Here is a 143,704-nt window from a genome sequence, read left to right on the forward strand (position 1 = left end):
AAAGGCTGGATTGTGGAGAGATTGTGCAGAAGAGACACTGCTTGTGGGAAGAAGCCCCCTTTTTCACAGAATCATAGGGATCTCCTCAATTTTCTTATGTAACGAAAAACTATCTTATCCTGGGAGGGATTAGGTAATTACTGTGAGAGGTAATGAGTAAAAATCCTGGGAGGGATTAGTTAATTACTGTGAGAGGTAATGAATAAAAAACCCAAGGCACAGCTCATGTTTAGGAATCATCCACCACAGAGATTTTAGTTCCTTAGGAATTTAGCTGCCTTAGGACTGCCCCCCTGCCCCCTGACCCCTCTGTCCCAGTGCAAAGTGTGAGTCCATAGAGCTACAGAACAAGGATCACGGGGCTGGAAGCCTTCCCTTCCCTCATACTGCCTTGAACAGCAGCACCAGGGATGCCAGGCTGGGGCCAACAGACCCCAAAGTTCAAGAGAATGAGGGAAGATACAGGAAAATAACCCAGAGTATTTCTGTAACTCAACATTGTGCAAAAAGTCTAATTGGGATAGTCAGGTCCTGAGACACGAAATGCACTCCTTGCTGTATTGGAACGCCCAGGTTAGTCTTTAGAGTTGTAAAAAAATCCTTCTGCATGCCCCATGTATTTATCAGCTGTTCCATGTTTGTCTCTGCGTGACAGTGGCTTTGGATATTTCCAGGTTTTACTTCTGTTTCTCAACTTCAAATTGCAAAATGATATGTCAGTTTGTTATTCTGAGCAGAGTGATGGCTTGCTGCTGGGCAGGGTTGGTGTGGGTGATTTTGCTTCATCCTAATGTTTTCCAGCTATTTCTGGGACCAGATGTCTTTAATCACAAGGATCCTCCACTACAGAAATAAATAATGGGAATATTCATCACTGCGTAGAATTGACTGCCAAGGATCAATCTTATAAGGAACAGCAACTCACAAATTCAGCTGTTAGTGAGAAATCTTTAGGTTTGCTCCTACTCCAGAGTGCCTTTGACCATTTATAAGATAGAGAAAAGATTTTGTAGTTTCTCAGGGAGGAGGGATATGCAAGTCTGTACAATACCTGAGAAACAGCTGGCTCCTGATTTTATTGTTTTTATTTGTATATTAAGACAAACATATTTATTTTCTAGCTGATATATTTCTCAGTGTCAAACAAAAGCCAAACTAGAAAAAAATACAATTTCCTCATTCTGAAGATGTAAAAGTTGTTCACTTTTCTGTGTATTCTGCAAATTCTTCCTGAAGGAGCAGGTTGGGAGATTGTTCCATGTAAGACTTATTTTTTATTATTTGATGCTTGGTACCAGACTGAATCACTACATCGAGGTTTGGCTTCTCTAGAAGTATTTTGAAAATTCAAATTAAGCCTCAGCACACAAAAATATCTTTTTTTCCCTGTGATGGAAAAGGACTGAGGGTCCATAACTCCATAACTGGTTAAAAAATTGTCCTATTTGAGTTCAACTTGTTTTACAGTGTTTCTTTGTGGTTAGGAAATATTTTCATGTCTTTGTCATAACAATATAATAGGTTTAGGGTACTAGGCAATAAGGTTTCCTGATAGTCAAAAATTTTGATGGGATCTAGAAACTTTCCTGAATATTAGCACATATTTAAAATAAGGCTAGTCCTCTGCCTAGTGTAGCGTCTCATATCAGTCTTTGATGTGGGGTTTTCATGTCTAATCTAATTTATGGGTGTTAGACAAACAAAGTAACTGTCAGGAGAATGAGGACAAAATAACTCAAAGAGATGAGAAGGCAGTGTTTGTCAGCAGAAGATGCAAAACTCAAACATATTTCTCCAGAGTGTCTCATTGTTCTGTCACACCTGGAGTTTTGCACTGCTTCTGGGTTTCCATAATAATTTCTGATGTGGAACCAAGTCTCTCGTGGTCACAGCAGAGCTCAGATTGATTTTAGTCAACAGAGAAGCCGAGGAGTAATGGCTGCATGGAAAGAAAAGGCATTTGAACAGAAATGGCCTCATTTGAGAGAGGAAATGTGCAAGTTACCCTTTAAGTGGAGTGTTGTCTTTGAAGAGCCTGAATGAACCATAAAACCAGTGACCCATGGTGTTAATAACAGAGTGTGAAGTGAATGTTGATTGGTGCCATTACTCTTAAAAGGGCAAACAAGGTTGTCCAAACACCTTCAGCTATTTAATGAAAATACATCTCCTCAAAAGTATATCTCTAATATAGTGTCTGGGTTCCTCTCAGTTTTCTTGTGATACTTGGGGGAGTTCTTGGCACTTCTTAGGAATGGGGCTGACTTAACTTATTTTGATTTATGTATTGATCACAAGGTCTTCATTAATTATGGATTTTTGGTTTGAATTTCAAACTGAATTCTATTTCTTTATCTTTTTTGTTTCCACTGACTTTTTTTCTAATAATGGTTATAGGACAGAGCTGAGACTTCTGGATCTGGGAGTCCTCACTTCTTCCCATGGAACATTAAATTATATCTACAAGTATGTGATAACCATGTGATTTTTTTCAAGGGGAAATGAAAGGGAAACTGCTGGGCACAGTTGTCTTAAGGTACTGGGCAAGAAGGCAGGCTGGAAATCACAGTGAGGACAACAGATCTTCAGAATAATGACCTGCATGCCATTCATGTTCTTAAAATGTTTGGGGTTTTTTGTCTATTGCCGCTTTTAGTGACTGATTTTTGTTTAGACTGAGGCAACTTTATTTACATCCATAATGTAAGTGGTACACCTGGATATAATTTAATAAAATATTTGATCCTGTACTAATCTCATTTAAAATGTTCTAGTATAAATAGGATCAGCCTCTGTATAAAATTACTCTAATTTATTGAAAAGTCACAAGTCAAAGTCACATGAAAAGCTAGTTTTCTGTCAAGGAAAGCTGGGAATATCAAGCCCTGGGCAACCTGGTCTGACCCCAGAGCTGCCTCTGCTTTGGGCTGGATGCTGGATAGGAGCCTCCTGAGGTCCCTTCCAGCCACTTCTCCTGTGATCCTATCATTCTATGAGGCCAGACACCATAGATACAACAGCAGGCAATTACAGGGACTGACTTTTCCCTTAATATGAAGGTTTCCCCCAAGATGCTGTACTTTAAGCATTCAGGAGATATTTCAGGATCACAGGATTGTGACTGAAACCTGCTGTTATTTTAGCCCTTTGTGTTTGTTTCCATAAGTGCCATGGGTGACTTGGCCACAGCCCCAGTAAACCACCTGGTAGGTGGAAATAGGGAAAGAATCAGGATATATATATCAAGAAATCAGACACCTGACTGAGAACTCCCTTTGGAAGTCCCTTTTAGTTCAAAGTTTTCTCATTCACAGTGGAAAGTCCTCCAGACTTATTACTTATTTTTCATGTCATAGGGGAAATATTTCCATGTGGGAGTGGGGAAGTAAGGGCAGAGGTAAATTGGCTTGGAGAAAAAGCCATTTTTCTGCAGCCCTGATATATCTGATAAATGATCTTAAGGAGTAAAGGGGAAAAAAGGAATGCATTTACTCTGCCAGATGTCAATGATAGGAGGCACCAGCTTGAAAACCCTGCTTTAGGCAGAGCCTCAGCTAAACCATGTCAGGATATGCAATCGAAAAGCATTTGGCTCTTTTTCACTCGGAGAAATCTTAATAGCAAGTTTACAGTCTTCCCCCCCTTCGCCTCATGGTGCTACAGATAATGATTTTCACCGCAGGAGGAGAGATATTTTATCTTGGCAAGACCAAATGTCAGCCTTCCATGGAACACCTCGTGTTTGTGAGCGGGATCAAAGAGTGATTTTTCTCTGATACATGGTGAAATATCTGGAAAAAAATAGTGAGTTTGTGTGTGAAGCATCTGACAAAATACTCCTTTTAGTTTACTTAATTGTGTGTTTGTCCTGCTATTCCCACTCTCCCTTTTCCATGGTTTGCCTGAAGCTATGCCCTTGAGGATGCACTAAGAGGACCCCTGTAATTTGGCACAGCCTCCCTTAAAGTTCTGCTTCAGGAGAGACCTCTGTGTGCTCGGTACCTCTCGAGGCTCTTTTCCACACCCTGTCATTGCCTCGCTGCAGCCCAGGCCTCATTTCCACTGCAGAGCAGCCGGGGGAAGGGAGGGGAGCCCAGGAGGCAGCGCAAGGTCTGGGAGCTCCAGCAGCTCTGGACACACACACAGCACGTAGGGTCAGGGACACTGCAGCAGGCAGCTCTTAGTGGGCTGAAATAGCCTGAAATTAGAAAAACAAACTTCAAATAAAGGACAAGGGAAAGACGTTTCTTTATCCATTCCAAGGTTAGCTGGTGAGGTACCCCACAACACAGGACCTGCAGTGTGTGGGGAAGAATGAGGGATGGGGGAAGGCAGCTGCTAAGCTTCCTTTGTCACAGGGAAAAAAAGTAAATCACGGAACCCTACCCATAATTTTCCTGAGGAAAGAGGATTAAAACCAAAAATAATTATATGAAATAACAAGAACAGTCACAATGTATAAAAAAAGCTTTTCATTTCTCCTTGCGTCAACAAGAAGGGAAGAGGAATTTTTGGCTTTTTGTTACTCAGCTCCTTATCAGGAGTCTGAGTTGTTTCCTTGACTAGGGAGAAATCGGAGTTTTGATAATCAGAACTAACTCTGGGAGTTCTAACAGAAATACTGGAGTTCCCCTGTTTGCTGGGGGTTGTGTTTATTCCAGAATTTGCTATCTGTAAAACCACAAAAACTATAACCGGAGTCATCTCCTGGGAATCGCACTTTGGAGAGATTTAAAATGCCGAGAAAGGGAGTCAGAGATAAACCCTGGGTTTGCAGATGCCTCTTCTTGACAGAGTTCAGGGGCAGCCGATCAGGCCTGTGAGCAGCACGTGGCTCCACACGAGTCTGTAGCTGGAGCAGGGATGTGCCAGAGAGAAGGCAGAGCAGGAGGACCCCCAGGAATGTGGCTCACGCCTGCCCTGGGCACTCTCGGTAACCTCTGAGTACTGGAACGCTGCTTCTCTTGTGCCCAGCAGGGCATCTCTTGGGCACTTCAGATAAATACAATCCTCCCGAATTTGGAGGATTTAGAGCACAGATAAGGGGTCAGACCCTCAGCCTTGCTGGTCAATCCCCAGTCAAAGGAGAAAGGGTAACTAACTCGATGAGAACAATTTTATTCATGCTTTTGTTATCTCTACGTGTCTCCAGATCAATACTGAGCTCCTCTGACAAATTTCAGTGTCCTTTCATACCAAGAGACGAGGTGGTCTTCAGACAGTGGTTGACGTGGAAGACAAAAGGACCCAAATAATGGCACCATCGTTGATTCACTGCATTTTTCTGGTTAATGTTCACTCAAATGGCACACTGAGGATGTGGAGGAGGAGGCTGCCACATCAAACAGGCGCTTTCTGAGCTGGCAGTCCTAGGCTGGCTTTCTAAACATACACTTGCCCTTCTTTGTGACAGCACTTATAGGCAGCTCTTCCCTACCCTGCTTTTTTCCCTCACAAATGACCCTGACCACTAGGTCAGTCTGTAGTGGCCAGAGAGGCTCAGCCCCTCAGTGCATCACAGCAGGGGACAAGTAAGATAATGGAGAAAATGAGGTTTCTGGTTTGCTTTGTGCCGAGGAATGGCTTGCTGTCCTCTAATTGTGGCTACTGCTTTGCCAGACACTTAACTTTGTTAATACACTGTGAATGCCACCTACGTGCCACTCACTTGTAGAACAGTATCCTTTGGTTTGCTGTGCTTTGAGGAGGTCTCGGTTGAGTCATTTCAGCCTTTTCTTCCCCCCTTTATCTTTGATTTTTTATGACCACATTTTTCAAAGAAGTGAGTTCCAATTTAGGCACAGAGTTTGGGCAAAGCCCCAGTGTAAAAATGGGTCTTTGGAAAGAGCTTGACGTCAACATTGAAGTGAAACGCCGTCTCGCCTTTTGGTGTGTCTGGAGAAGAACTGGCATCTTTGAGAGGTGTTATGTAAAGAGTGCAGAAAATGGGAGAGCAGCATCTGAGGTTTGGGCCTGTCAGTCTCTCCCACTGACTCACTGTGAACTCCAAAAGCCCAGGTGGGAAATACTTTTTTGGACGTTAATCAAAGGATCACAGACTCATGGAATAGTTTGCGTTGGAGGGGACCGTAAAGCCCATCCAGTACAACCTTCTGCCATGGGACATCTTCCATTAGCCCAGGTTGCTCCAAAACCCATCCAGCCTGGCCTTGGACACTGCCAGGGATCCAGGGGCAGCCACAGCTTCTCTGGCACTATTTGCCACAGCCTCCTCATCCTCACAGGGAACAATTCTTTCTTAATCTAAATCTGCTCTCCTTCAGCTTAAAGGCCACTCTGTTTAGAAAGAAATGATGCAGCAAATAATACAATGCAACTTAGAAATAAATTTTCCAATTTCAGTATATTTCGAAGCACCTCAATTTTAAATCTATTAAAGCAAAACAGAAAAATGTGAATGACTGGAAGGGAATTCTAAGGTCTTCTTTAATCATCACAAAGGGCAAAAGTGATAGAATTAATAATGACTTAAAATTCCAGTTTTTATATGGAAGTGTGAAGTGGACAAAAGGGGACTGAGTGATCAAGCAACACCTTGGTGGACCTGGCCGAGGTTCACAGCGCACAGTCACCACTGTTTCAACACCCATTCTTTCAAAACCAGGAGTCTGTAAATGAAAGTGTTACACGTGCAAATGCGAGGTACTTGCAGAGAATGAAAGTGTTTTGTGGTCACACCTGCTGAATCAAACACCTTGAGGAAGGCATATTCCCACAGTAACACCCACCGCCGCCGCGACAGCAAGGGGGTTTTAAAGCAAGGGATTTTTTCATGCAAATTCCATTTATTTGATTACTATTTTCTGCCACATCAGTCGCTCGCTCCGGCTCCGGCCAAGCGCTGCAGGCCTGTCCGTCTCCTCACGGCAGCGCCTGGGGCTTCTCCGTCCCCTCGGCGCGGTCACCGCAGCGCCCAGAGGGACGGAACCGCCACAGCCCCGCCGCTCTCCCCTCTCACAGCTGCTGTCCCTTCACATAGCCGCTGTCCCCTCTCACAGCAGCTGTCCCTTCTCACAGCCGCTGTCCTCTTCACAGATGCTGTCCCTTCTCACGGCCGCTGTCCCTTCGCACAGCCGCTGTCTCATTCATAACTGCTGTCCCCTCTCACAGCCGCCGTCCCTTCAGATAGCCGCTGTGCCCCTCTCACCCCGTGTTCCCCACACGGCCGCTGTCCCCCTCACACTCCCTGTCCCCCACACAGCCGCTGTTCCCCTCACACCCCCTGTCCCCCTCACAGCTGCTGTCCCCCACAGCCCCGGTCCGCGCCTGGATCCTCCTTAAGAGGCGGTGGCGGCGCGGGCCCCTCCCCGCCCGGAGCGCGGAGTCGCCCGCGGAGGGAGCGGGAGCGTGACGCGCCCAGCGGAGCCCGGCAGCCGTAAGCGCGGGGTGGGAGCGGGGATCACCGGGGCTGGGCGCGCTCGGAGCGGCCGCAGGGCGGGCGAGGAGCGGCGCCGGGGCCGGTGCGGAGCCGCCCCCGCGGCGGGACGGCACGGTCCGGCACGGTCCGGCCCGGGGCTGGCGGAGCCCCCGCGGGGAGCGGTCAGTCCCTGCGCGGACACCCCCGGCCGCGCCCGCCCCGCTCGCTCCGCGGCGAGGTCTCCGAGAGGTACGGGGGAGGCAGCGCAGGGGGAGCGGGGTGGGAGCGGGACCGCGGGGTCCCTGCACTGGTCCCGCAGCTCCGTCCCCAGCCGGGGCGGGGGTGCGTGCCCGGCTCCTGGCCCCGCAGCCGGCACTGGCACTGGCACAGGCACCGGCGATGAGGCAGTCGGGCGTGGGAGCTGTGGGGAAGTGCGGCCGGGCGGCTGCAGAGGGAACGTTTCGCAAAATGACTGCGGGAGCAGCTTTTCTCTTGGGTGTGATGAGAGAGAAGTGCATGTAAGAGTTCCTGGTCAGGGCCTTTAGCATGTTTCTGTTCACTTACATTGGTGAGATCACGGACCAAACTAACAGAATGGTTTGGGTTGGAAAAGACCCTAAAGCCCATCCAGTCCCATCCGCTGACATGCGTAGGGACGCATTCCACTATCCCAAGTTGCTCCGAGCCCCGTCCAAACCTGGCCTGGAACACCCTGGTTTTGATGGGGTTGCCCGTGACTCTCTGGGATCAGGCTCTCACACTTGGAGGTGCAGGGTGATTTGCTCTGTCCGGCCTCTGGCCAGTCCTGCTGCACCAGTGCAGAAGCTGCTGCCTCGGTGGTGCGACCAGTTCCTCTGCTAGTGGTCGTGCTCCCCCCAGCAGCTCAGGGGTTTGCACTGGGGTTTGTCCCCTTCCCTGAGGAGCTGGTTTGAGCTGGAGCTGCTGGGGCTCTGTGACCTCTGCCCAGAGCTTGTCCACCTTGTGCCTTCCCTTTGAGGAAAATCCCTTTGGCCGCCTGAACTGCTGAGTGTGGAATTTCCCATGTGGATGACGGGATGCAGACTCCCGGTTTAAAGCTCCAGCCCCAAGGGAGGAGCAGTGGTGTGGGTAGGACCTGTAGCTGCAGTGGATGTTCCTGGCAGAAGATGCTGCTCTGCATCTCAGTAAGGTGTAATGCACGTCAAGCTGTTGATGCATGGGATCAGCCTCTTTGTGGTTACCAAGAGTTCTTCAGCCTGCTGAGGATTCCAGACAGAAAGCATGAATCGAAAACTGATGTGCTTATTTTATTTTCTTTTTGTTAATGAGAGGTTTTCAAATATGGTGTAGAGATAAGTGCTCTTCTAGCACTGTTGTCTCTCCAAATCTTCACGTTGGCCCTGTGCACCTTTCTGCACTCTCTCGTTCCCCGGTGGCGGGCATCCATAACAAAAGAGAAATTCAAATACTGATTTATGCTTGAATGACATAAATTAATTTCCTCCTGCATGGCCAGTCTGGAAAAACATCCGGTTTGACTCTTGGCATCAAGTGCTGTTTATGACTTGTTTTTCTTAAAAAAATTAGAAAAAAGGCAAAAAAAAGAAAAGTTTTAAAAAAAAAAAAGTTATCCAATGCATGTCACTAGGGTTGCATATTTGATTTCATCTTAACTTGAATATGTTCCATTGAACATTGTTATCATGAGTATAATTTTCATGGCACTTTAAATTGGCCAGTTGGCCAGTTGGCCTAAATCAGCTAGAATGGGAAATATTTCAGGCTTTGCCATAGTTTTGCCCTCCAGTTTGTGAATTTTCATCCGAAAAAATGGAAAAAACACGAGCATGGGGTGAGCACTGAGTATTTCCCTCAGAGGTATTTCTGCAAAGCCATTGAGCAAACTTGACTGACACTTTGGATAAACCTCAGTTCTTCCTGACACTGCTGACAGTGCAATGGGCTGAACCCAGTGCAATGCAGAAATGACCTTCTGGGTGCACATTGCTGCAGGAATAATGGGAATGGCTCCGTTGGAGTGTTTGAATTAATGCGCAATACTCAGGGATGAGGCAACCTTGGTGACTTCCCTGTAGGTTGGAACAGGACAGCATTTGCAAGTGGAACTGGAAATTTGGGAAGTGTGAATTCAAATCACGTGAAATTAATTGAATGGCTTGGGATGGAAAATACCAGGGGTAGCAGCAAATAACATCCAGAGAAGGAAGTATCTACCGCTTGTACCCAGAAGTTCAAGTATATGAAAATTGACTACAAAATATGGGAAAATACTTAGTTTTCCATTGAAAATTTCTAGCTCAAGAGGTAAAAGCTCAGAATATGGTATGGCCTGTGGCGAATGTGGAGTTGAGACTAAATTCCAATTTACTTTTTACTTGACACATAACACTGCTGTGGAGCAGAGTCTCCCTGTCCTTCCAGGCACATATCCTCTGTAACTGAGGAAGGGGAATGGCCTTGAGGGAGCAAAACTAATTGTTTAGTTGGCATTGATAGGCAAGTATGTGTCAAAAATATTGGTGCCTTGCAATCTGGACATGATTGAAGCAATAAAAGCAGGTCCTCCCTACAGCTCTGGTTCAGCTAGGAATTCAGCTCTCAGTTAAAGCCTGGGGGCCATTCACGAGACATACTTTTAAACTGAGTTTGCAATCGGTCTGGTTTTATTTGTCTCTTTCTAAACAGAAGCTCCACATAATTTGTGGAAGAATTTGTCTTTGATTTGATGGGCAGGGGGAAGCAGCAGGATCTTGCTGCAAGGTGATGAACTCTTGTCTGGGTTTGCTGTGGCACTGTGATATAACTGTGTCTTTCTCAGTAGTCTGAAAAACAAATCCCAGAACCCGTCTTGGTAATGGAAATTACCTCATCACTGCCCTAGGTTATAATAATGTGATGTAGTAACAGAATACTTTCAAAAGAATTCTTCTTTTTTAAAAATAAGAAAAGCAGCCCCTCACCACCTTGGTATTCAGACTTTCCTGAGGGTTTTCATTTACTGTTTACCTCAGAGAGATGACCCAAATTTCCTGACTGTACCAATTTCCAGTAGCCTGTGTGTCAATGTCTGGAGCAGAGTTACTCAGCCCATGAGGCGGGGATGGGAGGTGGGCTCTAGGACAGGGGAAAGTGATACCCAAAGCAGGACCAAACTAAGCACCAAAAGCTTCCAATATTTTCTTTTATTTTTCAAACAGAAGACAAAAGGAACCAGTGAACATTTCAACTTTATTTTTTTTTTAAATGAAAAATACTGAGGCGATACTGCAAGTGAGAATTTATGGAATTATTTTTTTTAGAAATACCGATTATTCCTCCAACTTGAACACATGGTGGAGGTGTCCAAGGCCAGGTTGGACGGGGCTTGGAGCAACCTGGGCTGGTGGAAGGTGTTCCTGCCCATGGCAGGGGTGGGACTGGATGGGCTTTAAGGTTCCTTCCAACCCAAATCACTCCATGCTTCCATGGTATTATATAGAATGACACAGTTCCTGTATAAAATAAACCCACAGTGTTGATGAGGGGAAAATACCAGCCATGATTGATAGATGAATTGATTCATTTTCACACAGGTTCATTATGGGCTGTCAGCAGTGGTGCTTCCTCAGCCTGTGCTGGTCCTGTCTCAGGGGGCAGCTGTGCCAGGGGACACAGACACTGCAGCTTTTCTCCCAGAATGTTTTCCTTTCCCAGAGAGTGGGTTGTGGGGATGACACTTTCATCTCAGCTCATGCTTTTACTACGTGCTGCTCATTCCAAGACTCTCAGCACATGTAGGAAAGGATGTTTTTGGCATCTGGACTGACAAAGAGCCAGAGTAGGAGTCAGTGTGGGAGTGTCCTAGACTTAGAGTGATCCCTGGAGGAAAGACAGGTGCTTCCATGATAAAGCCCATGTGGCTCCAAACAGATGTCCCTCAGAGCACAGAGATGATGTGCTGGGAGTGCTCTTTGCTCTGTGCAAGGGGCAGGTCTCTGGGGCTGGTGTCAGAGCTGGAGTGAGTGGTGCCTGTGGTGTCTCTGAGCACTGGGCTGCTGTCCAGGCTGCACAGCTCTGCTGGCAAGCTCTCTTTAATTGTGATGTTTAATCTCCTTCCAGAAGAATGGTAGTACTGGTAACTTGGAGAGAAGAATACAGAGCTGCTTTTTCTCCTGATAACATCATTACTTCAGCTTAGGATGCTGGAAGTGTATTTTTAAAAATACAGCTAAGTCTGCAAACAAAAATCTTTATATTTCCATCTTTCCCGCTTCCGTAAGTATGTGAGTTTAGGAAGGAGACACAAAATACAAGGTCAGAAGCTTCCACATGCACAAGTCCGGAACTATTTGAGATGTATCAGTCGCATCTGTGTTTTTTTGTGGTTACCTGATAGTAAAGCTGTTGAACTGACTCATCTTTGATATTCATCTGGTATTTTCCTTAGAATGATTTCAGCATAAATCAGTAAGGCAATAATTTCTTTTCCTACTACTATTATCAGTCCTCATATCCTTTGCCAAGGAATGTACACTTCTGTAATAAATTATCCTTTCATATTTACTGGGATTATAAAGGTCCTTATTTATGCACGCTTATCTTATTATAAGATCTGTACAAATTGTATTTCTTGCAGTAAGTGGCAGTCCCAGCCCCCAAGGGATTGCATTTTATTAAACATGGATGAAGGGCAGGACTATTAAGTGGAATGTTGGGATAGATGGAGCTGACGGAGTAAGAATTGAATGCACATGTCCAGGCTGTTTCATCCCATCTGCTCCATGGCCTTGGCCAGACCATTCAATAGAAAGATTTGGCCTTACAGGTTTGGTGTGAAGTTACTTTTATTTGGTGGTGCTTCCTCCTCCCATCCATCCCCCCCTTACCATGTCTCTCAAGGTAGAGGTTATAAATAGAGTTTAATTACTAAAACTGTGTTTCTCATGCACTGTCAAGTGGATGCTAAATATAAATGCCCCCAAGCAGAGGTTTCATTCTGTCCCATCTCAGGGGAAAGCAAATAGCACCTGTGGATGACTGCACTGAACAGGGAGCAGCCCTGGCTGTGGCACGCACCATCACTTTGCATGCTTCATCCCAAAAACTGTGCCTTTGGACCTCACATGCAAAACTGGAGCTCTATGCAAAGCCAACAGCTGCTGCCTGATCTGGCAGTCCTGGAAGAAACAACATAAAACTGCATTTTTGGGGAGAAGGTGGCTGTAGACCTGTGGAATGTGGCTAAATAGAAACTATCTGGTTGATCCTCTCATTCTGTTTTTCAAAACTAGCCTATAATGGAGAATTTTAAAAGACTTTTGAAGCACATCTGTCCTTCAATTTCATCGATTATGGGTGTGTGTTTAAGTGAACATTGCAATAGTGGCCATCTCCTGTCCTAGATGATTTCTATAAAATATAGAACTCAGTATTCATATACTGTTGTTCTGTTTGAATCCTCTTCCTCCTTAATTCAAGCAGAATGGATAATGAGTTTCTAACCATAGCAGAGTGTAACATCCCGTTATCTCCTGATGAAGGCAGGACTCCGTAATTTTCACAAACCTGGTGGGTTTGGACTGTTGTATTGTGAAGAAAAAGGAGTTCTCCCCGTGTAACCAAAGCCCTACAGCTGTGACTTAAGGACAGTGCTGGAGAAAAACCTGACACAAATGGGAACAAGAGCTTGTACAGCATCTAAGAGGAGGGTGCTGGGAAGCAGGTCCTGTCTTTCCTTAAATCCAGAGTATTTTTATGGGTGTGTGTGTTTGTTTCACTGATGATACTCCCAGATTCCCTGCTTTTCCCAGGCACTGTAAGGTTCCCGTAGGGAGCTGCTGTGAAGCCTGGGCTGATGGTAATGAGAACCAGTTCTTTGCTAATGGCAAAGCCTGCCAACATCTTGCATTTCTCTGGCATTTTCCACTTGGAATAGCACATGTCCACACAGGCTTTTTTACTGAGTGATTACATTCAGCTGGGACATGCTTCCAAGTGTTATTTTGCTTTTTATACTTAAAGTCCTTTTTCCAAGAATCCCAAATCCATCTTAACCCAGTGTGCTATTCAGTAAGCTCTTCAACTCCCCTGTGGCCTGTAGAATGCAGGTTACGTTTTTGTGAGGGTGTTTTTGATATAGAGAAAATTATATTGGATATTAGGAAGAAATCCTTCCCTGTGAGGGTGGGAAGGCTCTGGCGCAGGGAACCTGTGGCTGCCCCATTCCTGGAATTGTCCAAAGCCAGGTTGGATGGTACTTGAAGCCACCTGGGCTAGTGGAAGGTGTCCCTGCCCATGGTACAGGGTGGCAGTGGATGGGCTTTAAGGTCGCTTCAAACCTTCTATGTGAAATTAAATAGCTCCTTCTAGGCATTAAGTCAGACCAGAGTCAAAATCACCATCTGAAAGGAATGGTGTTGGCAGGACAAGGTTGTTCTCCCCCAGCTGAGAGTGACCTTTTCTGGCCACTTAGTGGCTGTTTTCATTTGAGTATAAGTGGGCTTAAACTCTCCCCCAAAGAATTTTATTTAAACTGATCTAGTCTCTTCTGACAATTTAATGCTTTGACAAATTGACATTCTCTTTATAAAAAGTCTTCTTGAAAAGTGGAACACCTGCACTATGTAATCTCTGCCCTGAAACGTGTCAGTCATTTCCCTTTCACCACAGAGCCAACTCATCCATGCTGAGAGAGAGTTTGAGTTGGCAGGGGAGGTAGTAAGCCCTCGGTGTCTTAAGAAATAGTTAAATTAGAAGCTTAGGTAGTTTGGTAAGAGAGTAGTCATAGTTCACTTAAGTTTCCTGAACCAATCCTCTGTGCCTCAGAGAGGAGCATGAAAGTCCCCCTTGTGTCCCAGATTTTGCAAAGCTCTTTTAACAAGGGGATATGTAAATCTGGGGGTTCTCCCTCCCTTTGATTGCTGTCTTTTACTTTTGAAATCATTGTTTGTGGCTCCTTGGTGACTGAGAATTATTGTATCTCACTCCCAAAGGCCATGTTTAAGTTGCCGTGTTTTTATGGGTTTTGTTACTTCTGTGGGTTTTTTCTGCTTTGTGTAACCGCTGATGGAATTAACCTCCTGATACTGGTAGAATCACATTACAGTATAGATAATTTTTTTTTTTTTTTTTTTTTTTTTTTGCTTACGATGGAGAAAACTTTCCAAGAATTGTATAAAAATTGTATAAAGATGCTACTTTCAGTTTTAATCCATCTCCAAAGCCTTAGCTGGGAATGTTGGGCATTTGTTTGTAGGGGGTTCAGTCCTTCCCTTTGTCCTCTCAGGGCTTGACAGTGTGTCGGTGTGGATAACAGTTATCTAAAAATGAAGTGGCACCTGATGCAAAGCTTTCTTGCTAAATCAGCAGGGGTGGTACTGTAGCTCGTGCCGCAGCTCGGCATTTTGGCTGTTGGCACTCTGAATTAATCCAAAATGGTGGGGCAGAAAACTGAAGCCCTTGGGAAAAAGCAGGAGCAGGGCCTTGTCGGCAGGGCAGGGCAGGCGGAGCTGCCCAGGGAGCAGAGAACGTGGGGAAGTTGTGAGAGCCACGGCACAGGAAGAGGAAGGAGCTCAGGCAGGGGCAGTGAGGCGCCTGTCCCAGTGTGGTCTCTAAGCAGGAAGGTGCCACTGCTCGCCCTCTCCAACAGGACAGGAGGGTGGAGGAGAGCCCGGCCAAATCTTGTGGAGAAAATCAAACCCTTTCTGCAAGCACTTTGCCAGGATGAGGTTGCCTTCAAACACAAGCTGGCAGCTCAGGAGCTGCTGTCTCCTGAGATGTTGTGGCTGCCCCATCCCTGGAAGTGTCCAAGACCAGCATGGATGGGACTTGGAGCAACCCGGGATAGTGAGTGCCATCCCTGTGGATGGAACAAGATGGTCTTTAAGGCCCATTCCAACCCAGACCAGTCTGGGATTCTGTGTAACAGCTCAGATCCAGGGCTGAAGGTCTGCTTGGCCAGGCTTGGCTGTGTGGAGCCAGGTGGAGTTTGCTCCAGGTCCGGCTTTGTTCAGCAGTCAAGGGTTGGATACAATACAAAGATCACTGCTATGGAAGTACTTAATCTCTTCTCTCAAAAATATAATAAATGTGTTGGGCATGTCTACGTTTTTGTCTGTGTGTAAAACATATATTTATGTTACTTACTCAGACTCCAGCTTGTCAATAGCCATGAAATATTTCCATTTAAATTTTACTCTCAGCATTTAAAGAGGCTGAAAAATGTTAGTGTCAGAAGTTTGTTCATGACTACTTTTACTAGAAAGTCCAGACAGATTTCCTTGAGTCACTCCAACTTTGTCATGCTTTAAGTGCTGTGACCAGAGACCAAAGGAAGTGCTGCACAATTGTCCCCTTGGCTGCAGACAGTGTCCAGAACTCATGTTTGGAGTGAGGAGCCCAAAACCAGAAAGTTGAGTCACATAGTGCAGACATGACGACCGGGAGATGACAAAACACACCTTGCGTGCGCAGCCCTTCCTCCTGCCTGGCAATGCCAGCAGCCTGGCTGGGGCTATAGCCTGTGCCAAAATGCCAGAAAATCCCCGAAACTGATGCCAATTGAACTGAAAAAGAATGAAGAATATACTGAAGGGAAATATTGACCTTATGTTCAGCAAAATATATTTTACATGCATTACCTGACCAGGAGCTAGCTGTTAAATTTCACCAGGTCGTTCCATTTTTAGCTGTTTTTGTTGGGTTTTTGTGTGAAACCGCTGCATAACTGTAGTGCAGAAGGACTGCCAGCTGCAGTTGAAGCCTGAGTGCATCAGGCACCTTTGCATGTTGGATTCTTCCCCCAAAACCCTATAAATACAAGCTTATTCTAATGTTTTCCTTAGAGTTTTTGTTTTTAAACCATTCCCACTTTACAGCAGGGAAGCAAAAGAAGGGGAATGAAGGCGTGGATAAGTTAAAGATATGTAAGAACCAAACCTTCATGATTTCAATAGAATCTTTAAAAGGCACTGGCCCAGAAATACTCAGAAGTTGGCTGAGCTTGGTGTAGTCCACAGGGGACAGGGATGGATTTGGAATGAGATTTTTGGAGGCTGATTCTAGAGCTCTAAATCATGCAGCAACTGTTGTTTGCACGGTACCAGTGAGCCTTCTGAAAGGAGGTTCCTGAGGTTTTGGCAGGCACCAGCTCTTGACCACAGTGCAGCAGAGAAAGTGGAAAGTTTTGCCAATGTTCCAGGTAAGAAAGAAATGCAGAGGAAGTTTTTTCCTCCTTTTCCCCCTTCACATGAGCTTTAAAGGAATATAGTCAACAAAGAGCTCTGCTCAGTCAGGTGTTGCAGTTGAGATGTCTATCATTTAATTTTAGGAGTTCTTGCATAAGTGTTTGCATTCCTGGCAAGACTTTGGAAGCTGCCACTGGCAGTGAGTTTTTCCATCTCATAGTCTGGCTCTGGGTACTTGGGGCACCCACTATCTCGAAATTCAAAAGTGAGCCTTAAGCTGGGTTTTTGATGGTGAAAATACCCTTAAATAAATAACTGTCAAACATCCCTGGAAGTGTTCAAGGCCAGGCTGGACGGGGCTTGGACCAACCTGGGACAGTGGGAGGTGTCTCTGCCCATGGCAAGAGGTGGCACTGTATGAGCTTCAAGGTCCCTTCCAACCCACATCATTTCAGGATTATATGATGGGGAGTTTATTTGTGGAATAAATAAGTTCCAAATTCCTACTGTATAGCAATGTTGGGCATTTTTCCATCTGCTTTTCCTAATTTTACTGCAGTGATGATCTTGAAATGACACAAATAATAGGTGGACTTGAGTAGTGCATTCTAATTGTTTTAGGTCTATATCCTAATTATTTTTCATCAGGTTTTTCACATTCCTCTTTGTTTCTTGGCTTTTTTTTCTGGAAAACAAGTGATCTGCTTCCCACATAAGCCTGACCTACACAGTGGGAATTACTGGTCAGCTGCCTGAGGTTTTTTGACAAATTTTGAGACTCTGCCATCTAAACACTCTGCCTTGTGGCTTTGATTTCAGTAGCAAAGGATAGTGATTGTGCCATTTTTAAAGAGTATTCTTGGCATCTCTCAGCTGAGTTTGTTGTTCACTCCCAAGGCTGTTTTTTATTTCCAGTGCAATTTCAGTTATTTAAAGGTACTAACTCAAGGGGCTCTTTTGTTCCTTGAATAAATTAACTCCTTACTTTGGATTTATTTAGTTTCACTTTGAAATCCTTCTGTGAATTCGGCATACAGTGAGTTCACATATGGTGACATGGGTTTTTCTCATAACCTCACAGGCTGTTGCAGTGAGTGGTTCTTGTTAAGTCTTCTTTGCGTAAACAGGATAATTGTAACATAAACCACTGTGCCCTGAATCAGTTGCCTCTTCCTCAGACCTGCAGATGATGTCTATGGGGAAACTACAGCACTTGACTGGGTTTTCAACACAGGGAACTTCCATGGCCAGTGTGACACAGGTGTGGGTATTCAGGCAGAGATACTTCCAGCCTCTTGAATATACCTGTTGGGGAAGCCATTCCTTGCAGAATGTAAGACAGGGAGGATATTTTGAATCCAGCCTAATTCAGGTTTATTAAAGGACCATGTCTGATGCCTCTGACTCACCAAGCCTTGCCTCCTGTAACATGGAGTTTATCTGTGGCCTGACAATTTTGCAACTTCTGTCTTCCTCACTTTTGGCCTCTAAAGTAGCCTTCAGCACTAGAAAAGGTGAAACGTTACACTGGAGGTGATTGTTGGGACTTTTCCAGAGTTTCAGCCCTGCTAGAGTGTTTACAGCCGTCCTTCCACTGAAGCTGTGTCACCTATACTTTCAGTAATTGCTTATAGGCCAACAGGTCATCTTTAAAGAAAGATTCACTATCTTTTCATCTATTACCTCCCCTACAGCAGGAAGTCAAATCTTAAAATCTCTTGTCTAGCTATGCTGTGTCAACTTCCTTGACAAGCTTCACCCCACAGTGTCCTCCAAAAATGTGGCACAAAGGTTGAACTTTTTGCCCTTCTGCTCAAAATCCTTCCTCCGACCCATGCTTCCTTAGCAAGGCATGAGGAGAGCAGTTGTAGACCTACAGAATCATTGGGGTTGGAAAAGGCTGGTGACCGATCCCCACCTTGTCACTTCCTTGGACACCTCCAGGGAGGGGGACTCCACTATGGGCAATCCGTTCCAATATCTGACAACCTTTTCCAAGGTTGGAGAAGTTCCTCCTGATGTCCAGCCTCACAGCTTGAGGCCATTCCCTCTCCTCCTGTCCCTGCTCCCTGGGAGCAGAGCCCGACCTCCCTCTGGCTGTCCCCTCCTGTCAGGGAGTTGTCCAGAGCCAAAGGTCCCCTCTGAGCCTCCTTTTCTCCAGGCTGAGCCCCTTTCCCAGCTCCCTCAGCCTCTCCTGGTGCTCCAGACCCTTCCCCAGCTCTGTTCTCTTGTCCTGGACACGCTCCAGCCCCTCAGTGTCTCTCTGGTCATGATGGCCCAGAACTGGACACAGCACTCGAGATTCCTCAGCGGCGCCAGCACAGGGGACAGCCACTGCCCTGGGCCTGTGGCCACACCAGGGCTGGGACCGCCCATAGGCCATTTGCCTCTGGTCCACCTGGGCTCATTTTTAAATTCTGTCCCAAACAGCCCCAGGGCCTCTTCCAGCTTTCCAGCCACTCTTCCCCTCAGTCTGGAGCTGCAGGGGGTTGGGGTGACCCAAGCCAGGACCCAGCACTTGTCCTTGTTGACCCTCATCCCTTTGGCCTTGGCCCACGGGTGTACTTGGCACATCAGCAGAGCATCTACTTTTCCATTTGTGGCGGAAGTGGAGTGATGGGCGCTCTACATGGAGTCCGAGGTAATCCTTCTTCCTTGTGTGGGAAGCCCTAAATTAAGAAATAATATTACAGTGATTTTCCAGGATGCTAGGCAAAGTCATGTAGAAACAGAGTATTTGTTGTTTCTGTTATACAATCACAGGATCAATCTAACTAAATAAAATGCTGTAATCTGATTTGATAGAAATGGAGGGTGACATTCATACAAAAAGCCTGAGTCATTACTTAGCTTATTCTCTACCCCTTACTCTTTTCCTGATAGATTGGAAGTTAATGACTGTGCTGGTGAGTCACACTTATTATTTTTAAAATTGTTTGTGTCTTTGATTTTTTAAGAAGAATTGGACAGCTTGATATAAACAATCTCCCTCTAATGATTTTTCTTACACTTTTGAGGATGTATTCTGGTGATATTTATATTGTGCTGTGTTTACTCATTTTCAGAGCTTTTCCACTTGGTGAGACTAACTCCATAGTAAGCTTGTGCTCAGCATGAGAAAAATCTCATTATTCTTCTTACCTTTTGACATATCCTGTAGGACTGAATTATCTGTAGGAATATACTGAGAATGAAGATGTTCCAGTAATAATCTATGTATGTGTGCGTGTGTGTAGTTTCTTTTTGTGAGTCACTCTGTTATAGTTGGTCTTCCAAGACAATAATCCCTTCTCCACTTCAGTCTGTCACCTCAAGTATGAGCTGAGATCACAGAAGACTCTTGACTCAAGAGCTTGGTACTGATGGTGTCTGAAACTGTGCCTAGCAATGAAAAATCCTTGTTCTGACAGAAGTAGAGTTCACTTTTGGGAGAAAGTGAGATTTAGTTACTTAGGGAAAGGCTGGCTCTCCATTACAGGACTGAGATTTATGGCACTTGGAGAAAGGGAAAGGGTGGCTCTCCATGAAGAGCCAGGCTAAACTGTGGCATGTTTGCTGTGTAATTTGTAAACTTGGATATTGACCAGTAAAACAGTGCGAATCAGAGGGTCTTGGAATGATTTGGGTTGGAAGGGACCTTAATGCCCATCCAGTGCCACCCCTTGCCCTGGGAAGGAATGCTTTCCAAGGTTGATCCAAGCCCTTTCCAACCTGGCCTTGGACACTTCCAGGTATCCAGAGGCAGCCACAGCTTCTCTGGGCACCCTGTGCCAGGGCCTCCCCACCCTTAGAGGAAAGAATATCTTTTGTGTGTCGAACACAAATTTCCCCTCAGTCAGTTTGAAGCCATTGCCCCTTGTTATGTCAGTAGAATTCCTAATGCAGGTATTCCCCTCTGGCTTCCTTGTAGGCCCTTTCACATCCTGAAAGGCTGCTGGAAGGTCTCCACACAACCCCCTGTTCTTCAGTTAACTTAATCTCTTCCTTGATTACCTATAATATACAGTTAAACAGTCTGGCCAGCTTAGTGAATGTTGGTGGTGCTGCCTGTCAGGTGCTTTTCCTTTAGCAAGGAATGCTGTCAATTCTGGCAACAGGACAGTCACAGATGGTGTGATACCAGCAGGTATCAGGGAAACAAAACAATCTGTGTCGTTAATATCCAGGTGTCCTTGAAGATGTGTTTAGAGGCACTGCTTCCCCTGCATCTGCCAGGGGCAGAGCTCACCACCTCCAGCTCAAGTGCAGGACTTTGTACGTGCTTGTGACACAGCCCTGAATTAGTTAGGATCAGCCTGGGGAAGAGGAGACCAAGGGCAGAGCTCACTGTGAGCTGCAGCTCCTCCTGCGGGGCAGCTCCAATCTCTGCTCCCTGTGACCAGAGATAGGACCCAGGGAATGGCTGGAGCTGGGCCAGAGGAGAATTTTCCTGGATACCAGGAAAAAGTTCTTCCCCCAGAGGGTGCTGGGCACTGCCCAGGCTCCCCAGGGAATAGGCACAGCCCCAAGGCTGCCAGAGCTCCAGGAGTGTTTGGACAATGCTCCCAGGGATGCACAGGGTGGGATTGTTGGGGTGTCTGTGCAGGGACAGGGGTCAGACTGGACGATCCTTGGAGGTTCCTTCCCACTCAGGACATTGTGTGATTCTAAGAAAACTTTTCCATCAGGCCATGTGGGATGGCCAGTGTGTAGGGGAAGTGTTAAGCAAGATAATTTTGGGATCACAGCTCTATTTGCTGCAGATGTTTGCAGTAAACATTCTTCAAGACTTTCTTCATGGCTCTTGATGAGCGTAATCAGGATTTCCTGCTAGTGCTGTATTTGGCTCCTCTGCCACACTACGGTTTTTAGATCTAGAAATCTCTTTGTGTGCTTTACCCAAACTCCATGGGTAATGTAGTGCGAGCTTCCAGAGGGTGTGGTGTAATTAACGGATTTGAACTAAATCCACTGTAAGGGATTAAGTATTCAAGTCACTTAAACATCTGCTTTCTCTTGAGAGGTCCTGCTGGCTCTGGTAGGAGCATGAATAGCTGTCCCTCAGCCAGCCCTGGGCCCCAGAGATGGCACCAGAGCCTGTGCTTGGGTACCTGCCTGTGTTTATCACATCCTGAGAGACTCGATTTAACACGGCAAGCCAGGAGCTTGCATTTGGAGTAACGTGGCATGGGCAGGGCTGAGGTGTGCGGTGCTGGTGGTTGGAGCCATGTGGGAGCCCGGGATCCCAGGCTTAGTGTATGAGGTCTCCTTGCTCCCTGGCCCTGCTGTCCCTGCTGAGAGCCCTGCCCGTCGCCTGCGCTCTGCGCGGGTGTTGGGATGCAGTTGTTGATGACGTGGTTGCATTTTTGTCCATCTGCATGATCCTTGCCTCATCCAGCATGGAGGGCAGATGGCGCTTGGGGACTCGTCCTGGCCCTTTAGCCAAAGAGACTGTTGTCTGCAGCACCATGAATGCGCTTCCTGCAGATGTTGAAACAAATGAGACGGGGGGTTGTAGGGAGAGAGAGCATGATCTCATGTCTGAACCAGTTAAGGGATCATCTGGGGAACTGGAACTCTGCATTTAGGATGCAGGATGTTAACTTGAAACAGGCTTTTTGTCCTGGGTCTAACCTGTTCTCTCATTTCCCCAGACAGAGCAGTATTCTTGGCTTGGTTTTGTGTATCCTCTCAAAGTCAGCATGATAGTTGGCTGTGTACGTAGAGGAAATTAGTACTTTCTGGTTTTGCAAATTTCCTCTCCATTGTGGTGATTGGGTAGCTGCTGCTGTTCCCTTTCCTGGATTACCCTCCAAGATGGCAGAAGTTCCTCCAGAAATGAAATACACGGGCACGTTTACCATGATGCTCCAGTGCTGAAGTCTTTCTTATTCACACTTCCTCAGATAAAAATGAATAAATAAACCCAGGGTGATTCCTAGCCTCAAGCTATTGTTAGGGCTGACAGGAAAGGATAGTCAGGCATGAGCAGGGAAGTGATGGAATCATTGTCACTGGAAGTGTTCAGAAAATGTGTGGGGTATGGTGCTTTGGGTTATGGTTTAGTGATGGACCTGGCAGTGCTGGATTAATGGTTGGACTTGATGATCTTGGAGGGCTTATCCAGCCTTAATAATTCAGTGGTTAAAGAAAGGACATTGTAAAGTTCTAGTGATCATAATGAAATTGAATCTTTTATTTTCATGCCTTTATGCAGTTGCTCAAGAGCAAAGGTTTGGGAGTGACATAAATCATGGTTAAGGGCTTCTCCTGCCATTTCAGAACTGAGCATTAGGAATCATTCCCTTGAGACCAAATCCCACATGGTGCTTCACTTCTTTTCACTTTGAAATTTCTGCTGATGGTTCAGGTCTGACCATGGTCCAGCTGCATGTGAGAACTGATCCTGTCCAGCATTTCCCAGGGTTTTTTAGAGACACAGAAAGGAATAACCTCTGTTACTTTGATGGTTGAAAAGAGTTTTGACTTTGAAGGCTTCTGGTGGCTCCTGATCTTCCAGAGTGCTCAGAAAGCACTGGCCTATGTAGAGCCTGTTGAAGACCCATGAAGCAATTTTGCCCTCCAAACCTCTGGAACATCTCCAGACAGCTGGGGTTGGCTGGGAAGTTACATACAGCTCCAGCTGGAACTCCCTTGCTGGATTTACAGAGGGCAGTATTGCTGCTCCTGCAGAGCTCACAGTCCTAACTAGGAGTGTAATGCGTGGAAGCATAAATACTGCAATATATTTATGGGATAAATATAATTCCTCTCTTCTTTTGTTTATCTGCAGAGCTGGTACAAACACTGGGATGACTGGAATTTAAGATACTTGACTCCTGCTCTTACCCTGAGGTAGAGGAAATAAGCACGAGACATTTCTCCAGCTCAGGCAGGTAAATACCTATAACTCCATAGCTTATGTGAAATTAAGTTCTTGGGAAACAAATGAATTGTGGAAGCCTTCCTTAAAAGTAGAAACTGATTTGCTCTGTAAAATGTAGTTTAAAAGGAACAGATGAATTTTAATTATGTCTTTTTTTTTTATTATTATTTATTAGTTAAAGGACGTTTCATACTGAACTCTGCTCTGAAAAAAGGGAAAGCCTCTCCTGTGTGGGATTGAAATAGATACTTGGCAATTGCCTTGAATAAACTAAGGCAAAAATGTCTATCATAGATCCTTATCAACACATTGTGGTAAGTAGCACTGAATCTTAAATATATATCATCTCTGATATACACTGTCTTGTATAATGACTTCCCTGCTGGAAGTTACTCTAAATAAGCACATAACATTGGAATTACTGTTTTCTTCAAAAAATGGTAGTTGTGTCTGGCTTTTGTACATACAGTGCAGTTTGGGGTAGGAGGTGGGGTTTGTACTCTCTTTTCCTTTTCATTAATATGAATGGAGGGATAAGCTGACAATTTGGGACATTTAGATATTAAACTGGTGTATATCACTAATGTTGGTTCAAAGAGAACCCTCAAAATATATAATGTAAACTCTGAATGAGATGATCTGTGCCATTCAGCAGCACACTGTGCCCCTGTTCCCTTCCTCCTGCTTTATTCCAGTGTTCCTGCTGCATCCTTGTCCCAGCCGTCACTCCCTTGAGATGGCAGTGAGCCAGTGGATCCTGGTGAATGAGCAAAAAAATGGTTCAATACAAAAAAAAGGACAAAAAAATTCTTAGGGAGAAATCCTTCCCTGTGAGGGAGGTGAGACCCTGGCACAGAGTGCCCAGAGAAGCTGTGGCTGCCCCTGGATCCCTGAAAGTGTCAAGGCCAGGCTGGACAGGGTTTAGAGCAACCTGGGCTAGTGGAAGTTGTCCGTGCCCATGGCAGGGGGTTGGCACTGGGTAGGCTTTAAGGTCCCTTCCAACTCAACACAGTCTGGGATTCCATGGAAGGATTAGAAAATCTGTTCAGTGCTGTTGGAGCTGGCCCAAGGGGAGGGTGAGCTCAGCCTGTGGAAGTGTAGAAGTAGGAACAAGGGAAAGAGGAGGGAAATGAGGAGCAGAACTGCGCTTTGTGGGGTGAGCCCGTGGCTCAGCAGCCTCTGAATGCAGCTGTGCTGGAGGTGAGTTTCCAAAGCAAACACTGGAATGGCAATTCCTGCCCAGGCCAGAATCTGGAGCCACACCGGGTGTGGTCTTATCAGGGGTTCTTGTAACAATGCCGAGCTGACAGCAGCAACAGTGAGGTGTCCACAGCGATAGCTGCCACACGCTTGTCACAGTGTTTTACTTTGGCATGGCTAAAAATACTCCCTGAGCTTCCTAGAAGTGATCTCTTATCAACCCTGTGGTTTGTGCCCCATGCGCTCACATCCTCCACACCAGCGTGCCGCCAGCAGATGTCAAACTGGCTTTTATTCCCTCCCCTGCCCTGTGAACTGCTGCGAGGGAGGACAAACCTCAGGGTGATGTCTGTGTTAGAACAATACTGACTTCATTCCTTTCAGCATCAGTGCCCTCTCCTGGATGGATTGCTTGGAATGATCTGTACCTTTATGGGAGAGGTCTCTGAAGCACTTGGTTATATGTTATTAAATCACTTACATAAAAGGACTTTTTGATATCAATAATCCACAAAATGGAGCTGTCCTACATATATAATATAATATAATGAATAAAAAGTGTGTATAGTAAATGTAGTTACAGCTCCCCGGGAATGCTGAACTGTTGCTGTGGGAATGTTACCAATTCCAGAATCAACACTGTTCGTGCAAGAGCTGATCCTTTAATTGCTGGGAAAGCGAATGGAAATCTTAGAAGTTTTTTAATTTGAAAACTGAAATCCAAATTTGAAATTTTGAAAATGGCCAGCAGGCTCACATCAATACAAAAATCTTGGATTTAATGATATTTGGCATTAAATTACTCAAATGCATTTTCCAGGAGTCCTTGTGCTGACTGTTGTGTGTTTTCTGATTTTTTTTTTTCTCATTTTATGAAAAACTCTGAGGTATAAATTAAGGTGTTCAGAAAGCTGCTGCAGGTGCCGACAGAACTGACTATTCCAAAAATGCAAAGAATTAAAGTGTGTAATACATCTTCATTTACTCTGATATGGGGGATAAATATTATAACAATGGAAAAAAACACTTAAAGATAAAATTTTTGTGTGGGCACAGAAATTTCTCTTAATTGTAATACGCTGTGAAAGAAGAGCATGGACTCCATGAAAATCAATTAGTTAAGTAAACAGGCTAATATTTTCATTTGTCCAGCCCCATTGTTAGCTCAAGTGTCCTTAACGTGAAGGAAGTAAACCCATTTAATACTTTTGCAGTTTGCCTGTGCCAGAGCTTCCTGATTGCCTGCACCTGGAATGCCAATGTCCTGGTGGAGCTGTGCTCTGTGACTCAGCATTCTGGAATATGACAAATGTGATATTGAGCGCATGCAAATCCCTGCCTTTCTGGGCACGTCTGGAAGGGCGGCAGGCAAAACCCGCCCGCGTTACGGGAGATCGTGGGGCTCTGGCCCAGCCCCTGGTGGGAAGGGGGTGGTGTTTGTGTACTTACAAATGCAGGGACTTCCAAAAGAGAGCAAAGCAGATAATTAGGGAAATTTTACTGAGGGGAAGGAAAGAACTCAAAGGTGAGAGAGGAGCAAAGGAGGCAGGGAGAGCTGAGGTGAGGTGAGGTGTGAAAACAAGAGATGCTGAAACATGGCTGTGCTGTCAAGGAAAACCTTGTGGATTGAACAGTAAATGCTGTCTACCCGAGTTTCCGTAACTCAGAAAACCCATATTCAGACAGGGCATGGTGAAAACTTTTTGTTTTCTCTCCTTTCCTCCCTAAATTTATCAAGAAAGAGAAGAGGAACTGAAATGAAACACGTGTAAAACGCGGTCACTTTGGACGGTGTATTTTAGTTTTTTAAATCCATAGAATCCCAGAACGCATTGAGTTGGATGGGACCTTAAAGCCCATCCCACCTCACTGCCGTGGGCAGGGACACCTTGCACTGGATATAATTGTGAGTTTTGAAATTTGTAACCTGTCCTAGGTTTTTAAAGGAATGTAGATGTTGCTTCTCTCAGTGTTGCAACGTTTAAGTGATTTATTTACCGTCGTCTGTTTTTCACAAGTGCTTGAGGAATTTGTACAGATTTTTATCAAGACTTAAGGTGAACATAAGTCACTTGAGAAAATGCAGGTTAGTCATCTAAACTAGCAAGGGCTGGATTTGTAAAGACATTCAGAGTCAATACATTTATCATGGTGTTTTCAGGGGCCTTCTGAAAAACTAATTAAAAAAAGGCTTCTGAAATATGGACATTTAGGCCTTTTGATCTCCTTGAAAACTGAACCCTAAGCAGAAAATTGCCCTAATTTCCTCTTGCACTTAATTTGCATGAAAAACATTTATTTTGATGTGAGAAGAGATCTAGACTTTCCAGCTTCCCATGTGTATCTGTGTAATTTTTTTTTTTCCATCTAAGAGGGAGATTGTTTATTTCAGTAGTGGCGAATTTCGTCTAAGTGTATGGCAATGGATAATATTAATAACTGTGTATAATTGCAATCCTCAGTGTGTTGTTTTGGGTGACGCACAGGGAAAAAAGATACTGCTTTTCTGTTTTGCCAGGCCTTTGTGTTCTCATATGCCTTTCAGAGGATCCCAGTCTTAAACCAGACTTAATTTTCTTGGCAGTACAACATCTGGAATGATGAGGGTTGCTGCTTAAGTCAATAAAAAGCAGTTTTTGTGATGGCATTAGTAAAACAGTTATCAACTTGTACTAGAAACAGTGGTGATCTCTGTGCTGCTGGGAAGAGAGCAAACTGGTAAGTGGTGGCTTGGCCTTGCTTTGATGGCGGGCGTATGAATTTAGGCATATGAGTTTAGGCATATGGGAGATGCAAGCAAATTACTTCACTGAGAGTTGTCAGGGAGTATCGTGTGATATCCCCCTTTTCCAACCAGAGCTGTGGGACATGTGAATTGCACACGAATTTCACCTATCAGCTGAGAACTAAACTCAGTGTACACATGTTCCATCCTTGTCACTTAATGATAACTCTTCTTCACTGTTAAATGCTCAGTGATCTCTCATTTGTGGCCTCCAGTGAGGACAAGCTCTTTCTTGACAGCTGAGAAAAAGGAGGAGGGTGGTGTGTTTGTACTTTGGGCTGTTTCTTTTAATTACAAGGTTAGATATGACAAAGGAAATGCTTCAGTCTGTATGAAGAAACAGGCCCATTGTGAAACCAGCTTCATCAATCTGGCATACTTGTGAGATAATAAAATATAAGGGAGATTAATAAAGCAGCTTTGAGCATTTTCAGACAGCAAAATGAAAATAGTGGGCAGTGAGAGCCCTGGAGAGACTCTGGAGAGTCACAGCTTGTGAAAGTTCTTGGGGCAGGGTAAATGACAGAGCTGGAGTGACTTCCCATAGTTGTGTTCCCAGCCCTTCTCAGATATCCCTGAAAATCCTGATTTACTGTGCTGTGGAGAAAAACTCTGGGCTTCTTTCTGCCCTGTGGGAGATGTAGAAATTTGTTCAGGGAGAAGTCACATCCTCCTTCCCGTTCATCCATGTTGAAAGCTGCAGTTCAGAAGGTGATGGATGTCACTCAGTCATTGGGGTGTCTTCATGTCAGCCCATGGAAGGGTGTTAAATATGTGTTGCTTCTTAGGAATTCTGGGTTCCCACAGCTGAACCCTCTCTGCTGGGTTTCAAGGTGAGCAACATCCCACTGGGAGTATTGGGAAGAGTCTGAATTCCCCTTTTCCTGTGGTTGCTAAACCACTTGCTGTGCCATGACAGTTTCAGTGCACCACAGTTGGCATTGCCACAGTCTCCCCCTGACTGCTCACTTGGTCTTGGATCCAGATAACTCCTGTGGCTGCCAGGGGAAAGTTCCAGAGCCAGGCAGACAGTCCTGGCTGGAACCCCCAGCAGCTGGCACAGCATAGGGGTGATTACAGCCAGATAAAGTGATAAACTCAGAGTCTGGGTCAGGCAGTGGTGTCAGTGGTGCAGTGCAGTCACCCCCTGTATCGCTGTGGGCATTTTCTCCTGGAGCCTTTGCACACCTCAGGCTTCTGCAGGAGTTGTGCTGGTATCACTGGAGGTACTTTTTAATGAGTCCTGACTCAAATGTCACTTAAGCACTCACAAGTCACTTTTGCTGTCTTTAGAAGATTAGTTTTGGCTTTCCTTTTTTTTTTTTTTTTTTAAGAAAATATGTAACTTTCAGATATTAACTTTTTTATTTATATGAGAGGGATCCAGTTTTGCTCAGGTCTGTGGGTGTGAGCTGTAGACACAAAATAAGGCGGCTTGGCTGAAACAATCAGTTCTGAAAAAAATTAAAAAAAAAAAAAAAAAAAAAAAAAGGAAGTGTCCAGATGAAAAATTAGCTGGAAAGCACCAGGCAGAGCCTGAATAAGCATGTCATAGCAAAGGTATTGTCTATGGTTTCAAATTAATTTCAGTGAATTTCCTGATGGTGGTCTTCTCCCTGGCTGTTTTGGTCTCAGTGACTGATAGGCTGTGTTTATTTTAATGTACTTCACAAGGTTGGTGGGTGGTTAGGAAAAGACAGAAAATATGCAATTGTGAGACCTGATCCTGGCTTTAATACCTCACATTTCCTCCCAATCTCTGTGTCCCTGTAAAGCCATTATTGGCTGCCCTGCAGTTGGCACTGGTGATTCTCAGTGGTTCCAGCAGGTTGGTCAAACTCAGGGCTATGAAGATAAAGCAACAGTTCAAATGAGTTGGTGACCTCTTTTTATTATGGCTTTTACTTTTTGTTTCTTAATTTCACATATTTTTCTACTTCCCTGCTTTGTTGAGGATACACCTGCTCCTAGGCAGGCAGCTCCTGCTGGGTGTTTGGGCTTTGCAGGAAATGGGAACCTTCAGAAAGTGCATAAAATATGCTGGTGACTGTTTTAACAGCTTGTTTTGCACCTTCCTTACATTGTCTTGAGGCTGCTTTCACACTGACTATTGATGTATACTAGAAGGTACAGCACTAACTCTATCCCTTGTGTGTGCAATGTGCATTTATCTCGTCCAGAACACAGACTTTGAATTAATTCCTGCCATTCTTTTTAGCAGGAGAAGGCAATTACAAAGACACACTGTAAACCAGACCGTTTTTATTTTTCCCTTGCCATCCTCAGTGGTTCCTGCCTGACTAAATGCCTCGGAGCAGGTTCTGTGGTGAGGGGGAGTGTTGTTGGTTGAGATTAGTAGGTGTGGCTGCAGGAAAATCCAGCAGCCCCAGTGCAGGTACCTCTTGGTAAAGCTCCAGGGTGCAGTTCAGCTTTAGGATGCTCTACCCAGTATGAGTTTCCCTTACGTTTTGACTTGGTGATTTCTCTCTCTCTGTTTTTGGACAAAATGAAATCTTATTTTGATAGATGGGGTGTTTTTTTTTGTTCTGGAGCTTAATCACCTCTCACTCTCTGACTTTCAGGTGGAACACCAGTACTCACACATATTCACTGTGACAGTAAGGAAAGCCACAAATGTCACCAAAGGAGCCATTGGTGACATGCGTGAGTATCTCTCTTTCTATTTTGTCTTTCTTCTATGAGCTTGTTGCCGTGGGCAGGGGGAGGGGGTGACTCACTGTGCATTAAATGGGTGTTAGTGGGCTGGTGGTGGGTCTCTGTCTGTCTTGTTAAAGCCAGGGCAGTGTCTCCGTGTCACTGCTCACTCTCACTCAGAGAGCAGATCTGCCGCTCCTTCTTTCCATTGATCCAGAAGGGCTGAGTGAGTTGTAAACGATTTGCCTACAAGCCAGCAACACCTACAATTAGCTTTTTTGACTCAGTCAGAAGTGCTGTGTGAGTGCAGTGAAACTGGAAATTGCTGCCACCTCACAGTGCTGTGGTTTGGTGGGGGAATGAAAGAGCCCAGAGCTCTGCTGAGTCAGTGCAGAAAGCAGAAAAAATGTAAGGCCATTAAAAAAAACCCTACACAAATGGGTTAGCAGATGTTGTGGTGGGGAGATGGATGACACCAGCACTTCCTCCTCTTTCTGGGAGGCTGCTGAGCGTCTGGACTTGGCAGTTGAATAGGAAACCACTAGGAAGAAGAACTCTGCTCTGCTCTTAAGGAGGGAAGAGGGAGAGAATATTGGCTGAATCTGCAGAAAGAATATTCCTGCTTCCTTGGGTCTGTCTGTTTTGCTGCCAGGCCATGTCTCCCTTTTCCCAGTGCTCCCCAAGGCCTGCAGGCTGGGGCAGGGAGGTTGAGTGTGACCCTTGGCTCCTGTTCTCCCATCAAGTTGATTGGACATACAAGTGTTTCCTGACTCCTGGAAACTGCTTTTGGGTCAAACTACAGCAGCTGGTCTGACCTACAGCTTTGCTTCAGGGGGTTTTCATAATTGAAGTCCACTGCTGATGCTAAAATTGCTGGAATGTTACCTGAGAGGGGGATATTCAACAGCCACAAGTACAAGTGAAGAGAGGGGAGCCCTAGCAAAGGGGAAGAGAGGGAATTGGAAGTCTATCATTCCCTGTGGGGTAAGGGGAAGGAGCATACTGAGAAGATGCAGTGGTGGGTGTGTGTGAGTATACAGATACATATAATTTCATATATATGAAATTCTTTAGATAAGAAGACATCAGGAAAAGTGCTAGAAGACTGGAACAAGGAGCCCATGAGTTTGTGTGTGTAAGAAGATGAGTTTAATGAAAAGACACAGGTTCTTGGATACAGGTGTCTGTTATGAGACAGTGTGGGCAACATGGGCAGGGAAAAAAGGGAGGTTGAAGTGGGGACTCCATGATGTGATATTAAAAGGAGTATGGAACAGGTGACAAAAGCCAGAAGATCATGGCAACTTTGTGCACCAGAGCAAATACGGCCCTATAGTATGCATCAGTATAATTGTATTTTTTTTCTAGAAAAGTCCTCTTATCTTAGCAAGTCATCAGAATCAAGAAGCTGCTCAGGAAGAACATTTTATTTTGATAAAACCTGCCAGAGTGATGCTGTAGGGCCACTGAAACGTGCTTGGCTTCTTGGCTGAGATGATTGCCAGGACTCAGTAGCCTGAGGCATCTGCAGTCTGGGGAATCTCTGGCTGAGCTTCCAAAGACCCAGGGCTGGTCCTTGGGGTCCTGAAAAATCCCCCAAAGCGAGAAAAACAGATCGTTGCTTCTTTTTTTTTTTAATTTTGGGAAAATGAAGTGTTTTTATTCCCTGTCATGGGAGCCTGGCAGCTACTTGATCAAATGAGTGATTGTGTTAATTACTGTGAGAAACAACACTCACTTTTAAAATTTCCAAAGGTTTATTAAACCTTAAGAAATACAATAAAGGACTGGATCAGGAAAAAGGGCAGCACTGGGAGCATGGAACTAAACCACCATATGCTCACCTACAAAATGGCTGCTCTGCCTTTTATACCCCTGGGTGTTGACTCAGGCAACCCTGGCCCCTCCCAAAGTCTGTCAATCAACTCTTCTTGGCCATCCATTGGTGGAGGCTGCTTTCTTTGTAACTTGATTGGAGGTCAGGTGCTGCCATGCCACGCCCCCAGTAACAAGCCTTCCCCATTCCCAGCTGCCCTGTGCAAGGGGCGCAGGCTTAGCTCTCTCCTCGCGTCCTGACTACCAAGGCCGTCCCTTGGCAACCACACCAGGGGAAAGGGGACTATGGGGAGAACAGAGGACGTCCAGATCACAAAAACATAACTATGCATCAGTAAAGCTTCACATAATATTCATTCCTTAATTGCAACAGCCAACCATCACATTACCTATCTATAGCATTAACTGTGGGGAGGCGCTTGAAGCTGTGAGAGAGGAAGGGCCTTTGCGGTTTATTGTGCCAACCTGTATGTATATATTTGTTTTATTTGATTTGCCAAAAATGCCAAAAATTTCCCATCAGGTTTTTTGTCTCAAGGACAGGAAGATGGCTGTGACAGACCATGTGTGAGCCCTGTTTGGGGCGGGTGCCTGAATTTCACTTCCCTAATGCACACTCCCAAGCTATTGACTCTTCTGGGGGATTATCCTTAATTTTTTCTGTTGATGTTACTCCAGGTTATGAACCAGAGGTGCTCTGGGAACAAGAGAGTTAATTTTACATTGTGGGGTGGTGAAGGCCTGGGGGAACATGAGGGATTTTGTTTGTTTTGCTGTTCTCCTTCCATATCAGCCTTTCCAAGACTTTCTGGAACAGCTCTGAGAAATGTGAGCAAATCTAAGTTTATGAAATATGCTGAAGTGCTTTGTGTGATATTTTTCATCCGGAGGCTCTGAACTTTACCTGTGCTCAAGGAGTTTTAGCTGGCAGGTCTGGTGTCTGTGGTGCCCTACACAGTGGGTGGCATGGAGGCACCGACTCCTCTGGCATGGCCATCCACATCTCTGTCTCCTCAAGCCCAGGCTGGGCAGATAACCAGTATTTCTAGAAAGTTTTCCAAGATTACTTGAGCTCTTTTATGAATGGGCAGTGTAAATGGTTGTGTCATCCTCAGGCCATTTTGTCATTATGTGAATCCGTGGGGGTGATAAATGAGATTTCCTGTAAGAACTCACCACCCAGGATGGTGGGGAGGGGGCAAAAGAAGTTTGAGGGCAGACCCTTTCTTTCCCAGCAGTTCATTCAAGTCCTGTCTTATTTCAAATGTCTGCCCATTTGCTGCTGCCTCTGTAGAAGTCCTTCTTTTACTGGTGTCACTTGTTTCAGTTTTAGTGTCCCTGTCTGGGTGACTCCCATGCCCTGGATACCGTACTGTCAACATCCAGGTGATGCAGCTGTAGCTTTACAAAGGTTTGAATCCTGGTTTAGAGGCTGCTGCTCTGCTAGGTGTGCTCAGCTGCTTTCCAGGCTGGAAAGTTTGTGAGCTGAGTAAGTGCAGCAGATGGGTGCTGGGTGACCTTGGCTGGCCAATCTGTCACTCCCTTTTGTCAACAGGACAGGGAGAGAACATGACGAAAGGGTCAGCATGAGGACAGGGACAGCTCTCACCTCTTACCACATAGGCAAATAGGCTCAGTTTGAGGAAGTGACTGTAATTTATTGCCAGTTAATTGTAGCAGAGTAAGAAAGTCAGAAATAAAGCTAAACCCACCTCCTGCTGTACACATTTCCTTCTCTCCTGCTGCATCCCTCTACCAGCTATCAATGGGACTGGAGTCAGCCAATGGACCCTGCCTAATGGGCAGAAACACAGTTCAATGAAAAAGAGGACAAAAAAAAAAAAATATTAGGAAGGAATTGTTCCCTGTGAGGGTGGGGAGGCCCAGACACAGGGTGCCCAGAGAAGCTGTGGCTGTCCCTGTATCTGTGGAAGTGTCCAAGGTCAGGTTGGATGGAGCTTGGAGCAACCTGGGCTAGTGGAAGGTGTCCCTGCCCATGGCAGGAAGAGCTTTACAGTCCCTTTCAACCCAAACCATTCTAGCATTGTAGGCCCTGCTGCCCACAACCTGTTACATAAAGCTATTATAAGGTGAAAAATCAGAAAACCTGCATGGCTTTGGTGAGGATTTCATGATCTTAATTGCTTAGCCTACTGCTGATTGCAGACCTTCTAAAATCACTTCTCTGACTGAACCTCTTGAAAAAGACCTTGCCTCTGGCCCAGTGAGTTCTTATACAGTAGATGTATAGTTTTGAGTCTACTTAGATGCCACCCAAACTGTAGAGCCTTTTACTTCCATGACAGTACAAGAACTTGTAGGAAAAAAGACCAGAGTCCCAAACTGCATCATTGTGGAAGAGAAATGCTTGCAAACTGGGTCTCCTTTCCATATCATCTCTCCCCTTCTGGACTTTCAGGGATCTTGGTGGAAAACTGGGTCAGAGGAAGCATTGTAAAATTAGTCTTCTATCTTTAAACATGTATTTAAGTGTACTGGCTTCCACAACAAATCGTGGCATCTACAGAGGAAACCAGTTGTGTGACTGTCTTAATGATCACTCATCTTGCCTAATCCTGTTTGGGATTTGCTACTTTTGCTTGCTTCATCTTCTTTTGACGCTGTGGTAAGGAGCAGTGTCCTTCTGGGTATTTTTAGGAAAAAATTCCCTTCTTAAAAATGTTTAAAGTTTGATAGCTCACAGTACCCAGCTTCTCTCCCAGTTGCTGTCCACCCCGTTGGAATCAAGATGTATTTCCACTGCAGTTAAGGTGCTCAGATAAACAAGTGCTGGGAGCAGTGCAGTCACCAGAGCTCAACTCTGGTTGCAAAACTTGCCCAAATAGACTTGGGAAGCAGCTCTTGGGTGCCTCTTGGCATGGTCAGCCCATGTCCCTGCAGCCAGCTGTGGACATATCCCCAAGTTCAGGAGATGCACTTCCTTATCGCTTCTTGCATCTCCAAAGGAAACTGGGATGAGAGCGCACCTTTACCTGTCTGGGACTGGCTCTGGGACCTGGGAATGAGGAAGGGATGTCCAGCATGCACTGTTTTTCCCTCACACCCCTGTGCCCTAGGGCTGTCTCCCATCAGTCAGAGCTCCTGGGGTTGAAGCTGGCTTGGTTAAACCCAAGTCGTGGCAGTCCAGGCAGGTGTGAGCAGGGTTTTAAACCTGACCTAGCTGAAAGGAAAGAACTGGAGACTTGCCCGTTTGTATTATGGTTTGTCTTACAGCAGCTCATTCAGAACTCGTCCAGCTGTTCTCTGGACTACAGCTGGCCAGTCCTGCACCCTGAATTAGCTACAGTGCACTTACCTGTCAGAGTGCCATCAGATAAGGCTCTTCCTGCAAGGCCCTGGAGCAGGTCCTGATTTTTGCAAGGGGAAAACAAGCTAAACTGCTCCCCTTTTCCAGCCTAACAGCCCTGGGGAAAGTAGGTCAGAGTTGGCCAATCCTCCACATCCTACAAGCTGCATATGCAAGTCTTCATGTGGCTAAGAAATGGATAAAAGAAAGAAATCTTAAACGAACCATGCTGCTAACAACTGCTCAAGATGTCTACTGCAGATCTCAGTCTAACGCTGAGGCAACCAAATGCTAGAATTCAATTTCCTTGGCACATCGAGTATTCTTTCCCTTTTGTAGGGATATCCAGTGCTGGGAGGTGGAAGTCATATTGGAAACAGGCTTGTGTGTTCCACAGCGAAACTGATCCAGATAATGCTGCTTTTCCCAGCTGCAAAAATATCATTTTGATGTGACATTTTGTCTGTGAGTGCTTGCCATGGAGTTACTGAGGGAGGACTTGTTTCTGTGAGAGGTTGATGAAAACTTGTTCTCATCCTAGAGGAAGCGCTCCCATGACTCCATTATGTCATGATGGTGACATGGAGCAGTGCTGGCTCAGGCTTGGGATCCATCTTGTGTGGCTGGAGAACCCCCTCTCCCTGCTCCGGGCCCTGCCAGCTTCGTGGTGGCTGAGAGTTGCTCCTATTCCATGTGCTATCCTGTCTCCAGGCAGAGCTTCCTGGTAGGGCTCCCCTCCAGGACCTGTGGACAACACTCTTCCTCCAGTTTGAGCCTTTCACTCCCTCCATTTAGGAGGAGGCACCCTCTAATTATGCCATTTGTCCCCTGCGATCATTTGACTTTTCCTTGCTTTTGATTCTTTTCCTTCTCATCCCGTGTCCCAGGAGTGCTTTGAAGTTGTGTTAGGGTTGGGCTAATGCCTGATCCAAGGGGGAATTGGGAAGAACATCAGTCATAGTGAGATGTAAAAGAAAAATACGAACAGGGTGAGAATGTGACACTTCCCACTAATCTCCCCTCTCCCTCTCCCTCTCCCTCTCCCTCTCCCTCTCCCTCTCCCTCTCCCTCTCCCTCTCCCTCTCCCTCTCCCTCTCCCTCTCCCTCTCCCTCTCCCTCTCCCTCTCCCTCTTCCTCTTCCTCTCCCTCTCCTGCCTTCAGTGAGACTCCCCGACCTGGATGTGACTTTGGGGTAATCAGCTGTCACTGAGTTTCTCTTGCAGAAAATTCACTGCTTTTCCTTCAGTCCGCACAGGTCTTCTCATCCACAGCTCCTTGGGTAAGGAATTCTGCAGGTTGCTGCCTGAATGAGACTTTTAATGAGTTTTGAAAATGTTATTTTAAAAGCGTGAGCTGAAGAATCTGAACTGTGGTCAGTTTGGTGCCCTTCACGACAAGAAAGATACTGAGAGGCTGGAGCCAAGGAAGGGAACGGAACTGGGGAAGGGTCTGGAGTCCCAGGAGTGGCTGAGGGAGCTGGGAAAGGGGCTCAGCCTGGAGAAAAAGGAAGCTCAGAGGGGACCTTCTGGCTCTGCACAACTCCCTGACAGGAGGGGACAGCCAGGGAGGGTCAGGCTCTGCTCCCAGGGAACAGGGACAGGAGGAGAGGGAATGGCCTCAAGCTGTGCCAGTGGAGGCACCCTTCCTGGGAAGGGTGGTCAGGTGTTGTCAGGGGCTGCCCAGGGCAGTGGTGGAGTCCCCGTCCTTGGAGGTGTTCAAAAACCATGTGCATGTGGCACCTGGGGAGAACGTTTAGTGGTGAACATGGTGGTGATGCTGGGCTGATGGTTGAGCTCAATGGTGTTGGGAGGTCTTTTCCAACCTCACCCATTCTGTGATATCATCTGGGTACTGCCTCATATTTTGTAAGATTCCAACTGTCCCACAGATCCATCTGTACCAAAGAAAAGCTCTTACAACTCTAGAAAGTTCATTTATGTATTTCTGATTGCATCTGTTCTGAAAAGGAGGAAGAAAATGATCAGCCTTCCTCATGTTTGCCACCACAGGAAGGAGCACTTTTGTAAAGGATTGTTTTTAGTGACTGGCTTTATCAAAGCATCCATCCAAGAGTGTTACAGGGCAGTTGAAATCCAGGGAATGTGTGCTCTGTGCTGGGTTTTTGAAGCATTCCTGACAGTTGTCTGAATTAAAAAGTAAAGGGAAGAGACTCTTCTCCCTCACAGGCCCTGAGGCTGCACTTCAGCAATATGGAAAATCAAGCTCTAGGGCTGCTGGGAGAGTCCCAAAACCTCTAAAGCCTCCTGATACCAAACAACAGACCCAGTGTAAACTTGTTCTGCCGATTCAGAAAATGTTGCCAGTGTAAATCTGTGTTAGCAGAATTCATGCCAGACTGGGAGTAATGTGTACTCCATCAGATAGCATAAATGTGGACTAAAATTCATGCTGTGGGTTTGGTGTAATTCAGCAGGAATGTGATCATATACCTGTACTTACTGAAGACCAAATTACCCTCTCCAGGTCTGGCATTTCCGTGGACCCACAGTCAGCTGAGCCAGGCCTCCTTCTGTCCTGCAGGTGTCTTTGGTGGTAAAATGTCATGGTTTGACACTGGCCAAACACCAGGCACTCTCCAAAATTGCTCACTCACCCACACCTGCCACAGGTGGGCAGAGAAAAGAAAAATTAATGAAGGGTTCATGAGTTGAGATAAGGACTGGGAGAAAACACTCCAAAGCCAAAATAGACTCGGCTTCAAAGTACAAAGTGAATTTATTACTAACAGAATCAGAGGAGGATAATGAGAAGTGAAACAAGCCCTTAAAACACCTTTTTCCCCCCATCCCCTCCCTCCTTCCCACCAACAGCACAGGGAGACAGGGCGTGGGGGTTTGGGTCAGTTCATCCCCTGAGGTTTTCTTGTGCTGCTCAGGGAGAGGAGTCCTTCCCCTGTGAGGCCGTGGGGTCCCTCCCACAGGAGACAGTTCTCTGTGAACTTCTCCAGCGTGGCTCCACTCCCACGAGCAGCGGCCCCACCACACCTGCCACAACGTGAGTCCCTCCCACGGGCACACAGCCCTCCCAAAACTGCTGCAGCGTGGCTCTCTCTTCCCACGGGGTGCAGTCCTCAAGCACAGGCTGCTCCAGCCTGGGAGCAGGGCCCCCTCTCTCCAGCGGGTCTCCCACTGGGTCACAGCCTCCTCCAGGCATCACCTGCTCCAGCGTGGGCACCTTCCCCAGGGGCTGGGGGTGATCTCTGCATCCTGGGGATCCCTGTGAGCTGTGAGTGGATCTCTGCATCCTGGGGATCCCTGTGAGCTGTGAGTGGATCTCTGCAGCCCCCTTGGATCCCCACGGGCTGTGAGTGGATCTCTGCATCCCCTGTGGATACCCATAGGCTGTGGGTGGATCTCTGTATCCCCTGTGGATCCCCACGGGCTGTGGGTGGATCTCTGCATCCCCGTGGATCCCCATGGGCTGAGTGGATCTCTGCATCCCCTGTGGATCCCCATGGGCTGCAGGGCCACAGCTGCTCCACCATGGTCTCACCACAGCCTGCAGAGGAATCTCGGCTCCAGCACCTGGAGCACCTTCTACCCCTCCTTCTCCACTGATCTTGGTGTCTCCATGTTGTTTCCCTCCCATGTTCTCACCTCCTCCTCTTCTCTGACTAGGAAAAAAGCTTTGCCTCACTTTATTTTGATTTTCTTCCTAAATCTGTAATCCCAGAGGCATTACCATCATCTCTAACTGGCCCAGCCTTGGCCAGCAGCAGGTCCATCTTCAGAGCCATCAGGGACTGGCTCTGCTGGACATGGTGGAAGCTTCCAGCAGCTTCTCACAGAAGCCACCTCTGTGCCCCTACCCCTGCTACCAAAAACCAGGCTGCGCAAAACCAACACATGAAGTGAGAAATATCACTGGTTTAACAGTGAGAACTAGGCATTTAAACTCATTAAAAAACCCTAAACCCCTTAGACTCTGGCACACTACTAGAAAAATGTTATTTTGCTTAATGCTTCAGTCACTTTTCAGTGTGTGTCTGCAAAGGGGCTTGTACAAATAACCTAGAGAAGGCAGTGTTTCTTTGCTCTTGGCACTTCTACAAATGTGGTTTGACCAAAAGCTGACTTGTTTGGGTTTTTTTTTTGCCATTTCAAGGCTGGATCAGTGGAAGAAATGGTGTTCTGCACCAGTGAACTGGGTGATAGTGCAGTGCCTGTGCTGGGACCTGGTTCTTCCCCCACTGAAGTAATGCCAGAGATTAAAAACACTGTCATAAAGGCGCAAATAATTTTTAATGAAGGTGTTACCTAATCCCAGGATTTCTCAAAGTATAGCTGCTGCTTCAGAGCTGTCTTACTTCCCTTGGAGTCACCTTCCGCTCATGAAATCTGGCACTGCATCACCCCTTTGCAAAATCCCCAATGCCACCAGCCCTAGCATTCCCTGTGGTGCCTTAAACACAAGCAGCAGTGGGTACTCCTGGGGTTTTTGGGTTGCTGTGGTCTTCTGGCAGGTCTCCTGGCATCTGCATTACTGCTAGACTGTGGGTTTATCTGGAGCATCTCAAGTATCTGTTCCATGGTTGGAGGGACAGTTATTGATAAGTACCATTTTTAAGAATTCCCTTTTTTAAAACTGAAAAATCACATGAAAGTGAGAAAACCCATGAATTTAAAATTCATTACTTTTTCTCCTGACCATGGCAGAGATACCAACTCATATTTCCGTGCCACTGTGAGGCCCCATAAAATTCACAATTTGAATAGAAATTCTGTTGTTATTTAGCTTCCTTGCCCTTCAGGGAAAGAGAGGTCATCCAGCAATTCCCTTTATTGCCTTGACCTCAGCCAGGCTGCTCAGCTGCACGTGCTAAACAAGCTGTACTGTGTTGCAGCAAGCCAGAAAATTTGTGGGAAATACACAAAGATGGTAATTTGGAACCTAGTAAGTTTTTATCAATGGGATTGCACTTAATGGTGAATAAATTAAGTGTTATTACCACTTTTTATTTTGAGATGGATATGCCTCTATCTCAGTATTATATTTGAACAGGCTTTCTATAGTTTCTTTATAGTAATTATGCTGTTGGAAGTAACTGAATTTGGAATGACTGAAATATAAATCATATATCTGAAATATTAATTATAATAATATAAAGGCTTGATGACAGCCATCTCACCAGACTGAAAACATAAGATCAAATGGTTTCCAGTCATTGCAGAAAATTTTACAGGTTTCCCTAACAGCCAGGTTGCTTAAAGTGTTACTCATCTTTCACTGTGAAAATGTTTGACCCTAATTACTGTCCACTGTGTGTTTCACTTGGTGATTCATAATGTAATTTAGAGGGAGAATCCTATAGCCATGACTTAACCAGGAGATAAAACACATGAGGAAAAGTCAGTGAATCCTTACTTTCTATGTCTCAGCCATTCCTAAGGCATCAGTTTAAAAGCATCAATGGGGATGACGCTGCTCTTGTTTTTGGATGTGTGTCTTTCAACCCCTGGAGCTTTGGGTGGGGGGCTGTAAATCTGAATTATCACCAACATTTTGTTAATTACCCGAGACTTCATCTGCCTCCAAGCTGCTTATTGCAGGACCCTCGTTGGCATCAGTGCTAAAAGCCTTAACTGTGTTTTTTAGTGTGTGGGTGGGGTTTGAGATACTTGTGCTTGATTGTTGGTTCAGCCTGCCTTGTTTCTGAGAAACGTGATGGAGTGGCAGTGCTTGCGTAAGGAACAGCCCGAGGAGGGCTGAGCTGCACAGGAACTCTGCTTTCCTCAGAAACGTCCTGGGAACAAGTGCAAATTCCCCCAGGTGGCTGCTGCTGAGGACGCTTGGTATCTCGGGCAGCTGCTGCAACAAAAGACAAGTCCCCCAACAGTTCTGCCCCTGCACAAAGTCCTTAAGGCTGGAAAAGACCTTTAGGGTCATCAGGTCCAGATAGAGATGATTCTCAGACATAGATAATTCTCTTGTCATGATTGAACATCAGCTTTTGACCCATACACATAACAATTCTTCATTTTCAAATCAAAATATACATGGCAGCCTTCCAGTGACTAAAGAGGCTCCAGAAGGGCTGGAGAGGGACTTGTGACAAGGGCCTGGAGGGACAGGATACAGGGAATGACTTCCCACTGCCGGAGGACAGGGATAGATGGGATATTTGGGAGAAATCCTTCCCTATGGGGGTGGTGGGACACTGGCACAGGGTCCCCAGAGAAGCTGTGGCTGCCCCTGGATCCCTGGAAGTGTCCAAGGCCAGGCTGGATGGGGCTTGGAGCAGCCTGGGCTAGTGGAAGGTGTCCCTGTCCATGGCAGGGGTGGGACTGGATGGGCTTTAAGGTCCCTTCCAGCCCAAACCATTCTGGGGTTCGGTGATAACAGTGGTAATCAAACTATTTTTAGTTATGTTTTCAGCTTAGTTTTTTTAACATAACCTGGCAAATCAATTAGCAGAAGCCCAGGCAAGAATAAAAACTCCCATGCTGTGAGTGCACGCTGACTGTTTAATGTACATTTGAAAACTGCAGTGTTTTGAAATACATTAAGTGAATACTTCTGTGTTATTTGCCAGGTTGTTGGTAGTTTTTGGTCCCCATCTAAGGAGTGAGATTTTGATTAATACAATATATCTTGAAGAAGTATTTAGTATTGCTTATAGCAATATCTTAATCAGAGGAAGCAGTCTTCCTGTATATTTTCTCTTCATCTACAGAAGGAAGTTAAAAAATAATAGATTTTCATTTTCTTAACTGAAAATAGCTCCAAATAAACTTTCAAACATGAAAGGGCAGGTGATTAAATCTTTGCCTTGGGTTAAAGAGCTAATAAAGAGACAGAGTGAGGTGACTTGGCAATACTGAACTAGCAAGACTGATTTTTCCAAGTTTAGTTGATCCATGCCTTGGGTTTAGTTTCTGTTTCAACACTTACCAGAGTTTGCCTGATAGGAAGTTAGTAATGGATCTGCATGTCAGAAGTCTGGGGTTTCTACATGCTTTGGGTAGGAAACCATTTGCTGTTTGTGTTGATAAGAAAAATTAGACTTTTGTAACAGAGTTGGGACTGATCACACCATGATCTGAATGGAGAGGGAGGCACTGATGTTTTGCCCAGAACTCTGCTCAGCCATTAGGATTTTGTCTAAAATCCAGGTTTTTGTAGACAACTTCAGGCTCTTGGCAGAGCAAGCCTGGATGTTTATTGCCAAAGTCCTGCTGGATATCAAGACTTAGCAAATGAGACCTTGTTACTTCATGGATTTTTACTTTCCAAGAGCCTTGTTTCTCTTGATTCTTTTCTTTGTGGCAGAGCTTTGTGTAGTATTTGAAAGGAGCTAATGGAAAAGTTGGCAAGTTGGAACATCTGCTGGTGAGGCTTGGGGCTTGATCCCCCAGTTCCCCTGCCCATAACCAAGAGACAAGACCAGACATAATTCATCAGGAGCTAATAAAGGTTGCTATATAAAGGCTTTCCACACTGATCCCCAGCTTTAAATAGCTGCTTGATCATTAAGAGGAGTGCTGAGACCACCTCAGTGTAGCAATTAGCTGAGCCCCAAAGGTATGGAGCACAGTGGAAAACTTCTTGAGAAGTTGAATTAGGATAACACTGAATAGGATTTGCCTGGGGACACATTCAGAACCTCCTGAGTGGTTTCTAAGAGCCTTTTTTTTTTTTTTTGGTTGTTTGGTCTTCCCCAAAAGACACTTGATTTGACTTGAAATTATCCAACTTCTTTGTTTTCCTCTTTTCCTTCTTCTCCCAGCAGGAGGGTGAAGTGGTTCTGGGCCTTAGGAATCTCATGGATAAGGTCTTATTCCCAGCATTTCTAAAATTTGTCTTTATTGGAAAAAGGTATTTTTAGACTTAAAATGTGTAGAAGGAGGAATGTTTGGACTTGTTTTTCCTTATGATAGGATTTAATCTCTTTTCAAAAAAAGGCCTTTAAGGAATTGTTTGTATTGGGTATCGGTTTGTTTGATAATGTTTCACTAAAGCAGAGGACAACCTTGGAGGAGAGAATTCAGCTTCCTCCTGAGGGACAGCTGTGGTCTCTGCTTCCTCTGGCCAGGACCCAGGGAATGGCTGGAGCTGTGCCAGGGCAGGGTCAGGCTGGAGATCAGGGAAAGGTTCTTCCCCAGAGGGTGGTGGGCAGTGCCCAGGCTCCCAGGGAATGGGCACAGCCCCAAGGCTGCCAGAGCTCCAGGAGCATTTGAACAATGCCTTCAGGGATGCACAGGGTGGGATTGTTGGGGTGTCTGTGCAGGGCCTGGAGTTGGATTGATGATCCTTAGGGGCCCCTTCCAGCTCAGGATATTCTGCGATTCCATGTTTCAGTGTTGGAAAGACGTGGGTGCTTTACCGCAGCAGAGCAGGAGGCTTTTCATGATCCACCACAACCACAGGAGTAACTTCCCCTGCTCTCCTGAGAAGCATCTGAGCCCTAGCCTCATTGCACAGAAAACCCCTGCATGCTTTAACTTGTTAGGAAGCGCATTTTTAGGGCTGCATTCTCTGCTCTCAGGAATGGCTATTTTTAGACACATCCGATGGGATTTGCCAATGTTTCCTTTTCTCCCCCTGGTAACTCCTGTCAGCTGCAGTTGCCATATCTGTGTTTCCAGTCAGGGTTCTGCTGTGTAAATAAAGTGCTGCTCCTGTGGTGACTCCCCAGAGATGTGCTGGTGGCAGTGTTTCAGAGCTGAGTGCTCCTTATGCTGTGTGCAGCACTGCAGTGTTGTGACTGATTTCCTCTGTCACTCTCAAACCAGCAAAGGTGAAAGAGGATCCAAAACCCACAGCAAACAGCTTGTTTTTATTGTTTTATGGGATACTTGCTGCTGTGACACGAGCCAAAGCCATTAAAGGCTAGAAAGAGAGGAAGAAGTGAAAGTTTTTGAAAACACCACTGCCTGGCAGGTGTTTGCATATTCCCAGTAAACTTGACTCAGTCCCTGTGCCATTCTGTTTGCTCAAGGCTTTTCCCCTCCCCTCCTAAAAGCCTAATGTTTCTTTTGGGGAGATTGTTGATATCCTTGTATCATTCCTGTCATTCCATTTCTGTAACTTACAGAGTTGCATATCTTTCTGTCCTTGACCATGAGGGGATCTGTGGTTTCACACAATTGTATCAATTACTGCAGCCCAAGCTGGAGTTTTCCCTTGCTTGACCTGTGTTCTGCTCCACAGTTGACACTCCAGATCCCTACGTGGAGCTGTTCATCCCCACCGCCCCTGACTGCAGGAAGAGAACCAAGCATTTCAACAACGACATCAACCCCGTATGGAACGAGACCTTCGAGTTCATTCTGGACCCCAATCTGGAGAATGTTCTGGAGGTAAATCCCATGGCTGGGCTGGGGAGATGGAGGGTAAAATAACAGTGGCTTACATGTGTGTGGCATATGATGTCTCAAGATCACCCCTTTGCTTAAAATGTTAAACCTGGGTTTAGCTGTGGTGCTTAGCAAGAGGTGTTGGATAAATTGAATTATTCAAGGGGTAGCCTGAAGAGTCTTTACAAGATATGCCTGTGAGTCATCCCTTGGACAGCTCCTCAGGGATAGTAGCTTGTTATTCCTCACACCAGCTGTGGTGTATTCCCTGCTTCCTACCCTGATTCATCTCTTACAGATGGGGAATAGGTGGGGCTTAGGTCAAGTGTCTGCCCATGGAGACAAAGTGAAAGGCTGGTTTCGCTGTGTCCTCCTTGCCTGGAGCCCACTCAAGGCTCTTCTGGGGAGCACTCCACGTGCAGCCTTGTTGGCCAAGCCACTGTTCAGTCTCAGTGTGTTAAACTTCTCCATGCTGCACACAAGAGCTGAATGTTAGGTGTAAGTGTTTTCTGAGTGGGCATGGCAAGGATTTAAGGTTAGCTCTGATCCTTTGTAAGCTCCGTTCTTCACAGAGGATGGCCCTGCCACCTTCTCTCTTCTGACCCAAGCTTACAGAGTTCAGTCTAAATTGGCCAACTGGGACAGAGGGCAGCCTGAGAAGGTTTTCCTTGAGCTTGTGACCATGAGGCCTTGGGTCTGAAAGGGAGTCGTGCTTCCTACAAGTTCCCTTTGTTCCTGGGGAAGCCTCTACAGTTTGAGCATTACACACATGGTCAGCTTGTTGGATCATGAAGAACTATCCCAAGCATCCTGCACTAGTGACAAAAGTTATTAGGGAATTCACAATGATTTCCTGGGCATCAGTTCCTGCCTGTTCCTCTGGTGCCTTTGCTGGGCCTCCTGGAGCAGAGCCTGGGCCCTGCTCTGAGCTCACTTACACTTAGGCAGCTTCCCTTGGAATGTTTGGATTTGTTGAGGACAAAATTTGGTTCAAGGGTTTTGAAAAGGATAAAATTACTGCAGTCCTAAACAGAGCAAGAATGGATTATAGGTAGAAATGTGTCTTTACAATAACTAAAGGCTGTTGCTGGTTCTGAGATAGTGCAATAAAATTCCATGAAAATTGCCTGCAAAGAGTAGGTGATAATGTTTAATAATGGTTAATTATTGGTGGACCTGGTAGTGTAGGCAAGAGCCTTTGGACTCTGCAATGGAGTGCAGTGTCAGAAATATATAAAATCACCTCCCTACCCAAACCCGCTGTGAATTCTGAAGCTCAAGACTCCACAATCCTTGTGACTCCTTGGATTGTTTTAATCTGCATCTTTAACTTTACCCCACGTGCAGTTTTCCCTCTGAAATGTAAGCAGCTCTTCAAAATCCCACTAAGAAGTTTTTGCTTTTGGTTTTAAGAGACGGCGCTCAGAGATTGCATGAATGGGCATAAAGTCCTGCAAGGAAACAGAGCAATGTAAATACCATTAAAATAATGAGCTCTGTCCTAAAATAAAGAGAATTCATAATTTCAAAGGGTTGCTTGTGGCACAGGATGAAGAAAATTCTTTGTAGCTGAGAAGAGGCTGATCCCAGATGTAACAACTAATTATTCAAGTGATTGTATCTTGATTCCTTTTGTTTTCTGCAAAAGATACAGTCCAAGCCACGAACATGTGATATTTTAGAAGATATAAGGCCACAGAGTAGAAAAAACCCCTGTAAGTCAAATGAGTTTGGAGATCTCATTTAATAAAAAACATGTAAATAATAATTTGAAATTCTTTCTGAATATCTTAGTTGAGGACTTGGAAAGCAGCCATTGGGGAAGAAGGTCTGCTAAACATAGATCCACATGGATTAGAGCAAAAGCATGGAATGGTGTTCTGCCATATCCACATCCATCTTTGGATATGATCACATTTTGGAAAGGTCTCTGCTCTGACATGGAGGGTATGAGAAGAGACTTGAAGGTCTGGCTGGATACACAGAGCAGCTTTGTGTAAATTGGAATGCTGCACACTTTGCCAAATCACTGCCATAAAAATCTTGATCTGTAGAGTCCAGGCTGGGGTATGTGTATTCCATCTTCTCTGAAAAGTTGCTGGATGTTTTTTTGGCCTATCACAGTTAGAACTATACAACTCAGTTTCTGAGTTATCTATGTAACTCAGTTCTAACTATAGTTATATTACAACTGTACAACAGTTTCTCCATAGGGAAGTTTTACTCACTGGAAATTTGAAGGTACTGTGCTTCATATGTAGAAGTTGAAGGTATTAGAAAGATGGTGAGATTTGCTGCCAGAGAGGTGCTGGGATGGAAATCCCATAGTGAATAATCCTGGTGTACTCCTGCAGTTCAGCTCCTTGAAGTGCCACCTTCACTGTCCATGTGCACTGAGCGTTGACTGGGTTGGGTCAGGCCCATTCTTTTTACATATAATTTTGTTTTTTACTTCAGGCATAGACTTGATGGAATTAAAAAGGGATTTCTTGCAGTAGAATTGAATATCCAGATATCTCTTCCAGGTTACTCTCATGGATGCCAACTATGTTATGGACGAGACTCTTGGCACATCCACATTTCCTATCTCTTCTCTGAAACTGGGAGAGAAGAAGGAGGTCCAGTTAACTTTCAATAATGTAAGTTGGACATTCATGACTTTGCCCTGGTCAGGAGTTTTCTGAGCATTCACTCTTGCCCATGGACAACCATAGAGACACTTTTAAGCCTTAATTATTTTTATTCTTACAGCCCTGCTGAGAGGAGAATTAAGCAAAACAGTGCCACTGAATGCCTTGGTGTCCCCGCTGGAAGAATCCTCTTTAAAAGTCTAGTTTGGAACTTTCTGTGCCTAAAGCAGTTTCTTCTGCACTTGATGTAGTTTAATTTCATGGCCTGAGTTAGTGTGAGGTTACTCCGTTTGCTAGTCAGTGCATTGTCCCTCCTGCTGCTGCCTGTGGCTTCCAGAAAGCTGGAGGAATTCTTTTATTATTACATGTTTCACTTTCTGTAAGTGGCATGTTGTAACACAGCCCTGGTTAAGACGCAATGATGCAGTAATTGGATTATTCCCTTCAAACACGTCTGCAAATCAGATGGAGTCGCTTTAACAGGGCTTGTCTGCCTGCACTGTAACTCCTGGAAACTGTTGTTAAATCTGGGTGAAATTGAGCTTGTTCAGCACATATTAAAATCTGTAAATACCATCTGCATTTCTGGTTTGGACTATAGTTTATTGTATAGCCAAAGATCTTGATTTGTCACCACTCTGGTGTTTTCTATGTTATACAACTTTAAAAGTGTAGTTACAGGAAGTAACTGATTAAAGGCCTATTTATTGGAAGCCAGAGAATTTCAGATGTGAGGTTTAGCATTTAATTTGGCATAGCCTTAGGACAGATGGAATTTTTATATCCTCTATTATTTTTCCTTTTTTAAAATAACAGCGTTTTTTAAAGTTTCTGCATATTTGTTTGCCCATAACTCATATTGAAGCCCATAACTCTTGAGCTTCCAGAGCACAGGCTGAGAGCAGGTCCTGGTTCTGCCAGGTGTGAGGTGGAGCAGTGAGAAAGAGCTGATGAATACATTTTGCAAACACAGTTCACAAAGCTCATTCCTTTAATACAAGACCTTGCCTTGCTTGAACTTCTCATCAGTGTTCAGCAAAGCTTGGTAGGGAATCATAGGGGAAAAATCAGTGCAAAAAAAAGGCGAATACATTCTGAAATTTATAAGCAAATAGTTAAGGGGAGATGAAGTCAGGTTGAGCCTGGTGTAGACAATGTATTCATAGCATGTATTCCTGAAATGTCTGTGGCAGTCTGTATAAGGTATAGAAAATGCCATGATGTCTCCCTGTTGGAATGCTTCCCTCCAAGGGTTTATTTCATGTGCATACTTTTTATAAGCATTGGATCACTGCATGGTTTCAGGATCTCTTTCTAAATTAGTAATACCAGGTGGGGAATAATGTAATTGCTTTCCTGCCTTTGAAGTGCTCCCTCAGTGACTCTTCACTCTGTTTGTTCATGTCCTCCCTTTGTACTTTCTCTGCCTGTTCTTCCCCCCCCACCCCCGACCCCCCCCAACCTTGCCCATGCCCTGCCTCATTTGCAGTTCCCATTTCAGGAATTGGGTCTGCATGTGGGAGGCAGAGGCAGCTTTGCATCCCAGATCCTTCACTGCTGTCTGAGGGTCAAGCAGACGTTCAGTCTGGGGTGTTGTGGCTCCGTCCCTGGTGCTCACATGCCCCAAGTGAGAAGGAGAATCTGGTTTTGCGTAGAGGACAGTCTGGGTCTGTTGCTGCTCCAGGGCTGCACCAGAGAGAGGGTGAAAATACCTCTCCATTCTGTCTTAGTTGCACAGCCTGTACTCCTGGATTGTGCCTGACAGGGAATTGGTGCTTTAATCATAATTTTTTAACTTCTTGCCTGCAGGCAACCCTTTCAGTGTTCTGTGAAAGGCAGAGGAGGCCAACCCATAGCTCTTGGCCAGGGAGTTCAGTGTGGCTGGCAAATGAAGCCATTGTGCAGTGACATTTATTGCATTTTCCAGCGAGCTGTAAGCAATCACCCTTCCTGATTGCTAGTTAAGGCATGTTTAGCTGTGGAGAGACACTTGGTGGCTCCTGTGGAGCACAGAGCAGTGATTCCCTCACACAGGTGGCACTTAGATATGATCCCCTGGTTCTCCTGCCAGCCATGAGTGAAGAGAATCAGATCCCCTCAGGACAGAGATGAGTTGCACTGTCAGAAAGGGATCAGCAGTGCAAGAAAGGCAAGACAGCGGGATCTGAGGAATGAAAGTCAGCACTTACCAGTATTTTCCACTGTGCTCAATGCTAGTGGTGTATTTTGGAGTCACTGTGTGCTTTCAAAAAAAGTCCATAGAAAAGAATCTCATTCATATGTGCCAAAAATGTCCTCCTTTTTAAAAAAAGAAGTGAAGAGGAAAGAAAACGAAAGAAAGAAAGAAAGAAAGAAAGAAAGAAAGAAAGAAAGAAAGAAAGAAAGAAAGAAAGAAAGAAAGAAAGAAAGAAAGAAAGAAAGAAAGAAAAGTTCTGATGGTAGTAGTTGATGTTCCAGGTGTGTTTGTGGCATTTCCCTCTCTAAGTGCTGAAACCATATTTAAATATTTCTTGTTTAGGTCACAGAAATGACTTTGGAATTGTCTCTGGAAGTATGGTGAGTATCTCATTTTTTTTTTTTTTAAAAGGTGAAAATATACCAACAGCAAAGGATTATTTATTTATTTATTTATTTTAAACCGTTCATTAAAAATTTCATGGAATCACAGAATATACTGAATTGGAAGGGACCCACAAGGATCATCAAAGTACAACTCCTGGCCCTGCACAGGACACCTCAAGAGTCCCACCCTGTTGGGATTTTCTTAAAAACATGTGAGGTAGAGTGCAAAATTTCCTTATTGGAGCACAGAAATACCAGGTACTGTGAGTGAGGAAATTTTACAATTTTGGTTTATTTTCATGTTGTAATTCTGTTACTGACTAAACACCCTTACTGGGACCAAGGGTGTGACCCTTCCAAATGTTTGCAGGAACGGGGCCAATCTCATGTAGCTCTCTCAGCCTGGTTAATGTGAAGGCCTTTCCTTCTCAAGGGCTTTGTTTCTAAAAAAACCCACAGACCTCACTCAGGTGCAGCTTCATCCTCATCCTGATTTATCTTCTCTGGGAACTTGGCCTCTCACATGAACTTTCAGCTGCTGTTACAAAGTTGCCCCTAAAATGTATTTAAATGTAAATAACACATAGTGAAGATTTAGGTGAAGGTTTAGGGCCAGGAGCTCTCCATGTAAAAGCGAAGCAGTTGCCTACCTTTTATTTGTCCCTTTAATTTTTTTTTCCTCTCTAGCTGTCTTTCTCCCTCATTCTTCACCTATCCTGGAAAAAGACCAAAAATCACGTTGAGGCATAATCAGAACAATAAATTTCAAATCTAAAAATGATTTTCTGAGGGCAAAAATGATTTTCTGAGGGCAATTTAAGGAGTCATTTTTTGTCTGTAACTATAAATAGAAGCACTGTAAAAGTCAAATTATTTCCTGATTACTCCAGAGACTGACGAACACCCCCCAGGGTTAATTTCTGCTCATCACGTTGTACTAGGAAAATGCATTTGTGGGTGGTCTTTGAGGCCACCCTGAACCAGCCAGGCTTTGTGCATGACAAGCACTTCATCTCTGACATTAAATAAACAGAAGATGCTTGGCTGTGTCTTCTTCTTAGGCTTTGAAATGTAAAGGATCTTATCAAGTTCTGCTGCTATTCCCTGATATCCATGCAGATTGTGGATATATTCATGGAACATTGCTTTTAGGGGGTGTTTAACCCTCTTTTCTTAATCCTATTATTTTATTACATAGTAGATTGTTTTAAAAAATCTGGGAGATTATTATCTGAGCCTAAATGGATCCATTTCGCCATTGTGTGCTTTTCAGTGGACACCAGGATGGATTTGTCCACCCCTCTTCTCTGCTGTCCATGGGACGTGGCAGCTGAAGTTGTACCTTTATTTAAGTACAGCACTGAGATCCTTATGCAGCCTTGTGTACCTTTTTTATCCCACAGTGTGGAGAAAAATAACAGAAAAAAGGGCTTCTTTTTTTCCTGTGGTGTGCCAGTATCATCTGTGGTGTAGATTTATAATTGTATGTGAGTGGAGAACTCGCTTGCTGTATTTAATTATTTGTTTTTAGTGATTTCGATATAAAATACACGTCTTAAAGACATGTTGTACTTTGTCTCCATCGCTCCAGAGCTGGCGGAGGATGTCACATGAAAAATACAATTTAATTTCATCTTATATGAGTGGGTGAGGATTTTCTGCTCGTGTCCGCTCATTTCCCACGGTGATGTTTGTGATGCTGTTTGGAGCTGAGCCTCCTGTGACCGCCTGTCCCTTTTCCAAACAGCTCCTCGACGGATCTGCGGTTCAGCATGGCCCTGTGCGACGAGGAGAAGAGGTTCCGGCAGCAGCGCAGAGACAACATCATGCACAGCATCAAGTCATTCCTGGGAGAGAGCAGCCAGAACCTGACCACTTCCCGTGATGTAAGTTTGGAGAGTTCCCATCAGGATTAGCATCCCCTCTGGAATCCTTCATTTGCCTGTGAGAGGAAAGAATGAGGCGTGCGAGGTGGAAGGGTTCAATGTGGAAAGATTATAGAATATAAAAATTCTTTTCCTCTATGAACATACAATATTTAGCCCAGAGAGTAATTTTTCTTGGCTCTCAATTTGTAAATTAAAGTTTATGACCGGGGGAAGCTATAAAAGGAGAGATTTAGATTAGATATTAGGAAGAAATTCTTCCCTGTGAGGGTGGTGAGGCCCTGGCACAGGTTGCCCAGAGAATTTATGGCTGCCCCAGCCCTGGAAGTGTCCAAGGCCAGTTTGGATGGGGCTTGGAGCAGCCTGGGATAGTGGAAGGTATCCCTGGGGTGGCAATGGATGAGCTTTAATGTCCCTTCCAAACAAGTCATTCTGGGGTTCTGTGATTCATTGGCCTCTTAAACAAACTGCTCCAATTTTTTCCGGTTTTAATCCCCGGCTTTGTTAGGGTGTTGGGTCTGAGGCGAGATTGCCATCTGAAAAGTGCCTCAGGGTGTGTGAAATACCTGCCGAATCCTGCAATGGCTCTGGGCTCTCACCCAGCACAGAATGTGCCCCTGCATGCCCAGTACCCATCTTGTGCTCTCTGACTTTCATCTCTGAAAGACTAAGCAGGAAATGAGCTGGTTTAAATTTAGAGTCAGCTTGGAAATTAGTTTATTTCTCTCCTCCCTTCTTTTCCTTGGCCCAGTTTTACTGGATTAGGGTTATGAAGTTTTATTTCTTTGAATCGTGAGGAACTGCAGCTTTCCTTGACTTGCTGGTGCTTTGAACCAAGCCAAGAGGAAGGGAAGCCAGCATATGTCAGTGAGCTGATGGTGGCTTGGCTCGTATCACAGAATCAGGGAATGGTTTGGGTGAGAAGGGACTGTAAGGATCATCCAGTTCCCACCCCTGACCTGGGAAGGGACACCTTCCACTAGCCCAGGGTGCTCCAAGCCCCATCCAGCCTGGCCTTGGACACTTCCAGAGATCCTGGGGCAGCCACAGCTTCTCCGGGCAACCTGTGCCAGGGCCTCACACCACAGTAAGGAAAGGGCCCAGATCCTACTGAGCTCTTCAGTGATTTCATAAAACACTGCATTATTCAGCCTTAATTAAGAGTTCACTTGGTACAGATCTACTTATTTTGTTGTAACTTTTCCATCATCTTCCTTCCTTGCCCATTCCCTCTCCTGTGCTGCTTCCAGAATTGTGACAGGAAAACTTTGTGCCTGTGGGTGTGTCAAGCAATGAACAGAGTCCATGAATTAATCTGGGCTGATTCCTTCATTGGCATTGATTTCTTTTGTGCATTTTTAATATAAGGAGAACGTGACTTTTGCAAGTCTTTTGCAACCAGCACTGAAGAATATCTTTTACATTTCCATGGAGTTTTGAGCAGGTGGTAAATGTTTTATTGTTGTGTACTTTTGAACTCTGTCTTGCTTCGTGAATGTTATTCCGTGAACTTTCTGAGGAACATGAAAGAATTTAGCAAGTATTGTACATATATTAATTGGACCAAGAGGAATTGTGTATGTTGCAAAGGAACATTTTCAAGGTTTCCTTATGTGCAGTTCAGTTATTTTAATCTTAACACATGCAGATCTCATCAGAGCAGGAATCTGTCAGTGTGACATTGGTGTGACCTAGAGCAGAAGAGGATCTTCCTCAGAAAGGATGTGGATATTCTGCCAAGCTCCAGTTGGAGCTGGGGGGGTACTCAGTGCCTCAGGTCTCAGTTCCATGCAGGGGCATCTGTGTATGAGTTTTTAAAAAGGATAACTAAGATCTCTTATTCTTTGTGGTGTCATCTTCCCTTGGTATCCCTCATTGACTCCAATACTGAAATTTTATCAGTTAAATTGCATCTTCCTATCTCGGTTTTTTCTCCGAGATTCAGGTGGTTTTAGAGTCTTTTTTCCCTCTGCAAAGCTCTGAGCCAAACGCAAGAAAAAGACGGAGTCTTCAGGTTCTGATTTTTCAAGGTTGCGCGCTTCGTTTATTATTTCTTATCTTACAATTTTCTCAGTGCCCAATAAAGGCCCATGCAGCTGCTCAGGCATCTGGTGACTCCTCGACTCCCCCTGAGTGGGGCTGTCTCTATCTTTTATACTAATTGCTACGTATTCTTTATTTATCATTATTTGCCAATACCTATCACTTATACTAAACAGGTCATCTCTACTTTGACCCAATCTCTTTACACTACTTTGTGCCATCGTCACTGCTGCAAATGGAGTGAGAGAAGAAGAAAGAAGTAGCAGGAGACAATGCCCCAAATCCTCCATCTTGCTCCCATTCACTTCAATACTAAAAACCCAAATCTACTGTTTTCTCACCCTGTGATAAGCTAAACTACTATCTTTCACACTCTTGTGGCTTGCAATCCTTCCCGCAGTGCAGGAAGCCTTTCCCACAGACTGAGATCAATGCCAGTGTCCCTCTGGGCTCTGTTCCAGGGTCCCAGACCCCCCTGTCCAGGTCTCTGACCCTCCAGGGCAGCCAAAGGAATGCCCCGGACTCCAACATTCCTAGACACTAACTGTAGGTATTCTCCCATTTTTAATATGCCAAATGTGTATTTCTAAGCTGACTTGTCAAAATTTTTAGGTTTCTAGCAATGAAAAAAACCCTTTTTGTTCAAATTAAACTGTAGTTTTACTTTTATTGCTACAGATGGAAGATAGCAGGAGGATTTATGGGATGTTTGAAGTCTTAACATGAAGTTGTGAGACTTTGAGTAGTCTTAGCCATCTGTGGGTCTTGTTTAATCTTGGACAAGTCACATACTCAAAGTTCACCCAAGTTGCTTCATCTGTGAGTAGTCTGTGCTTTGCTGGGATGCTAAGAGACTTTAATACCTGAATTCATTATACATGTCTGGATGAGGAAGTGAGTAGTTCCAAATTTCCTTAACTTAATCCTGAGGCACATTTTGGAAATACAGAGGTAGAGATTTCTCATAATTCTCTTCTTGGTTGGTTTATTTTTTTAATTTTTGCTGCTTCAAGCAATTTTCTAAAGATACCATAATCTTCTAAAGAAAGCATACAGTTCTCTACAACTGGATTTGCAGAACAATTTTTTAATAATCATTTGTGTGCCCCATGGCATTCTTTTTCCACCACAGGTATTCAGATTTTGTGCACTGTGTTTCCAGGGCATTTGGATAAAGACATCTGCACTACTCATTCCCAAAACAAGATTTAGTATGCTTTAGCTTTTTTCTTGCCTGATTACTGGAAGGTATGATTAGGAACCTTTTGATTTGAGTGAACTCATGTGCTGGTGGTTCTGTACAAAGGATTTGGGGTTCAGAAGAAGAGCGTGCATCCTCTTTTCTCTGTTCTTCATCAGAACAGATGATTTCTTCATGGTTGCTTGGTTCTTGGCTCTGGATGCTTTGGCTGCAGCTCCTTCAGCCTCTCCCTGCCTCTGCCCTATTTATCCCATAGGGCAGCTTACAGGATGGGTGTATTTCATTTCAAAGTTTACTGTTTTGTGCCCTTAAACATGTCAGAAAACGGAACTGGAGCTAAAAAGCTGGTTTAACAAACCTGCCTGCTTCTTCTGCAGAGCAGGAGAGGACTGTGAACGTGCCTCACTTGATTTATGCTGCAGTTCAACTTCTATTGAAATAAATGAGCAAAAATGTGCAGTAGGTGCTCCTCTTCAGTTAATTTTTTGTCATAATTTTAAAGCTTTATTTATTTACTGTGCAATGCCCACAGGGTGGTTGGGAGGCTCAGGCTGGAGAAGAGGAAGCTCAAGGGGGAGCTTCTGGCTCTGCATAACTCCCTGACAGGAGGGGACAGCCAGGGGGGTCAGGCTCTGCTCCCAGGGAACAGCGACAGGTGACAGGGAATGGCCTTGAGCCATGCCAGGAGAGGGTCAGGTTGGATATTAGGGAAAATTGCGTCCTTGAACGGGCTGTAAAGCTTTGGAAGGGGCTTCCCAGGGCAGTGGTGGAATCATCATCCCTGGAGATGTTCAGAAATTGTTTGGATGTGGCACTTGGGGACAAGGTTTAGTGGTGAACACAGTGGTGTGGTGCTGGGCTGATGATTGGACTTGGAGGTCTTTTCCAACCTGAATGAATTTGTGATTCCATAATCCACCTTCCCCTCGCTGTATCCACCTCTCCCAGTGCAGGAATCTGGCATCCCTGGAGTGCCTGTGGATCTAGGAAGCATTTGCAGTCAGGATATTGGTGACTCTCTTGGACATTCCCAGCCCCTCTCCATAGCAGATTCCTCTGCTTCCTGAGGGACACTCCCATTTTCCCTGGTGCCAGGGCACTGATGAATGGAGCAGTGGTGCTCTGGAAGTGTTCTCACATACCTTCTCCAGGCTTGCACCTGCAGGTGACATCTCCATCCTGTTGGGATGTGCCTGCTCAGGCTGAGTGGGCAGTGCTCCTGAGGAGCTTTCAAAGCCTCCCCATGTTATTAAAGGAGTGATTACTGACATGGCTCTTCTTCAAAGCAGCTGCTCCGTTATTGGGGTGTTGGCTTAACAAAACATATCCCAAATCCTTCCCTGGGCTGTGTCATTTTTGGGATAGATCCCTATCTCTGGAGCTGCACGACGAACTTAGAGCCAGGGAATACCTGTGGTTTCTATTACTAAAGCTGAACGCTTATGAAGGAGGTAACAAAATAATGTCACTGCATCACAAATAAGAAGTTTTGGGGAGTGGAAGCCACAAGGAACATCTTGAGTGCCTTGGTCATTGTTCACGGGCATTTCCTTGGATCAGTCAGTCCTCAAGGGAGTTTCATGGCTTGGAGCATGGAGTCTGCAGAAAGAACAGGGCTCTGTCATCACACGGATCCTTTTCTTGTCACTAATCCCATCTATTGGCACCTGAACTTGCCTTTCAGGGAGATTTTTGACAGATTAGCAGTTTGATCAGATAGGGGCATTCTGCACAGCTGTGTGATTCTTTTTGTGCTCACTAACAACCAAGAGGTGGTTCCTTTGTCACACTGAGCAGTGGAAAATCCTCCTGGGTTTTGGAAACTGGGAACCAGATGAGCCCTCTACTTAGGCCAAAACAGGTGATAATGGGAGCAGATGAATTTTTATTTTATTTTGTCTTCTTTTCAGGTACCTGGAGACGCTGTGCAGTTGAGGGGGGAACAGCCTGGATGTCAGGGCTGGGTAGTAAGAAGGAGAAAAGTGTAAAATAAACCCCTGTGGACACATTTTTAACCTGCTGCCACAATAAACCTGTCTGGTTCTGCTCACTTCTCTCTTGGTGGCTGAGTGGTTGTCCAGATCCCCATGAATTCCCATTACCTCTCTGGTATTTTTTTGCAAAGTGATGGTAAAATTAAGAATACTCTATGTAGTAATTCATTCATGCTATGTAGTAATACTGGGTGTTTTTGTTATAAAACTTGTTTTTAAACTCCCAGTCAAAATATTATTTGTCTCTGTTCTGTTTCTCTTTAGTAAATTTTACTGCCTTTGGCTCTCTCACAATGATATGAATTGGATTAAAGCTGGTGTTTGGGTTGCTTTAAAAATCTCTGTGGCCTTGTAACTGAATAGTTTTATTTATTAACTAAATTTAATATCTCCTCTAGTTTGGATTGTGGATAAGAAGGACAGACATTCTAAAGAAATTCTGAGCATATTTTCGTTTAGAAATCTTGCTACAAGTGGTGACTTCTTCAAATAAATTGTAATTCTTCTTGGGGTGCTCCCAGGGTGTGTCCCTTGTCGCTGATGCGGTGGTTGTGTTGCAGGTGCCGGTGATCGCCGTGCTGGGCTCAGGAGGGGGTTTCCGGGCCATGGTGGGCTTTGCTGGAGTCATGAAAGCTCTTTATGAGTCAGGAGTGCTGGACTGTGCCACGTACATTGCTGGGCTCTCCGGATCCACCTGGTAAGGCCTTCCTCTTGGTTATCCTCAGCTTCCCTGCAGCAAATTCTGAAGGAATTGTCATAAGAGCTGTCTTATTTCTGTGGCTGTAATTCATAGCACATTTTCCGTATCCAAGTCTGCTGGGGGAGGTGTTTTGGATGCCTTGAAGGGCAAGGACAGCTCAGGCTCCAGGTGCACCTTCAGGAGTTTTGAGAGCAGGAATGGATGGAAAGAGGTGCCAACATATGCACCCATATTTCTACATCAACACCTAATGTCTGTGTTTTATTTTCCCGATGAAATGTGAAAAACAAAAAAAATCTCTTGTGATTTGAAGCTGATGACTCAATCAACCCAAAATGTGCTATATGCTTTGGGAGGACTTTTAGAGCTCCTCAAAATCACTAAAGATCTTTTTCTCCATTTTACACCCAGTGTACAATCCTGGTGGATTTACTGGGAATTTACTGGGAATTTACTGGGGCCTGGCTGCCACCCTGCAGGACATCCCACTGTGGATTACCCACTGCCTCAGTCCCACTGGCACTGTTTAATTTAGACAGTACATCAGGTTTTAAAATAGTTCATTTAGCCTTGAGGAGCAGGCACAGGTATTGATGGGAGAGATCTTTTTATTATATTCAGTTCCTGATAAGTAGCTGTAAAGAAAACAGATTCTTTTTGGAGATACCCAGAGAAAGGACAAAGAGTAATTGGATTAACTCTTAGGGAAGCTATGTTGCAGTGAGAGTGGCCAAGCACTGGAATGTGTTGAGCCGTCCTCACCTGAGCAGGCTGGGGACGGTGTGATCCTCTCAGTCTGACCCAGGCAGAATCAGTGCTGATGTGAAAGCTGAACTTGACTGAGCACAGCCCCGAGCAGCCTCATCTGATTTAGGTTGGCTCTGCATTGAGCAGGAGGCTGGAGCAGAGACCTGGTGGGTCCTTTCGCACTCGGGGATGAGATTAAACAAATGTCTCAATTCTTTGAGAGAAAAATACTTGTAATATAAATGAACGAGGAATCTGCCTGGGAGTTTTATCACTTGGTTTATCTCCAAGGAAGCACATGAATTTTAATTCCACACTCTAACCCCAAAGTTGACTCCTGAATGAGATAATGATCAGTTCTATTCCTTGTATGGGTTCTTTGTCAATTATTTTGCATTGTGTGAATCTTGCTTCCCCCTTCCAGACTGGGGGAAAGCTTTCAGGATGCCAGGAGATTTTGAAATGCCAGAAGTGTCTGTGAACTAGAGGAAATTTCTCCTTTAGATTAGACTATAAAAGGTTGGAACACGTGTTTCCTGTCACTGGTGGTGGGGGCAGGTTCATTACTGTCCTTTGAGAGAGATGGATGGACTTCTGTCACAGCTGTGGAAAGCAGAAGGTGGATGAAGAGCAGTGCAGTAGTGCAATGTGGTGTTAAAACATTCCCTATGTTTCTAAGGAGGGGTTTGCAATCCCTGCTCAGGACAGACGTCACTCTGCTGGCTATGAGGTCCATTTTGGGGAAAACCCAGGGGTGAATACGTAGTTGATCTAATGTAAACCTATACAATCTGAGGTAAAATAGCAAGATTATCTGAACTGCTCCAGTCAGAAACAGATTGGAGACAGTTATGTTTGAACAAATTTGCTTTTGCTCTCTGATGTCACCCTTCAGTCTTTCCTTGCTTGATGAACAAATAATTGACACTTTGGCACTCCCTTTCTTTTCTTCCTTTTCTATGCAGTCCTTCACTTGGGAATAATTCTCTTTTCTTTTTTTCCTGAAGGGTGGAGAATTCCTTTCCTGGCAGGAGAGACAGGTTTTTGCTTTTCCCCTCAGCTGCATGCCTACCTAACCTTGGAGCAGTGCTTTTCTGCCATCTTGCTTCAACCTTGTGCTGACTTCTCCAGCTGCATTCCTCTTTCCCTGCACCCAGGAGCTGATGTGGAGCCCATGGATCAAGTCCTGGCAGCCCATGTTGGACAGGGTTGGTTGTGCTGTCCCAGAAATGGCTGGGCATGACCTCAGGGCCAGGCTGAACCCGTGTGTGTCTCAGAGCTCTGCCTGGAGTAAGGGATGTGTACCTGAGCCAGGTCACTGGGTAAATAATAGTAAATGAGCCTCTCATAGATTAGGAGGGCCTGTCATGAGTCTTGGTATGGCCTAACCCAACCAAGTGGAAGCCAGGGCTGCCTGCACGTGTGTCTGAGCTTTGTTTGCAGTAATACTAGATTTGTTTCTCAGTAACAAACTCGTGATTTGGCTTTTCCACATCCTCACAGTCAACAACTCTCTGCACAGGTGGTAGTTACTGTGCTTCAGTTTATTATGGAAGAAGCATATCCTGGAAAGTGGGGCTGTATCCAGGCCAGAACCCCTCGTGCCCAGGGCTGAGCCCCAGTGTGGGCAGCAGGAAAGGGATTGGGATTCTGCCCCTCTGCCCCTGTGCTCAGGTGAGACCCCACCTGCAGAGCTGCCTCAGCCCTGGGGCCCAGCACAGGGGCGACCTCGAGCTGCTGGAGAGAGTCCAGGGGTGGCACCAGGATGATCAGAGGGATGGAGCAGCTCTGCTGGGAGGAAAGGCTGGGAGAGCTGGGATAATTCAGCCTGGAGAGGAGAAGCTTTGGGGTGACCTCACTGTGGCCTTGCAGTGCCTGAAGGAGCCAACAGGAAACATGGAGAGAGACTGATTCCAAGGGACGGAGTGACAGGACAAGTGGCTTCCCACTGGCAGAGAGTCGGTTTAAATGGGATATTGGGAAGAAGTCCTTTCCTGTGATGGTGAAGAGGCTCTGGCACAGGGTGCCCAGAGAAGCTGTGGCTCCCCCTGGATCCCTGGAAGTGTCCCAGGCCAGGCTGTATGGGGCTTGGAGCACTTTGGGCTAGTGGAAGGTGTCCCTGCCCGTGGCAGATGGTAGCTCTAGAGAGGCTTTAAGGTCCCTTCCAACCCAAATCGTTCTGGGATTCTGTGATACACTGAGATATTTTAGGAATTTTTCAGTAGTGAAAATGAACTGGAGGGCAGAGAGGTGCCTCTTACAGGGGGAGAACTGCATGTGTCCTTCTAGGACCTCCAGTCTGCCAGACAGCTATGCTAGCTGGAGGAGCTCCTTTCAGCTTAGGATGTTCTGTCTGTTATCCCTTAAACAGAAAAATGAGGACTCTTCAATCATTTACTTCACACTCACTATGGAAAATGCATATTGAGTGCTTGATCCTGTGCTTATATTTAGAAAAAATTGCTCAGCTTTCTGTGCTTTGAGAAAAAGGAAATTGTAATATTTCCTGTGTAAACAGAGAGTTAATTAACGTGATTTAATCAGTAACTGTATCAACTCATTTGTGAGCCTTTTGTAGCTTTCAGGCAGCTGACACTTGAAGCAGCTCTCTCTCCCCTCGGAGCCCATGCTCCATTTCGGCTAGCTTGAGAGAGAAACCACTTCAGAAGGAATCTTGCTCCAGGGTCCTAAAAGCTACCCAGAGGCAAACCTTGGTTCTTTAGAGAGGACATGTGTCCGTCGATGGCAAAAGGGAAGAGTCTGCTCTTTGTCCAGGGGGGATCATGGCTTTATTCAGGGGTCCTGCCCCTGCAGAGTCCAGAGCTCACTCTGGTCCCCCTTCCCGGTGGAAGAGAGGGAGCCCCCGGCAATTCCAGGGCTTTTTCCCGGGGGGAAGGGCCTAGAGGCAGGGACAAGCCACTCCCCAACCAGGGACAAGGTGGGAGTGGAACAGAGTTGGGTTACATTCCAGTGTGGGAGGTTGGGCGGGGTGGGGCAGGGACAAACCACGTGATACATTATCCAAGGGAACAGGGGATACAGAAGAAAACCCAATATAAAAATGAAATACGATATAAAGCAAATTAATGCACTACAACAGACACTGAGGCAGGTTTGATGCTCACAGAGCCTGTTTGCCATTGCAGGTATATGTCAACTCTGTATTCCCACCCAGACTTCCCAGCCAAGGGCCCAAAGGAGATCAATGAGGAGCTGATGAACTCCGTGAGCCACAACCCCCTGCTGCTGCTCACCCCACAGAAGGTCAAGCGCTACATCGATGCTCTGTGGAACAAGAAGAGCTCAGGGCAGCCTGTCACCTTCACAGACATCTTCGGGATGCTCATAGGGGAAACTCTGATCCATGATGTGAGTGCTCACTTCTGATGCTGTTAAAGCCTTCAAACTCTTTTAGATAACTCCCACTGTTGCTATTTTTCTGAAATTACCTTATCAACATTTAATAAAGGGTGCACATCTTGCTATAAGAAACAGCATTTGCTTAAAAAGTACTAATTTCAACGTGAAAGATCCCCTTGGCTTTTTTTGAAAAAAGAAGGCAACAGGAGAGCTTCATACTGTTGTATTCTATAATTGAAAATTCCTAATTGGCTGAATTAGGCACAAAGACTTCCAGTTCAAATAAGTCAGGTGGGCAGCAGCTGGATTTGATCTCGCGGCAAGACTGAAATGTGTCAATAGATTTGCAGATGTGTTTTATACACTTCTATCCCTCATGAATGTACACTGATGGTGGGTTTTAACCAATTTAAAACACTGAAAAAGAGACAACACAGCTTTTAGTGGCAGATGCAAGGAATCCTGACGCTGAAAGGCGTTGTGTGAGGTTGTGTGAGGTTGGTTAGAAGTCCCTGTTTACCAAGGGATGAAAAAGAATGCACAGATGTTTAATTTAAATCAGGACCTGACACATCAGTGAAAAACTTTTCTTCGCAAATTTCATCGACATGAGGAGTCTCCCAGATCTTAAATAAAATAAACTGTGATATTTATATACGTATATGTGTTTATATATATATACCAGCAGGCCTTTACAGGATGTGTTTGGGACCCATGTCTTTCTTTCCCTGCAGAGGATGGACACCACTCTGAGCAATATGAAAGAGAAGGTCAATAATGCCCAGTGTGCTCTGCCACTCTTCACCTGTCTACACGTCAAACCAGATGTCTCAGAGCTGATGTTTGCAGGTGTGTTCCTAATCTGGGTTGAGTCACTTGTGGCAAGGAGACAGTTGTGTGACTGGTTAAAAAACCTTTTTCTTTTTTTAAATGCCCCTGAGACTGCTTGCATCTGACTTCTGGGAATCTGACAGAGTGACAAGAAGTTACTCAGAGACAGGTGATCACACATTCAGGTAGGAGTGCCAAGCCAAAGAGAAACCTAGTGACTCCATCAGGGAAAAGATGTTTAAATTAGTGTATCAAACAGGGAAAGGAAAATGTCCTCAGTCACCTTCTCTTTCAGAGAAGGATGAAGTAATCAGTTAGACTGAATGATCTCAGAGGTCTTTACCAACTTTAAGGATTCCATGATTAAAATTGGTTAAACAAATTAGATATAATGCCTCTTTTTCACTTTTTGCCCAATATGAAGTGCTGTTGGTAGCACAGAAAAACCCTTTAACTTGTATTTATTCCATAGGTTTTAATCCCCTCTGGTAAATTCAGTTGAGAGTGGGTCCAGTTGTGGAAGATGCCTCACATCTCTCTTTCTATATATATAGTTATATACAAGACTGGAAAGGGAAGTGCCAGGTGGTTTGCCTCAGGTTTATACATCATTGTATTTCCTAAAATAGTTATTTGGAGAAGCTGCTGTCAAAGCTTTGGTTGGAAATGAAAATGTGAGATTGTAAATTAGGCTAAATATTTTGTGGGAAAAAAAAGTGTCTTTTTACTTATGAAACCTTTTTGTTTGAAAATAGGAATATTTTGGGTTTTAGATGAACTTCAGTTTTTCAGCAAATTTTATTTGGGTTACTGTTTTAAAACCAAAATGATCTTTTGTTAATAATGTCTTTCTCTAGTCAAGATCAGAAGCACCTGGAGGTTTTACTTCGTTGTAAAAAAATGTATTCCCTGTGCCAGTGGATCTTGGGTTTGCCTCTTGAGGCTGACACCTCTCTCATTATAGAGGGTGCTAGGTCTTGATTGCTTCTTATTTTAAGCTCTCTTCCTCCTTTCAGCTGTTCCTGATGTGAGAGCTATAGTAAATTTTGAACAGAAATATTTACACTTCCTTATTTCCATTGATTTTAAGGAAGAAATTTTATTTCCTTGAGCAGACTTTGTGATTTGAAGAATCTCCTTCAGTGCAAATGCAAGCAGGAGGTGGACTAACACTAATTAATTCTAATTCTCCGTTCAGCTTTGCTGTCACTCTTGTTCTGAATACTTATCTGCCAATTCATGTTTATGCGGCTTAAAGGAAATATGCAATTCCTGGACTGGGTCTTCAGACGAATTTCCTTCTATTCCAGTGAATGTGAAGATTTGTGGGTGATTTATTTGGAAAATAGGATGTTATATTTGACTTAGCTCAGATAAGCATTACTCTGTGAAATGAAACTCCCAGCAGTCATGATTAAATCTTTCCTTTTCAGGACAGGTGTTCACCTTCTGCTCCACACGTCAGCAGGAATATCCTGAGGGTGGATGGCATTCCATGACATGTGGGGATATTTCAAAGCTGTCTCTTTTGCATTTCTGTTTCAGAATTACTTCTGATTTATTTCCAGTCAAATCAACCCCTGCTCAAAATAGGGAAGGTGTAATAGATGAATGGGTGAAATGCTAAAAAGAGAAGATATGTTTTGTTTGTTATTTGCTCCCTTTTTGAACTGAATTCTCTGATGGAAGCATCTCCACTGGTGTCAAAAAAAGTGTTTCCAAGTCAGTTAAGATCCATTTTCAAAGGCCTTCTATTGCATCAATAGAATGCAAATCACTTCTGATATTTTCTGCCAAGATCAGAAAATGCATTTGAACATTTTATTCCATGTTTCTCTTGAGCTGTCTGTTCCTTTTAAATGGACTTTTAAAGGTATATTTGGCAATGGTTGAATTGGTACGTTTATCAGCTGCCTCTCAGCTTTGCCTTTTGATACTGGATTTCCCACAAAACTTTAGGTTTGGGTAGAATCCAAATGCTACCTCTGCTAGAATATTTCACAACCCTTGGGATAGTCAGTGATTGTTTTTGTGCCCCCCTCTGTCACTGCTCGCCATATTTTTGGTGGAATTGCAGTGAAGGAAGAGCAGCTTGGAGCTGAGACCCACGTGTGGCAGGGAATCATGCTGAAGCAGGGCATGAAAACCAGATGTCACTGTGTGTTCCTCATTTGTGATCTCTCCTTTTTATACCTCTGGTTTTCCAACCTTACTCTTTTCACCAAAGTTTATTGTGATAAGAGAGAATGAGCATTCTTTCTCTGCTGAGACATCACTGACCTTGATTTGATATTTGTAATGGTTATCAGGCTTACAATTTCACTAAAATTTCTTTGCTTAGTTCATTTCTGTGTTTTCCTCCTCTGTTTCTATTCAGGCTGAGATTTCTGACTGATCACAGTTTTGTTTCTGACTTTGCAGACTGGGTGGAATTCAGTCCATACGAAATTGGAATGGCCAAGTATGGCACTTTCATGTCTCCTGATTTGTTTGGAAGCAAGTTTTTTATGGGGACAGTGGTGAAGAAATATGCTGAAAATCCCTTGCATTTCCTGATGGGTGAGTATGTGACAGAAAGAGGTTTAAAAATAAAAGCAATATCAGTAGTTCATGGATTTTTAAATGCAGTCACACAAAGTGTGAGACAGGAAGTGGAGCTCTCAGTTTGTTGGAAGACATTCATTTGAAAGATTTCACAGATATGGATTGGCATTGTTTATTTGTTTCTTGTTTCCATTGGTTTTTGTTCTGACTTGGACATCTGAGCTTATGACTTGTCCTGCTCCAAACTTGGAGGTGTGTTGAGACAGCAACCAACTGCTTAAATAATGCTTATTAAGATATGTGGAGTTTATTTTCCTTCTGCCAAGCACTGTTCATTGTTTATTTTTTCTCTTTCAGGTGTCTGGGGCAGTGCATTTTCAATATTATTTAACAGAGTCCTTGGTGTCTCCAATTCTCAGAACGAAGGGCCCACCATGGAAGAAGAATTAGGTAGTATTAGTAAATGATTTCATTATGCAGAGCAATTACTAGCAAGATTCTCCCTCTGTGGAAGGATGGCACTGCTGGTAGTCATTTATGAATGTGGAATTAATTACCTTTAGTTGCTGGCACTGCTGGAGGCTGCTGAAGTGGGCAAGAGTGTTGGGAATGTTCTTTCCTTTCATTCACTTTTGTTTCTGGTCAGTCAGGGCTGCTGAAAGTCATATGCATCTATCCAGCTCTCTTCTGGAAGTTAATAGAATCCTCTCTTTATGTTGTTGTGTGATTTATGGAGAGCAGAGGCTGACAAGTATTTGATAGTTACTTGTGTAGTCTCGACACTGGGCTGTGTTAGTAAAGGGATTAGCAAAATGCACCTAAACTGTCTTATCTGTGTTGTTAAATTGCTCCATTCTAACCACAGCCTGTTGGTGTCTGGTCCTTTCCTTGTTAATTGAGTGGTTTTGGTTTCACTCCTGGCACACAAAAGGCAAGATGACTGTAAAGAAGGAGTTGTGGCTTGGTTAGGATGGACTTTATCCAGTTTTATCTGAAAATGCAGTTAATGATGAAAGGTTTTTTACACTTCGGTTTCCTATTGAGAAGGCAGCATTACAGGGGAAGATCTGACCTATAAATAAATTGTCCTAAACAGCCGGATCTTTCTGAAGAGCAAGAAGAGAAAATGTAGATTGAGATAGTTTTTAAATAATAACCTTTGTCTGCCTCCTAATGGATGGAATTCAGCTGTTTGATAATCTCTTCTTCATGGATGAGAATGAGACCTTCAGGTTCCTATTTCTGATACAATTCATATGTGTTAACACCTCCTCATGGAGGTTCCCTGTCAATAAATGCCATCATGGAAAAGTCTGCTTTTGAAAGATAGTAAGACACAGAATGTTATCTGTCATCTGTGACTCATTGCACATATCATTGAAAAAATATTCTTTGAAGTGAGATCACATGTGAAAATAGTCATGTGACTTGAACCACCGTCTGGACCAGAGCTGGAGTTGTCCCAGTTCTACCTTGTCGCCACAGTAACATTTTCTAGTTGAGTAGGAGCTACTGAGAGGACAGAAGCTAAACATCTACATTTCAATGAAGGTGAATAAAGTGTGTCAGGTATGTGGTGCAGAGGGGAGTGGGAGCTACTATTTGAGGGTTACATTTTCTTTTCCAGCCCAAAAATTGTAGGCTAAATTAAATACCTGCTGCTCACGTTCTTATGTCCACAGCAGACCCTGTCTCTTCAGCTGTATTTTCTATTACAAAGAGAATTTTCTATTACTGTGAGAATTTTATGACTGAGATTGTTTTGAAGTTCTTAACTTTTCTGCCAGTTAAATTCCAGCAGTTTAAAGGAATTTATATTTCTTTCAACAGAAAATATTAGGCTAAAGCACCTTGTGAGCAACGACAGCTCAGACAGTGAAGATGAATCACAGCATCCAAAAGGTAAGGAAATCCTCACATTTAATTTAATTTCATTTCATCGTTTCCTATTTCCATCAGCTTTTCTGTGGCTCAGCAAAATAGAGAACAAGAGACCCCAGAAGATTCTGGGCTTCTATCACGGGTTGGCACAATTGTTTTTTTTGGCTGTGCAGAAATGTAAAATGTTTTTCCCTGCCCTGACCGTGGAGTGGGTTGTGGGGGAGGACAAGGACCTATCAAAAAGCTGGCTGAGATATTGGCAGCTAAGTTGACCAGTGGGAGGTGTCGATGTGACTTTGGAAAGGACATTTAAAACTAATCTGCCGCAGATCGGTCTCTCTCTCGCTTTGGCATCAGCCATGAGGTGACGTCGTGGGTGCCGGGGTCGGGCCCTGCTGCGGCTCTGTGCGGCCGGGCCGGGCCCAGCCGGGCCTCTGAGGGCCGCTGCTCACACAGGGAGGGCCGGGGCCGGCTGAGCCCCTCTGCCCTGCTGCCGGCTGAGGAGAAAAGCGGCTGCAGCTCGGCAGGGCCGGCCACGTGCTCGGACCGTGGCACTAAGAGCTAAGCCATGGCCCAGCTTAATCACCGCTGGCAGCGGAGAAAGAAAGCGTGCAGCTCCATAACAACTCTGAGCTGAGCCACCCTGGGTGAGACCGAGGGGTGGAAAAAAGGACATCTACCAGCTTCCTCCATCAGCACAGCTTTGCATTTTCTCCAGCTCATGCAACCTAGGCGCTTGCATGTGGCCTTTTGCAAGCCCGAGCGGATTTAACCCTTTTCTAACAACATGAAACTTTTAAAGCACAATTCTTCCTTAAAAGAAAGAAGAAAGAAAACAAAGGGTACTAGAACAGACACTGAATGAAGTCAGTTAGATGAGAAGTGAAAGAACTAATATTGGAATAGGATTGAAGAAGTGGATATTTTTATCTGGACTTCTCTAAGGTAAATTATGGAGAAATAGATTGTTCTTTGCAGCATCTTAGTATTGCTGCGTAGAATGCTATTCTAATCAAAATTGAGGACTGATGTAATTGAGATTTATTTGGGAACTTTAAAGCCCCCGCTCTTGGGTTAAAAAGAGGTCTCAGCCTCTGAGACAAAGATGATTTTAGACTAGAAGAAGTATTAGTAAAAAATTACCCCAGATACACTGAGAAGCTTTGCTAATAGAACATCACAGTCTGCGAAAACTCCGGGCGGCAGCAGATGTGTGACATTGAGAGCACTGGACTATTTTGTCTTGTAGCAAACTTCTTCATACAAAGATCTTAGAGAGATTCTTCTCCTAAAAGTAATGAGTAGTTACGTCTAAATAGTGAAACTGACTGAAAATCCTAAGTTATGTCTTTCTATGTTGTTCAATAAAAAAGTTAATAGTTTGTAAGAGGAAAGAAGCGTGTTTTAAAGTATCATTCTGTTTTAGTTTTTCTTCTTCTCAACCTTTTTTTTATCATTCTTTTAATAAATGTTAATAAAACTATTTTTGTTCATTTTTAAGCTTAAGCCTGCTTTGTTTTTTTCCTCCTAATCTCTCCCTCCCACAAAAAAGAATAAATGCTAAAACCCCCCACATTAATAGGTGTTTCTGCCCAGTTTTATTAAATTAAAACCATTACAGCTTCCCTTCATGTCTCCTGCACAAGCTGATCAGCAGGTGATTCTCTCACATGTCTGGAATTCCACATACACCCAAAAATGTGGTTTGCTGAGCCAGAGCTCTCCAGAAGTCTATTTTCAGCAGGCTGCTGAATTCAGAGGCATCTCGGAATTGCTGCCAGCCCCCTAAACCAACATTGTCCATTGTTTTTGAGGGTTTCCTGATCAAATATTTACCAGAGAATGGGTTAATATGTGTTTCCAGCATTCACAGGTATCTTCTAGTACTTTTACAAATGACATCTGATACAGGAAATTCCTTGTGCATGGCACAGTGTTTGTAACAATGCCCAAATCTTGATTGTGCCAGAAGAGGCACAACCACAAAGGGAATGTTGGGCAGTGGGAAGGAGCAATTCTATTGACAATTATCTCTAAGTACCTAAAGCATCTGGAGATTTCTGTTGTCTTAGTCAGCTTTCTGTATTTGATGATATTTTTGGGGTGATTTTCACCTGCAAATATCTGGTTTTATTTTCGACAAGTGGAGCAAAGATGAGAAAGCAGCTGTTTGTGATTTCAGGACCTACAGAAAAAGCAATCCTGTATGGTGAGACAGGGAATTATGTCATTAGCTCAGCTCAGTGATTGCTTCTTCAACTCCCCTTTTACACTACAGTGTAAAACTGTAGGTGGTACCAGAATTTATTTGTGGATTTCCTGTTTAAACACTACAGCCAGCACCAAACATGTTTCTCTCGTAGTTTGTAGCCATAGTGAACAACCAACAAATCTGGGATTGTAAACACTTGGAAATCCTTCTCACTTCCATAGAATCTTATTGGACAGATGCTGGATTTCTCTTGATGCTTGTTTTCTCTCTGCTTATATAAACTCAGCTTCTTTAAAACCTGGGTTGAAGAGGCAAGTTTAAAAGATGGATTTAAAGTATCAAGCTTGAGCCTGAATTATTTTCTTAGCCAAAACACCCCAAAAAATCAAGTTTTGACAGGTGAATGAAAGCAGGGTGGTGCTAGTCCAGGTCATTTTTACTGCGAGCTCCAACTGCAGACGTCTAAGTCTGGATCTTTCATTGTACTCTTTAGTTAATTAAAGCCAGGTATTACTTGTTGTTTACAGTTTACTCCAATGATAATTTCAGGTATTTTAGAATTCCCGTGCTATAGCATTATCGTTTATGCAGGGTAACTCTGCTTTCCAGAGAAAAGCTGGATTTCTAACAGGCAGGAAAGATGAAGAAGGTTGTCATTGCACATCCAGATGAATTTATGTCTACATCAGATATGGATCTTATCAGCTCACGTCTATCCCTGAGCCCTGCAGAGCTTACAGAGAAAACCCTCGGACTAATTAAGTCTTGCTCAGGTCATCTCACATTCCCAGTCTGTTTTCCTGAAGAACACACCCATATTACTATGGTGCAGATGAAAGGTTTCACTGGGCTGTGAAGTTGAAAGGATGGATTCTCTGCACTCTGAAATCACTCCATCATCCAGCCCCTGGCTTGTTGAAAGAATTTTTTTGTTTTCGTAGGTCCTTTATTTTAGAAATGGAAATGCTGGAGTTACACTTGCTGTGTTTCAATACCACTGCTGGATGTTTTTGTTTTTGTGTGCAGGCACTGAGGGTGCTGAGGCAAAGCGGGAGTGCCGGGAGAGGCTGCAGGAGAGCAGCCAGGAGAGCTGGGTGCAGCGCATGCTGATGGCCCTGGTGGGGGACAGCGCCCTGTTCAACACGCGTGAGGGCCGCGCCGGGAAGGTGCACAACTTCATGCTGGGGCTGAACCTCAACAGCTGCTACCCCCTGTCCCCTCTGGCAGAGCTGCTCACCCAGGAGTCTCTGGAAGAGGAGGAGCCGGCAGCAGTTGCAGGTCAGTTCCCAGAGCACTGGTGCTGTGTGTGGTTATTAATGAAGCCAGAGGCAGCGAGTTCCCAGCACGGTAACATTACAACAGGAAGGTCACAACAGCACGGTGGGGATTGACCAGCAGCAGAGTTTGTGAGGGGACTGGGAGGCTCAAAGGGCACCACACAGTGACTTCTGTCTGCTCTCTCCCCTGTCTCTTGGCACAGCATGTTGAACAGCCACTGGAGGGACAGTGGCTCTTTGTTCAGCAGAAGGGGACCAAACTGCTTTTGTATATGGCGCCCTTTGTTACATCCGCTTTCTCACTGTCTTGGCCTTCTCCAAAGAGTATCCAGGTTGTTTCTTGGCTCTTATTGATACTAAGCCTGCTGGTGGGAATGAAACCTTTCCTTGTTCCCCTGCAGGGCTTCCCTGTTGCAAAATCTTTGTAGCTCATCTGCTGTCTTTGTCTTTTGAAAAACCCCTGGAGGCAACACACTTCTTCACTTGTAGGATCACAGAATCAGTGAATCTTGGAAGGGACCCAGCAGGATCATGGAGTCTAACTCCTGGCCCTGCACAGACACCCCAACAGTCCCACCCTGTGCATCCCTGGGAGTGTTGTCCAAAAGCTCCTGGAACTCTGGAAGCCTTGGGGCTGTACCCATTCCCTGGGGAGCCTGGGCAGTGCCCAGCACCCTCTGGGGAAGAACCTTTCCCTGAGCTCCATCGTGACCCTGCCCTGACACAGCTGATAGATTCTTACATTGCTAACACCATGTTCTTCCCAGTGTGAATCCAGCTGACAAACCATTCTGGAGTCCCTGATGTGCAGGTGCAGCCAGATTTCATGTTGGCTTAAGCAAGAATGTGGATAGAGGATAAGAATTTCAGAAAAATATGAATTTGTAAAAGAAGTTCAAAGTCTTATCCCCACTCCGTGAGGGATGTGGGGACCGTAGCCGTGAAGAATAATTGTGTTTGGTTGGGATTTTGGAGCCTTTGCCTTAGTGTTCACTGCAATCTGCTCAGTGAAAGGCAGTTAATTTCTTGGTGTTCTTCTGTCACTGGAAGTGTCCAAGGCCAGGCTGGACAGGGCTTGGAGCAAACTGGGATAGTGGAAGGTGTCCATGCCCATGGCAGAGGGTGTCACTGAATGATCTTCAAGGTCCCTTCCAACCCAACCCATCCCATGATTCTGTGGTCCATCAAGCAATGAACAGCTACTGAAGGGGGTGTTCCTTCCAGGCTGTCCCTCCCAGCACAGCCCTACCAACCATCCCTGGTGACAGCAACATTCTCCTCAGCCATCATTTCCTATTCAGACGAAGGAGATTGTCCCAACCGCTCATTAAGCAACAGTAAATACCAGATGTCATTTAAAAGCTTAAGTAGCAGCCATGCTCTAATGTGTATTTGTTGATGTAACAAATCCCTTGCAGGGGCTTGAAGAGTAATTTCCATCTGGACTCCACTTTCTAAATATTTCTGTCATCTCAGAGGTGTTTACAATTGGGTAGTCTCAATATTTATAGTACTTGGAAAAGAGGCAGGAAAGTGGGTAGGAAATTTATGGTTGGAAAAAATGACAGTTGATGAGAAATTGGCATAATTAAGACACGTGGATAGTCTTTAGAATCAACTATCAACTTCCTGGGATTTGATTTTGATGGAAATAAAATGCTGGTTTGACAGAACTCTGCATCTCTGACACAATTACTTTGGAGTGCCTAAAACTTCTGTGGGTTAAAATGGGAAAAGTTTGACATGACTGCAGTTTTTTGTCGTTAGCCAAAGCTAACGGCACATTCATAAACCTGCAGTAACAACTCAGATCTGACAGCTGTGAGTGGTTGCAATATTATAGTCAAGAATAGTTAAAACCCCTTGAAATGTCAGTAGTTAATATAAAATGTAATCATTCAGTAGTGTGATGAGTGTATCCACATTTTATTACTGTGAATTTTCCTAATATATGGAATAGCTGAGGAGCCCAGAGGCACAGATATAAATGAGACTGTGGTGTGAAATTTAAATCCTTAGATTTCTGTGGCACTGGAGGCATTTAAGCTGTGCATATTTATTCCTAGCACTGGCAGTTTACCTGTCAACTTGAGTGCAGAGAGAAGTCTGTATTGCTTTAAGGCTTACTCTCCTTTATTGCCAGACACTCCAAAGGAGAAGTAAGTGAATAAAAGAGGATATCAATAATACTTTCCATCTCCAGTTGTCCCAAACCCTCTACAGAGGATGAACTGTGGCTGACCTAAGGCAATCTTACAGTCATTACTGAGGAGTGAATTTAGGGTCTGCAGTGCCTGCAGCAGAGATCCCAGCTGCTTGGTCTGGAAGTAAAGCCCTTGGCTTTGCTTTTCCACAGATTCTATTTGTGGAGATAATGCTAAGCATTTTCTTATTTCATCAGGAATGATTTCATTGTGAACTCAAAGTTGTTCTGTTTCTTTTCTTGATGTTACAGCACACTAGAACAATTTGAGAAAATGCCAAGTGCATAACAAGGGGGAAAAATAACCCCTAATCTTGGCTTCCTTATTTCTGTATTTATGGAAATGGCTGTAGTAGGTGGACGTCAGTAGCAAGTGCCTGTCTCATCTCCCCTCCTCCCACTGGAGCTGCCATCTGTGGCAGATTTGGTCTCTAGGATGGGCCCTCTTTATGATTTCCTAACAAGTATCTCTCAGTGTATCCCATTGCTGGGAAATTAACAAGACTGAGCTGGCTAAACATGGAGCTGGGCTGGTAAACACAGACCCACAGAGTTGTTAAGGCTGGAAAAGCCCTTTACTCATCAAGTCCAACCATCAGCCCTGCAGCGCCACTAAACCCTGTCCCCAAGTGCCACATCCTCCCATTTTCTCCCAGTTTGCTGTTTGATAGACTGGAAGGTGCTGGTAATAGGAATGCATCATTCCTAAAAGGCTGAAAATTCATGTCCCAGGCTCTGGGATTCTGGTATTCTGTGAAGCCTGTGATTACTGAAACCCATTTATATGGGTGTTGTAAATTTATTTGCGACATTAAGACATTTTTTCCTTTAAAATATAGTAAGATTATTTTGATAAATTTGATTTTACGGTCATGAGGGCTGTAAGCAACTTCAGTGTTGGGAGGAAGTTTGTGTGGCAGTAAAAACACTCCCATCACAAACACTGTTACAGCTGATACTGTTCTTGATTAAAGGATCTTTCAAATTCAATTTTTGTAGCATAAGAAAAGACAAAACTGGAACAAAAATATTTTTGCAGTTCCTTAGAAGTTCTAGTGAGAACAAGCAAAATTATATTTGACATATTGTCTTTAAACAAGAAGAGGAAAACCAAATTGGTCTACTTGTGCTAAAAGGAACTGTAGTCAGTGTGGTTTTTTTAAAAATTGTGATGAATTTGATAAATACCAATACATTTTCATTCAGTTATGCTCGTTCATGATTATGAAATATGTCTGGTTCTAAAATAGGTTTATTAACACAAATAGCCCTTCAGCAATAGGCAATGATTTAAAAGTGTTCTCTCCTTTAGAAGTCAAGGCAAATAGTAGGAAAATGGTGCCTCATTACTTAGAAAAGGGATCTCTCTTATAAATAACAATAGTAATAAAAAAGGAAATCATCTGTTTTAAGGTTTTTGTTTGGTGCTCACAACATGCTGCTCCTGAAATGAGAGGGACAAGAGTTAGAATTATTTTGATGTATTTTGTTTGCTTCAAAAACACCCTTTTAATTTTTTTTTTTCTTTTCAGATTACTATCATTGTCAATAAGTAGGTGCCAGGAAATTAATTTGCCAGGTGATGCCAGGTGATTTGCCAAGTGCCAGGAAAAAATAATTACATTTTTCTATCCAGCATTCCTTACATTACACTGCCCTCTACAGATATGAGCATTAAATTTTTATTAAAAGCAAAACCATGCACTGGATATATTTGTAAGGTCTGGAACAAGAAAAGACCGTCAGGGGAAAAGTTTTAAGTACAGCAGGGACAGTTTAGTAGTGTCCAGAGTGTTCCGAGACTTTCATTTTCTGGTATCCAGAGACCTGGATAAGTGTGAAGACACCCAGGAAAAATGGATTGGTTTTTCCTGAGCTGCACCTGAGGGAATTTTGGGGCTAGAGGGAAACATCATCAGGTTGGGCTTAGAGAGAAGACTGGTAGATACCACACTGGGATAGCACCAGCAGCAAGTGGCTGATGGGGAATTCTGTCCAGTGCCTAAATTATGGGTATGGATATGGATATGGGTCACTATTCCTTTTTGTTCCTGGTGGAGTGGTGAGTATGAGGTCATTAGGTCTGCTGCAGGTTTGCAAACAAGACCTGATAGCCCCAATTTAATGAGCAGAAGCAGACAAGTGTCACAGGAGGGCAGAGCCACCTTGAGGGTTTGGGGCAAATTTGGGAGAGCTTGGAAGGATGTGGGGTTGGGAGGTAACCTGAGGGAATAGGTTTGGGCAGGGGTTGTAGGACGCTGAGGGGATCACAGAATACTAAGGTTGGATCTCTGGAGATCACCCGGGGCAGAGTCCTGTCCTGGCAGGGTCACCCAGAGCAGGTGACACAGGGACATGTCCAGGGGGGTTGGGATGCCTCCAGAGAGGGAGACTCCATGCCCTCCCCAGGCAGCTGTTCCAGGGCTCTGCACCCTCCAAGGAAAGAAGTTCTTCAGCGTGGTGAGGTGGAACTTGCTGTGTTTTAGTTTATGGCCATTGCTCCTCATCCTGTCACTGGCACTACTGAACAGAGTCTGGGACCATCCTGTGACACTCCCAGGTGTCTCTTAACATCCCATAAACTTTTTCCTTTGTGTATGGATTGTTTGGGATGGAAGAGAAGGTGGGAGGGCTGGGATCAAACCTGGATGTTTGTCACCTTTGGTTTGCCTCAGGGCACCTCTGGGTCTGCCTCTTGCACTTGGCCTCCTGAGGGCCCTTCTAGTTCTGTTTTTTCACCTCATTCTCCAGTGTTTAAGAGTTTTAATTACACTTGAATTCATGGTGTGTTCACATGGGATACACTGTGCAGTTCAAATTCCATGCTCTCTCCAGAACTGAGGGAGACACTGGAAAGCTCATCAGAACCCCAGTTCTTAACTCAGGTGTCCCTGATTGGTTTGGTTTTCCTGTGTTCCCTGCAGATCCTGATGAGTTTGAGAGGATCTATGAGCCCCTGGATGTGAAGAGCAAGAAGATCCACATCGTGGACAGTGGGCTGACCTTTAACCTGCCCTACCCGCTCATCCTAAGGCCCCAAAGAGGTGTGGATCTCATCATCTCCTTTGATTTCTCAGCCAGGCCAAGTGATTCCAGCCCTCCTTTCAAAGTAAGTGACACAGGCCCTTCCTTTCCTGGGCTCAGGAGTTTAAGGTGACTCAGTTCTATGCCATATGGTCCCAGAAGGGCCTTGGTGTTGTTGTATCTACAGCTTTGGAATATTTCTTTCCACGTCAAGGCAGAATATTGCCCTGTGCCTCAGTTCCTGTTTACATGCCTTCCATGAGGCAACTGGCACAAAGACGGATAATGAAATTCCTTTGAAGCAGCAGCTCAGTTGTTTTTATGGAAGTTTTGCTTTGGCATTGATTGCAGAGTTTTATTTTCTGTCACAATTAAACAATTAAGTCATTTTCCCTGCCATACTCTCCCTCTGCCCAGCTGCTCTCCTCTGTGTGCTGTGATGTAAATAGATGGTTTCATGTCATCATCTTGCAGAAATGCATCATCTCAGGATTGCTAAATAAATAACCTTTTGGAATCAGAGCTAACTGTTCATTTACATCTCACCGGGATAATCCCAGCACTGGTTTAAGGGGGACTCTTAAATCCATCCAGACCAGAGCAAAACAGGAAAACAGGGAGTAAGTGCCATGGCTGTTTTGTGCAGCAGGTGTGGAAAGCACAGCTGTCAGTCTGCACAACTTGCACGTCCACACAGCTCCAGCTGATCCCAAAGCCTTTACATGGATCATTTTGCTAACTGCCGCAGAAAAGCCAGCACTTCAGAGACTGCTGTGAGGTTCTCACTTCGTGCTGTGGTTTAGTGGGCATGGCGGGATTTGGTTCATCTGTGTGATCTTGGAGGTCTTTTCCAACATTTTCCATCCTCAAAAAAGAGATATTATTTATTTCAAACCCAAATGGATTTTTAAAATAATTTTAAGGGAATTCAGAAAATATTCCTGTTTGAGAAACAGCTGGCATTCCTTGTTGCTTTACAGACAAATTTCAGTTAGAACAAACAGAATTTTTTTTTTTTTTTTTTTTACAAACAGAGAATTTTTTTCCTTCAGCAGCTGGGGTGTGACAAAATCCCTAAAACAACATTAGAAAATAACAGCAGTAGCAAAATGATCTTGAGATCAGTGCAACCAACTGCAGAGCCAAATTACAGGAGAATAAAAAAGAGAAATTCCTGTAATCTTTTAGTCTCTTGGGGCTACTGGGGAGAATAGAGCACTAAGAAGACTTCCTAGCACTTGAGATCTTTTGTTTTTCCTTAAATGACTGAATCCCAGAGTCTGTTTTTTTCCTTTAATATTCTGTTTGCGTTAGAATGTATCTCCTTTGCTTGTTCAAAAGTGTTTGACCCAGCAGCTAATTTTGCTGACACAGCACTGCCATAGCCTCTGAAACATCTTTTTCCTCCTTTTTTTAACATTCCACAGGTGGAGTCTTTGCAAAAGGCTGCATATGGTCACCTCTGCTACCCTTAGCATTCAGTCTTTGTCAGCTGAAATGTTCTGGGTTGTTTTGGGGAACATGGAGAGATTAATTAGCACTCAAATGGCATCCTGAAGGTTTTTCTCTAAACCGTCATTTTAAAAAGGCAAAAAATTCCTTAACACGATAAAAAATGGTGGGAAAATTAGATGGTGCCTCAGGTTTTCCAAAGCCTCTGTTGAAGGGACTGGTCCATTGTTTCTGAAACACAAGTAGGTGTGTGCTGAGGCAGACAAAGGTGTATTCCTGGGGCAGAGGACAGGAACCAGTTCTGTGCCATTGGTGCATTGCAAAGAGCAAATGCCACTTCAGAAGTGGGCCCGTGCCTATGGTAGCACTCTAATATTTTTCTCCAGTGGGGAAATCAGCCAGCTGAAGTCAATGACTCGAGCCTGGTTTTACCATTTTACACCCACTATCTCCTAATCTCTTGCGTATCCAAAACAGTTGTACAAAGAAGGGTCCTATTTCATTGAAAACCAAGATTAAAGATGTTTGACCTTCCCTCTCCTCCCTCTCACACACCCTTATTACATGCTTTTGAGTCATTGTTTACAAATTATCTTGTTTACTGAGTTGTCATGAGGAAAAAGAAGCCTGTTTTCCAGAGCTCTTCACTCCGTGTGCTTTGAGAGGCCTCTGTGTGCGGGGATTGACTCTGAGTACAACAATGCATGCCCCAGTGTTTAGGAGTTCTCAGCGGTTGCCACAGCACTGCTGCTGCTTTGCAAAGTAAAATTATGGATGGCTTTTCCCTTGCTGTCAGTTCTGTAAATTCACTCCCCCAGGTTTCTGGGGCAGACCACATTCCTTCCGGTGACTCATGTGGCAGGTGGTGGAGCCTGGGTAGGGTGAGTGAGGTGCTCAGTTGGTCCTGCTGGGTCATCTGTGCTGAGATGGACTTGATTAGTCCTGAGAACCACAGGGTGGTTTGGGCTGGAAGGGACATTACCTCATCCCACCCCTGCCATGGGCAGGGACACCTTCCACTAGCCCAGGCTGCTCCAAGCCCTGTCCAGCCTGGCCTTGGACACTTCCAGGGATCCAGGGGCAGCCACAGCTTCTCTGGGCACCCTGTGGCAGGGCCTCCTCACCCTCACCGAAAGGATTTCTTCCCAATATCCCATCTAAACCCACTCTCTGCCAGTGAGAAGCCATTCGCCCTTTTCCTGTCACTCCCTCCCTTGTAATCAGTCTCTCCCCATGTTTCCTGTTGGCTCCTTCAGGTGCTAGAAAGCCACAGTGAGGTCACCCCAAAGCTTCTCTCCAGGTGAACAATCCCAGCTCTCCCAGCCTTTCCTCCCAGCAGAGCTGCTCCATCCCTTTGATCATCCTGATGCCTCCTCTGGACTCCCTCCATGTCCTTCCTGTGTTGGAGACTTAATAACTTATGGATTACATTAACCACCCCATATGATGCCTGTCGCTGCGAACCTCCTGACTTTGCAGTGGAAGCTTTTATGCACCTGAGTCTTTCTCCTCTTTCCAGGAAATCCTGCTGGCTGAAAAATGGGCCAAAATGAACAAGCTTCCTTTCCCCAAGATAGACCCCAACGTGTTTGACCGGGAGGGTATGAAAGAGTGCTATGTTTTCAAACCAAAGGACACCTCCTCGGAGAAGGACTGTCCAACTATCATCCACTTCGTGCTGGCCAACATCGACTTCAGGAAGTACAAAGCTCCAGGTGAGCTCACAATTCCTGATGCTGAATCCACCTGTTCCACTGGAATCACTTGGTGGTTATGTACTAGGAAGGTTTTGCCTCTGAAACAGCTCAAGCTTTGTCTGCAGTCCTTAGGGAATGAATTCAAAGGAGTCGTTAAGAATAAGGTAATAAATCCTCAGCCCTAACATTTGGATGGAATTTTTGTATTTGTCCTTTGCAGGCATTCCCAGAGAAACACAAGAAGAGAAGGATTTTGCAGACTTTGATATTTTTGATGATCCAGATACACCTTTCTCCACCTTCAACTTCCAGTATCCCAATGAGGCTTTCAAGAGGCTCCATGACCTCATGGAGTTCAACACGCTCAATAACATGAATGTAAGTATGGGGGGTTAAAGGGGCTGGATTGTTACAGGGGGAAGTGTGTGATGTGAGTAAAGCCCTAAATCTGCCCTGCAGAAGGTACAGGGTTTTCTCTCAGTGTTTGTGCAATTTTCTCATTCGGTTCTTGCCCTGGTTTTACCATTTTACCATCCCAAGCCATTCAGGGTAACTGAGCAAAGGGGACTCTTTAAAGATATAAACATGATGTGCAAGACTTTATTCTCAGGTTTTTTTTGTCTAATTGGACAAAAAGGACACGGAAGTTTTCTCTGAAGGAAATTTCTTTTTTAGCTAACTCAGTAACAATTATTTGTAATTGATAGTTGGTGAAGCATGACATCATGATCCCAACATCTGTGGAGTGACAAGTGTAATGATTATCCCAGATAAAGATACGGGGGTTTTAATCAATATAGTAAAGAAAACTTGTTACTTCAGCACAAAAGAAATAAAAGTGAAGATTTAATCTTTCTCAACTTAATAATTACTTTCAACATCCTTGAAATATGGATTTTCTCAATGTTTGGATTTGCCATTCTGAATTTCACTGGGGCTTTTTAAATTCTGTGTGTTTTTGTGTGACTTCCTTGGTGTTAGTGGCCTCCCTTATATTTTTACTAACCACATTAAAATCAGTGTTTTACGCACTCAAGAAATACTATTTGTTCTAAAACTCATCAATCCCTTTGCTCAGTGGTGGAGCAGAGCTAGAAGTGGGAGCAGCAGCTGCTAACGGGAGAAGAGGCTGTTTCTGTCCATTTCAGAGTGGTTCAAATGTGAGTTTTCCTGCTGGCTGTGTTGTTCCCTGCAGGTGATCAAGGAGGCGATGATGGAAAGCATCGAGTACAGGAAGCAGAACCCCTCGCGCTGCTCCGTGTCCCTCAGCAGCGTGGAGGCCAGGAGGTTCTTCAACAAGAGCAACCTCAACAACAACCACACGTAGAGGCTGTGGCTGGCCCTGCCCCGCCCAGAAGCTGCTCCTGCCTTTGGAACTGGAGTCAGAAGGACTTGAGTGGAGCATCCCTGCTCCTCGCAGCGCTGTGCAACACTCCTGAACATGTCTTCTTGTAAACGTTCACGTTCCAATAGCATTTTGTACTGCTTTTTTAAGAATAACAACATTTCAGTAGGCCAAGATCCTCATTTTTCAAACTGCGCACTTAGCTGGAGATCATTTGGTTCAGTGTCTTTTGTTTTCTTATAAATTTGTAAACACTGGTTTCTTTTGGAGGGGTGTAATTGGTTTTTAATTGATGTAAACTGGGCATAGCTTGAAGGGTAAGATGGAATTAGAAAAAAAAATTGAAATCCACTTTACTGCTATATGAGAACGGCTGTACCACTCAGCAAAAAACAAAACAAAACCTCTGATATTTTCTTTTTCTTATTTAATCCTCAAAATTACATTGCTTGAACTCTTGAGCTACTGGCAACCATGTGTTAAATTATTGTCAGTTTGTGTACCTCTGACCTGAATGTTTCTTCATAAATTGACAGTGATTTTACATTTGAGCATGATTAAAACCACACATTTCTGCAAAGGGGCAGTGGCAATGTTTACTGGGGATTGGTATAACATGCCCAGGTAAGAATGTGAAGCCTTACTGGCTATTTTAAAAGTCAATTCTTAGTGCTTTGAATGTTGAAAGACTGTGCATAGACAGAGATTATTTTAGTACCATCTCAACCAGTATTGCTGTAACTCTGCAAATGCACAGAAAAGTGCCTCTGAAAACTTTAATTGCTAAAATCAGTAAGGGAAATAATTACAGTGCATTTCTTTTAACAGCCACTGTACCAAAGAATCATGGAGTGATAGGAGGTGGAAGGGACCTTAAAGTTGATTTCATTCCACCCCCTGCCATGGGTAGGGACACCTCCCACTAGCCTAGCTTGGTCCAAGTCTACAAAGTTCTGTGGTTAAATAACATTTCTTGTATTGATCAATAGGTTTTATTTCTGTTTGAGTTAGTGCATGTTTAAAATCAAGAGAGAAAATAAAAGTAACTTAGTGCTGCATAATTTAAACATTTTCCATAAATTCTGGAAAACAGAAAGGAAGCGGTACCATTGTATTATTGTAATATTTTCTTTTAAATGTCTTCTTTCCTTTTGGTAATGTAATATTTGTATTTTTTATTTTGTAATATGTACCTACTCTTGTTTCATGGAAGAGTTTTATTATGCTTTATACAGTTTATATTATCACAGTGTTACCAGATGATAAAAAATAAAACTATATTTGTCACCTGCTGTTTTCAGACAGTTTTATTTTGATAATTTGTGGGCTATTTTCTGGTTTTTTGTGAAGAGATGTGGAACAGTTTGATGGTGTGGGGCAGCTCACAAGACAGTGCACGAGATGAGCCTATGCTGCCTTTAATCTTGGATTTCTTATAAAGCAGGGAAGTTCCTTAGACATTATTAAAAATAATGTGGAAGGAGAATAATAATGCAAGAAAAACCCTCTTCTGACATCCAATGTGACACCAGCCACAAAGAGTTTTCCCATACCTAGAAGTGTGATCCTTTGTTTCTTATTTTCCTTCCTTTTAATCCAGGTCCTTCTGCGTTGTGTGTATAGTATTTTTTCCAGCCTAGCATGTGATCCCTGGGAGGCAGAAAAAGGTGGATGTACAGGATGAATTATTTGGGCTCCAAACATTACTGTAGGGGCAGCACATGGAAGGACATGGAAGAGCCACCCTGCAGTGGTGAAGGCGGTGAAGCCATAGGGGTGAGGATTCCTGGAAATTCCTGGAAAACAGCTCTGGTATGGTCTGGAAACCAGCTCTGGTGGACCCTGAAATATGTCTGTTGTGGGTCCTGGAGAGCAGCTCTGGTGGGCTTTGGGACACCCAGCACCGAGTGTGGCCTCGAGCTTCTTTCTCTTCCTTGGGATCTTGGGGCAGGCTGTAGTGCCTGGATGGGCATTGGAAATCTCTGGCTGCCTTTTTCTTTACCAGCAGAAGAGAATGCTCAGAATAAATCCCACTCACCTGGGGAGCATTGGAGCTCCTTGGCATGTTTGTCTTGGTGAGGAGAAAATCCATTTTGGCAGGGAATGGGGCTGCAGCCCATGCCCTTTCCTGTTCCCCTGGGCATGTTTTGTCTGTGGCATGAAACCTGAGCAGAGTGTGAGTGATCACCTGCAGAGCTGTTTCTACAGAGTAGATGGAGCTGGTTTTCCAGCAGAGCTGCTTGTGCACAGGAGTGGATGTGGGATCAAACGATCAAACGCCAGGAGCTGGTTATGGAACTGCTTGTGTTGACATAACAGGTTTTGCTCTGGTGCTCACTGGAAGCAAAGCTGAGCAGACGTTTCCTGGAGCTGTAAATTCACCCCTCACTGGCTGCTGGCACCTGGGATGGACAGGATTGTGCGGGGATGACTCACGCAGGAGGTTACCCAGCCCTTCTCAGGAGGGGTGGAAGGCAGGGGCTGTGAGGGCTCCCAGGAAGTCCCCATGGCAGCACAAACACAGCGTGGCTGTGCACGCAAGGGGCAGGCACTGGGGCAAAGCAAGGACACGGCAACTCCTTAACCTTTACACAAACCAAACCCCACAGGACTGGGTCCAACAGGAACAGGAATTGTGGTGTGGCTGTGTAAGCCAGGAGTGCCAAGCCCCACAAAGCTGAAATTAGAGAACAAAGGCCAAGCCAAAAGACTCCTGGTTTCGTTAGGTTTTGTCAGGAGATGTTTGGGAACAGAACTCCCAAAGCAGGCAGCCATGAGCTTGGAGAGACCCATGTGGTAGGATGCACCTGGATCTCAGAAACACAGCCAGGGCTGAGAAAGACATGGGGGCAAATGGAGCACTGAAAGGAGAACCCCAGTTGTGTTGGGGACCCTGGTGCTGGGCTGGGAGCCGGGTCTGATGTCTTCAGAGGGAACTGTACCTGGCGCTTCCCTGCCACTCCATCTTCACCTGCAGCCAGCAGCCCATTCCTGAGGCCAAACAGAGACCTGTTAAGAAAAACCTCAGGGAATTTAGCATCAAACTTTACACTTAAATATTTTGTCTTTAATCAGTACAATGATCTTCCAGTGTGTCCTCCTCAAAGGCTGTGACCAAACTGGCCACAGAAAACCTGGGAACCTTGAGGTGGTTTTGGCCTTTGTGCCTCTCTCAAATTCTCACCCAGGTACATTGTTTTAGGCAAGTCAAAACTGAGCAGGGGAAAATAGGCAGCTCTGGGCTTATTTGGGTGTGAAATTGTAATTTCTGCCATTGAAGAATGAATTACACTGGTAAAGCTACACCTCCCATGCCTGGAAGTGTCCAAGGCCAGGCTGGATGGGGCTTGGAGCAACCTTGGCTAGTGGAAGGTGTCCTTGCCCATGGCAGGGGATGGCACTGGATGGGCTGTAAGGTTTCTCCCAACCCAAACTGTTCCATGATTTGATGATTCTAAAGTTATATCATTTGTTTGGAACCATTTTGTAATTTAGCTGCATTTCTGCCCCTCACCCAACTTTTTGGATGGATTTGGGAAGGTTGGATGGCTGTGCCAGCACTGACAGCACGGGACCACAGGACTTGTGCCAGGCAGTCTGTAAATTCTGGGATGAGGAGGAGAACCAGGAGACACCCTCCACATCCCGCTGGTGCTTAACTCCTTCCAGACATTTTCTCACAGTTCGTTTAGGGAGGGTGCTGGAAAACACAAACCAGAATTAACACCGTGGCTTCAGAAGAGATTGAGGGAAGTGTTTTGCCAGCATGTTCGGGAAGCAGAGACACTGATGCCTGGCAGCTGTGGATTCACTGCAAATCCTTCTGGTCCGGTTTTACCAAACCCCAGGGATTTGCTTGAGGAGGGCATTTTGCGTGCCAGTCAGCCCCTGCTTCTGGCACTAATGAATCCCTGGATGCTGCCAGCACAGAGGGAGCCAGCCTCGAGGGCTGCAGTCGGGTCTGTGATGGGAAGGTCCCTCTGCTCCTCCGTGGGGTTCTGGCTGTTGGCCGTGGATCGTGGGTTGGCATGAGGGATGGGAGCAGAGGCTGAAAAGAGGGAGGTTTGCATCCAAAGGTGTGTCATGGGCGGTCACAGAGTTTGTTTGGGATGTCCCTCTGTAAGGCTGGGAGGAAGCTGTTTTGAACTGATGCTTTTTTAACCTTGCAGAAGGCCAGAAGTTAGTAACACTGTTTAACTCTCATTTGCTGTTCGTCCCTTAGCTTCAAGCCTCTTTTATTTAACACATTGTTTAAAACCACGTTTCAAACCCATTTTTAGTTAAAGAAATATGTAAAATTCCAACATTTGTGTTCTGCAGTGTGACCAAAGCCAACTCTTCTGCTCTATTGTGTAATGTAATAAATGTCAGGTTGACAAATACAGCTCCATTGAAATGTTTTTTTAATAACTGCCCGTGGTGTTGTAAGATGCACTTAACAAATATTTGTTGGCTTAAAGGATGCCACTGAATCACTGTTCTCTGATGGCAAATCCCTTGTAGTGGAAAACAGCCCTTGCTCATATTTTCCCAGTTCCCTTTGTGGTGAGGAAAGCTCTTACACAACAGAGAACTTGGTGTTATGAATCCACAGGTAATAGTCAAGCAACGGTACTTTGCCATCGAAATAAACACAGGGCATTTAGGAAAAATAAAAATCACCCAGCCTAAAAATAAAAAGATCCAGCCTTTGCTTCCCAGCAGGAGGAGGACACAGTGCTCCAGTGGCTCGCAGATGGTTTGGTTCCTTGGTGTCCCCACGTCCCCAGCCCCCCTCGCTGCGGTGGGCTGAAGGTCTTTGGCAGAGCGATGTAACCCGGGGAGGGAAGGGCAGTCCCGGGGGCCAGGGGCTGCCCCCTGCAAAACCTGGGCACTTCCAGCCTTCCTCAGCCCGCAGAGGTGAGAAAGCCCTTTGCCAGGCCGGCATCGAGTGCTAAATGTTGTGATGTACGAGGCCAGTAAATGGGGATTTAATGATTCTTGACATTCCTCCTGGATGCACAAACAGCTTTTTGCAGGACATTAACACCAGGCGCCTCTGAGCAACTCTGAGCTGTCCCTCAGAGAACCTCTGTGAGCGAATGAGTGGCTCAGGGACATCATAGTCAGTACTTCAAGGTGTAAAAAAGGTGATTAACCTTGGAACAGCAATCATTTCAGTGGAAAACTGGACAGGTTTCAGTCATTTCTTACAGGAAGGCTTGGCTGCCCATTTGTCGCCGGATTTTCCTCAGCAATCTTACCCCAAAACTTGATTTTCTCTTTCTCTACTTCTCAGTGGTAATGCAGGAAAAATAATTGGAAGTCTTCTCTTTTCTTTTTGCCTCAGAATTCTGTATGTGGACACAAGACATTCGTGACTGAATAGTTGAGCAGCTTTATGTTTTTGGGATTCCCTAGGTAAGTGTAAAGAACACGTGGAGAAGGCACCCTCAGTGTCTCTGTGCACTGAGCCCCCGAGTTTAACCCAGCCCTCTCCGCCTGTGAGTGCTGTTCAAGACTCTAAGTTTAGTTAGTTAATGCATGGTTAATTGCCAAGTGATTTACATGTCAGTCCATCACCTTCGTAGGGTCTCTGGCTATCAAAACCTTTGCCAGCCCATAACTCACGTTATGAACAAGGACAACTCTGAGTAAAAATAAAAAGAAAACAAACCTCTGCATCTAAAAGTGGGGAAATTGAGATTTCTGAAGATTTAGGAGTGCTGACAAACCAAGGGAGAGCTGCTGGCCCTTTCTCTTGTCCAGTAGGAACTGCAGGAGTCAGGGGGTGCCCGGGAGAGATCTTGGCACTGTGGCTGGGAATTGCAGTGTGGGATCCTCACGTGTCTCTCATATTTTGCTCTGTGCCTTATTGGTTTTCTAGCCTTTAGGTATTTTCAGCTGTAAAGACCCAACAGATAAGTAGCTCATAAATTATTATCTATCACTCTGAGAAGGCAAGAATAGAAAATGAGACTCTTTACTTGGGCTTAATTTGAAACTATAAGACTTTTAGATGCGGATAAAAACATACATTTATTTCTAGCAGCTGTGCTTTAGAAATGACAGAGCCACCATAACATTCAAGATGTGTCAGATTTAACAGCAAATTTTGGAAGAATCCCTCGCTTTTTGTGAGCTTTGGGTTGTGTCTTGGGTAATGTTTTCTGGGTATGCTCCACTGCAGTAATTCAGCTGCTGTGGTTGACATTCCATACATTCATCCATAAAAATCCCAGGATGGTTTGGGTGGGAGGGACATTTAGGCTCATCTTGTTCCAATCCTCTGCCATGGGCAGGGACACCTTCCAGTGGATAAGATCTGTTGGTTTGCTATTTTAAGAGGAGGAATCAGATGTGGTGTAGATAATTTACCTGTGCTGATAGTATGGTGGGAGGTTTGATCTCAACCTTTTTTTCTTTTTTTTTTCTTTTTTTTTTTTTTTTTTCTTCTTTTTTTTGTCCCCCAGGAGCAAAAATTCCAGCCACTATTTCCTGAACTTGTTTACCCTTCTCTCCCATCTTTATTTCCCCTGCTTTAGGTCCTGTGAAGGTCCTGAGCGTCACACAACCCACCACAGAGTGGCCTCTGGCACTTCTTGCATTTTGTAAGCAGCAAGGGGAAATCTCAGATTGAACACTTCCTGTTCCAGAATTCCATAGTGAGGGGACTCACACAGAGGAAGGGCTGGGGGAAGAGCACTGGCACAGGGTGCCCAGAGCAGCTGTGGCTGCCCCTGGATCCCTGGCAGTGTCCAAGGCTGGGCTGGACAGGGCTTGGAGCAATCTGGGATAGGTGGAAGGTGTCCCTGTCCATGGCAGGGCTGGAATGTGATGAGTTCTAGGATCCCTTCCAACCCAAACCAGTCTGGGATTTCTATGAAGAACAGGAGGAATGGAGGCACCAAGAAAAGAGAAGAAATTTCAGCCTCTCTTCCCCACGTTGCAGTGGACATCCCTAACAGCCTGACATCCATCAAAACACCAGTGGAAGTCATCCAGCTTTTTTTCTGTAGCCTCTGGCTGGCAGCACTTCCAAGCTCCCCGACCCTTCAGCCAAACAGGAGCACTAATGAGCCATCAGGTTTTTCCCAGGCATGCAAGGCATTGTTTAAGGTCTCCAACCCTGAACTAAACAAACTTTTCATCCCTTCTCAGTTAATATTTACCTGCACAAATGAGGCTGGATTATTTCACAGGTTAGTTTGTAATCGTTACCTGCTTTATTTTGTCTTCCTGACAACGAACCACAGAATCCTGAGGCTGGAAGACACTCAAATATTGGATCAAACTGTGGCTCAGATCCATCAGGATTCTGATTAAGGAAGCTGCGCAGGATCTGTTTTTTTATTTCTAACCCTTATCCAATTAGTGGCTAAATTTGTTTTGGAATTCAGCAAATAACTCCACAATGAGAACTGGTTTTAGGAACTCAAGGAACTTTTCAGAATTGTGTAAAAACTACTAGAAATATCTCTTTGGAAAACAAGGAAACTTTCAGAATTGTGTAAAAAACCACAAGAAATATCTCGAAAAGTTATGAACTTGTAACAGTGAGAAACGTTAATAATTAATTTAACACTCTCTTGGTTTAGAATTAATACAGGATATATTTCTTTGATGTGAGAAGAAAAAAAAAAGATCCTGGAGAACATTTTGTTGCGACTCTGAAATGGACATGAATGTAAATTTTCAAGGACAGTTCCTTCCAGCACTAAGACAACCCTTGTTAGTGGCAGTATGGAAATGGTGTGGTTTCAGTCAGCACAAAATCGATAGAGTGGCTCAGAAGTCCAACATTTTTTCCCTGATTCTACCTTAAAAGTTCAGTTAGATCCTGTGTTTGCAGCAATGCTCGTATTTTGATCCTTGTCTCCTAAACAAAATGTTTACTTGAAGCTCTGTCCGGGTCACCCTCCCAAAAGCGTTCAGCTGTCTCATGTACATTGCCTCTAAATCAAAATGACATTATTAATTAGGAAGATACAGCAGCACAGTGGGTGAAATATGTCATTTCAGGCACTGCACAGACTTTTCAAGCAGGAGAAGTGTTAAAAACAAATGTCATTTTTAGGGGCGTAATTAGAAGAAATTTGTTGTTTCTCTGCTTGGAACTAAGAAGAAGTGGTGTATATAAAGAGAGCATGCACCAGGCTGGGTAAGAAGCTAATTTTCCATAAAAATTGGATGGAGGAAACAAGGAGTTCTTTTATGCAGGAATTTTTGATACAGATTGAAATGTGGAAGACAAAGTAGTATCTCCTACTAGGAAATCCTAACACCAACCCAAATCTCTAACACTGAGCATAACCCTAATCCCAACACTAGATGTAAACCTAAACATAACCCTAAAACATTTCCAACTGGGAAAACCTAATCCTAAGGCTAACCCAAATCCTAACCCAAAACATAACCATAAACCCAATCCAAAATCGAACAGGGAGGATAAAGACACTCTCCAGTCTGCAGAGACAGAGGAGGCTCCACTGGGTTCAGTGCGGAACAGAACCTCGGAGTTTTCTCAGGAGTACCTTAAAATACTGGTAGTGCCCTCCACAATTTTAAAACTTTTATTTAAAAAGTTTTAAAAGGGAGAGAGATCTGTGAGGAATCATGCTTTGGATCGGAAGGGACCTCAAAGCTCCTGCAATTCCATCCCCCCAAACATTCCACTGGACCAGGTTGCCCTGGGTACAAATCTAGACAGATGCATTTTACTAAAGAGGTTAGAAGGTTGCTTAACTTTGGCTTCTTTTCCTTGATAAAAAAATTTCTCAAAGTGTAAATTTTTTTCTTTTTGTAAAAAAATCTATTTTAAAATTCTTATAATGTCTTGCCTCAGTGAAATCTCTTTGTAGTGAATTTAAGTGACAAACTTTAACCAGATTTTCCCCCTTCTCTTTTTTTCTCTTTCAATGTGTTGCTGATCAACAGCTTGTGTTTGTAACATAAAAGATCAAGATATGTTAGACTTATACTTTGAGGTTTTTTCCCTAATTTGATTAATTTCTACAGTAAAAGGTTTGTTTTTCTTCATTCAGTAGTTAGTGCTCAAAACGTGGATATTGGATATTGAATATTCACTTCTCAATTTAAACACAAGATATTTTAGCTTAAGGAGGCTGGAAAACACAATAGGGATTTTTACTACGGAATTTTGCAATTTACTCTGTTACAGTGCTCCTATGAAGGGTGTCCAAAACTGAAGCAGAGGCCAGGAGAAGGAGCCGAGGGTCTGTCTGGAATAAACTGATAGCAAAGATGTGGAGAAAGAACCGGTTGCTGATTCGGTGTGCGCACAGGTGCAGCACCCTGAGCGCGGTGCCTGGAGCACGAGGAGCCCCGAAGGCTGGAAATGGAGGCTGGGAAGAGCCGATCCTCTTCTTGTACGGTTTCTGTGTCTGTCCCGACGTGTTTTCCGCCCGCCCTCCTCACCCTCGTGTCGCAGCACGGCGCTGGGAGCCGCCCCAGCACAAACCAGCGCCACGGGCAGCATCTCCTGGTTTCTGGGCGCCACCTCTTGGTGCTGGGAAGGCTCCTCCGAGGGATAGGATTCCTGTCCTTCAGCCAGGAAAGCCGTGGATATGGGGCGGCAGCTCATCTCAAACATCCCTGCAGCAGCAGCAGCGGGAAGTTTAGCACCGCCACCCAAGGGAATGAGAAGTTCCGGCTTCTCTGAAACCAGTTCCAAGCCCTTGTGAAGGACACAGGTGTGAGATAAAACGGATTTTAATGTTTGGGGTCAGGTCGGGTTTGTCCAGTTGGGGAGTCCTTTTTTTTTTTTTTTGCCCGCCTTTTTTTTTTTTTTTTTTTGGCGTTTTTTTTTTTTTTTTGGGTGTTTTTTTTTTTTTTTTTTGGTGGTGGGGGTTTTTAGTCCTCCCATGACTAGCCCATGCCAGATCTTCCAGACAAACCCAGCATATCCCATAGAGAGACAGTGGTGTGAAGTGGAAACACCACAGGCTGAGGTTCAGCATCTCACACAAGCACAGGTGCATTCCTCCACTGCCTTTCCATTCATCCCTCCAGGCTCTTGCACAGCTGATTAAAGTGTCAATAACTGATAAGGACAACGCATTTCGGACCCTTTGTTGTTCTGGGAAAGACAGATTTCCCGGGATGGTGCCCGCTAGAGGGATTGAGGGGCCGGTCTGCCAGTTGCCGGGGGCATGCGGAAGCAGCCTGAGCAGACAGGATGGCTTTCCTCGGGATCCCTCCTGGAGGTTTGGATGAGAGCTCATTCCTGAGCTCCTTCTTGTCGAGGGGCTCCCGGGGAGCACGAGGCGAAGAAGTGCAGGTGAAGGAGCGGGATGGAAGGAGAGGGTTTTAGCCTGAAATGATCCCTCGTGCCCTGCGGCACCTGAGCATCGCCGTGTCCCGGCGCTCGCACCTCCGCTGCCCGGGAGCCTTCCCAGAGCCTTCCCCTCGTTAAAAAAGGACTGCTATATGATACTGCCTTTTGCATTTATATGTTAGTTTCTGCATTGATCACGAGTATTTAGATATAGTATCATATATATATGATACATATACACATACATATATGATCATATAGTATCATATATATACACACACCTTTATTTAGCTTTATTAATCTACCAGTTTAAGTATGTACTGCATAGCTTATAGAAATAGTAGCGTGGTGAATATACGACATTATAGGCCTTAACTAAACACTGGGTGTTAAAATACCTCTATGTAACCCAAACAATTGGTGTAAGGCAATCATGTTACCCCCTTCTCCGCTGACTGAATTCTCCAAGTGATAAAATAACCCTGACACAAACCAGAGCACCGGAGGACAATTAGAAAATACCGTGTTAAATTTAAAGAGGACACACTAAATCCTTATCAGAGGACATAAAACAACAGGATGGAGACACAAGGAGGAATGAAATACATTAACTTGACACACAGGATGTCATGCAGATAAGCCAGAGTATGAAGAAACCAAACAAAACAATTCCTGTAGCAATCAAACAGTTCACAAGAATGTTTGGATAATGTACGGACTCTAGGAATATGCATGTACCTCAGTAATGTAACAGTATAAAACCAAAAGTTTGGCTGTTTGCCAGGAGCACCCCAGTGCTGGAGTTTTGTCTCTTATTTTATTCCCTATTAAACTTAAAAAAAAAAATAAATTGAAGCTTTATTCCATTTTTCGCACCCTGGTGATTCCTCAGCCCTGATAGACTTCACTGGCTAATTACAGGACCCGTGCCTCCGTGCCCCTTCCCACCTTTATTGCAGCACCCTTAGAAGTGCTAGAGGATAAATATTCACCTCGTGGCCTGCCTGGAGCCCGGAAGAGAAACAGGAGGGGAATAAAGGAGTTAGGTGCTGCTGCCTTTTCCAGCAGGGATTCGTGCCACAGCACCCTGGGGTGACTTACGGTCTTGTCTCTGGTCGCAAGTTTTATGCTGCTACCCAGGATTAACTGATTTCACCGAACGGGGGGGATAAAATGATAAAACTAAAAAGCACTCCATAAATTCCAGCAACAAGGGGTGCCAGCCTCTGCCTTTTGCAATAGATGGGGCCTGGACATTTTTATGTTCCTCTTTATTTACAGTTTGGCCCTACATGGGGGAGCCAACATTAATTGCGAGGAGGTTGGAGAGAGAACAGTGCTACAACCTGCGTCTGTGGGATGGCTTGGAAAAGCACAAGGATCTTCCTTCATTTTTGCCCATCTTAAACAGGTATTTAGGAATAAGAAGCTCCTTGTTAACAGTAAGCAATAAAAAGTTTTAAAGGAGTGGAGGGGGATCCACGAGTATTTAAAGATCAGGCTGGAAAGTGCAGGTGGTGAAGGCAAAGCAGAAAGTAACAAGATCAAGCTGCACCAGTGAAAATCTGGTGTAAATGTTCCCCCCTCGCAAAGAAGAAGCTTTTTACTGTGGGAGTGGTATGGCCTTGGCACAGGTTGCTCAGAGAAGTTTGCTCTTCGTGGCTTTATTTTTTTCCCCCTTTCAGAAGACAATTAGCAGAAGTCAATTAGCAGAACTCTGCTCGGTTCCACCTGGAGTCAAAGCAATCATTTAGGGAAGGAAAGGAACTGGATGGAAATGGGTACAGCTCTGAGTGGTCAATGGTCTGCTCTCATTATTGGATTAACTAGGACAGCAAACCCAGCAGGGTAGGAGCAAAACACTGGAGATCAAAGTGCCAGGGTTTATGTAAAATTTTTTAAAATTTTCTTTTTCTTAAATGAAAATGTGGTGATCTCTGTCCACCACCCCCCCTCCATTTCCTTCCCAGCCAAACACAATATTTTGGCTCAATGCTCTTACACGTCCTTTCCAACCTTAATGATTCTATGATTATAAGTGCATAATGATGACTATCAGCTCTATAATTTTTTTTTTTTTTTTATTACTTTCTGCTGTCCCAGCCATGATACAAGGGCCCAGCTTTGTTCCATGGATCTGAAATTGTTGTGAATGGGTTTGCCTGGAGTTGAATACCGAGCTGGGAATTGCAGACTCATTTCTAGCACCAGAAAGGAGCTCACAGGGATCGTTACTCTCCTTGTTTACCCTACACGCCACCCTTAGGATGTGTGTCATTGCCCATTTTCCAAATGGCATCCCAGGGACTGGTGCTCTCCTTGGCTGGCTGCTCCAGGCAAGGCTGGGAGGCTCAGGGACATCGATCAGGCCACCCAGATACTCGTAAGGCTTCTAACACTGCACTATATTTCTGAGTATTTGAGTTTATCCTCCTCTGGCTCCTGTGTGCTGAGCAGTAAAACTGGAATTATTCCATCAAATCTCCTTGTTTTTTTCTTTGCCTAGAATATGGCCATGTTTTCCTGTGTCTGGAGCAAAGGACAAGGGAAAGAACAGGAAAATATGTAGAAACTGAGTTTGCTAAATGTAATAAACGCGATAGACTAAATTTAGTAAATCAAAATTTAGAATTTTATTTTGAGACAAAGTAACAGTCTCCAATAGCCACAGTTAAAAGGTCAGCGTCGAACCCCGGGGTTTCAGCACTGGGTGAACATGGTAACACACTCTGTCAGTCTCTCACCCCCCAAGGTCACATTTTGGTCTGAGGTGGTCCATTTTTATACACTGGTTCGCTGAGAGAAAATCGGGACCCTAAGACTCCCCCTTCCGAGGCAGCCTCATTAGATATTCATGGTCGGGTTCTGGTGGGGTTGAAAGGATCTTCTCAGGAGAACAATGTCGTGATCGCTGTGTCCGGATACAGTGTAGAGATGTTAATGTCGGGCGGGGACGGATAAGATATCGATCTGATGTAATCATTTGGTCCTCCGGGTTCTCCATCTCCCTTTTCCGTCCTTTTGTGTTCTCCTCTAACGATTCCTGGCAGAAGTTTTCTCGTGTCCCTTTTCCTGTAATTTTTGGCATACTTTTCTCATGTCCCTCCCTTGCAATCTCTAGCAAAAGAATCCCTCGTGTCCCCCTTCGTGCTGTCTCAGTCCCAGTTAACCTATGGCATACACGATTAGAAATGAACTTACATCTTACAGAGAATGAATTACATATTATAACATTTAACATGAATTAACTCTAGGACATATATCACACTAAAAATAAAAGAAATGGTTCCTATTTTCTCTCCTGTTTGGTAGAACCCTGGAAACAAGCTGAAGTAAAATCTCTAATGATAACAGTTTTATCTGGAGATAGATGAATGAAAAGTATTTCATTTGAAATAGAAATTTCAGGTTAATTTGACAAATATGGGATATGGAAGTGTCCAAGGCCAGGTTGGACGGGTCTTGGAGCAACCTGGGCTAGTGGAAGGTGTCTCTGCCCACGGCAGGGGATGACACTGGATGAACTCTGAGGTCCCTTCCAACCCAAAATATTCTGGGATTCTGTGTGATGTCCATCAAGCAAATGGGAGTCAAGGCACAGACTGAGGAAGTAATTTTGGTAAATTGGGATTTTGGGAAGTGTGGGTGCATGTTCGGGGCTGAAAAGAGACTGAAATCTTCTTCTACTCTTTTATTCCTGTGAGGGGCCAGGAAATTGCAAAAATTGCAAAGGGTCAATTGGAGTGATTGGTGTTTTCATCAGACCTTGCAAAGCTGGATTTTGAAGGGAGTACCCCAAGAGGTCGGTATGTGTTTGTATGTCCAAAACACTCTGAAAATGCAATGAATTCCCCTTTGTAATCTCACTCTCAGCTTTGACCTCGGGTTATTGTTTAATAGAACAGTAAATGGGAGGAGGTGGATTAGCATTGAAAGAGACCGAATAGTCCAAGAGAGCAATAAGTAATTTAAGAATTAGTCTTAAATCTGTCTTTTGTGCGTAGTGCCGGCTCTTAACCCCTTGTTCACATTTTTGTTTCTTTGAGGGGCGGGAGTCAGGGAGATGGAGGTGGGAATGATGCTGATGTGTCACTTCGGGTCCAGCAAGCCTTCCCTGAATGCTGGGACAGAGAGGCTGTGGGATAAATTCTGATTGCACATTTATGGTACTAAATTGGTCGTGTAGCTGAAGAGAATTTAGCCTCTTCTCGAGATCATATCTGCCTCTAAAGGTAGAGGAGTAAAATGTGACACTGCTGTCCCTCCGGGCCGCAGGCATCTCATCTGGAGAGCCCTGGAAATGAAGTCAGAGGGCCCTGAAATGAAGTGCTGGGGAATTTTGCTTTCGAGGCTGCATTATCCTGGTCTGCATGAGCTACCCGAGGTGATGATATAAAGGTTTCCTGCTTTCCCGGGGGATGGGGTGGTGGAGGAGCTCTGCAGGAACAGATTTACTTGTGATTTGCTCGCTTAGCACACCGTAGCACACAATTTATATTTTTCCAGGGAACCAGGAGCATGTGCAGCCTCTTCCCGGGGCCTCTTTCTCTCCAGGTGGTCTTTAACCTCTGAGCTGTTATTGACCCCATTTTTTGGGCTCCTCAGGAGTTCCCCAGACCTACCACGTTTGTACATCGCAGCAGGGTGACAGCTCTCGGTCCCACAGTGTCCCTGGCATCACTGATTGCTGAGTGCCACTTCAAGCTCACTTAATGAAGGTGGTTTGTTGGTGGGTGGTTTTTTTTGGTTTTTTTTTTTTTTTTTTTTTGTGTGTGTGTGTGTGTGTGTGTGTGTGTGTGTTTTACCTCTGGGAATTTTTTTTTTTTATTTTTGAAAAGGAATCACTTATTCACAGCGACTCCAGTGTGTTTTCAGGGATGGCAGGAGGAGAGTAGAGGCAAGGGAAAGGCACCCAATATGTTTTGAGCTGGTGGGAAAAACAAACCATGGTGGTTTGACTTCTCAGAAAATGAGAAACTATCAATAAGCAACAAATCTCACACTGGCAAAATCAGCTCCCAATTCCTGATGTATTTAAGAGTTAGGCAAAGACACCACAGGTGGGATCCAGTTTTCAGGAGAAGCTGCTGGAAGCTGCTAATCTTACAAAAACACATGTGGAGAAGATACCAGCCCTCCTGGACTTGATATCCCTTTGTCACAGCTGGACACTTTCCAGCAGGAGCTGGGGCAAACCCTGAAGTGGGCAATAACAAACATTTGGGAAGAAGAATAAATGAGCCCAAATCTAACAGCTCTGCAGTATTTGCCCCAGAGAGTGTAAGTATTTAGGTTTAGTTTTTAGTTCTTTAAACAATATTTCAAATAACCATTAATTCCAGTTGGTTGGGACTTTCAAACGGTGATAGGGAGTGAGGAGAAAGAATTTCTTAAGGGAAAAAAAAAAAAAAAAAAAGAGAGGGAAAATCAAGAGCTGCTGGTACTTTTGTCTTATTTGCACATGAATCCATGTGAATTGCTCTGCCTCCTGATCTCTGCTCTGCTGGAGTGGATCATGCAGCGGCGCCCTGGAGAAGGATCTTTGTGGAAATAACTTGTGCTGGTGACTTATCGGCCCTCAAAAAATAGGAGAACATAGCAGAGAGCCCCCAAAATGCTACCACGGGAGGCTACAGAGGGCGTGAGTCTCGTAAACACCTACCAGGAGTGGGCACTAAGGGTCCTTCAGGGACACTGATAAAGCTGATTTGGGGAATAACAAAGGGAACAAAGAACAAGGATCCAGCATACAGTGACTGCCCATAAAAAAAAGAAAATTGGATATAGCATGCGATTTATGCACTAATGAGGGAAAAGCAAGAAAGCAAACTGTTCAGAGAGTCAGGACTGGAGAAAAAGGAAATCCATTAACAGTGTTAGAATTCTCCTGGTGTGGAAGGTGGGATGTTGAGGACAGTGAAGGGACACACTGGGACGGGTGGGTCAAAAAGCAGAAAGGGAGAGGTCCTAGAAAAAGGGGGAGATGTGAGAAAGTTCTGCATGTCCAGGTTGTGACCACTCCATCATTGCAAAAGGGCTGAGACAATTGGATGATTTGCACCCCAAATGTTTGTATCCTTTTATTTGGACCAGTAATAATTTTTGTATTGGACTGTCAAGGCTTTCATTAACCTGTCAATAAATTCTTGGCCCTGCATGTAAACTGTGTTCCTTTGGCTCAGGTGGGTTGGCAGGGAGCTGGTGAACTCACCTGCCCTCTAAAGTCTGGGTGCAACAGTAATGTAGGATGGCTAAAGGGCTTTTTTGTGCTCTTCCAGAATGAACAGAAGTGGATCCTTGGGCAGAAGTTATGGTAACAGCTGCAGCTTTAGGCGGACTTCCAGCAAAGGAAGAGAGAGAGATTGGTTGAAATCTGCCTGGATTCTTGCTTTTTTTTTTTTTTTTTTTTTTTTTTTTTTTTTTTTTTTTTTTTTTTTTTTTTCCCCAGCCCTGTGTGTGTGTGTGTGTGTGTGTGTGTGTGTAGTGAGCTCTGATTTTAGTAAATGTGTAATGAAATAGGAAAGGAGGAGACGATGCCCTTCCAAAGCTTGATGTGCTGGATGTCTTCTAGCACAGGGACACTCAGACAAGGTTGCAAACCCAGCCAAGGCTGTTTGCTCAGAAAGGCACAGGTTGGGTTGTACAGCCAAGTTCATTGGTGAGTTTTATTTTTTATAACACAGGCACAGAAAACTGCCTGTGTTATAAAAGCGACTTCTGAAGGGGAAAAAAAAAAAAAAATCCCAAAATATTTCCTAATATCTAGCTCTTAATTTAGTCTCCTGGTTTGGATTGTAGTTTTTGGATGTTTTGTTACAAGAGCTGATGTTTTTCCATCCCTTCTCATCAGAGATGAGGCTCCAGGTGGCTGAGCCAGGTGACCAGTCCTGTGTTCCACTGCTGTTAATTCCAACAGCACGGAGAAATAAAATTGTCTCTCTAATCACAGAATTCCAGACTGGTTTGGGTTGGGAGGGATCTTAAATCTCACCTTGTTCCACCCCTACCATTGTGGGGACAGCTTCCACTGGAGGATCTCTTCCTTCCTGCAGTCTGTCATCTTTCCCTGCCTGCTGCGGGATTTGTGGGATATTTGTGTGTGTGTGTGTGTGTAATTCATTTACCACTTCTGTCGGCAGAGATGCCATAAGATCCCATTTAAATTTGGCAAAGTGGGATTTGACTGGGGCTGTTCAAGCAGCTCTAAGAACAACGGGGAGGGGGTAAGGGCACGCCCTTATTTTCTCCCTTAATCCGTTCCCATTCCCGAGGATGAGCTTTCCCTGACCTGGAAGTTCTCCCCACATCCTCTAGATGCTACTCGTGCTCTGCAGGAGCCGGAATTCCTGCGCAAAGCCCGAGCCGAGCCAAACCTCCTGTGCCAAACCCAGCGCCAGCAACCTCCCTCCCCTCCCCTAATTCGCTTTCTCGATTGTTCCTGTCACATCGAGAATTTACAGAATTGCCACTTAAGAGGAGAAAGTGACAATTTCCCTCGAAATCTTCTGGTTGCAGGCACCTCTCTCGCCCTTTTCCTCTGCGCATTAAATGCACCCAGTGCGAGGCAGCATTTTGGAGAGCAAAACAGCAAATAGGTTGCCCATTTTAACTCTTCCCCGAGTCTGAGTTCGGTCCCGTGAGGAATTCCTAATGAGCTTTGCACTCCCTGTTACTAGGTCAGGGATTAAAGGAATGTGCTGTGAAGTTTGCCATTAATTTTAATTTTGCCCTCATGTTTTCATCTGTTGTTGCTCTGTTACATTAGCACTTAGGAGAATGCCTTTTTAAAGAGAATTTGTGTGTCTTTGTGTCTCTTCTGTTGTGTTTTTGCCTGACTGTTCCCTGGGGGAAGAACCTTTTTCTGATACCCAGCCTAACCCTCCCCTGACATAGCTCCAGCCGTTTCCATGCTCAGATTAATTGTAAAACTGAGTTTTATCTCACAGGCTTGACTTCTACTCTTTTTCCTTCCACTTCCCTGGGAGACTTCCAGCAAAACATCCCAGTGCAGAAAGTCAGGAGGAGATTTTCAATCTGCTATTACACTGAGGGGTCTAGGGAACATAAAACCATACATATATCCTGCTGAAGGGCCCCAAAATCGCCTCAGGCTGCCTGCAGGTTCAACAAGATGATGCTTGCATGGGTTACCCATAAATCACAAATCAATGGCGAACTGGAACTGAAGCATGAGGGAGCAGCAACAGCTTCTGGGACTTTACAGAGGGATCCTGGCCTTCATAGGGTTCAGATGTTTTGATCCCAGGTTGCATTCCTGTCCCAAGGCTCTGCTGGGTGGCCTCAGCCCCTCCTTGCCTCTCCAGTCTGACTTTGACTTCCTCTCCTTGTCCGTGCGCGCAGTAACCAGGGAGAAGGGCTCGTGGGCTCAGCTGAGTGTGGCACGAGTGTTAATTAATAATAGACCACTTATACTGTGCAAGAGATGCTTGTGTGCAGTTTTGGGTGTTCTTTTCTGGGTCAGAAAAGACATGAGCAGCAAACCCTCCATCTGTCCATCCTCTCAGAGGGGATGCTGTTTGGACAAAAAAAGCCACAAAATTCTCCTTCAGTAGCCACAACTACATAAGGACGGAGTAAAACCTCTGGTCACATGTAAACATTTTCAGAGGAAAATTCCCACAGTTTCAGCTTTGAGTTATCCCAGTTACTTCTGCATGAAGCATTTTAAAATGTTTATATACAATCTAGTTAATATGAAGCCCTTCGTAAGTTTTAACTGTCGGTGGCAACAGCTCAATAAATTTTCTTGACTCAGCCAACTGTATCTCTTGTAGAAAGTATTTAACGTCTGTAGAGAGCCCCAGGCAGGTGGGATTTGGCAGATTCGTGGTTGGGTGAGGAACAAGCAAAGGGAGCGGCCTGGGAGTGCTTGTCCTGCCCCATCCCAGGTTGTCCTGGATCTGCCTGAGGGGCTGGCAAGGAAGGGGACAGCAGAATCATGATGAACTGATGTTAAAATGTGGGATCTCTTTCCTAGGAAAGTCATCCAGGGCTCCTGGACATCAAAGGCTTGGACCTTCCTGTTGTAGTGGAAGGTGTCCCTGCCTATGGTGGAACTGGATGAGCTTTAAGGTCCCTTCCAACCCAAACCACTCTGGCATTCTGTGGTGACCCATGTTACAGCTGTCTCTTCTCCCCGAAGGCTTTAACTCACCCCTCCAAGAACAGGAGGTTCCCCAGCAGGCTGGCTCTTTCTCGCTGCCTGGAAGCTCAGCTTCCCTTGGAGGTGACCTCAGTACGGATATTAGCTGATGATCCCCATGCCAGTGGTGTCAAAGGCATTCCATTTCTTAAATTCCTTTCAAAAGCACAGAGAAATTCTCATGCCAAATGATTCTGCTGGGTCTTCAGCCCCAGATAATTAAAGCTTGCTGAGGTGAAGGATGTGTTGAGCATGACCCTACTGCACAGAACTTCTTCTGGTCCCACCCTGTAGGAGTGTGTTCCAAGACCTTCCCGTCCTCTCTCACAACACAGAAGAACAGTAACGTGGACAGATTTCTCTTCATACATGTTGTGTTTGCACAACACTTGGCTGTGAGCCCTGTCCCAGCTTAAAATGTACAAAGTGTTGAAAACCCTTCAGTTTTTCTCTCCTTGTAAGGTACTAATTTCTATTTTTGCTACCTGGCTGAGAATCCAATGCTCTTCTACGTGCTCCTGGGAAAAAAAAAAAACTATGCAAAAGTGCTGGATCTCATCCCATCCCCAGTCATTTACTTCCTTCAGCAGATCATGAAAGAAAACAGAGCAGTTCAGAGACGGTTTTTATACCAGTACCATTTCCCTTTTCTGCTCCAAAGCGCTGATTGCACCGCGCACGTGGTCCCTGCACACCCTGGGACCAGCACGTGCAGCTGGTCCAAACACCCCCATTGTTCCCAGAGGAATAAAATGAACAATTTTGGAGAGTGCCTTGGGGATGCAGGCTGTCAGTCTTTTTCAGACTGTTGTGCTTTTTGCTTTTACTGAGGCTTTTCCTGGCAGTGGCTGCTCCAAATGATCCCAGAAGGGATTTTATACAGGGTGTAAATAAAATTTGATGGGTGAGGACTTTGATAGTTTGGAGGGTTGTGCTTTTATGTAGGTGTTTTGCAGGTTTAATTTCCATTTGGTTCCGTTTGGTTTGTGTCAGGAACTGGAATTGGATGGGGATTTCATTGCTACAGATGGTGCCTTGACAGAAATCTTTGGACTAGTACAAATGGAACAGATATTTCAAATTATGCCCACAGGCTCAGAAGAAGAGAATCCAGATCAGTAATGCAGCAGGTGTTGGCCATTTGTAATTCCTGCTTCCCCATTTGGGTGATATCAAGCAGCCCTTCAGTTCTGGGACTTGTGCAGCTTTGGCTCTGATGCATTGATGTCAGCAATACCTTTTATTTTCCCTGAAACACGTCTGTACATGTGATTCAACCAGGGTTCAAGCTGAGTGCCAGCCAAGGCTTTGTTAACTTTTTTTTTGCCCATCCTTTGGGAACAGCTCAATTTGCACCTGAAATGAGCATGCTGAGCTTTCCTGGTGCCTCCGCCTAGGATAATCCTGATTTAAAAGCCCTGACTGGAAACTTCAACAGCCCTTGGCTTTGGTATTTAGAAACATGGAGTATTTTGATGGTCTTGATCAGCTTGGTGTTTCCTCCTCAAGAATTAAAGGGGAAGTTTGAGGATAACCATTAGTCTCATGTTTTTCTAGTGTTGTACCATGGTAAAATTTCCAAAGCAAAGGAAACATCAATCTTGGTACCTTGCTGGAATTTATTTTAGATGGTGCTGTTTGTACATTTGCAAACATCAGATTTTAGCTATGCCACATTTTTGGTATGGAAGAATGGAATTTCTTAAAGCAAGGCTCACCCCATGGCAGAAACTATTTACTCAAAGTTTACCATAATGGGATAATAACGGAAAGTTTCTGAACCTTGTGTTTTTTTTTTTTTTTAAATTGCTCTATGCCAACAATTCTTCCTAACCTGATGTATAACATAACATACATAATATAACATGTTTCATTTAAAAATAAAAAGTGCATGAGGAAATATTCTTACCATTTAGTTTAACTTAAAACTTTAAAAAAAGGGGTAGAAAATGTTTGTTTAAAAAAAAAAAAAAAAAAAAAAAAGGAAAAGGGGGTTTAGAAGCTATTTGGGTATAAAACATTCTGGGATTATTTGAAAATACATGAATCTCATCTTCTGCCTTGGTTTGTTTGATGACTGTTCTTGTAGCTTGGAACCTTCCTCTTTATAGGTTTATTGGCTAAAATTGAATAGTCCAATGCCACCTTCCTCATATTGGTGCTTTTGATACAGAACTCGAGAATTCAGGACAAGGTCCTGGCATGCTCACGTGTGGTGTGTGCTTTGGCTTTATGGCCAGGTTTCAGCCTTTTCCCAAAGCTTCACTGGAGGGGGGCAGCTTGTGTGTCACAGTTGTCTGAGGGGTTTCCATCTGAACTGCTTCATTAGCTGAAATTAGTTCAATTTAATTGATTTTGGCTTGTGCTGCCTGGCTGCAGCTGGAGGTGGTTCCTGGCCAGACCCCAACCCGTGTCTCTTTGAGGGATAATCCTCTAACATTTACCTGGAATATGCTCATGAATTCTGGTTGTTCTCTGCCTCGCCAAACTGCCTGTCCCCCCATTTGTCACCTCTGCATGGATGCAGTCCTGTGAGACACAGGGAATTTCTTCCCTCTGCTTTCCAGCCAACACTTGCCACACAGACAGAACTTTTTCTTTGGACAATAACTGCGACTTGGAAACTGGGATTTAATTGCAGAAATCACAGAATCACTGTGGCTGGTTTGGGTTGGAAGGACCTTCAAGATTATCTTGTTCCACCCCTGCCATGTGCAGGTGAGACGTCCCTCTCAGTAGGGAACTTTCCACTATCCCAGGTTGCTCCAAGCCCCATCCAGCCTGGCCTGAAACTGTCTAAATCACCGTGAAAACCAAATTATGGGGGGTGGAGAAATGTTTTCTGAGCTCTGAGTGGAGCAGCATCCACAGGGGAGCTCAGTACAAAGAAGAATCAATCATAGGAAGGTAAACTTTGGCATAAAGGCAGAATATTGCTTTAGGTCTCACAGGAAAGTGAAACAAGAAAGCAGCACAGGAGAGTGTGAGGTTGACACCAGCTCCTGTTGGTGTAGACACAGAATCTGCTCTGTGAACCTTGCTCGTTTTTTATTATTGTTATTTATTATTCAGAAAGGATTATGCAAATGGATTAATTAGCATTTTAGCACAGATCCAGCTGAGCTGCTGGAAAAGACTGCCCTCAAATCTCAGAAGGAAAAAAGGAAGGAAGGAAGGAAGGAAGGAAGGAAGGAAGGAAGGAAGGAAGGAAGGAAGGAAGGAAGGAAGGAAGGAAGGAAGGAAGGAAGGAAGGAAGGAAGGAAGGAAGGAAGGAAGGAAGGAAGACGGAAGGAAGGAAGGAAGGAAGGAAGGAAGGAAGGAAGGAAGGAAGGAAGGAAGGAAGGAAGGAAGGAAGGAAGGAAGGAAGGAAGGAAGGAAGGAAGGAAGGAAGGAAGGAAGGAAGGAAGGAAGGAAGGAAGGAAGGAAGGAAGGAGTGATCCTCACCACTCACCCCATCTCGTGGTATCTGCTCTCTGCAAATTATTTTGCACAAAGGTGCACAGGAGACAGTGTCTGATATTGGAAGTTGGAATAGGGCTCTTTTTCCCAAGCTGTGTTACCAAAGCTCCTTGTTCACCAAGTGGATACTTATCCTTAAATGCTTGATACACAGCTGAAAGATGAATTGAAAGACTCACAGTGGATTTCAGTTCCTTTCCTGACTGACGTGAAAAAAATCCTGCCAGGGCTAACAAGGGACTTAACAAAGCTGCAGACAAAAATACCCTTCTGTCTGTTGAGGTTTAAGCTCTCCTCCTAAGGTGGGAAAGAGGATTGGGAAGAAAGCAGTTTCATAATTAAATATATATATAAAAAATAATAAATGTGGTGAAAGGGAGAGAGACAGAGGAAAACAGCAGGAAAGTTGAGTGATGCCCAATATCTAAGTCCCCCAGCAGTGACTGTCCCCTCTCAGTCAGCTCATGCACTAGGCATGGCATTCCATGGCAGGGAATACCCCCTGGCCAGTTGTGGGTCAGCTGTCTGGGCTGTGCTCCTGCCTTCCTGTGCACTCCTCAAGGAAAACTGCACAATCCATCCCAGTTTTGGGAAGAAGAATAAATAATACATTGGCAGATACACAACACAGGTACCTGTACGTAATTTTAATGAATATGGAGCTGGAATTTAAGTGCTGTTTTTCCATCACACCTCTGCACATGCTGTGAAACAGGTGAGGGGCTGTGCAAAGAGTGGGCCACTAAAGGAATGCAGTTACGTGATCTTGGAGGTCTTTTCCAACTTTAGTCATTCTGAGCTGCTGTCTTGCAAATCAGAGTGAAATTGCTTTTAACAGTCTGGAAAAGTTGCGTGTATGAATTCCTAACTGCGCCAATTAACCCAAAGCTTTGAGCTGGACTTTATTTGCATAACCAGTAAGCATTTTTTGTGGAGAGACCAAGACTTTAGAAATGCTACCGTATCACTGTGGCTGGGGAAAAAATGCACTTTGAAAGCGCAGTGTCTCAGAGGATGAAAGTTAACATTCCTGAGGGAAGGGGTGGGATTGGCAGCACACAGAGAGCTGATGCTGTTCAAAGCGGTCGAACCCTGCCACTGTTTCAGATGTGACTCCAGAAAGGACAGCAGAGCTGACCTACATCCCTTTGAGTTTAAGGATGTTGACGAGGAGTTTAGATAAACGAGGATAAAACTCCTTTAATCTGCCGGCAGGTTATTTGATTTTTTGATGTTTTAAGAAGAGTTCCTTCTCTCTCTTTTCTCTGACTGCTAAAACTAAGTTGCCTGGGAAACATAGAAACCAAAAGTGTTCCGTGCATCCCTGGTGCTCACTTGGTGATCCAACAAAGAAATGTGCTCCCGGGTAAAAGCAGTCGTTTGCTGTGTGGTGGGATTTATTTTGCTGGGTGTTAAAATCTGCAGAGCTGCAAGATAAAAAAAAAAACTTGGAGAAATCAACCTCCAGTTCAGCATGGTTTTTATCTCACCCTAAGTATGAGGGTCTTAACAGCCCCATTTTCCTTTGTATTACAAGTTCTTTTCTATGGTTAATCTCCTTCCAATTCCTCAGCAGTTAATTAACTTTTTTTTTTTTTTTTTTTTTTTTTTTAATGAGAGAGGCAAATCAATATAAAAACTTGATAGCTCAAATTCATCTTTATTTTTGGAAAAGCCTCATAACCCTCAGTAAGTGAGGCTGTAGGTTGAGGCTGAGCACCAGCCTGTCCTTGCCACGCTTTATTTTTAGAAGCTCCTGTTCTGGGCTTTGCCGTTTGTGCCTCAGATCTGATCTAATTGTCGAAGACAAAGAACTGCTCTGGCGGCCTCTCCCAGGGATAATCTCTTATGCTGAGAAAATCTTTAGACTTAATTAAGACAGTTTTATCATTCCTGTGAACTTGCAGAGTGGCACAAAAAGGCCCTATTAATGCTCAGAAAGTCTCTCTATTCTAATCCAGTGATATTAAGCAGAGGTTTATTTCAATGAAGGTAACAACCCTCTCCAAGTGGGACTTGTTTTGCACAGAGCTGTGGATCATTCCTTTTTCGCCTCTAGAGATGTAACTTGAAAACTTAGTCTGCAAATAATTATTTTTACATCTTGAAAGTGGTGCTAAACTCAAAACCCCGACTGAGCTGTCATCGGGAAGGTATAAATATCCTCTGAGTTTACCTCTTATAAGGCCTTTTTATTTTTATAACTGTTTAACAAGAAATGTAAAGTTATGCATCTGATCAAAGAAAGCCCCCTGATGTTTTATGCAATCTGTCTGCCTCTGACTAGAACAAAAAATAGATCTGAGAGCACTTTAATCTGTTGAAAGCAGAACTGTACTTACAGTAAGCGTCAGATCTCGATTGTTTGAAGTGACATAGGGTTCTCTCATCTGATTTGACATTGTTTTACTTCATTGTTCGTGTATTTACGATAAAAGAAAATCATTACTATTTTAAAGTTAACACAAAGAAACTAGTCATGATCAACAGCAAAGGTTCCCAGCTCCTTGTCTCTGGGTTTTGGGGATGCTGTTTGTGAGTGACTCTGTGTAAGCTCCTTATGTACAGTTACGTATTTATGTTGAATTACTAGTGCTCTACATCGTGGTACTAAAGAGCTGGAGGACAATGCTATATAAACAACAAAAATACTCTTTCAGGTCCTCACTTTGGTTTGTAAATTTGGGCGTCTAGTGGAGTTCACACTGAACATGAAGCCTTCAGTAAAAGGGAAAATGTGTGAACTTTAGAAACTTGCTTTTGGCTTGAGACTGCTCATCACTTCCTCTCCACTTATCAGTCTATTTTACTGACTCTCAAACAGATGAATTTGGAGGATTTGCTTCTGCCTGGATACCCAGCAGCTCACTCACACAGGGTGCCCAGAGAAGCTGTGGCTGCCCCTGGATCCCTGGCAGTGTCCAAGGCCAGGCTGGACAGGGCTTGGAGCAACCTGGGATAGAGGAAGGTGTCCCTCAGCATGGCAGGGAGTGTAACAAGAGATTTAAAGTCCCTTCCAACCCAAACCTTTCTGGGTACAACTCCCATCCTGGACAGCATCAGGCTGTAGCAGAGGGGTTTGCTAGGAGGGAGCGATGGAAATGGCACGGAGGTGTTGCACTCCTGAGGGGAGGCTGAGTGTGTCTGGGGCTTGGCTCCAGCTCTTTAATGTCCCCCTGCAATGGCCCTGGGGAATGGCCGTGTGCTGCCTGTAAGGCATCTTTGCTGCACCTCCTGCTTTTCGGATTACAGATTTCTTACAGTTTTGGGTCATGGTTGAATCAGATATGCCACCCATAATGTTGGGAAGTTCAGCTCCTGCTTCTTCAGGCTCGCCTCTTCCTACTCCCTTGTTTTCTCCATCACCCCTTCATTCCAACCAGACATTTCATACTGAAGAAAGACTTCTGGGCAAATCATTCCTTGAAACTCATCCCCTGCCTCCAGTGAAAGGTTCTGACCTCAGATGATCTGCAGGGAAGGAAGATGTTTTGCCAAACCCCTCCCCATTTGCTCTGCTCTGTGTTCACTCCTTAGTCTGTGTCCTAGGAGCCTTTAAGCACAGTCCATAACAGCCTGTGGGGTCTGTGCCTGCCCATGCAGACACCCTGCCTCCTGCTCCTAGTGCCTTCCTGTGGGGACATAGCCAGCCTTTGGGCAGTCCCACTCTGGCTGTTGCAGATATCAAAGGGAAACACCTGGAAAGTTGCCAACCTGCCACGACCAAAAATCTGTTTAAAATCTTTAGGTGTTCCAGTAGTTTTGTTCCAGGGCTTTGCTAAATTACACATGTTGGACAGGCAACAGAAGGGTGGTGGAGGGTGAAATATTCTTCAGCTGCACAACTAGAATAAAACCAGAACAAGTGGAGACCAGTAAAGTTTCTGTCCCTACACCTTGTACCTGGCTCATCCTGTGAATTCTGACAGGCTTTTTTTGATCTACTTGAGCTATCATTGTATGGGGCTTTTAACATGAGAATTCTTCCCAGTCAGGAAGTAATTATAATCATAGACTGAAATATTTAGTGGAACAACAATTTTATTTATTTTTTTATTGCAGCATATGCTTCTCTCCTGAGTTTTGGAAGATGTTTCTCCTTCCTCTTCAATCATAGAAAGGAATGAGCCGTAACGTTTCTTTTTAATGAAAATGCTGATCTAGTGTTATCTTTTGTAGAGCTAAATGAAAAGATTCTAAGGCTGACTTAATGGTTTAGCCTGTGGAGTGTTGATTTAGTATTGATGAGAAGTTTGGTACCTTTTTTCATGTTGAGGCTGATTTTTAACAGCCAGGAAAAACTTGGCCTACTTGGTATTTGGTAGGATGGTTTTATATGGAAAGAAAATTCAACTGTTAAGCAGTGACATGTGTCTGTTAGGGCTGTTTAAAAGGATCCTTTCCTGCCAAAAGGGAAGCAGTGCTCAGGTTTATCTTTATGGAAGGGAATGCATCATCCAAGATGGTGTGTGGATTGTTGTCTGGGATTTTTTTTTTTTTTTTAAAGTACCTTAGCGTGGTTCCTGATTGTTTTTTTCTTTAGTTATTATTTTTTTGTTTTTAGAGAGGACAATCTAGTGGAGAGATAAAACCAGTTGTCCTGTTTTTCCCAGATCTCTCTCAATCCACAGAAAAATCTGGTTGGTCTCTCCCACTTCTTCAGAAAGATATCCATGACAACTCCCTCTCCCATCCTTCTGCCCTGCTGATGCTTCTGGGGAGGATGCTGGGGCTCGGAAGGATGACAGGGTTTGTGTCCCTCTCAGCTCTGGATCCTTTGGAAGCTGGGACATTCCAAGACAGGCTCTTTGCTCTGTATTTTCCTTGCTGTGCCTGAGGTGGCCGTGGCTCTGCTGCCCCCTCAGCACAGGGTCCCTGGGGCTGGAAAAACCTTCCCAGACCATCGAGTCCAAGCTGTGCCCGATGCCCACCTTGTCCCCAGCCCAGAGCACTGAGTGCCACCTCCAGCCTTCCTTGGACACCTCCAGGGATGGGGACTCCAACACCCCTCTGGGCAGCCCCTGCCAAGGCCTGACCACCCTTTCCATGGAGAAATTCCTCCTGATGTCCAACCTGAGCCTCCCCTGGCACAGCTTGAGGCCATTCCTGCTCCTCCTGTCCCTGTTCCCTGGGAACAGAGCCTGACCCCTCCTTGCTGTCCCCTCCTGCCAGGGAGCTGTGCAGAGCCAGAGGTGCTTCTTACATTGACACCAAATCTCTAAACAAGCCAGTCTCCACAAGATGTTCTTAGGCAATTTGAAAAGAGAATATTTAAGTGTCTGGCAGGAGCTGATTTTCTGCTGTTTGCAATACAGTGCTCGAATAAGTGGCTGCAGCAGTCCTTTCTCAGGGCCCAACGTGCAGAGTGCTGTTAAATGCAGAATTTTACTTGGCTTAGTGCCTCATGGAGAGTGGGTTTTCAATAAACAAAACACTTCCCATGATGATGGTACAGCACACACACGCTGTGCCAAAGGACTCCAGATAATGTGCAGTTGGCTTGGGGAAACTGCCATTTGTAAAGAGCAGAACAGTACTGCTTCTAATGCAGGTACCCAAACTCACTGAGACTGGCTGGGCTCTCTGAAAATAAGTGGGTTCACAACCCATTATCAAATAGTAACTGGGAAGGTGGAAAAAAACCAAAAATGACTGTATGTTTTGTTGGTTGAAATTTCAAAGCTTTCACACTTAAAAAAAAAAAAAAAAATTTGCAAGGGTGAGCTATAGATTTAGAAGCCTTAGAGATGTTTTAAGAAACGACCAGTAAATCCAGTCCAACAAGGAGAAAAACCCTTCCTGCAAGCTCAAACCCTTCCCTCCCCCATATTCAGCATATTTCTATTTAAAAGCTATTTTTGGTGTGTTTCAAACACTTTCTGAATTGATTTAAACTAATTACTACAAGCTGGGGTAGTACTAAAGGAACACACAGGTTTTAGTCTTTTTATTTATTTATTTATCCAAAACATCTCCTTGAACTTAAACTTCCTCGTGCAAATAGGTATGTGGTGAGACTTTTTAGCCTTTCAGAATTAAAAGAGAAACTTGTATTTCTAATATTTCAGTTCAAGCAGATTTACCTTGCTTCAGGTGATTTCAGTTTTTGCCTCTGCATTGCAAATACAGTGATAAAAGTTTTCCTTCCTTTTGGTTCTTTGCCCTTCTCTTTTCCTACATTAAATTTTGCTGGCATAGATTTTGTCATTGGTGTGTGTTGTCAGGACAGCTTTTCCACTGGATGTGATTGGAAGGAACTGGAATGAGATGGAGCCAGGCTGGGCCCCTTGAGGGTAATTTCCTGAACTCTGTGCTTTCAGTCAACGATGCACTTATGATAATCTGGCTCTTCACATGGGAACAGAATCCCACCAGCTCCGTGAAGATTTTCCCTGCCTGAAAAGGTATGTGTAGAATAATCATACAGGCAATGTAGCCCTGGAACATCTTTTCCCCCTCATTTGGTAAATAATAGAAAAATCCCTCCCCTACCTTCCTGAAATTTGAAGTTATGTGCTTTTCCATCCTATAAATCTCCTGGTTGATGTGATTGTTGCCAGCTGGAACGAGACAGGCTCTTGTACATCCTTGCTTTTCTCCCCATCTTAGCATCATTTTCTTCAGATATATGTCAATATTCTTTTAAAACATTATTATCTGCCTCCTATTTCCAGCTGTTGTTCCACGTGGCCTTAAAATATTCTTGTTCACACGTGTTCTTTTAGAATCACGGAACAATAAAATCATTAAGGTGAGAAACCCCTCAGATCATCCAGTCTAAGCAATCTTTACAGACTTCTCAGTCCTGAGGAAATTACATCAGTAGGGATAAAAGAATATGTTTAGGGGTGGGTGTGTGTGTTATATAATATAGGTAAAAATTATATAGATAAACATTATATTACACAGGAGACTTTTGAACTGCATGGCTTTAGCCATAAGTCATAATGTAGCCAATTATTAGGGGCTTTTTTCTCATTGCAGCTGAACCAGTCCAAAGGAAGAAGAGGAAGAAAGGAGAAGTGCCTTCTGTTTGGACAGGTTCAGCCAATTTTAGGCAAGTTTCTTTGACTTTCTTCCACTGACCTACTCCAGTAGCTGTTACTGGCAAAGATGTATTTCTAAATACCCATATTAAATAGGTAAATATACATGGCATGCACTTCTCATTTCTTCCCTCTCACGCGAGGTTCTGCTCTGGTATCAGCTGCTCTCATGCAGTAAATTGTTTTTCTGCTCTAGATTAACAAAGCTGCAACACTCAGTGCCAGGGGCAAATCCTGATGTGTCTGAACTCCTGGATCAGGGTGGTGATGAATGGTGAGAGCTTTGCAGAGCACAGTGTCCAAATGATCCCATTCCACAGCTGAAATATAGACAATATTACTGAAAATACACAATACTTCATGTTGGTTTGCTCTGGGAAGTTGTTTTTTTTTTTTTTGCAAATGCAGTAGAGGGGATTCTGATGGGATCAACAGGACTATGGATGATGCAAACTCGGCAGAAGGTTGTGCCAAACTCTGTCGTTTCTGCCTGAAATCAACTGTCTTTGCTGTTGTCTGGCTCTGAAATGCCCCTTCCTCTGCACCCCACTGTGTGTGTGAGGATTTCATGGGATGGGAATCCCCTGAGTGACCTTGAGTTGTGTCTGTTCTCTCCCAGTCAGACTAAGGAGTAGAGGATCCTCATCACCCTTTCCCTGCAGGTAATCCCATGGGAGTTTGGCCAAACTCCAGAGAGCTCCACGGAAGCAGATTGGGACACTTCACTAGGGTGAGGCTGAAACTGGGCTGGGAGGATCCTCTGTGTCTGTAACAGCGAGACAATTCCACATTTTCCAAGGTCCTTTGTGCTCCACAGGTGCTCATATTTGAAACGTCTATCCAGAATACCCTGAGATCCAGAAAAGCAAAAAAAAAAAAAAAAAAACCCAAAAACCCCCAAAACCAAAGCAACAACACAAACCAAAACAACCCCCCCCAAACTAACAAAAAACCAAACCAAAACAAAACCCCAACCTGTTACTTTTGAAATTCCAGCAGTCCAGTTTGTATAATGTCCTGAAGTCCTGAATCTGTCATATTTGCCATATATTCCCTCCATCCTTGCTCTGATATGATCCTGTTGAGGCACCGCAAGCAGAGCAAGGATGTAGGATGGTTTTCCTGATGGGACGTCAGAAGGATAAAGGGAATACACAAGGGAGGGGAGATTTTTGCCTAAATAGAAGCTGCATTTCCACCCCACTTTTCAACTAATTTCAATAAACACATTAAAAAATATAAATTAAAATAAAGAGGGGAAAAATGCTTTTTACAAACCACCTTAAGTCTGAATTTAGAGACTTTTATATCCGGTAACATAAAGTGTAAGTGAATGGCAAAGTAGCAGCAAATCCCTAGAGCAGGCCCACCTGCCATGTTTTATGAAAAAGATATGATGCAAACAAGCATCTGATTAATAATTAGTGGAGGTGATTTGCATTTGTACGATTCTGTGAGAAGGAAAATAATTATAAAAAATCAGTTTTAGGGCTGCAACAACACAAAGGCACCTCAGTGTAGATGAGAGAATGTTGTCTTGGTTGGGTTGTCAGCCACAGCCTGAGCTTCACTTCCCTGTTTGGCTCTTCCTCATGTTCAAAAGGTTGGAAATTCCAGGAAAATGCAACAACCCCACTTGTAAGGAAAAGATACAAATATAGGATCAGGACCCAGTTTAGCCAAAAGATGGTGCTAACGTATTTATGGAGTTGGTTAGAGCCAAAACCGAGCATGGAAAACATAAAATTCACCATGCTGTGCTGCATTTTAAATAATGAATGAGCATTTTTATTTATGGTAAGCCATGGTGAATGTAAACAATTTAATTTTTACAGATAACATTCAGCTTCTCTAAATGGATTATTAGATATTAGCAGCTTGGTGGGATATTTCAGAGCTAAAGAGGATAAATGAAAATATACTTGGATGGTAACCTTTAAATTTCACAATTATATTGCAATTCCTGAGACTGGCCTCTCTTCTCATTAGAGAAATAAAAATGATTGAAACTGCACAGAAAGTACCAGAAATGTGTAAGTAGGATAGAGACAGACTGTACTTTCTGCCTAACCAGATTTGCACGTTTACCTTGATTTATATTAGTTTAGATTTGTGTCACTTCGTCCCTGAGATGCAACACAGTTTTGGAAATCCTGCTAAGTTCCAGATTTCTGAAATACAAATTTCCCCCATAATACTGGAGAAGAACGCTGTCAGTTGTTGGCAGAGAGTTGCAGCCTCTCAAATTCACTATGGATTTGAATTTTTTCCTGTGTCTTCCAAGGATTCTGCTGTCAAATCCTACAGGAGAAAGTGTTGGCACAACGTGCTCGCTGTGCCACTTCTCCGTGTCCCCTTCCTGAGTTATTCCCGTCGCACAGACGTTCCTCCAGCCTCTCACAATGCCCTTCCATGTGCCCATTTTGCTTTTTGATTTCACCAGAGCACACTGAAATTTAAGCAAAATATAATCCTGGGGAAATAAATACTCCTTCTCTCTCATGCCCTGCACTGAGGTTCCAAATTTTTCTGCTCTCTTTGTACTGGCGATGACCAGGAACTGGTGCAGAGCTTCAGCACTGATAGGAAAAACAGGGAAATTTTTTATGGAAAACAGTTCCTCCACATCCTTTTATCCATTTTGGGGTATTTTTTGGGGGATCCTTCCTGCCTGTGTGGGCAGTCCTCGGCAGACCGTTCAGAAGTTGTGCTTTGCATTGCTGAGTTTCACCTTTGATTTTTGAGGTAATGGTTTAAACCACAGGAAGTGACTTCCCAACCTTGATTTTTTCCCACCACTTTGATTGCTAAGTGGTGTCAGCATCTTCTCAGACATGGTCGCTCTACTTATTTTATTTGAAAAGAGGGAAAACCCAACGCTTTCAAGATCTCCTGGTGCCTTCTTCTCAGCAGGAATGCAACCCCCAGAGCTGGTCGCATGCTGCATGGAATAAAAAATGATGAGCCATTTTCCAAAAATTTGGCAGCCTCAGTCCTATTTTTGCTTGGTTATTGCTTCCATTCTGGGCTTTAATGAATAATTGCATTTTTGACAGGGAAGAAGGACAAGACAAACAGTCTTGAATTGTCTGAGCCTTTAAGGATGAAAAGTGGTCACATAGACTGAGTTGTGGTAGTGAAAACTTTTTGAGATTTCTGGTCTCAGAGCAGAGTTCTGTGTATTTAGCAAGAGGGCTAATGGCTAAATTTGAGCTAAATTCATATATATCTACACCATACACCTGTGTTTTCCTGTAGACCTGTGTTAAGCCAAGCTGACCAGGTTCAGGAGGTGATAATTTTACACTCTTCACTTTCCCCCTGGAGGTGTGGCTTCAAGTGTTATTTCTGTTTTGTTTGCTTTGCAAACTTGTCAGTCTTTAATTGCAACACCTGATGATAAATATAACAAAAAATGCTTCTACAGCTTCATATTAGCGTTGTTTGTTGTTGTTGTTTTTGTTTGCTTGTTTGTTGTTGTTGTTGAATGCACATAAAGTGCCTCAGCATCTCTATCCCTGTCAGTGTTATTAATGGAAGGAGGAATGTGTGGAACAAACTTTGGCTTTTCCTCATTATGCCTCAAAGGAATTGTTATCACAAACGGGTAACAAAAAAAAGATATTGAGCATCAGGAAATAAAATGTGAAGGGATATCTCAGGTTTTAAGACTTGTACATTGCAGAGTCCAAAAATACTCATGAACGTATTTTTCCTGACTGCAAAGGGTAGAAACTTTTCTAACTTCTCATAGACCATGTCAAATGCTTATAATAGAAAATGAACATAAATTCTAAAACAGTTTGGAAATTGAAGAGATTGTTTTTCTTTATGTACGTGGCAATTTCTTGGAATAAAGAAGGAAAAAACTATAAATGTGCACTACTAGAAATGGTGTACATTGTTTTCTTGTGATGGCATTTTCAAAAACTGCAAAACAAAAGCAGAATGATGTATGGAATTTAAATCCAGCGGTGTTATTAGGCTTTTCAAATGAAATGATGACTGACTAAAACTCCTTCAATCCCATGTTAGGACATTCACCCACTTCATTTAAATCTTCTTACTTTTGAAAAATGTATAAATCTTTGCATAAGTGGATTTTTTTTAATTTTTTTTTTTAATTCCTGTAGATGTCTGGCAGGTTTCTGGTTGCTACCTTCAGATTTCTTTCATCAGAAATGCAGGAATTTGCCTGAGTTGTGTTCTACCTACCTAATTTCTTTATGATTTATGAGAGAGGAGTGAATTGTTTTTTCTTTCCTTGTGTGCTGAAGCTCCCCTTGCTGCCTGCTGCTCCTCTGAAGCCCAGTCTGGAACAGAAACACGAGCTGGGCCTGCTTTGCACAAATGAGATGGATTAGCAGGAAATCCAGGTGGGAAATGAGCAATGTATATGCACTGAGGGCCATTTGCACAGGCTTATAGGCAATACTGAGCCCTGTGTTTTAGGTTGTGTTTAAGCTGATTTAGGATATACAAATGGTGACAGTTTGTGCCCAGAGACTTCTGCTGGTTTTCAGAGATGACTGTAACTGCAGAGCTGAGGACACACACAGAGCATTTGTGCATCCTTGACATTTTTATGATCTTTTAAAGTCAGGTGCAATGTGTGCCCTGGGAGAGAATGGGATGAAATCATAACCAAAAGCTGTTAAAATGACACTCTGACATTTTTACTAGACACGAGTAGATCAGGGCACTGGTCAAGGCTGCCAGAGCTCCAGGAGTGTTTGGACAACTCTCTCAGGGGTGCACAGGTTGGGATTGCTGGGGTGTCTGGGCAGGGCCTGGAGTTGGAGGGGATGGTTCCTGTGGGTGCCTTCCAGCTCAGCATATTCTGTGATTCAATATCTCCTGAGCATTAGCACCTTGTCTATAACCCCATCTAATTCCCAGTCCCACTGCTGTTCTGAGCTCTGACGAGTTCTGGGAGGCAATGAGCTGCTTTCTGTCCCAGCCACCCCAGACTCTGTCTTTATGGACAGAACCCACAACTTCCAGCTGGATGCAGCTGCACAAGAGCAGCATTCCCATCTCAGGCTGTTTTATGCTGCAGTTAATCCCTAACTCTGAAAGGAGACGCACTTCTGATTTAGTCCAAGGACTTGAGAGTAAGGGAGCACCAAAATGTGCAACAGCTCCCCGAAAAGTCTGTGGATGAACCACGTCTTGAGGTGAGGTAGGTGTTTAGGAACAGTGTGCTGAACAGCATGGCTAGCTGCAATCAATTAAGGAAAAGAAAAAAATTAACTTGCAGCTCCACCACTGAAGGCAGCCCCAGTTTAAGGAGCTCCAGGGCAGCTAAGGAAGTGCTGCTTTTATTGGGAACCATTTCAGATTCTGGGTTTTGTGCTAAGTTTGATGCCAGCAATGGCTAAAGGGATGTGAAATAGCACTGCCATCCAGATGAATGTTTCCAATTGCTCTTGCTGGTGGTTGTTTGGCTTCTCCTCCTGAAGTGAACTGTGTGTGGTGAAAAGATTTTAAAGGAATTACTGGAACTTAAAAGTTCCTTCTGCTTAGCAAGCTGAGAAGGCTTGCCTTCCCCACCTTACCAGCAGAGCTCTCCGCAAAGAGGAATGTTCGGGAGCTCCCAGGGTAAAGGCTTCTTCAAATTATTTGAGGAGGGTTTCTTTCCTTGCTCCACCAGAGTGCCCCTGACCGGCCTCTCTTGTGTCTTTGCCTCACCCCACCGTCCCCCCACCCTCCTCAGAGCTGTGACATCCCAAGTGCTCCCTGCAGCGCAGTCCAGCCTCCCTCCCCGTGGTCCCTGCCTGCTTTCCTGGTGACCTGTGCCCACCCCTCCCTGCAGCCGGCCAGCTCCCACACCGGCCCTGCTACTGCGGACACACCACAGCTCAGCACAGTGCAGCTGCCGCTCCTCCTGCCCCCTTCCCAGTGAGAGGAACGACAAGATTTGTCTTTGCAAGCAAGCCCTGGGTCTGCTGATAGATAAAACTAGCTCTGAGAGATAAGAGAAACAATGAGGATTCTACTGATTGATGAATGGAAAAGATACTTGCCTTTACAAAAGTTTGCTTGTAAATGAAATTGAATATTGAAAGATGAAAGCAACAAAGGGGAAAAACCCATAAATCCCATAAAAATTAAAAATTAGGGGGTTTTTACATTAAAAGGGGAATCTTAGGCATTTTGGGAAGTCTGTACCTCTCAAGTACCTCAGCCAATGGGGAAAGAGAGAGGGAAATGCGGCCAGGAAATTAGGATAAAAAGGAGGCTGCATTCTCCAAAAAACTGAGAGACCCCAGGGGAAACGCCCCATGGCCTCTCCCTTTATTTGAATAAAGTAAAAGGACTCCTCTGTCCCCTTTTTGGACATAAAGCTCCGGTGTTCATGGATTAATTTTCCTAACACCAGGCTGTGACCACCTGGGTGTCCCTTCGTCCTGCCCTGAAATCCCTGCGGTGTCTCCTGCTCCTGCTGCTCTGTCTCCTTTGGATGTGTGAGTGCCAGCTCTGCAGCGAGAGCTGCAGTGGCCGTGGCCGTTCTGGGAGGGACAGCTGCTTTCTGTGACAGCCTGCAGTTGTTATATTGAGCCCAGTCGAAACAAAATGAAACAGCAATTAAGATTTATGAAATAATTGTCTCACAAAAGCCTACTGAAAAGGAGAAGTGATGATATAAAGGCTGAAAGAAAAAGAGCTGCTTGTTGCTGGGACAACTGGAAATGTAGCAGCAGGTAAGGCTATTGCTGATGGGCTGAAAATCTGAAATTTAAATGTTCTTTCTGCTTTCAGCAAGTGCCACGAATAAATTTTTCTGCATGCCTGACCTGCTTTGTAGTCGGCTGGCGTGGGATTGTGACTTGCATGTAGCTTCATTTGCTAATGCAAACCCCAGTGTTGGTAATGCCTGACTGAGTGATTCTTCACTGCCCTTCTCAGGCTCCTGTTGGAGTGAAACACTGACTAAGATGATCTGAACTCCTCTGTTGCTACATGAATCCGTGTGCAACTGGGCTGCTTTCAATTATAGAATAGTGAAAGCTTTGAATTCCTGCTCCAGACAAGTTATTAACGTCAGTATCACACTGTGATAAAACCACATTTTTAATCTTGCAGTACTTAAGGTACATAAAGCATCACTGCTGCTTGAGATTTACCGGCTTCCCACTGCTCAGGTTCACTTTGTCAGCAGCAGAGGAACGCTGGCTTTGGGCTCGCAGGTAAAATGGAAAGAACTGGAAGAAGTTGTTCAAAGCTCTTCTGAGGACGAGGGGAAAATTACAGAGTTAGTACAAGTTGTCTGCTTTGCTTAATTAAAAACAAAATGAAACAAAGCAAAGCAAAACAAAACAAAACAAAGGTAAAGCAACACCTGGCCCTCAAATCTCAAAAACATATAGGAACTATAGAAACGTCGGTAATGGTTAAGAAATTAACTCTTATCTCTTCACCAGTTAAGGTTATTTGATTCCTGTAGATAGAATTTAGACCTTAATGGCAAATTCTTTCCCAGGAAATAGAGAAATAGTGTTTAAATCCAAGACTGTTATATTCCGGGTATTGGAGAGCTGAGCTGAGGTTGGGCACCCTCACCTCCACAACCTGGAAAACTCGAGCTTTGGATTATTCAACTTGTGCTCAAGCTCTTAAAAGCTCTTCCTGCTTTTTCCTTGTTCCAAAGGCTTTCTGTCAATGCTTTTTTTTTGCTGCAGAAAGCTTTGGCTGACCCTTTTGGGGGGTTTTGCAGAGCAGAACAGGAGCTGGAGCTGCACAGCAGATTAAACCGTGGGCTCCTCTGCTGGCAGCTGCTCAAGGCTTTAGGTGTTGGTAAAGGCTCAGGGAACGTGTGACTGCACCAAATTCCCTGCTTCTCACTTGGACACCTCTGGGCACAGAGGTGTTTGTTACTCCAGTGGTTATTCCAGTGGATAATTGGGTATTTCAGCACCAGCACCTCACTATTTAGTAGCAGCTTTTCATGAAATGATGCAATTTCATCACCTCCGCTTCTTTTTTTTTTTTTTTTTTGACAGCCAGTGTTAGAGCCAGACTTTGCTGGTGTAAATAGGCATTAAAATTGCTTTAATTATCCGCTTTACCCCAATGGAGGCTGCTGGGACTATGGCAGCTTCTCTTCAGTGCAACCTAATTACTTTTACACAGGCAACAATTTTCTCTTCACAAATCACCTGACCTTGTCAAGCGGGTGCACTGTTGACCACAATCTGCTCCCCAAACTTCCAGATCCTTAAAAAAAGGTGATTATAAGCACAACTTTCTACACGGGAGTTAATTTGCACAGGAAGGATGTTTCCCACCAGGCAATGCAGGGAGAATTGGACACTGGGACATTGCAGCCAAAATAAATTTAGTCCCAAAGCTGATAGAATTTCAGAGTTTTGGTGCAAGATGTGATGGCCTCCAAATATCTTAGCTATTTTCCGCATGTTTTAAAAATTATATATCGTTTTATGTAAATTGCCATGCATTTAATGGACGTACTTGTGGGCTGTGAGTGTTTTTAGATCTAGTGTGATGTAGTAAGCTGGTGTCACACTACTACAGATTTTCAGATTATTTTGTCTAAAGCAGATACATCTGGAAGAAGCAGAAGACCAGGACCTACAGAAAGCGCAGAAAAACACCTGAAACCAAAAGAGAGAGAGAGAGAGGTTTTATGACGGTCACAGCATGACTCCAGCTTTTATACTTGCAAAGAGATAATATATTCACAATATCACATTGTCTTTCCTTTGAGGGAGTTTCAAAGATGCCTGTGGAATGCTCCTACTGTCTGATAACTAATTATCAAACTCTATCCAAAACTAACTTGGGCTGCTCTTCTGGTCTGAGGCTTTCCAAGATCCAGTTTGGGGAGGGCTGTGGGCGCACCAGAGCAATGTGCTGCGAGATGGGAGCAGGGGCTCTGTGACTTCATCACATCCCTTAGAAAAATCTCCTGTTCATGTGGGACATCCTTGTTCATTTGCATGTTTTGGGATACAAAGGGTAAGCTGCTTGATGGTTTAACTCAAATGGTTGAGGTATACAGGAAGAGGAAAAATGGGGCTTCTTCATTCCCTGTGTTGCAGAGTGTGAAAAACGCTAATCACTTGTTTTTAAAATTTTGAAAGTTTAATAGTAAAGAAGATGGTTATAAAAATAGAATTAGAGTAAAAAAATTGAACAATTAGAGTTAGGACAATACGAGACAATAAAAACAAAGTTACAGACGTCTGGGTGCCTTCCCTAGCAAAAAAGCTCTGGAGAAGGACCCCCGTTAACAAAGGATTATCTCTTAAAAGCAATAGCCTGTTCAATATTCATACATTTCATACATGATGCATAAATTCCATTCAAACAAAGAATTGTCTCTGGTTAGTGTCACTTTTTTTCCTTTAATCTCTATGGCGTCCACAAGGCTGAGAGAGGCAGGAGGAGTTGGTCTCTTCTGATAAGGAAGTAGCAAATTCTTTTTTCTCTGAAAGATTTACATTTTCCTGTGGTTGGTACATAAAAACTACATTTTAACTACAAAACTACATTTACCACACTATCAAAATATTAATACAACATTAAGAATCAATACAACATAATACATATAGTAATTATCTTACGTAGAGCCATATAATATGCACTTTTCACACAGAGGAAGGAGGAAGGACTGGATGGAGAGACAGGGAAAACTCTGGAGAGCTCAGCTTCAACACTGAATTCAAGCTTCCTGAGTATAATATTTTAATTAATAGTTTTGTTGGGCGCCTCCCATGAGAAGCTGCACAGGTCTGTACCCTTTTGGGACTCCCATTCCTTGCATGTGGAGTCCTGTTTTGAGGAGGCTGAAATCTGATCTCGCCCCTTTGATCTAAGACTCCTCCTCTAAAAGACCCGATAAAACCCATGAGCCTGCCCCTGCTTGCCTCTTTGTCTTCACCCCTCTTTGCTCTCACTCCCTCCCTGGCCCGGAGTAGGGGGGAATAAATGGATTCTCATGCCTACAACAAAGACTTGTCTGTTTCCCTGCTATTAGGGCTCTAGTTAAATACTGAGTCGTAAATTTGTAAGTGTCGGAGGCCTCTAAATTGGCTGCCGCTCCCCAGTATTGATTTGGGGACCACCTCGATAAACATTTTGTCTCGCAGAAAGGAAGAAGCTGGTCAACTCTTTGCCTCTCATGTGGGACAGGTAATGCTTGCTCTATTCACAGGCTGCAGAGTTGAATTTTAATTTACAGGCATTAAATTAATATCTGCATGATTGCAACCATCAGATCAAAATATTCTTTGAGAATTCAAACTTGGAAATAAAATATGCATTTGAGCAGACACGTATCTGTGTGTTTGGGCTTTCCAGGTGGGAAATCCTCATTGGGTGAATCCAGAGCCCCTTGGCAGCCCACTCTTGTAAAAGAGTGCCAAATTTGCCAAATTTTATCCAGACCTGTATGGGATTTCATGTTTTCTATAGCTCCTAGTGCATTATTTTGCTGTGGCTACCCCACAAAACCCTGTAACCAATGTACAAGTGTGCTTTAAACTCTGTGTTCCTCTCTTATTCCATATTCTATGGTATTTTTCCCTATTTTGGAAGAGGTTTGTGTTAGGCAAGGCTTCAGGACATCTTGGTGTATGAGACAAAGGTTTGAGTGTTGAGTTGCCCACTTTACTCCCTTAATGGGTTTTATTCACTTTGCTACTGAGTAGCAGGAGGGAAAGAGCATTTGTGCATTTGATTTTTTTTTTTTTTTATTCACTGTTATTATTGAATAAATTTTATTCATTGGTATTATTGATAAATTAAGCCATCAAAATACACAGAGATTGGCAGATTTGAGGTTCCAGATTTGTATTCTTCCAGGATCAGAACAAGTTACTGGACTTAAAGTTGCTAAAGGAGGAAATCATGTCATAGGGTAGAGCAGGTACATGCTCTAATTCATCTTTTTTTGTTCCAATAATATCTTGGACATGAGTGCTCCAGATTTTTCTTTGCATCTGAGTGTTGCCAGTGGTAGCCATCCTGGCACCAGCCTGCCTGAGGATCTGCTGGAAGGAGTGAACGAGAAGAGATGCTGAGCAGGGTGGGGTGAGTCTCTCCTGCACTGGAATCACAGAGAGAGCAGCTACAGGAAATCAGACATTTCCCTCCTGTCCCGGGGTAAAACCAAAGTGTCTCTAACTGCTGCAATTTCCTTGTAGCCTTTGCTTTCTTTTTTGTCCCACAGTGGGGATGGCTGGATGTAGTTCCAATCTGGTATTATGAGGTCTTTAAGAAAACCAAGTTTCTTGGAAAATCCCCTTTCTGGCTTTCTTCTGAAATGAGAGCAGCAATGAAAACCCCTCAAATTGTTATTGCTTTTATGGTTATTTTATTGCTGCTTTGTCCAAGGCAACTTTTTTTATCAGTGCTCTGGGCAAATGCAATGATGCCAGTAAATCACAGAACATTTCTTCTGCTCCGGGATGTTCCAGGGAGGCTGGAAGTGCTAATGCCCTGCTGTCTTAGGCTGCAATGCAAGATGTAACCAGAAGTATGTATTCTATAACTATCCAGGTGGACCAGTGTTCTTTATCTCTTCCTGGACCCATCCTCCCTCCAGGGGGTATCTTCTGTTAATGGGCCATCGAGTTTCACTACATGGCTGATACAATTCCATCATCCCATTAAGAGATGCTGCACTCAGTGGGAGGAGCCAAGCATTCCTTCCTGGATAAAATCTGAGATTCAGAACACCAGGACAGCCTGTGTGCACTGGATTCCCAGAGGAAAACCAGACCCATCTCACCACCACTGGACCTTCAGACGAAAACTACACCCTTCTACAGGATCATTGCTTTCAACAGAACCGTATCTGTCACTCCAGAAGAACTTAACTGGACTGCTGCCAACACCCTGACCAACAGGGTGTCATGTCATATTCTGTCTTTGTCACTGTTTTCTTTTTGTTTGTTTGCTTTTTTTGTATAACTGGATTTTTATTTTAACTTTCCTAGTAAAGAACCGTTATTCTCATATCTTTGCCTGAGAGCCCCTTGATTTCAAAATTATAATAATTCAGAGGGAGGGGGTTTACATTCTCCTTTCCAATGGAGGCTCCTGCCTTCCTTAGTGGACATCTGTCTTTCAAACTATGAAAAGTGCATATTATATGGCTCTACGCAAGATATTTACTATATGTGTTGTGTTGTGTTAATTGTTGGTGTTGTATTAATATTTTGATAGTATAGTAAATGAAGTTTTGTAGTTAAAGTTTAGGTTTTGTACGCCAACCACAGGAAAACGTAAATCTTTCAGAGAAAAAAAGAATTTCCTACTTCCTTATCAGAAGAAACCAACTCCTCCTGCCTCTCTCAGCCTTGAGAATGCCACAGAGATTAAAGGAAAAAAAGTGATACTAACCAGAGACAGTTCTTTGTTTAAATAAAGTTTATGCATCATGTATAAAATATATGAATATTCAACAGGCTATTGCTTTTAAGAGATAGTCCTTTGTTAGCAGGGGTCCTTCTCCAGAGCTTGTGGCTCGCGAGAGGCACCCAGACGTCTGTAACTTTGTTTTAATTGTCTCATATTGTCCTAACTCTAAAATTGTTCAATTTTTACTCTAATTCTATTTTTATAACCAACTTATTTACTATTAAACTTTTAAAATTTTAAACCAAGTGATTGGCGTTTTTCACAAAACCAAGCCACCTGTGCAATATCCCTGCTGAGGATTCAAAGGCTGATCTCCCTCCACCCTGCCCCTGTGAGGGTGGAACATCCTCTCCAGCCTTGCCACACATGAGTTTAATGAGGAACTGAACTAAGATTCCCCTTGCAGGTGACTCGCTCTCCTCCTCCTCTCCCCGTGGGGAGAAGGTTAATGGGCTCTCATGCTAAGCACAGAAACACTCTCTAAACCTCCCGGAGCTGTGGGAAGGGCTGCTCGAAGAAGATGCTCTCACAACACCTGAAGGATGAAGGGTTCGGGGTGGAGATGGACACCTTGGCTTTAAAGGCTTGGGCTTTCTTGGTTCCCTAAATTGTCGCTGAGCTCCAGGCACAGAGTTGCTGCCCTGCCACGTTTGCAGCTCCCGTTGGCAGTGAGTGCTTCTGTTAAATTCCTTCTTTCACCTCTGGCTCCACACAGGGGTTTTGGGGGCTCATTTATCCTTTTTGGTCATTGGTGTTAAATCCTCCTGTCCTGGCGCTGACTGTGGAGCTCCTGACTCGAGTTTCTTCTAATGTCGCTACTTCAGAGGTAATGAGAGTGCCTGGAGACAGTTTTAAACCTGGCTAGTGCGGAGTGCCCAGCTCCTCAGTCTCGCTTTAAAAGGCAGTGAAAGCTGCCATTTGTGTTGAAATCAAGAGGGATGTGAATCTCCAGGTTTCAGTAAATTATTCCTGTCACTGGGTCTCTGACTTCTGCATTTGTGCTTCTCTGAAACTTATTAAACATGTCTGAAAAATAGAAGGGAAAGCAGCACACCGCAGGTCACAGTAAATGATGTTGTTTATATTTTGTCTAGACTAGGAGAGGCAGTAAATTAGTCTGGGCTCCTCACATCAGGGAGAGTTGAGATGACATTGAATATCCGAGTGTCTCTCTGCGGGGACAAGGTGTACCGCTGCATTTCCTATCTTTTATCTAATTTGGAGTGGAAAGGAATGGAAGTGTGTGATGTCTATCAGCAAATTAGGACACGGATAGACAAATAACCTTGGTTTGGAGAAGGGGTGCATGGCCTCGTGTTGGTGATGGGGAAGAAATGGATTTTCTGGTTTGTCACAATTCTCATGGGACCTTTCATGAAATACTAAATGAGCCCATCTTTTGTCTTCCCCTCTTTTATAGAAGCCCCCTCTTCTATAGAAGCCCCAAACCACTCACTGATTTTTATTTTTTTTTTCCTGGTTTAGCTTTAACTGAAGTGTTTGTGGTTTTCCAGAGCAGATCAGATTGGATGGCATTATGCTTCTTACTATTCCCACTCACTCAGAGTGTCATCCCATCTGTAGGGTCGGCACAGGCAGGATCTTGCAAACACCTGAAGAATTTTTTTTTTTTTTTTTTTTTCCTCCCTAAACAGTGACCATGGAAACCACACAGAGAAAAGACACAGAAAGGAGACATAAAAGAATCTGTGACTTGCCCAAAATCACCTGGTATTCTGGAGCCTTCAGGTGTTCCCAGAATACTTTGTATAATGGAAACTCTGAAACTCTTCTTTTTGCATCTTACTTTCCTGAAGTAAATTGAGGGCTCCTTATTATCTTTCTTCAGTGTGCAGACATTCCTTCTTCTAGTTCTCCTCCTGGCTTTGGGAACTGCGCATGACCAACCTGAGCTAGATCTTTTAATCCTCAGTCTGGGATTCTGGGAACTTTCCTGAGGAAATGAATGGTGACACAAATAGCTTGTGTAACCTACTCTGTTATGTGGAGAGTCTTAAACTGTATTTTAAGTGAGAAAAAGATGTGAATATACCCTTGCTTTGGAAAGAAAGGAAAGGATTGATTGCTTCAGTCCTTGGAAATTGCTTATTACAGAGGACATCACCTGGTTTATTTTGTGTGTAGTTGACATGTGTCTGTAAGGTTTTATTGCTGGGTTCAGGCTCATTAAAGTGCCTTTTGGAGGTGCCACTTCTGAGAAGGGAGCAGGAGGGATGGAGAAAAGAAAGGCCTCCTGCCTCCAGGCACTCCCTTACTCCAAGTCCTATTACTCATGTCAAATCCTGGCTCTCCAACATTTACCTTGCAAAGCATCCCATATTTTTCTAAAATTATTAGATTGACTAAAGAAATAGAAACCTATTTTATACAATGATACCTTGTGAAATTAAAGTTGACAGGCGATAGACTTTGTCTGGAGAGGCACTTTAGAGAGAAAAGTAATCAATGGAGAAAATTCTAGGGAAATGTTAGCATAAGAATGAGTGGTTTTAAATAGTCTGCTCATAAATTCTGGCTGGACTTCAGAAGTTTGCTCACAGATAGAGGAAATGAGGTTCTGGAATGACTTTCCAATAATGATGGGAAAAGCAATCAAGCGAGTTGTGAAGATGAAATAAGTTTTGTGCAGGTAACTGTGCTATAAAATTATAATCTCATTCATTCCCTGGGAACGTCCTTACGGGCCTCCTTCTGTCCTAGTGGAAATTCCCCAGTGGGCAGGACTGGGGCTCTGTCGGCAGAATGGCATCCTCTAAACACCGTTATTTCTCTGAAATTTCATAAAAAACTTCTCCTAAGCTTTCAAGAATCTTTATGGATAAAAAGTGGGTTGGGGTCGCCCTGGCTGGCTGCTTTCTCACACCCCATTCCTCAACACATCCCATTGTTCGTGTGCTGGTGGAGAAGATGGGATGTAATTAGTTGATTCTTCTGCCACTGTGCTTTGAAATGTAGAAAAAAATTCCTTTATTTTTGAGCATTTCTAACTTTCTTCACAGTTGGCATCTCTAAAGACCTCTGAGAGATGCAAGCAGCAACATCCCCATTTTCCACATGAAAATAAACCTTGCCAGCTTGGTTGGAACTAATTTTCTAATTAATGGCTCCCTGGTTTTCTCTTTCTTTAGAAGCTGTGGTACTCCTATGGATAACGGCACTTGTGTTGTTGTTAGGCTCTATTGGGTTATTTTTCCCTAGTGAGTGTCTCTTTTGATTTAACTGTAGACACTTAGGGAGAACAATATGGAGAAGATAAATGAAAGCACACTGAAAATATTCATTAAAAATATAGGTCCTTGTCTCGCTTGCCACCAAAGAGCAAGATGTAAGACTGTTTTTCTTCGGATCCTTTTCTCACAGACTATTAACAACCCCCTATCTTTTTTTCTTTTAAAACTTTATAATTCTTTCCCAAAAGTCAGCAATGTGTTTAACGAGTGAAAACATTCTCCTGTAAAGGTCACCCCACTCTCAGATTGACTTGACTGTTGATTGCACTTCAGCTCACAGCTTTAATTCACATTAAACCCATTTGTTTTTAATGATGCAATGTCTTTCGAGCAAAGTCAGTCCATCTCTGCTGTCAACAGGTAAATTTTGCTCTTTTAATACTGAGTCTTATATTTTAGTTTAACACAGAGGAAGCTTTGAGGACGATTTACTCAGACTATAGATTTTTAAGCAAATTGTCTCACAATTTGCCACGGTCCAATTTAATCCAATAGCTTTCAAAGAGAATTCTAACAACTCACTCAGCCATAGACCCAGGTGCGTATTTTCACGTATTTCCTTGGTATCCGGTGTGTACCAGGTAGCAATTCTGTTTATTAACACTGACACTGTCCTGTAATGACCCTTTCAGAAGTGGCTCCCTCTTCCTCTCTTCCCATCAGAAAAGCTCTTTGCTGGTGGTATTCACAAAATGCTGCTTTGGGATTAGATAATCAAACGCAAGCTTTGATATATGGTTTGCAGTGCTTAAAAAAATGGAAAACAAATGGAAAACCCCAAAGACCCATAGATTTTTGGGTAAGCCCTGTGTTTGTGTTTTTCATCGAGTTACTTAATTTTTCCTGTTTTCTGAAGTGCCTCAAAGAAGAGAACATGGAGAAGTTTGTCTGGGATTAATTAACAGCAGCTCTCTCAACTAGCAGCATAGCAAATTTGGATGATACCATGCCAGTACCTGTTCATGACAAAAACATTGTTATCTTTTCCATTAAAGATGTTAGGTTTTCTGACTGATATGTTTTGGATGATAAGTATCATTGTATTGGAATTGTTTCCTTAATAGTGTCAGGAATATGGCATTTCTTTCTTCTCCTACATTGGTTTGGGTACTACCAACACCATCCACTGAACCACAGAAGCCCAGGATGGTTTGGGATAGAAGGGACCTTAAAGCCCATCCACTGCCAGCCCCTGCCATGGGCAGGGACCCCTTCTGCTAGCCCATGTTCCAGCCTGGCCTTGGACACTTCCAGGGATCCAGGGGCAGCCCCAGCTTCTCTGGGCACCCTGTGCCAGGGCCTCCTCACCCTCACAGCCAAGAATTCCTCCCCAGTATCCCATCTAACCCTGCCCCCTGGCAGTGGGAAGCCATTCCCCCTTGTCCTGTCACTCCAGCCCATTTTAAACTGTTTATTTGTACGGTTTCTTGTCTGTGTCAATCACATAATGCCGGTTCCTTGCACAGAGCACAATTTCTCTGCAAAGAAACCAAGCAAGAAAATGTAATCCTGTCTAAAATTTGCAAGTGAAAGGGCAATAAGAATCTTGGAGAATATTAAAACATTTCAGATGCTATTTAGCAGCTGAAGGCATATGAATTCCTAAATCTTTCTGAATTAGTAGTGATTAGTAAATATTATACATGCATTTCTAGGGCTTTTGTCTTTTCTTTTAAGCCACTTCTCTGTTCTGACAGCACAAGTGGAAATTGTGGCTGTTGTGACTGGAATGCTGGTAACTGATGCAGGCTCTTTTAGGCAGTGGGATTCATTAGCTGTTTTTGCTTGAGCTGTGTAATATCCTTAGTATTACATGTATACTTACATAATTAATTGGCTTTGCTTTTGACAAGACAGAACAGAGTTTCTTACTTTTTTTTTTTTTTTCTTTTTTTCTTTTTTTCTTTTTTTTTTTTTTTTCTCTTTTCTCCCTTTCTCATTATTTCTTGGCAGTGGAGTAAAATTTGCCTGTGGAGCAAACCCTTTCTTCCTAATAGGAGGTTCTGCTCAAAACATCTACATTTTTGTTATTTCATATATTCCCTTCTTCTCCTCCCCTCCTTGCTGGACTCTTTTTGATAATAGATTCTTGGTTTTTTTCTAGTAATTCTTGGGAAAACTATTGAAAAGGAAGTCAACAATAGTAATCAAACTGAGTTATAGCGAAGCTCTGGCTTTCAGCTCACAATTGCTACAGAAATTGGGCCAAATTCATTATAAACTATGGGCACATATAAGTGAAATTCCATTTCCTTTATTTTGCTGGTTACTTGATGTTTTCTTTCTTACAGGTTGTTTTTTGCAGGAAAATTTAACAGCCAAGTCCTGTCTGCCTACCTGGGAGACCACCCCATTGCCCTTAACTTTGGGAGAAAGATGTAGGAAGAGTTTCCTTCACTTAAAATCTCAGGTTTTTTTTTTTTTTTTTTACTTTTTTCCCCCCCCACTTAGCACTCTGCCCCAAAAGGTGTATCTTTTACAGCCTCTCACAGCCACATTTCTGGTGCTGCTGCTGCTCTGTGCCTGCATTTGTGCTTGTAAAGGAAAAAGTGCTGGAGGCTGCTTCCAACATTTCTATGGCATCCCTATATTTCTTCTGTGCACATCTCTGCTCCAGGCTCATGGAATCACAGGATCTCCAGACCTGGAAGGGACGCTCAAGCACCATTGAGTCCAACTTCTAGCTCAGGACACCCCAACAATCCCACCCTGTGCATCTCTGGGAGCACTGTCCAAACACTTCTGGAGCTCTGGCCACCCAGGAGCTGTGTCCATTCCCTGGGGAACCTGAGCAGTGCCCAGCACCCTCTGGGGAAGAACCTTTCCCTGAGCTCCAGCCTTTCCCTGGGTGCTGTCACTGTCCCAGGGAACAGAGATCAGCCTGTCCCTCTTCCTGAGGACTTTGGTCACATGTAGATTTTGCATTACCCTCCCAGCAGGTTTTGTAGCCAGATATCGTTCCTTCCTTATGCAGACTGAGCTGAAGAAGATGAGATTTTGGTTTTTGGCTCTGCACAAATTTCACCCCATGGGTAGTGTTTGCCTCCATCAAGTGTTTGTGGTGTCTGAAATGGCAGCTCCTAAGTGAGGTCACACGAAAGAAGAAGCAATAAAATCACTGTTCAGTCAGGTGGAGTGGGTTACCTGCTTCATGCTGGGCTTCCTCTCAAGACATTTTTGCACCAGTGAAGGTAGTTGCATTTTGCTGCCTTTCCAATCTGCTTTGTTGGATTTCGTTTTTTCTCTCCTCTCTGTTTTCTGTCCTGCTCCTTACCAAAGACTCTGCTGAGCTTCTTATGAAGACAATGGGCTCCTTTGGGCTACTCTTCCTGCAGGGGCACCTTTGGCATCTCCACCTTTGGGGCAGCACAGGGGCAGCTCCGACCTCTGTTCCCTGTGACAGGGACAGCACCCGGGGAATGGCTGCAGCTGGCCAGGGAAACTTTAGGCTGGAGATCAGGGAAAGGTTCCTCCCCAGAGGGTGCTGGCACTGCCCAGGCTTCCCTGGAAATGGGCACAGCCCCAAGGCTGCCAGAGCTCCAGGAGCGTTTGGACAACGCTTTCAGGGATGCACAGGGTGGGACTGTTGGGGTGTTTGTGCAGGGCCAGGGATTGGACTGGATGGTCCCCGTGGGTCCCTTCCCACTCAGGATGTTGTGGGGTTCTGTGATTCTATCCCAGCCAGAGGCTGTTTGCCAACAAACATTCCCTGCTGGAGTTTCTGCACTTGCAAATCAGTCCCAGAGATGCTCTGCTGACATCCTGGAGGTCACCTAGGGTTAAAATTAGGGTAATTTTCTAGCCACTGTATAGCCAGTATAACTTCCCAGAATCGCAGAATGCTTTGGGCTGGATAGGATGAAAGATTATCCAGACCACAGCAGCTGTGGCTGCCCCATCCCTGGAAGTGTCCAAGGCCAGGTTGGACGAGGCTTGGAGCAACCTGGAAGGCATGATCTTCAAGGTCCTTTCCAACACAAACCATTCCACAACTTTCTGATTCTGTTGTTCTTTCTCATAAGCTGTGTGCCACATTAAAGCCGGAACCTTGCGTATCAAAAGTGTTTAAATTAAAAGCTGAGGTGGTGCTTCAGAGCCATCAGTGGAACTGGCTGGAAGGACAGGGCTGGGATTTGGGGGGAAGAAGGCAGCACTGGAAGTGCCACTGTTTCCTTTGAGTCTGGGATTTCACTCTGAATTCCAAAATATTTCACCCTGCAGTACATTGTGCCTGTCTATGGGAGGAAAAGATGAAACTGGGAGCCTTGCAGATCCCTGAGAATGGTAATCAGCTAAATTTTTGTTTTGGAGGGGAAAAGGAAGCTCTTGCTGATAAGAAAGTGTCTCTTTGATTCTAATCTCTTTCACCTGTTGAACAATTATTGATGACTTTCATTACGGTGCTTTGTTGCCGGTGCTATGAAAGGAGAATAATCAGCGCTGCATTAAGGTACATGTAAAAAGCCTGTCTTTATTTGCATGGTAATGAAGTACTACCTAAGGTGTTAGAAGGAGAATCAATAGGCTAATGAGATTTTATGCAAACAATCTCAAGTAACAACCTGGGCTCACCCTTAGATAAAAGGATTTGTTTGAAACAGGAAAATACTCATGAGGTGGGTTTTCTTTCTCAGAAAAAAAAAAAAAAAAAAAAGTATTTTTATATCAGTGCAAATTGAAACATGAAAAAATATCTGTTTTTTAAGTATTACAGAAAATAATTCCAATCTACCTGGATGCTGTAGAAACAATGGCCTAATCAAGCTCCTTCTTATAAGTCTTGGGTATCAGTTCCATTCTTTTTTTGGTGCTGATATTTAGCCTTGAGGATGAAGGGTGTAGAAGTCCACAGCTGAAGGCAAACCATCCTGTCTGAAATAAAAAATAAAATACTAAATATTATTGCCTTCAGCTCCTTAGGTAGCACCTACTGATGGTGTACTGGGGGTAGACAACTTTTCGAGTGAAGAACTGACTGTTTGGGGACAGTGCTTAGATTGAGGTAAACGCACCTCAGTATTTGGGAAAAATGTGTAGATTTGCTTTTTTAGCTTTGTATTGGTGCCTTTCTCTTTTCTATTTTAATTAAAATTGATTTTTGGTATCATTTAAGCACAACAGTGTTGCAGAAAGTATAATTTTCAGCTGGGCTGTTGGGCTGAAAATTGCTGCAGATTTTGGTAGGAAGAGGGAGATGAGCTCTGTGTTTTCTTGGAGACAGACAGAGAAAGCTGCAAGGAACTGCTGTACCCAACTTCCCTCTGGGTTAGCCTGGCTATGCCTGGGAAAAACATGTTTTTTATCCATATAAGGTGCTGTGTAATTAGGTACAGTAATATGGGTTCAGCTGTGTGAGGCCACGTGAAACCTCACAAAGTGCGGGTTTATCCACTGCATGCAAAAAATAAATTTCAAACTCTGCTGGTTTATTAGAAAGATATGGGAAAAGCAGAAGCACCATCAGGAACCTCAAGTAAAGACAAAAGAAAATTTAGTAAAGACAGAACTTAATGATTCTCTTTTTTCTGTTTTCCCAGGTAGCTCAGCATGAGAGAGAAAAACACGTTTTTATCCAGAAATCTGCCTTCCCAGAAAGAATCCTCATTCTCTTTGTGCAAGAAATAAGAATTTTCCAGATTTTCTCCAGTGCTCCTGACTGGATTTGTTTCCACCAGGCAGCACCATGGGTGCAGGAGGTGTCTGTCCCCGGCCAGGGACGAACTGTGATGGACGGGCAAGAAAAGGACAGGGAGGAGAGGAAGGCCTCCTGCATCCTTAAGGATGCATTTTTCTTGTCAGCCTCTCCTGCTGCTCCGTTCCTAATGGCATTGGGAAAGCCCAGCTCTGAGATGGCAGAGGTGTTATCCAGCCTGTGCTGCGAAGCCTTTGCTGCGCTCAAGGATTGAGTTTTTTTTGTTTCCATGAGTGTTCAAAACTGAGTGGAGAGAAAGAGCCAAGTTATCTTCAGAATCCCAAAATGGTTTGGGTTGAAAGAGACCTTAAATCTCTTGTTCCACCCCTTGCCATGTGCAGGGACACCTTCCACTTGGCTGTTCCAAGCCCTGTCCAACCTGGCCTTGGACACTGCCAGGGATCCAGGGCCAGCCACAGCTTCTCTGGGCACCCTGTGCCAGAGCCTCACCACCCTCACAGGGACAACAATTCCTTCCCAATATCGCACCTAACCCTGCTCTCTGGCAGTAGGAAAGCAATTCCCTGTGTCCTGTCATTCCAACTGTTGTCCCAAGTCCCCCTCCAGCTCTTCAGGCACATAAAGTTCTCCTAAGGTCTTATCAGACCCTTCTCTTCTCCAGGCAGAACAATTCCAATTGTCTCAGCCTTTCCTCACAGGAGAGGTGTTATATCCCTCTGATCATCTTTTGCTAAAGAACAGATAAATTGAATGAATTTCCACTAAAATAAAGTTGTTTCTTGCTAAAAATGCCAAGGATATTGATTCCTTATAAGAATAAAATGGAAATGTGTCCTTTCTGTTATCACTTCCATACTATATTTTTATTTTTTACTTTTGCTTTCTGATGAAACTAAGCTCCTTAAGATATGGGGAAAGCAGCATTTCACGGCAGAACACTTGTGAAAATGCCCCACAGCGAGATGGGTCCACTTTGAATTTCCTTGGGATACTGACAAGATGCTCTTCAAGAGGCAACAAGCGACAGGAGCACTCCTTGAGGTGAATGGTGCTCCATTCCACTGGGAAACTGCAGGCTGTGTTTGGCAAAGGGGTTTGAGCAAACCTAACAGCTTTTTGGGTAACAGTTGGGAGATTTTTTGCTGTGGGGAAGAGAGTGACAAAGCTGAGGCTTTCTGATACAGGATCTCCAAGCTGTTGTTTCACTCTGGGTGTTTTCTCACTGAATTCTTTTTACTCCCTTCCCTAATTCCACACCCATGGATTGCAGAGCAAGTGAGACCTCTGTAGTATGAGCACAGAAGTGCTGCCCTGACAGGAGGTGTCTCATTCCAAGAGCTTCCCAGCACTAAACCCCACACTTTCAGAAACAAAAGACAGAGTATCTGAGCTTTGTGTGCTGTGGCTGCTGAACATTGGCAAGGACACATCCCCATGTCCCTGTTATCTGGAGGCAGGGAGCCAGATTTCCCTGACTCTCTGGGATAATGGTGGGGTGGCGATGCTTTTTATCTGGGCCCTTTAGCTCAAATCTGAGTAAAATTGGAGAGAAAACACATGGGAGGGAAGAAGAGATTTGGCTGGCATATTGTTTTTCCATCAGCTCTCTCCACAGTTTTGTTTACTGAAAACAATATAAGTTTTCCATTATGTATTTATTGGATTTTTAATTGAAAGGATCATTATTAAAAACCCCTGACAAGCTAAATTAGGCTCTCTGCTTTGGTTTTAACGGGTCTGATGAGAACTTGCAATATAATCTATAACTATTTATGAGTCAATTTTTTCACTGATATAAATCCCTATTTAATTCTTCTGTGAGGTCCTTCAGTTTCTCCTACTGTGGAGCCCAAGGGAACCAGAAAATTAAAATCTAAGGCAGCGATTACAGTGAATTATAATTTTACTGTTTCCCATATGAAGAATTAGTTTCCCCCATTTCTTGTTCTTACAACCTTTGTCAAGAACATAAATTATCAAAATTTTTCATTGGTTAGTATTCCACATTCCACTTCTAGGGGAAGTGGGACAGTGTGTCCTCTGTACTGCACTGCTTCCTGGGCTGGATTTCATTTTAAACAAAAGGATGATGCAAAGTCGAACTCTTGATGTTTTATACAGTGGACCCATTGAGACATGAATTTTTTTGTGGTCCTTAGGTGTGGAAATACCCCAAGTGGAAAGGTGGCGGCAAGGGGGAAATCTGCATGGGATCATCATGACTTGATTCCTTATACAAGCCTCCAAGATTAAACCAAACTCATTCTGCAGGGGATGGGGACAGATTTGATGTCCTTGACACTTGGGGAATTGGTTTAATGGTGAAAACGAGAGTGGTTGTAGAATGAAGATTTGGATTTGCTGATCTTAAAGGTCTTTTTTCCACCTTAATGATTCCATGATTCCAGTGAGCACCCAAATAACTACCAAATAACCACCCCCTCCCTACTGCTTTATCATCAGTGGAGTAAAGAATAAAGAATGCTTCTCGGGGTTACCTGAACAGGGAATTTTGGTAGATCAATAAGACTTTTAGCAGGCATACGAAATCTGAACTGAGCTTTTAGTTGACCCCAAAATGTCATCAGGCATTCTAGTGACAGAACAAGGAGCAATGGGTTCAAGTTGAAAGAGTGGAAATTTAGGTTAGATATTAGGAAAGAATTGTTCCCTGTCACGAGAGTGAGGTCCTGGCATAGGGTGGCCAGGAAAGCTGTGGCTGCCCCTGGATCCCTGGAATTGTGCAAAGCCAGGTTGGACAGGACTTGGAGCAACCTGGGCTAGTGGAAGGTGTCCCTGCCCATGGCAGTGGGTGGCACTGGATGGGCTTTAAGGTCCCTTCCAGCCCAAAACGCTATGATTTCTAATCTTAAGCCATCCACCTATTTTGTTCTGGGTTTTGAAAGAACTTTCTATGGAAAGCTGGAATGAGAAACAAATTTTAATACTTTTTAAATCAGTAAAAGATGGTTTGGGGTTATTTTTGGTGGGGAGGGAGTCTGAGCCCCTCAGAATTTTCGGTAGTGTGTCACAGTCACAGAGTGAGGAACAACCAAGGCTCCACAATCACCCCAATGCTCAGTTGTGTTTGACATCTTGTATATCATTGCTCCAAGCACAAGCAGAATGCTTTTTACTTCAGAATTACAGAATCACAGAGAGCCGCTATTCACACTTATTTTTAGCACTGGCATTATTTCCCCACATATGTTACATTGTCCTTTCCTGGCCACTGTTTATCCCTTCCTCAGTGCTGTGTTTCACATCACTCCTGGAGAAGCAGTGGCAAACCTGCTGCGCTTGGAGCCAGCTTGCCCACATCAATGCTGGGAGCAAACACTCTCCTCACTTAATTCTTGTGCTGTATTTACCATTAAGGTGATGATGTGAGGAGCTGAGGGGAGAACAACCTTCTAGAGCTCTTTTGCAGTGACTCCAGATCATTTATGGGAGACATTTCAGAGAGTCTCAAGTGCTATTTCCACGGCACTTCTCATACTGTGGGCATGCAGTCGGTTTTATGGGAAGCACAGTACAGCTGGAGTTGAGGGATAATGAAGAACAATTGTGGAGTGAGAGAGCCAGCTCATAAAGCACCATCAACCCTCTGATTTCTAAGGCAAGTGTTCTAATATGATCCATTTACTGAAAATAATCTGTTTTGGACAGGGAAGGCAAAAATCTTGAAGAATTTAAGAATCCTTCTGGGGTTTCAAGATGTGTAAGCACAGAGTAAGTTCCTATACTACTATATACCTATATACTTTTTCCAGTCTGGACAATGTGGGCTGGACAATTTTTCATGAACTGGGGAATCCTATATCAGTGCCATAGCTGATTTTTTGTGTGCTTTGCTCTGTGTGCATGCTTAAGAGTTTCCATGAAGAGCCTTGTTTTCCACAATCCCAGTGAGCAAATTTTACTTGCAAAGCAGTCAACATTTAATCTAAAGCATTTTATGTAGATGTGAAATTCCTACAAAACGAAATTCTTTCCGCTTTGTAGACAAGATGGTTATTTGGTATCACCTTATTATTCTGCTTGAGAACTTTGATAATAACATTTGTGTCTCTAATTCCAAGGATTTAATTTTGGAGTAGCATTGAAAGAAAAATCAATGTACAAGTTATGTTATAGCTCAGTAACAACCAGTATTTTAAATTAAATTATTAATTACATGAAATTGAAAAATGTTATTTCATGAAAGCCTTTAACATAGGAATTAAAAATAAAAGAGTGTTTAAGGGGATGTGTTTCAAAGAGTAAGAGAGAGAAAAATCACTTCCAAGGAGATGCAGAGCAAGGGATTTCTTTGCAAATATGTAGAGTTTCAAACAAGTGTAGAAACTGGGTGTGCAGAAACCCCTTCTCAAGTGAAAATAGAAACATGTTTTAATTTATTTTACCTTTCCCCCATTTGGGCAAGAAAAAATGTTAGAGTATTTCTGTTCTTTCCTCAATTGTGTTTTTTGTTTCTGGTTTTTCTGGCTTATGGGCCTTAGAGTAGATAGTGAGAATAATAAGGGGAAAAATAAAGAAAAAAAGTCCTAAAAATTAAACTCTCTGTGTAACAGCAACAACAATCCTCTGCAAATTGCACAGGCATAGACACAAATTAAACCACAGATTTTCTTCAGATGACATGCTGCTAAAGAATAAACCTGAATTACTGAACCAAAATCAACCACCACAGGAGCAGGATAATTTTCACATACAGTACATAGATGTGTCAAACATATTTATTGTTCGTTATTTCCTTTGATTTCATTTTGTAAAGAAATCCTAAATAGAACTCTGTAGATCTCTCAGTTGTCTCTATAGAGATCTCACCTCTGAGCCTCACCAAATTTTGATCAAAGGCTCATTATGACATGTGGGTTTTTTTTGCACATTCTCTTTAAGTTCATAAAGGGTGAAACTCAACCTCAATTTGGGACCTGCCTTGAATTTGTAATTGGATCCAAGTGCAAATCACAGCTTGACCAGGCTTAACTGCTTCAGATGGGCTTACCTAGACTGTAATTAAAAAAAAAATAGAATTTGAAAAGTATTTACTCTTTATTGCTGCCACAAATCCCAGAGTTATTTCAAAGCTAAAGCCTGTTATTTTTTTTTTTTTTCTTTCTTTCAGCTGCTGTCTCATATCCAATTCCAGCATTTTACAGAACATTTCCTGAGGAATTCAGTCTTCTCAGCCTGCCATGCTGCAGTCTCTCCAGGTATGTTTCTGCAGCTTGGTCCTGTGGTAATATTAGGATTAGCTCCTATTTCCAACCAGACTTGTTTCCTCCAAAATTTATCTCCAAGGCTCTTGTTTTTTACATTAAAATCTATGCACAGATTTCTGTTTCCCTCCTCAAGTGAGACTTCCTTTTCATCCATCAAAACAAATGTGTCCACTATAATTCCTTCAAAACACCATCCTGTTCTGTTTGGAAATGATTGCTTTCAGTTTCCATAAAAGTAGAGAAGAATTCCAGGTCCCAGGGAAGCTGATGGGAAGTTTTTAATCCAGTGGAAGCAAGACTGGAGAGTTCCCTGACAAAAGGAAGAGAGAACTCTCCTTGTGAGTAAATGAAGTCCCTAACAGCAGGTTTAATAGATAAGGCTCAGCTGGGAAAATAATGCAAAGGGCAATAACATCTTCTGGTTGTTTTTCATCTTCAGGAAGCTCCTGTCCACAGTGTGTACACTGTACCGTTGTGCTCCAAGTGAGATGGGAAGGGTTAGAACTACTGGATGACGCCTCACCCCAGCCTTACAGTTGTGAAAAAAAAACCATTTCCATTTTGAAAGCTCCAAGATGTATCAGCCTGGGATAGTGGAAAGTGTCCCTGCCCATGGCAGGGAGTGGAACTGGATGGGCTGTAAGGTTCTTTCCAACCCAAACCAGCCTGGGATTCTGGAATTCCATGACTTAAGTCCTTAGCACAGAATGATCTCTGTGCCAGGGCAGCTCTCCAGAAGGAGAACTGGACACAAATAAAGGGGCTTTTGCATCAAACAAACGCCTTGTGCCACAAGTCACAAGGACTTGGTGTCCCCACATCCCCCAGCCCAGGCAGTGCCTTTCTCCTCTGCCCCACCCCGCACACACTGCACCACTCCAGCAACCAAAAGGCTTCAGCCTTCAGGATTTCCCCCAAATTACAAATTACTACAGTGCAATGAAAACAACAGCACTTCTGATTTATCAATTCAATCATTTTATTTCAATAAAGGCAATTTCTCTATATCTAACTTGTCACTGATGACGGAGACAGGCACATGACAAGGACACACCAAGACCATGCAGCAACAGCTGAAGTTTGTTGTTGGCCCCATCCCCTGCAATAGGGGCTTCCAATTTCTTGTGCTTACAAGCGTGGATTGGATAAGGGTCTTAGCTCCACCCAGCCCACGGGCCATTGCTATGGGTGCAATCATACTCCAAAGGGATTGGCTGGGGTCTCCTGTTTGAGTTTTAACCTGACCTATCAGTAACCTGCCTGGGGGCTTGTTTACTTCTATCTTCTAATAAGCTTGGGCTGGTCGAGGTGGTGTCTGCCAGGCCAAATTATCTGTGCAGCTATAGACCAGCTATAGGTGTCACACTAACCCGTTTTAACTTGGCAAGAGCTACAGCTCAACTGCCTAAGGAACATATTCCAGAGGAACATATTCCACACCAAGTGCTCAACAAGATTATCTCTAAGAAACAAAAACCTATGGCTTTCCTTTAAATATTCAGAGCTCTTTAGCTTAAACACTTGACTTTCTTACAGCACAGCCTATTCAGTTTGTAATTTATTAATTAAACAGGAATAGAAGCTGTGAGATGACCTTTATCCTGTTGTCTTAAATTCTAGCAGCAAACTCTAGTAACATCTATGCCTACTTTAACCTACAGAATTTATCCCAATTAATTCTTCTTGTTCTGCTCCTCAGATTCTTGAGGCAGCAGTTAATAGGGCAGCTCAGTCACGAGTCTCCCTGCCCTCCAGCAGATTGACACTGCCACTGCGCTTGGTGTTGTCTGCAAAATGACTGAGGGTGCCTCCATTGTCTTGTCCATGTCCTTCATGAAGATGTCCATGCCATGGTCAGTTACTCCAACCAGAATCCTCACTTGCTTTGGGTCTTGCTTTGCCTCCATGGGTGTTATATCATCGGCAGTGTGGAGCCATGGGAGATGGCCTCTGTGACTGAAACCCTGGAATGAGGCGTCTGAGGCTCCGGAACGCCCTGCACAGAGCCCTGAGAGCCCTCCTGAAGGGGCACGGCCGCCACACAGGGACAGCTGCAGCTGAGTGCAGGCCTTGCAGATGCTCAAATGTGCACCTGTCCCAGTTCAGCAATTCTTCCCCCCACCAAGTGGTCCCCATGGCAGCCTCCATTTCTCTGAAATCCCTCACTGTATCTTCCGTTTGGGACAGGCTTCCTTCTTCTGAGTCCGTACCTGTGCCCATGTGAAAGACCAGGGGTTTCATGTGATATGAGCAGATCAGGGCTTCCTGTGGCTGATCCACACCAGTCTCTGGGGCCATGCAGACTTTAGAGCCCCAGCTCTCTGCCCATGACTCTGATAACAGGAACCCTGAGGCAGTTGCTTTCTCGCTACTGCAGCTCAGGTCTTGGTCTTGTTCAGATGAACCATGAAGCGCTTTCCTCCTCACTGCTCTGGCTTAGGTCTTGGTCTTCTGTCCAAGCCTCGCGTGGCAGGGACACTAAGCTGCTCTCCTCCCTGGTCATCCTGCTTGGCTCTGTGTCTTCTGGCCATGGCTCAGATTGGAGGGACCCTGAGGTGCTTTCCTCCTCAGCGCTCCTGCTCAGGTCTGTGTGTTCTGCACACTCTGGGGATGGGCCAGACCTGAGCTCCTCACAGCAGGACCCCTCCTCACCCCATAGCTCTTCCAGGAGTGCCCACGCTGCTGCCCCTGCCCACTGCCCGAGATCTTCCTGCTGGCTGGGCAATGGGCTGTGTGGGGCCACTGCCCAGCTCTCTGCTGCTGCCACCTGTGTACCAGAGGCAGCAGAAGCTGCTGTCTTTGCCACCTCTTGTGCCGGGACAGTGACGCTCACGTGCTGCTCTGCATCCTCTGAACCTCCAACCAGTGCAGCAGCTGCTGGCTGGGTGTCCCTGGGAGCCACCAGGGCAGGAGATGTGCAGGACAGGTCAATGACTGCTTCTTCTGCCTCCAGTGAGCAGGGTTCCACCATGAGCACTGGGAACTAAACTGGGGCCCTATTAACAGCCACCTCACTAAAAAAAAAGGATCTGTCACCATCTGCTCAGGTGCCCGGGATCCTGAGTTCTCCTGTCCCTGCCCTGCTCAGAGCTGGGTCGCTGCTGTCCCGGCCCCGCTGCTTCTTCGGCACTGCTCTGAGCTTTTGCTGCATTGTAGCCCCGCATCCCCTTGCCTGCCGAGATGTCCTGCCGTTCCAGCTTGCTGTTTCCGAGAGTCCTGCAGGGGCACAGGGATCGGCTGCCCCGGGGTTTGTGAAGCAAAGCCTCTCCTCCATCCCTTTCCCTGTGGCTGTCCCTGGATCGCTGGAAGTGTCCAAGGCCAGGCTGGATGGGGCTTGGAGCAACCTGGGCTAGTGGAAGGTGTCCCTGCCCAGGTCAGGGGGTTGCACTTGATGGGCTTTAAAGTTCTTTCAAATCCAAACCATTGTGGGATTCTGGGATTCTATAAAAGAGAAAGTTTTAAGCTTTTCTCAGGCTTCATAATGAGTTTTGCCCCCTCACGGGTTTCTGTCTCACTGGCAGTATCAGAGAAGGTGCCTGAGAGTCCACAAATTTTACTTAACTATCAAAATTGAGGAATTTTGTTGATATGACTGAATTTAAACATTGAACTGCGTTTCTGAGGAAATCTTTAACTTGTGGAAAAAGAGGTTTTATTTTTAAACTTTTTAATTTTTTTTTTTTTGGTGGATTTTCCTGATCTATTTCACTGTTTTCAGATACATTAACTTTAAATGGTTTTGCTGATTCCTGCAATATTTACATACCTGGCCCTTACCAAAGTATAAACCAAATCTCTTGAGTGCTCTGTCCGTATATGGTGATATCCTTTTTATCTGGAATTCCCATTTTCCCAGGTACAGCACCTAGAAATCTTTTCCAGTCATGCAGCGATTTCAAACTCTGATAACACAGAGTAATTTTGGTCTTTGTGGATGTATTTTTTTAAAAAATATTTTGCAGGCATTTAAAAATATAAATTAGGGAAATGCTCTTGAAATTCAATCTTAAAGCTGTAACTAGGAAAATTATTAAATTAGACTGCTGTAATTTAGTTAATAATCCCACTACATTTCTTTAACATAGACTTTATAGCTGTTCTGCAGTTATATTTTAATCTTTCTCTCCCCTTGATTAAACATTATGCAGCAATATGCAGCAGTGCAAAACTCTGAGTTGTAATGATAATTATAATTCATTAAATATTGATCAAATTAAATCTAAAATTGCTTGGATGTCATTCATTTGCTAAGTACAAAATAAAATGCTATAACATGCAAATAACTTAGTGGTTGTGTACATAAACTAATAAAATGAAAATATGCATGGTAATATTCTCAGTAAGGAAAGAAGTTTTTCTTAAATTAAAACTGTCGTTTGACCAAGATGATTATCCCTGCTCCTGCCCTTGAAAATCTGCCATTTGACTGCTGTCACTAGCAGCACAATTCAGAATGCAAAATCTTTCTGAATCACATAGAAGTTTCATCAGGACTTTGGAGCTGATAAGTAATCAAATCAAATATCTGATTTTTGCAGACAAGAGGGTTACAAGGAGCATTTAGTATAAAAAACCTGCCACTTTCAGGTACCAATTCTCACATTTTTAAGTAGTTGTAGAACCACAGAATTTTTTGAGTGGAAGGGACCTTGAAACTCATCCGATCCCACTCCCTGCCAGGGACACCTTCCGCTAGCCCAGGTTGCTCCAAGCCCTGTCCAACCTGGCCTTGGACACTTCCAGGGATCCAGGGGCAACCACAGCTTCTTTGGGCACCCTGAGCCAGGGCCTTCCCACCCTCACAGCCAAGAATTCCTTCCCAGTAATAATCTTCACAATTTCTTGGTGCTGTTTGGGTTTCTACATTACTGGTATTTTAAAGTGTTACAGGATCTTCTCCAGGTGCTGTCCTACTTCATTCCTCATCCAAGTCATTTCCATCACTCTGGCTATGTGGACAGCACTGGCATTCCCATGGGATTTACCAACCAGTGAAAGCCTCCCAGCAGGACTCACAGGAAAGCAGAGCCATCCACACGGTTGCATTTGTGACAAGCAGATCCGGGAGGTTGGTGCTGCTTTCTGCTCAGGATTTTTACTCTTATTTGTAAAGGTGCTTATTCAGTGATGAACAATACATTTCATGGGTGGGACAGGATGCCTTGAGCATTTGATGCTGCCTTGGCTGCTTCCCTGCACTCCTGGCATGCTTAGATGTGGCTCAAGACCCTGAATAGTCTCTGAGCCCAGACACCGCATCTTTACATTTCCTTCCCAGGCAGTTCAAATCCATGTTCCCTGGGTCTCCAGTGAGGGCGATCTGCTCTTCCTGACATCAGTACAGGTCACTCTTCCCTCAGTCTTCACAGCAGTCCAGCAGGCAGTGAGCCTGCTCCCCAGCCCTGCATGGAAAGGACAAGGTGTCTAAGAACATTTGGAAAGGAGCGTGATGTGTGAATGCTCATACATGTCCCTGAAATTTCTGCTGGCCTTTTTCCTTCAGATGGGCTCAGTTATTTTTGCCTTGGTTCAATAGATTTTTGAATTCACTCATAACCTTTAGAAAATGCATCAAAAACATCCCAAAATACAGGCTAGTTTGGAGTTTGCTTTTTCTCCCTGAGTAAGGACAAGGGTGAGGTTTAAAGGAAAAGCAGCTGTTGGATTTCAAAGGGAGTCAGATGTTCACAGATACTTTGCCAGCATCTGGTGTAGGGAGAGTTGGTACCTCAGTAAAAATGCTATTGAGATTTCATTTCCATGGCAAGTTATCCACAACTGGGGCATGCCCAGGAATGATTGCTAGCTTTGTCAGGCTGAGGGAATCGTGAGAAATGGCAGTAGTGCAGGAAGGAGGAGGAACCCTGGCAGCAGAAGGAGTGGCAGGGCTGAGCAGCACCAATAGGGAACACCAGTAGTAGGGAAGGTGAGTAATCCACACACCAGTGTGGAAAGTGAGACAATTTTGTAAAGGACAGATGCTGGAGAGTGGGAATGACAAGCACACACACAATTACAGCATGCTGCTGAGAGCAAAATGCACCATTATTTGGCCAAAGAGCAGCTCTGTCTGGTGAGATCTCTTCTGGCAGCCTTCAGCTCTTGCAATTCAGAAATTTCCTACATTTTCCCTGTGTTTCATCAAGAGACATGTAAAGAATCATCAATTCTTGTCACCAGCTCTGTGTGTGCAGCAGAGCACAAACTGTCTGGCAAGATCCGCAAACTTTCCACATCTGGAGGCAAGCCTGATCATCCACAGTCAATTATAACACTGGGTTAATAGTCAACACAGGAGGAGGAATAATGGACAGCAAGAAAGGTTTACATGAGGAATTACTTTAACAAACTAAATCAATTGTTCATATCACAAAATTTCAGAGAGATGTGACTGTCAAACTTGACATATGTACCTTGAGCAAGCCAGAGGAGGAGTGAGAGGGCAACAGCCACAAAGAGGCACCACAGCACATATCTGTGCCATGACTGGAGCAGGACTGGTTTACTTTTTAGACAAAAATTTATATGAACAAGCAGCAACCTGAGCTGTTTTTCAGAATAGTCTGTAACAGCAGAAAAGGAGCATATTTTCTGCCTGAGCAATGTAATTTCTGAGAGTTAATGCACCTCAGCACTTATGGGCTGCTGCTGCTTTGGTAAACCAGAGAGCAAAGCCAGTGATACTCAAAAGTTTGCTCCAGTTAGATCAATAAATACCCTGAAGGAGATGGATATCAGTCCTTGTGCACCAGGGTTCACTCACTTGCAGGTAAAGCAGGATAATTACTGACTGTGCAAGCTAAGTGATCCTTAAAGTGGCTGAGAAAGAGTGAGAAACTGCCAGGAATGCTGAGTTACACAGGCTAAAATCTAGTACTTGTTTCAAAGAAAAAAGTTTACAAAAAGACTACAAATCCAGATGAAATACGTCAGATTCACCTGGAAATTCTGGAATTCATACCAGAAGTGTTGCCTGAAACGAGCCTCCCTCTCCAGTGCCAAGTACAGGCTTTGCCCTAAGTTAAACCTGTTTTGGTTGACACCCTAAAAGTGAGCACTTCAGCTGAAAACAGGCTCTCCCTCACTTTTTGGGAGGAGTTGGTGCCTCTCAGCCTTGGGATGGTTCTAAGGGAATAAAAGGAAGT

At 44.2% G+C, this 143,704-nt stretch overlaps 1 protein-coding gene across 2 annotated transcripts; it reads left to right on the top strand.

Moving 5' to 3' along the window:
* Window positions 1-7,333: 7,333 nt before the first annotated feature.
* Window positions 7,334-81,388, top strand: PLA2G4A (phospholipase A2 group IVA). 2 transcript variants are annotated; one of them, XM_040073462.1, is made up of 19 exons: window positions 7,334-7,396; window positions 23,315-23,417; window positions 23,583-23,721; window positions 29,975-30,056; window positions 44,362-44,510; window positions 47,033-47,146; window positions 49,656-49,693; window positions 51,447-51,585; window positions 57,384-57,520; window positions 61,417-61,639; window positions 62,365-62,479; window positions 64,883-65,020; window positions 65,363-65,455; window positions 66,836-66,907; window positions 70,125-70,376; window positions 75,503-75,687; window positions 78,574-78,769; window positions 78,972-79,129; window positions 79,947-81,388. In XM_040073462.1, exons 3-19 carry the CDS (start codon window positions 23,689-23,691, stop codon window positions 80,076-80,078), a joined length of 2,256 nt encoding a protein of 751 aa, XP_039929396.1. In that variant the 5' UTR covers window positions 7,334-7,396; window positions 23,315-23,417; window positions 23,583-23,688; the 3' UTR covers window positions 80,079-81,388. The 2 variants fall into 2 exon arrangements, with proteins under 2 accessions (XP_039929396.1, XP_039929397.1); XM_040073463.2 differs by lacking the exon at window positions 7,334-7,396 and adding an exon at window positions 7,561-7,627 and having other exon boundaries at window positions 79,947-81,303.
* Window positions 81,389-143,704: the final 62,316 nt, after the last annotated feature.

Source organism: Hirundo rustica, chromosome 9 (genome assembly GCF_015227805.2).
Source record: "Hirundo rustica isolate bHirRus1 chromosome 9, bHirRus1.pri.v3, whole genome shotgun sequence".
Classification (NCBI taxonomy): Eukaryota; Metazoa; Chordata; class Aves; order Passeriformes; family Hirundinidae; genus Hirundo; species Hirundo rustica.

Coding starts and splice junctions, on each gene's coding strand:
- PLA2G4A (XM_040073462.1), top strand. CDS start 23,689: ATGTCTATCATAGATCCTTATCAACACATTGTG. Junction 23,722..29,974: donor ATCCTTATCAACACATTGTG/GTAAGTAGCACT, acceptor TCTGACTTTCAG/GTGGAACACCAGTACTCACA. Junction 44,511..47,032: donor ATCTGGAGAATGTTCTGGAG/GTAAATCCCATG, acceptor TATCTCTTCCAG/GTTACTCTCATGGATGCCAA.